At 43.3% G+C, this 144179-nt stretch overlaps 3 protein-coding genes across 9 annotated transcripts; 1 reads left to right on the forward strand and 2 right to left on the reverse strand.

Moving 5' to 3' along the window:
• Positions 1 to 14563: 14563 nt before the first annotated feature.
• CBX3 (chromobox 3) lies at positions 14564 to 25787 on the reverse strand. Of its 4 annotated transcripts, none has more exons than XM_081883480.1 (6): positions 25655 to 25787; positions 23910 to 23960; positions 18199 to 18341; positions 16662 to 16827; positions 16199 to 16293; positions 14564 to 15157 (listed from the first exon to the last, which is right to left on the reverse strand). In XM_081883480.1, the coding sequence occupies exons 2-6, from the start codon at positions 23931 to 23933 to the stop codon at positions 15031 to 15033; spliced, it is 555 nt and encodes a 184-aa protein (XP_081739606.1). In that variant the 5' UTR covers positions 23934 to 23960; positions 25655 to 25787; the 3' UTR covers positions 14564 to 15030. The 4 variants fall into 4 exon arrangements, with proteins under 4 accessions (XP_081739606.1, XP_081739607.1, XP_081739608.1 ...); XM_081883481.1 differs by lacking the exon at positions 25655 to 25787 and adding an exon at positions 25431 to 25563; XM_081883482.1 differs by lacking the exon at positions 23910 to 23960.
• Positions 25788 to 25939: 152 nt separating this feature from the next.
• Positions 25940 to 40798, forward strand: HNRNPA2B1 (heterogeneous nuclear ribonucleoprotein A2/B1). 4 transcript variants are annotated; one of them, XR_014162003.1, is made up of 13 exons: positions 25940 to 26172; positions 32108 to 32218; positions 33639 to 33785; positions 34700 to 34910; positions 35775 to 35876; positions 35960 to 36040; positions 36252 to 36314; positions 37011 to 37130; positions 37522 to 37644; positions 38392 to 38474; positions 38633 to 39543; positions 39801 to 39905; positions 40508 to 40798. XR_014162003.1 is itself a non-coding variant. In XM_081883413.1 (11 exons), exons 1-10 carry the CDS (start codon positions 26134 to 26136, stop codon positions 38451 to 38453), a joined length of 1059 nt encoding a protein of 352 aa, XP_081739539.1. In that variant the 5' UTR covers positions 25940 to 26133; the 3' UTR covers positions 38454 to 38474; positions 39801 to 40798. The 4 variants fall into 4 exon arrangements, 1 of the variants encoding a protein (XP_081739539.1); XR_014162005.1 differs by having other exon boundaries at positions 25940 to 26163; XR_014162004.1 differs by lacking the exon at positions 38633 to 39543.
• Positions 40799 to 43481: 2683 nt separating this feature from the next.
• On the reverse strand, positions 43482 to 62446 carry NFE2L3 (NFE2 like bZIP transcription factor 3; the record flags this gene model as incomplete). The annotated part of the gene is made up of 5 exons (XM_081930941.1): positions 43482 to 44913; positions 46434 to 46517; positions 48112 to 48255; positions 60591 to 61342; positions 62359 to 62446. 5 exons carry the CDS (start codon positions 62444 to 62446, stop codon positions 43762 to 43764), a joined length of 2220 nt encoding a protein of 739 aa, XP_081787067.1. The 3' UTR covers positions 43482 to 43761.
• Between the last annotated feature and the right edge of the window lie 81733 nt (positions 62447 to 144179).

Raw genomic sequence — 144179 nt, forward strand, 5'->3', positions numbered from 1 at the left:
TAAAATATTGTGTTAGTTTTAGATTGCTTAGTTATTTTGTGCTAGACTGTCTCTTTACATTGGTTTGTAGAATGTTTTAACAAAATAAAGGAATCTTTGTCATGAGTAAGATGCAAGATGAATCGTAATGTCATACCTAAAGTACAACCTCTGAAACCCTTGTGTTTTGCTCGTTACTTTCTGCTAAAGTTCACAAAGGGCATTGAAAAGCATGCAGAATAACCCTGCATCAAACTCTGGGTTATGCAGAAGTTCATGTCAAACAAAACCTTTCTGCCACATCACCACTAATTTGCCCACAAATCCTGTTTGCTGGCCTGAGGAAAGCATCTAAAATGGAGAAACGAATTACGACAACATACCATGTCATGATCTTCCTGGCCTGCCAAGTTTCATACCAATTGTTTGGGGAGGGATAGTAACTCTAGGTGGGGAACGAACCTTGCTCCTTCTGGGCGCCCCACCTTCAACTCAGCTCTCACCTGTGGCTCCAAGAAGCTGTCAGCATGCCACAGTGGCCACATCCTGGGAATGGTTTGAACTGAGCTGTTAAACCAGGTGAGGGCAGCCAAAGGGTATCAAACTCTTGGTGAGTTAGGGACTTCCCCTGCAGGCACTGGCAGACTGAACAGACAACAGCAATAGTGGGTCCAATGGTCAAGAAAATAGTTTCTGCACGCATTGTAGAGGGAAGTGAGAGGCAGATGGGGCTTGTCACCCTGGGGAGGTGGCTCATCTAGGAGAGGAAAAATTCTGATCCTAAACCTCTACTGCTTTGAAGCATATCTTTAGGAGAAGAAAAGGCTAAGGGAGTGAACCCTACACAAATCCGGAATGGAGTCCCTAAGATGGATGGATGGTGTCTGGTACACTTCCTTCCTTTAAAGCCCTAAACGGCCTCGGCCCAGTATACCTGAATTAGCGTCTCCGCCCCCATCATCCAGCCCGGACACTGAGGTCCAGCGCCAAGGTCCTTCTGGCGGTTCCCTCACTGTGAGGTGAGGTTACAGAGAACCAGGCAGAGGGCCTTCTCAGTAGTGGCACCTGCCCTGTGGAACGGCCTCCCACCAGATGTAAAAGAGAACAACAACTACGAGACTTTTAGAAGACATCTGAAGGCAGCCCTGTTAAGGGAGGCTTTTAATGTTTGATGCATTACTGTATTTTAATATTTTGTTGGAAGCTGCCCAGAGTGGCTGGGGAAGCCCAGCCAGATGGGCAGGGTATAAATAATAAATTATTATTATTATTATTATTATTATTCCTTCTGACAACTCCTGCAGCAAAGCTGGTGCCAAACATATTGCGCTACTTCCCTTTGGACCACACCAGTGGGGCCGAGAGGGTGCGGGGGTCTTGTCGACTGGGCAGCCCAGGACCTCTATACACACTGCCCAGGGCTGTGCCTCAGGGAGGTCACTTCAGTGCTACTCGCCCCTAGAGGCGTACTCCATTATCTCTCAGCTAGAAAGAGTCAAATTGGCGTAGCAAATGAAAGGAAAATCCCACCTAAGCTCTCATGTGCTTGATTTAAAGAGAACTATCTGCTCACTTGCCTTGGTATATTTTGGAGGGAAGGGGGGTTGATTACACAAGGATGCTAATGTCATCTGAAGCTTATATGTGTTTGAGAGAGAGCACAAGAGAGAGAACGATTGTGGCATGAGGAAGAGTTCATACTGTGTGGCCCTGAAACAATGGCTGCTGGAAGCAGTCCTTTGAACCACGCATAATTCTTCACGCTACGTTATTTATCTTGTAATTATCACCCACCTGCTCTATTATGTATAATTCACAAGCTTCCTGCTGTTCACCAGTCTTGCTTGTCACACTGAACTGGAAATTTGCAGCAGCACTTTCCGCAAAAGCGCAGGATTCTGATCTTTCCCAGAACGTAGTCACAATGTATCATGAAGAAGCAACCATTACATCTGCTCACCACCGGAACTAGAAATATCAATGCTCCGTCAGGTAGAGCATGAGACTCTTAGTATCAGGGCCATGGGTCTGAACCCCATATTGGGCAAAAGATTCCTGTATTGCAGTGGGTTGAACTTGATGACCCTCATGGTCCCTTCCAACTCTGTGATTCTTTGTTCCTATAAGAGACTGTTCTGTTCCTTGATGCCCATATTCTATTAAAAGACTTGGGTGTGATTAATTCTATCCGCGCTTGAAGTTGCAGGGTTCACACAGTGGAAAGCTCTGTAAGAATTTCCCCCATGCATGCACACACACAGCAGTTCCATGGACCATTCCATAAACCATGGAATGGATATATTTAGCGGCCAACTAATTATCAGGGGGAAGAGAGAAGAAGAAGGAGGAGGAGGAGGAGGAGGAGGAGGAGGAGGAGAGAAGAAGAAGAAGAAGAAGAAGAAGAAGAAGAAGAAGAAGAAGAAGAAGAAGAAGAAGAAGAAGGTGGTTTGTTATAATTAGTGAACAGTGTATCTTTTGAGACTATGATAGTAGATCCTAGAGCACTGTTTCCCAAAGTTGGGTCTCCAACTGTTTTTGGACTACAACTCCCATCACCCCCAGCTAGCAAGACCAGGGCTCAGGGATGGAGCAAGCTTGTTTTCTCCTGTGCTGGAGGGTAGGACTTGAACCAATGGCTTCAAGTTACAAGGAGATTCCAATTAAATATCAGGGGGAAAATTCTGATGGTAAGAGCTGTACGACAGTGGAATGGTCTCCCTTGGCAGGTGATGGAGTCTCCTTCCTTGGAGATTTTAAAGCAGAGGTTAGATGGCCATCTGTCATGGATGCTTTAGCTGAGATTCTTGCAATGCAGGGGTTTCGACTAGATAACCCTTGGGGTCCCAAAGGCACTGTCCAATAGGCACTTGTCTCATTCCAGAAAGCATCCCCAAATCACAGGGATCACTGCTAGCTGTGATGGTGGTGGAATACACATGATAAACAACAATATATTGCTGTTCGACTATAACATTTCTGATATCAGGAACGTGCTGTGCTGTAAGATTTCCTGTAAAGGCCACAAGAACTTTTAAACATGATTGTAAAATAAACACATAATTTCAATATGTCTACTAAGTCTTCAACTCATTCATTAAGCATAATTATCATCTGGCATTTCTTCATAATTCCGTGTGGTCTACATATGAATGTGGTCTGCTAGCTTGTGACATTTTCATAAAATTAAACGTGTTAGGGTTAAACTTTGAAATAATAGTTCAGAGTGAGGGTTTTTAACTCAAATTCATGTTTGGTTTGATTAATCCAACCTTTAACCAAAAAAAATCCATGGATAGTATGTTTAGGTTTTTGGATCCAGAACATCTAGATTGATTTGACTCCTTGGTTATTTCCAATACAACCCTAAGATTTATGAAAATGACAAGGAAGTGTCATGCAGATGACCCCAATGAATGAGTTTCACAGAGAAAATATAAAGTATGTTTGCAGCCCCTAACATTGAAATACTTTCAGAAGCAAAGTGGGCCAGTGTGGTGTAGTGGTTATGAGCGGTAGACTCATAATCTGGTGAACCGGGTTCGTGTCTCCGCTCCTCCACATGCAGCTGCTGGGTGACCTTGGGCTAGTCACACTTCTCTGAGGTCTTTCAGCCCCACTCACCTCACAAAGTGTTTGTTGTGGGGGAGGAAGGGAAAGGAGAATGTTAGCTGCTTTGAGACTCCTTAGGGTAGTGATAAAGCAAGATATCAAATCCAAACTCCTCCTCCTCCTCCTCCTCCTCCTCCTCCTCCTCCTCCTCCTCCTCCTCCTCTTCTTCTTCTTCTTCTTCTTCTTCTTCTTCTTCTTCTTCTTCTTCTTCTTCTTGCAGTTCCAACTTACAATGCCATCCAGGAGATCAAAGAAGCTGCAAACATTTTTGGCCTGTTCACCAGGTAGTGGATGCAGGTAGTTATTTGTCTCGATGGGGATTAAACTCAGTGTCCCATGCAGTCTAACTTTGCTGAGGAATGCATCTAATGACTAGGTACAGTACTGGAACAATCAGATCCAAGTTCCTCTGTTGCAATAGTAAGAAACTGTCTAACCTTTTCTTACATGCTGGTTGGACAAAGAGCAACTAAAAGAGAGTTGAGGGTCCTGGACTCTTCAGACCTGAGGTCCTCTAGATATTGTTGGACTACAGTTCACATCATACCTAATTTAGCTGCATTGTAGACAAATGGAAGTATGATGAGAAATAATTAAAGAATTACTTTTGGAAGTATGATGAGTCTTCTGTTTCTCTGATTGTACAGGGAAAACTATTAATGGTGTATCCTCAGAACAACACTTTCCTGACTATTTACAACCAAACCCTGGCTTCTGCAATATGTAGGTCAGAGTGACGGACTATGGTGGAACCCAGGTTCAAATTCCCATGTAGTCATGATGAACCTCACTGGGTGATTGTGGACAACTCATTGTATCTCAGCTGCACCAACTTCACAGGTGTGCTGTGAACATTAAGATTATGAGGAAGAGGGGACGGTGCTCATTGCTGGAAAGGTGGGGTGTAAATGCAACATATACACAAAGGAGGAAGCCTTCAAATGTTTCTGCCCCAAAGGTCTAGAACAAAAACATCAGAATAAAAGTAATAAAATATTGGCCCACCGACTGACTTTGAAAAAAGAACAGCTCTGTTCAGAAGTATATCAACCCTGGGACAGGTAGCAGAACCTCTCTCCTGAAATCTCCACTGAGTCTTCCTCTTCATCAGCACAAAGTACCGGTATACCTAGGCCTCTGTTGAAGAACAACTGGGGTGTCAATGGATGGCAAGACCTGACTCTAATGAAGAGTGCCACCTGCTGGCACTGCCTACCATGAATGAATCTGCCACCATGCGGCTGAATAGCTCGTTGCAAAGGATAACAAGCAATACGTTCCAGGCAGCTTTCCAACATTGACAGCAAACAAGACACATCTGGATGAAAATGCGGCTCTCTTCCTCAAAGTGTCAGGTTTTTCTGTTGAGCAAACCTGCTTTATTGCGGGTGGCGCTGTGGTCTAAACCACTGAGCCTCTTGGGCTTGCTGATCGGAAGGTTGGCGGTTCGAATCCCCGCGACAGGATGAGCTCCTGCTGCTCTGTCCCACCTCCTGCCAACCTAGCAGTTCGAAAGCACACCAGTGCAAGCAGATAAATAGGTATCGCTGCGGCGGGAAGGTAAACAGTGTTTCCGTGCGCTCTGGCTCCTATCATGGTGTCCCTTTGTGTCAGAAGCAGTTTAGTCATGCTGGTCACATGACCCAGAAAGCTTTCTGTGGACAAACGCCAGCTCCCTTGGCGTGAAAGCGAGATGAGCACCACAACCCCAGTCACCTTTGATTGGACTTGACCGTCCAGGGGTCCTTTACCTTTCTTTACCTATTGCTGCAGTAGTAAAGCTCTGAGGCTTTTGCCTATAATCAAGTGATATAGAAATTTTATGAAATAAATAAATATCCTCCACCTCTCTGGGCTCCAGTTGCTGAGTCACAATAGTCCAGCATAGATTTCTGAATTAAAATTGTAAATGGAGTTTTAGAGGATTTTGTATGAAGCATTTTGGGTCTGAACTAATGCGGTGACCATGTTGGTACTGGAAATATTTTTTTAAAAAATGTCCAGTAGCACCTTAAAAAGGTAAAGGTACCCCTGCCCGTACGGGCAAGTCTTGCCAGACTCTAGGGTTGTGCGCTCATCTCACTCTATAGGCTGGGAGCCAGCGCTGTCCGCAGACACTTCCGGGTCACGTGGCCAGCGTGACAAGCTGCATCTGGCGAGCCAGCGCAGCACACGGAAACGCCGTTTACCTTCCCGCTGGTAAGCGGTCCCTATTTATCTACTTGCACCCGGGGGTGCTTTCGAACTGCTAGGTTGGCAGGCGCTGGGACCGAACGACAGGAGCGCACCCCGCCGCGGGGATTCGAACCACCGACCATGCAACTGGCAAGTCGTAGGTGCTGAGGTTTTACCCACAGCGCCACCCGCGTCCCTTAGTAGCACCTTAGAGACCAACTAAATTTGTTCTGGCTATAAGCTTTCATGTGTATGTACACTTGTTCAGATACACTGAAACAGAAGTCATCAGACCCTTATATAAAGTGGGAGGGTGGGGTGGGGTTTTTCTCAGAAGGGTAGTAGGAGATGGGTGATTGACTCAATGGGTATGGTAAACCTGTTGACGACTGGTTGGTACTGTGTAAGACTCCAGACCTCACTTTCATCTTATTGGGATCTGTAGCAATAAAAACTTTATTGTCTCTCATCCGGTGGGATGCCCTGGCTGCCAACTGAGGAAAGGTGAGGGGGAGAAACACAAAACCTTCCCCCATAGGAAAGTTCGCCATGTTTCCTGGGCGTCCACACTATTCATCAGAAGAGGACCATTCCTTATCAGCGAAACACTAAGCCAAGGCAGCTGCTCTCTCATAAGTGCCTGCCCTTTCAAATCTACATAAAAGTAAAACAGATATGCTCCTTGCCTGTAAGTTGCAATTAACGCTGCTGAGTCAACTGTCTTTAAAACTGTCCAAAAATGATTTTAAAAGAAATTAACTCCTTTAATTTGGCGAACGGGGGGGGCTGTGTCAAAAGGAAGTCCGCACCCCCCCCCTGCATGCACGATCTGAAGCAAGGAGCGAAAGCCTAAGATCGGATTAAAAAGATCTTCTTTTTGTCTTTTGGGACTGATAAAAGATTCCATTGATTTGTGAAAACAAGCTTTTTTCTGTCTTTTTAAGTTGTGCTGGAGGAAGAGGTGTATTTGGAAAAATTTTTGGGAACCCCCACTCGGGATCCGGGAGTGTTCCGCATTAGCCTAGCCTGAAAGAAAGGGAGTTTGACAGCTGTCATCTGAGCTGTCAAACAGCAGAATCAAGATAAGAACTGTATCTTTATATCTCTCTGATCTAAAGGTGTTACATTTAACCAGAAGTGGCTGGAAATTAAGTAACAACAAGTAACAACAAAGTAACAGACTGTTGGTAAAGGGGAAAAAAATGGTAATCCCCCTAGGGGAAACCAGAGACATTACAATGGCGGCAGAAGGAAAATTACAAGCAGAAATAGAAAGAGCCCTTTTTCTCGTGGGAATTCTACAAGAGCAAGAGATAGCTATGGACAAACAGCTTACGGCTGTGATTTTAAAAACAAGCAACTCTATTGATGGAACTGAGGATTTGACCTTGAAAGATTCTGCAGCTGAACTCGAAAAAGTTTCTTTGAAGTTGGAGGACAAGGCGTCTGGAGGGCAAAAAGCACAGGAACAGGACTTCATGCAGCAAGGGGACAGAGAAGTTTTTTGGACTATGGATTTTGAAAAGAGAAAAGTAAAGCAGGAAGTTTTCGGATACTATAGATGGGAAGCTGAAATAATGAAGAAATATAACTGGGACTTCCTCCTCTTTTCTGGCATTGGTGAACGTGATTTAAGGGAACATCTGGCAGAACCCCTGCAGCAAGTCTTTTCAACTAGGATTGATTGGAGAGAAGGTGAAGAGACTGCATTAGACATCCCTCGAGACTTGAAGATTAATAAGAAGGACTATCAACAAAACAGGCAGAGAGAGACTCAAATGGTGTTAGAGGCCTCAGATGTGAGGAATCCGGGCTAGGAGTTTTATAAGAGGGCAGATATCTAGGAAGGGACAGATATCCAGACAAGGAGGGAGGGGGGAAAATGGAAAGTTTTAAAACTATTTTATGACTTTTGGGTTTTATAATTTTGACTTATATTTTAACATGAAAATGGGGAAATTTATGGTATAAGAACCTCGATCGATCTTAGAAAAAGAATTTAAGGTATATAAGAAAATGGGATAAGTAAGTTGGGCCTAATAAAGGGAATCAAGTTTAAATATAATAAGAAGAGGTTTAAGGAATGAAACAAGAACTTGCTGAATTAAGTTTGAAAATTGGGATGTATGGGTGGGGGTGGGGGGAAGTCAATGAAAGAGGGTTATGAAAGAATCTATTTGTGTTTATTTCTTTCCTTTTTCTTTTTTTCTTTTTTTTTCTTTTTCCTTTCTTCCTTTTTTCCTTTTTGCTTTGTATTAAAATTTGAAAATTCAATAAAAATTATATTAAAAAAAATAAATAAAACTGTCCAAAAATGAAAACAAACAAATTAGAGCAAAAAAATGCTTGCATTAGCAACTAGTGTAGTGTAGACTTCTTAGCCGGCCTTTCCCTTGCTGCACTGTAAATAATTCTCTGTAAACTCCAAGCTTACAGACTCTGAAAGCACAAACGTTGATTCAACAAATGGGTCACCAACCTTTTGTAGAACCGGTGGGCATATTTTCAATTTCGAGAAAGTACTATGAGCGACAGTCAGAAAATGGCTGCTGGGGGTGGGGGTGTGCGGCATGGCACAAAGAGCAGGCAGAGGGACATAGCATGATACTCTATCAGGGAGAGGGCTCTCATTGCTGTCCCCCCAGTACGAGGGAAAATATACAAAACTACGCCAATATACAAGGTGGCAACAGCACAGACACTCTCTATCTCACATATAGCACACTCTCACTGGACACAAACCAATGCTTCAAGTTAAAAGAAAGGAGTTTCCCACTAAAGCTGACCCAGAAACTCCAGCGGGTTCAGAATGCCACGGCGAGGCTCCTTACGGGGTCCTTGCCGCGGGATTACATTCATCCAGTGATTTGCCAGCTGCACTGGCTCCAGGTGGAGTACAGGGTCAAGTTTAAGGTGCTGGTTTTGACCTTTAAAGCCCTATGCAGCCTAGGACCCTCATACCTATGGGACCACCTCTCCTGGTATGCCCCGCGGTCCACAAATAACAACACTTTGGAGGTCCCAAGCCGCAAGGTGGTTAGATTGGTCTCAACTAGGGCCAGGGCCTTTTCGGTACTGGCCCCGACTAGGTGGAATGCTCTGTCACAAGAGACTAGGGCCCTGCAGGACTTGACATCTTTCCGCAGGGCCTGCAAGACAGAGCTGTTCCTCCTGGCCTTTGTTTTGGACTCAGTCTGACCCTTATGTTTCCCTCCCCTTAAGGTTTTGATTTTGGGGCTACTATTAAAATGAGGCTGCATTTTAAATTGTATTTTAACCCGTATAAATAGTTTTTTGTTTGTTTCCCCCCTATTATGTTTTATTGTAATTTTATTGGTGTTAGCCGCCCTGAACCCAGCTCAGGCTGGGGAGGGCGGGGTATAAATAAAAAATTATTATTACTATTAAGCATAAGGAAGAATTTTCTGATAGTTATAGCTGTTCCAAACGGACTTCTTTGGGACATTGTGGACTCTCCTTCATTTGAGGTTTTTAAGCAGAGTTGGGATGGCCATCTGTTATGGATGTGTTAGTTGAGATTTCTGCATTACAGAGAGTTGGACTAGATGGCCCTTCCAAGTCTTATGATTCTATGACCTTGGGTTATAAACTAAAATATGCATGTTAGGCATACCTGATCCTATAGAATACAACTTAACTCAAATGCTTAACTGTGCTTAAAACCACGAATTTCACAAGAGACACATATTCATAGCGGAGCGCATGCAACTCTTCTGAATCCTTGTTTTTGACATGGAGCGACTTATGTTTTTTTACAAGCTTAACCAACTGAGGAATAGGCAAATGTCACACAGCCCATCTTAACCCTTTCCGGACCGGGTGGGCGGGGCTTCCCAATGCGTTAGTACCGTATTTTCTTGCTGATGTTTCTGCAGCATGAGCAAAAATAGATAAAAAGTCATTATTTCGAGTCATTGGTTTGCCAAGATTAAACTGCCGTCCCCCGAGTCCCGTTCTGCCTTTGCTTGGTGCAACATTAAAAATAAAATAAAAATCTAGCCAACTAAGGTTTCTTCTTGCTCCCCTATGTATATTTACTTGGGAGTAGGCGCCACAGACGTCGGTGTCTTTCACCGCTGAGCAAACGTGCATGGGACCGGGTTGCACGTGAATTCAGGCTCCGGCAGTAGATCTAGGAAAAGAATCGGGAGCTGGAAGGGACCTACTTCCTGGCATTGCAGGCGATCTCTTATTGGTCGGGCTTGCGATGGAGCAGCCGCAGAGGAAGGAGCGGTAAGAGTAGATCGCGCATGCGGAAATGCTGGTGCTGCAAAGAGCAATAGGAGCGGGTAGGAGGAAGGGGAGAGGTGCTGGAAATATGATCGTTGGTCCTTGAACTTGTCAGATCAACAGATCTTCTCTCCATAATAAGATAACAATGCATCTTTTACAGCATGCAGTCTTTCCAGGACTGCGGGGGAGGGGGTGCGGTCAGAAATGAAGATTACGCTGGTTTGCCTTCTGCCTATGTCATAGTCATTATAAAATCAGCCCTTGACGTCCAGTTGTCAGGATGGGAGATTATTAGTAACGTCACACAAATACCGCTCCCTGCTCCTAAATCTGAAGTGTGCAACATTTTAAAAGATTTGGGCATCTGTAATGAAGGCGGAATAACACGAAAGGGCTATTAACAGCTTCCATTTATTTTGCATGATGAATACGTATAATGCAGTACCATGGGCAGATCCTTGCTTTACAAAGAACAAAGCTGAAAAAAAATGAACCATCTTAACAAGGAGGGGGCAGGGATTCAGATGCCATGAAATATTTTGGTTTAAACCAGGGTTTCCCAAACTTGGGTCTCCAGCTGTTTTTGGACTACAACTCCCATCATTCCTAGCTATCAGGACCAGTGGTCAGGGATGATGGGAACTGTAGTCCAATAACTGGAGACCCATTTGGGAAACCCCGGTTTAAACCATATATATAATATTTTTATATATATTTATATTATTTTATAAAAATAAAATGTTGGTAATGTAATTTAACAAATAGGGCTATGTTTTTGGATCTTATTCTGCAAACCACATTCTTGTTGGTTGCCTGTTCGTATCCTACAAGGTACTATTTGATAAATCACCATAAAGTTCCCCAAACCTGCATGATCAAATGCACTTAGCAGAGTAACATGCACAAACGAGAGCTTGTCTGCATGTGCAGAAAGCAGCAACTGTGTAGCAATTACCATTTAATTCAAAGGCTGGAGGGGAAGAACTGTAAATTATCTGGTGTTGCAGAATTAAACCTTTACCAATATGTCCCAAGCCTTTCTCTGCAATAACCACTCACCTGCGTAACTTTCAGCAAAAAATGAATTATCATCCAGAGATTGAAAACTATACGGATGCCGTGGCCAAGGTAGCTTTTCCTTTCCATGTTCACAAAAAGAATGTGATTTTTATCCATGCACCCTGCCATCTAGAAATGTGAAGCCTTCCCTGTCCGTCCACCCTCCCCCCCCCCCACAACCAGCCAGGTTTGAAACTGCAGCTGCTGAAGTGGAGCAGGACTTTTGCATGACACTAAAATATGGGAGATGGTGTTTTAGGAAGCTATCCTGTCCCAAGATGGCTGGAATTAATCTTTGTGCACACAGCAAGCAGGTTACTTGCACACAACTTTCACCTACTCACTTGTAAAACCAATTCATTCATACACTCTTAAGGTTTGGGTCCCAAAGCATATATATCTGCAACATGAACACTGTTGGGCAGCACCAAAAGACAGGGAAAAATAAGGATGGGAGCAACAACAGGAGCAAGGAAATGTTTTATTGAAATGTAGGGAGTCAATTCCACATATGAAAACCTTATTTTTTCCAATACCATATTTAGAAGACTCAATTGTCTCATAAATGAAATGTTCCATTCTAGCCATTTTATCACTTCGGAGATACTTGATGCATTGTAGCTCACTTTGACCAGTTTTGAGAATTTTGTTAAAACCAGCTCATGTACTGACCCGACAAGGGAAAGCACAATAATACTTAAGTCAGTAAAAAAAAGCTCACATTTACCACCTTGTATTCCAAGGGGCTTCAGACTGTTAAGTTTACTACATCTCCAGTTACAGTAATCTTCCCATCAAGCAGTAACACATTGAATCAATAGAAAGTTTTTCTAAAGATAAGGAACTGGGTGCATCCTTTCCTTTTCTGACTGTAGCAATGCAGATGAAAATGTCTACTAGGAAGCTGGAATTTAATGGCAGTCCAGGTATCTCAAAAGCTTTTCACTGCCCTGTGCACAACTCGTTTTAAATTTAGTTGCTATTGTAAAGTTGGCATCTTGAAATTTAAACACTCTCATTTCAGCACTAGTGGGGTTTGTTTTTGTTTTTGTTTTTATGAATTTATTTGTTGCTTATTCTATCCTAACCAAGAAAATTCTGTGCATACTAGCAAGTAAATCCCTGACACCCTAGTATGCATTTTGGTCCTAATATGCTACAGTATTATTAAAAAAGAAAATAAAGTTGTTTTCTCAAATGATCATGTTGATTGAATATTATCAAGATTGAGACTGGAACAAGTTTTATTTCAAAAACTGCCATTTACCTACCAAACCTAAAAATAGGTGAAACCCCATTTCTATGGCTAATAGTTTTGCTGCATTTTATGGAATGCCATTTTTAAAATAGGACCAGTACAACTCCTGTAACACCAGTGCATTGGGGAACCTGCTTAGTAAAGACAGCTTATGATGAATAATCACCTGCAGAAGAGGAATACATAACAGCTTTATGATGGCGATTATCCCCATTTTTAAAAATATTTTATTACCTAAAAAATAATAATTTAATTTTATCAGTTGCATTCATCCCATAATACAATTATAATCATGTAAAGAAAAGGACTGCAATGGTGCTGCCTCAGCACAGCTCTGCCATATTCCACACTGGTGGGGTCTTAAGAGAGGTCAGTATGATTAAGAAGCATAAGAACACAGGGTTCAAAATTATACCAGAAATCCACATGTATACAACAGGTTCCCCTCTTCAGACCTTTCCCTCTGCTGTGGCCTACGTCAAAGTTTCAATACAGTTCTACCTGCATGAGTGCAATCCAGCTCTCTTCTTCACACCATTATAATCATAATATTGGAAGAATACCCTTATATGGACAAGACAGACTGGCAGGGGATATGATTCAGCCATTGTGTGCAGCCCCTTTGTTGGGATTACAATTCAATGAATTAGAAAGCATAAAGCTACTGTATCAGTGGCTTGAATGGACAAATTATACAGTGGTGCCCCGCAAGACGAAATTAATTCGTTCCGCAATTTTTGTCGTCTAGCGAATTTTTCGTCTTGCGAAGCACGAAATCCCATAGGAATGCATTGAAAATCAATTAATGCGTTCCTATGGTCAAAAAAGGTCTAAACAAAGCCAAATTTGGTACAACAACAGTTTATTAACTGCTCTTTAAAGTCACACATACTGTAAAGAGCAGTTCAAAAACTGAAGGGAAAATAAATTAACTTTATAAACAAAACATGTCTTTGTTTTTAGACGTCGCGAGACGTTTTCGTCTTGCGAAGCAAGCCCATAGGGGAAATTCGTCTTGCGAGGCAAATCGAAAACGGAAAAACCTTTCGTCTAGCGAGTTTTTTGTCTTGCGAGGCATTCGTCTTGCGAGGTACCACTGTATATTTATACACATGTGTGTATACACATTGCTAGTATTTCCATGTGCGTGTAAAGGAGGGAATGATTCAAAATTGCTATTCACATATACAGACGTACCTTGGAAATTGAACGGAATCTGTTTCGGAAGTCTGTTCGACTTCCAAAACATTCAGGAACCAAGGCGCGGCTTCTGATTGGCCGCAAGAAGCTCCTGCAGCCAACCACTGCAGAAGCCCCACTGGACGTTCAGCTTCCAAAAGAACGTTTGAACACCGGAACAATCATTTCCGGTTTTCAATCATCCGGGAGCCAAAACGCTCAGCAACAAAGCTGTTCGAATTCCAAAGTGTGACTGTACTGTGTAAAGGCCATGTGTGAACTTAGGTATTCACTTCTTCTGTAATGCAAGGCAAAAGAGCATCCAGAAATTTGCTCCACCTGCAGTTAAATCAGCAGCGAGAGACAGTGAGTTTAGCTCACTTTAGAAAAAAGTTATTTTCACAGCACTATTATACATACTGGGTAGTTTCTCATGAAGTCACTGCACAAAATCAACAATTGGTATGTTTTTAGGAACTAGCCCATATTGCATAGAATCATAGAGTTGGAAGGGACCCTGAGGGTCATCTAGTCCAACCCCCTGCAATGCAGGTACGGGGATCAAACCTGCAACCTTGGTGTTATCAGCACCATGCTCTAACTAGCTGAGCTATGCTGTTGTGTTGCACACATCATGCCAGAGCAGTCTGTAGCATGGCCCTAGGTAAAAACATGGCTTTGTATCCTCTCACACACTTCTGCCAAACTCATCTCAATCCGGAGTATACACCTTAGAAACCAAATTGCTTTGACTGGAGAAATGGCAACCAAGTCTGGACATTGACCTTCTAGAAACTGAGAAATGTAATATTGCTCATGATCCAGTTAGGTCAAACTTAAAAGCATGCTACTGGAGATTTGTATGGCCACCTGAAACAAAAGTTAGTTTATTCTAAGACACAAGCCAAGGAAAGTTGTGGGCAAAACAGTAGGGGCCATGCAAAATCTCATTGCAGTAATTCTGCTTGGTGAAAAGCCAGTGCTTTTATTGGAGGATGCTATTTTTCTGAAGATTCTTAAGCTTATCACTGTTTGGAAAACAAGGAACAATAATATAAAACTATTTTATTGATAAGTGTTCACCAGTATTTACAATAAAGTAAATAATATACAGCCTGCACCTTCCACTTACTAAAAAGTTTCACCTGGTCCCTTAAGAACCAAGTAGCCACAAATACTAAAGACTTGAAAGGACTAAACTGGGGGAAAGATGCATGCACAACAGTCGTATAGAACTACAAAAACACTTGTGAATTTGATCAATCTGCCATTAGGGTTCACTATTAACTATCAAGTTTTATAAAACACTTTGCCTAAAATGAAGAAAGCAGTACCAAATGTTCTCCTGTAATAAAACAAAGCAAATAGCACAAACTCTTTTTTTTCTTTCTGTTTATGCAAAACACATTACTTCAAAAATAATCAAACTTGTCTCATTAAAACGTAGCTTTCAACATTTCTGGTAAGTTATAACCATACATATATAAAAAAGGGGGGAAGGGGGATAACTCAAACAATTATTGCGCTTCATCCTCTGGGCATGAGTGCCAGGTTAGTCGTTCTTCATAAAAAGCAATTACAATCTGAGGGCATTTAACATTTGCTTCTTTGGCGAGCACCAGGTCTGCTTCATCAGAATCTTTCCTGTTTTAAAAAAAGAACATGCATTCAGGATTTCGTGAGCCTGCAGTATGAAGTACCGCTACTCGACCTTTTCAGTAGTAGTTATGCACACAACCCAATCCTAGACACATTTATGCAAAAGTTTGTCTGATTTAATGCAGCAGACCTTTATTCCTTCTCAATCCGGCCCACGGGCGGTCCGGGAATCAACATGTTTTTACATGAGTAGAATGTGTCTGGGTTATTTGTGGGGCATAGGCATTCATTCACCCCCCCTCCCAAAAAAATAGTCCGGCCCACCACATGGTCTTAGGGACAGTGGACCGGCCCACAGCTGAAAAAGGCTGCTGACCCGTTATAGACTTATCATTAAAAGGGCCAAAGGAATTCAGAATTCCTGCTCTAATTATTCAAAGTTTGCTTAACTGAGAATCTTGGGCAGTAGCAGCTCTTCAAAGGAGGGGGGCATACTATGTATCTCTTCCCATTTGTAACAAAACCTAAGTTGCTGTTCACTGGGTATCTTATGCCATAAGTAAAGCAGTCATTTGGAACTGAGAGGTAAAGAAGTCAATAGTAACTGTTGGGGGAGATTTCTGAATGTAGCTGCTAATGCCGCAGGAGTAAGTAGGCCTTTGTTTCAAGAACACATGAATAAAACTGAGCTGCAAGTGTGTAGCTATGGTCTTTGGAGTAGAAATTCAGTCTTAAGCTGTAACAATTTAAATAATCATTCATAAAAGTACAGTAAAAACTAAATACCAGCAATACTGGTTTAAGTTTGATAGAGGTGGTAACACAAAATAGGCTAGGGCTCTCTTCAGTTTAAAGCCTAGTACTAGTTAGTTTGGTACTAAACAGCAACAAGCGTGCCCTTAAGTTTTCTAAACTCCTTAAGTGGTAAAGGACCAAAATTACCAATGCTCAGAGGGAGGACCAACCCAACCACCAATAGTCTTTACATCCTATCAGTCAGTTTATAACAGGAAAATTATATTCTTTATAAAGGTCAGTCTAAGATGCACTTTGCACTGCTGCTGAAATTTCCATTCTACCACTTACCATTTCATAAGAAACATAAGTTCCCCACTACTGTCTGTGGCTCCAATTATTCGCTCAGGATCAAGACCTCTTGCAAATCCCCTGGGTTTATCAACCTGTTTGATTAAATATGGAGTAACATTAAAATACGTTCCAACTATTGTAGAAAAGCTGCCATAGAACACACAAATCCCCTCAAAGGTCTTCCAGAATGTCAGCAATTTTTAAAAAAAAAAAATTACACCAAGCTTTCAGTTCTTTTACCCATCAATTGTTTCATTTCACCTTCCATGAACATACTGATAACTTCACAGTACTAAAGAATTAATTTTCTGCAGATCAGAAGACATTTTTAGAAACTTTTCAGACTGATTGTTAAAGAGGTTACCAAGATGTAACCTAGTACAAGCAGTTTGCAAAACTGGGCTATAACAGCTCTTAGGAGATACTTTTTAGGAGAAATCCAAACACCAAACCAACTTACCGACTCTCTTTTTTTCTTTGATTTGCTGTCATCAGACTCACTATCGGAAAGAGATTTTCTTTTGGCACCCTCTGTTTTTTCTTTACCAGCTTTCTGGGAACTCAGGAAAGCTTCTATTAACTCTGGACAATCCAAGTTTTCTTCTGGTTCCCATGTGTTATCGGCACTGAAACAAAATTCATGAAAAAAAGAATGGAAGTAATTAGAAATCTGGATCAGATGGCCAAACTCTATAACGTCAATCCACCCACCCTAACAAAATGCTAAATTGTGGTCAGTTATTAAAGACACTGAAGTCATAGTTCTCTGCAATTTAATTTTATGTGGGCCAACTTGAGTCACAACATATTCTGTAAAAATATTTCAAACCTACTTGTGTACAATCATTTAGACTTAAGATTATGGGTAAATGGTCATGGGTTACCCAGTGTAGACAGTAAGGTTTGTTAAATAAGCTGAATTGTTATTTCGGAGTCCACAAATAGTAACATAAGGAACGCTATATAAGTCAATTGAGCCCTATAACAATGCTCAGTTTGCAAACATGCAGAATTGCACACAAGGACAAAGAATTTTTTGGATGTTTCTAGACTTAGGCTGAGTTTCTAGTCTTTCACAAGTGCCAGAGAAAAATGAATCAATATTCTTCTGTTCCTGGTAAACTGGATTTTTCTTTTTAAAAACCTTGGAATGCTTACTTTGGTCTATGCTGCTATATTGCTATTTATAGTAAAGAAGTAGCATGTTTAGCAAGGTTCTAGAAAAACATATGCTTGTTAATTATGCATAACTGGGAGAGACTATGTTACACTTTATAAAACCTTGCAAACTAGATGGGGTGAGAGGAGAGGCCTTGCACTCCACAAGGACCAGTACACTAAGAAACATTTTCAGCAAGATGTATAGAATTGACTGAGAAGAAAAAAGCAGATTATTTTTGTAGTTAAGATTGGTACCCTTTTCTAAAGTGACTAATGTGTGTTAACAAAGATGGCAGCATGGTTCTTGACCATATGAATTCAGTTTTAATTTCTAGTTCAATCAGCAGCTTTTGGATTACAGTGGTACCTCTGGTTAAGAATTTAATTCGTTCTCGAGGTCCGCTGTTAACCTGAGGTACCACTTTAGCTAATAGGGCCTCCCACTGCCGCCGTGCAATTTCTGTTCTTATCCTGAAGCAAAGTTCTTAACCCGAGGTACTATTTCTGGGTTAGTGGAGTCTGTAACCAGAGGTACCACTGTAGTTACAATCGGGTGTCAAATGACACATACTGCCAATAGTGTAAGGAGGTATTGCCATCAGTAGCATGGGCTGAAGAGGCGTCCACACAGCCAGAGCTGTTTTTATTTTTTACTGCAGCCCACCACATTATTAATTTAAATCATTTCTAAACAGGTCAGTCAGAGTTTTACAGGAAGTGATTCTTTTTGGCTATGTGAGTATTTCAAAATGTTTTCAGCTCTATACATGGAACTGTGGCCTACACCCCCAACCAACCAAGCACTGAAAATAGTAGTTCTGGATGAAGCTCCTTACTCAGTAAATCCTTTCCATTTCAAGAAGTACTCAACCTTGCCATTAACTACACGCCTGTCCAGGACTTTCTCCACAACGAATTCTTCAGGTTCCGTTTCTTCAACTTTTTTGCCTTTGCCATTCTGCTTTTTCCCCATTTTATGCTACAAAACAAAATCATTTGAAGAGATATATTTTAACAGTTATACTGCTATTCAATTCTAGGTCTACAGGACTTAAGATTCTCATGGAAAATTTCGTATTTTGCTCAGTGAGAGAACAAATTATTGTAAAAAGAACCCTTTTGGGTCAATGAAGTTAATTCCAAATCTCTTTTGCAATGAATTCTAAATCCTTTTGTTTGAAATAATTGTTTGCTATTTTGTTCCAAATAGCTTATTGCCATTCGCTTTGTACAGATGGGTATTAAAATATATTGTATAAAAAGTAAGCTTTAAAAATGAATTTTGGGAAGGCACACAGAAGATAGAAGGATGAGCTTCTTTAGCTTTTTTAATTACTTGCATACATGTTATACCAACAGTCTTCAACTTTTTCAGACCTGGGACCTACCTTCAACTGAAACATGCATTTGGGAACCCATTTTTAAAATTTTACTACAAATGGCAAATTTTTCACTTTATATTGTGGTAGTGCTGCTGCACCTTTGATCAGTTAGCAACCCAGTAGTGGGTCCTGAGCCATTAGTTGAAGACCAGTGAGTTATATATGCCTTGTTAATTGCAATTCAACAACAGTTAATAGAAGCTTGAGCATTTTTCAGATGCTAAATCCGAAACATTTATTTAACAATTACATCCATGCATGATTTTGACTTTCATTATGGACAGCAGAACATACATGTGCAAAAACATACTTGTGCAAAAGTTTCAGAGTTGCTCTTGATAAAGCTAGGTTGAAACTTTGTTTACTGTTCACTAATACAAATGCCTATTGCATTGCTGGAACTTTATAAATCAAGCACAGCACACTTTAAGTAAGACTGAAAATCACTTTAATTTAAGCTCCACTTAACAGCCAAACATTCAGATAACAAAGTACTACATCCACATCATCCTCAAAGCATTCCAACTTCAGTAATGCACAATTTAGTGTAACAGGATTGTTATTTTTCCAAATTTTCCCTATGCATTGGCTTGAAAACAGTATATTAGTGTCATGCTAAAAGTGCTGCAGTTCAAGAGTCAAGTGCAGAATGGCAGACAGAGTTTTGGAAGCACTCCTTAGGCAGTGTTCGAAACTCACATTGTTCAGGCGCATTTTGTGACAGGTAATTTCATTAGTGCAAGCAGTTTCTGAGCTCTGGGCACAATAATGCACCTAGGACTTCACCCCCGAGTAGATCACAGTCTCTTGGGAGTTGGGACGTCCCTGGTCTAGACCATTTGAAAAATGAACGTAATATTTTAGCTGCAGTTCATTCATTTTCAGCTTTGTATTCTTGTTATAAAATGTGCACAGAGATATTCTGTTGTTGTGCCAATAACTTAGGTTTAAGGTGCCCTTTAGCTCCTAGCTCTCATATCTCAGTTTCTAACACTGTCCTTAGGCATTCAAAATAGCAAACATCAGGAAATCATGTTGTATATTGATCACCAAACAATCCTTTGGAGAAAACTAGATTGAAGGCAGAAATGGTCATGATTCAGAAATCCCATGTTCTGTCAGCTCCATAATAATGTACTTGCTTTTCTTGAGTGCCAGATGGCAAATGTCTTTTGATACTCAGTTAAATATCAAAAACAGCTTGACAGAGGTATGATATAGGAAACCACCTATTCAAAATGGGTATGGCAGAAATGAAAAAAAAATACATATGTACAAGAACATTGCACATAATATGCCCAAACAGGCAATGTTAATGTCTCTTGCCCTCCAAGTGCTACCAAGATTACCAAGGGAATGTGAATATGTGGAGATAGTTTCCAGCAATTAAGACTGCCAGTGTGGGGGGATTGTTTCCTCTCTAACTATGGGAATTTCGGAGCTAATACAAAACTAGCAACCTACTTGTGCAGTTATACTGTCATATCCCTGAAAACATTTGGAATAAAGCACAAAAGAAATCAAAAGTTTACAAATATATGCATGCCATATTACTAATTAAGTCTCTGCATTGACACTCCCCGCATCCAAGTTGAGTATTTCCCACCCACCATTTGAAATTCAGCTTTATGTAGCTTTATACAGCTGATCATTCATGTCCAATCTTGCATGTGAGGAGGGGGCACACACCAGTCTGTCAAACAGACCTACAGTATTTTAAGCTCTTGGCGGAGTGGAGGGATATGCAATTCATGTTATCCCTTCCTTAGACACCATGCACTGATACGAGTTCTCATTTTTCAAATTGCACCCTCAGTTAAAAGCTCAACTGCTGATCTAGATTTATTTTTTAAAATATTCCCAGCGTATTTTTAAGCAACTGATGCATAATTAAAATTTATGCATACTAATAATGGCATAGCATTGTACAATGTAATAATATTTGCGTAAGACCTATAATATAGATACGTGAAAGCAAATGGAAAAAAAGCTGAGAATTATTGAATGGGGACATTATCTGTCTCCTGTGGAGCTTCCCCCCTCCCAAAGGAAAATTTTGGGGGATCACTGAAAAAAATTTATCATCTACTCTTTGAAATTAGTTAAATGAACCAATACTTTTAGAGATGCAATCCTATGTGTGAGCAGGAAGCACCATGATGAGCCAGAAAAAGCACACAAGACCCAGTGCTTACTGGGCAATAGTATGCATTGTTAGGAGTTAAGCACTCCTTTAGGAGATGCAAACACTTGCAAATTTTTAGGTTCCCCAAAAGCATTGTTCTGTGAAACTCCCAGAATTTTCTTTCTGTATGGAATACTGCTATCAGGAATGATGGGAGTATCATGCGGAGACACAGAAAGAAATTTCTGTTAAATTACAACCTTCACAGCCTGTTTAAAACTGTTGTGTGTTTTTAAAGCTTAAGTTCACAATTCATTTGTTTTGATCCAATTTTTTTACAGTCCCTGAAGGAGTTTTAAACTCTGAAATGTGAGGAACAATAACAAAATAAATAGCGCCAGAACTTGTCTCTTCCATTTCCTGTCTCCTAACCTGGGAGTAAAACCAAATAGGTGTGTTTTCTACGTAAACATCCCTTGGATTGATATGTAATTTAATAAATACACTAAATAGGACAACTGATAGATCAGTGATGAATTTTATGGTCTTAAAACAGTAAAATAAGCTTAGGTTTGACAGGAAAGCCAGTATTGCGTTCATATTTAACCCGTCCCCCCTGAATTCCATTTTTCCAAACAAAAATGAGTATTTTTCCTCCATAGTTTTAAATTTCTAGAAATGCTACATCTCTAAATTTACTTACTGAATCTTACAGACACAACTAATTTTTACTATTGAATTCCCATTGCCACCTGTCTTACGATATCACTTTTCTCTCTCAGGAACTATTTGATAATACTCCTAGTTCAGCACCTTCTAAATTGCATGCCAAGGGCCAATACTGCTCCAGGAGAGGGGCTGAAGTGTTCCTTGAAAAATGAAGCTACTATGTTGGCTGCATCCTCTTCCATACTTGGTGGAATGAGGAGGGGCATAAGCATCACTGATTCTCTCCTCTCTTTAGCAATATATGTGCAGCAAAACATTATCCCAGGGAAAAAAGAATGATGCATCGGGTTGCATGATCACAAGTCCCTAAGTGTTGGCTGGCTTGGCCTGAGTTATCTAGTAGTGCCTCATCTAAGTCAGTGGGACTTACCACAGAGTAGATCTGCACAGAACTGAGCTGTTGATACCTCACCTTGCACTGTATTTCTGCTTGTGGCTAGAAATTATCCCTAGTGCTGCTTCCCCAGCTCCAAAAAGTGATGGGGACAAGATACCCGAAAGTGCTTCAATCACTCAGTGCTACTCGGGGATGCTGACTTACTTTCTTCCCTTCCACGTTTGCAGCTGGAAGGGAAGGTAAGAATTCATTTGGGTGCTAGAAAGCCAAGGTACTCAGTGTACATTTGTTACCATGTAAATCATTCTAGCTTCTTTCTCCAGCTCCAGAGGTAAAAGGGAATAATTTGTGCAGTTGGTGACACACGCTACATCTTGAAGGACCATAGGCATTCTAACGATCACCTTCAGCTAGGAGCTAGAGAAGCAGATGGATCTTCCCTCAAGTTGTATTAAGCTTGCAAGAGGGAGGAAGGATGTCAGTGCTTCTCAAACTATCTGATGTGGTGGATGGGCAACATTTCCCAATTCCATGTGCCAGGGACCAATATCTTACTTGGTTCCTGAAGCATCCCAACCTGGACTATGGTGGAGTTGCCTTGGACCAGCAGCTGATCAAGGACCACCACTTTGAATAGTACTGCATTATGCTACAGTTAACTAAAGCATGGGAATTCCCAAAAATATTCCTACTGCTTAGAAACGCAGCTTCATCCTTGACTGAGTGAACACAGGTAATAAGCAGGCAGGCCACCAGCCTGTACAGTCGTACCTCTTTTTACGTTTGCTTCATGATACGTTTTTTCAAGTTGCGTCCCACGGCGACCCGGAAAGGATTATGACATCATGCGCAGAAGCGGCGAATCATGACCTGTGCGTGCGCAGATGCGGGTTGCGTTCCTTTCAGGTTGCGAACGGGGCTCCAGAACGGATCCCATTCGCAACCAGAGGTACTACTGTAGTTGCAAAAAACGTGTCAAATTTTCAAGGTGTGGATCCAGGAAGCATGTATATATTTATCATTTTAAGTGTAAGAATGTTGGTTGACAGTTAATTCAGAAGGAAAAAATATAACTAAGCCTTATTAATGCATTAGGGACCTGCCTCTTCTGCTCTGTCCTCACTGCCCTCCACACATTGGAGGACAAAGTTCTGCAGTACGTGCTCATGTGCAGGGTTCTAAATCACATTACACCTTCCAGAAGGTGTGGAGGCTGCGCACCATTGCAGGTAGGAGGGCCAGCAAGTGTCTCACTCTCCCCTTTGCATGATTCCAACTATCAAAAGGCTTTAATGCCTGAACAGGTCTCTTGTGTCCCAGGCATCCAAGTGTTTAGAAAACAACCTCAATTAAACCAAGACCTCCAACTCTGACCTTATGTCAAGCGTTGACATATGCTGGAATCATGATCAGTTATATTAAATGATCACATGCAAACAAACCATGGCTTACATACCTACCACCTGTGAAGATAAGGCAAGCCCAATAGGCTCAGTGGTTTAGACCACAGCACCACCCACGTCCCTTAGGTATGTTGCTACCACAACATAATTGTTAATATAAACTGGAATTGGCACTAGATGCCACCACATGCCCTCGTAAATAGATTGCAATCTACCACCCACGCAATACCATTTCCTCAAGCGGAACGTACATTATTACCTCTCTAAAACAGAGGTGAGGAATTGATTCATGTATCAGGCTTCAATAACAAAACACATTGCTATAAAAATTTACCCCAGAGTGGTTTCCAGCAACCTTACTTGTTGATATCCAATGCAGCCATACTCAGAAGATGCACTGAAATCAATGGATTTATGTTACTTGAGCCAAATGAGTGCCTGGTGTTTTTTGGAAAATGATGCTGGGGAGGGGAGATGTGGATGTATCTTTTTACACAGAGATGCCAACTTAATAAATCTGAAGAAATATGGTGGTAAAATCCTTACATATTTCAGGTGGTCATGAACTTACCAATGTAGATTTATTGGTGGCCATTTTTATTGCAGACTTGCTGAGCTTTTACTAGAAAAATGCATGACAAAAGGAATGTTGCATTACTCAGAGAAAGGCATCTCAGTACAAGTATGGTCCTTCTTCTATCCAGGTGATGGGGGAAAACTATTTCAAGTACATTAATAGAGTATGAAGTTAAGCCTCCATTATGCTAGGTATTATTTGGAATAACAGTTACCTACAATACATTACATGCCTTTTCAATAGTCAAATCTCACACATCCTGAGTTAGCACTAAAAAAAAAGTTTGAAGGAAATTGTTATTTTGAAAATCTCTAAGACAACAAGTTATAATGAAATTAAATCTTCAACTGTAAGGTATATTACAGAATCCTGAATCCATTTGTATGTACTTACATCAGTGGTAGATGCAACCATTCAAGAAGATTCAGGATTAGTCTATTAATCAGCAGTACATCTACTATATAGGTGACCACTGCACCTTTTGACACATGACTTTACACATAAATTGTACAAGAAAACATTTTGCCAATTCCAAAACATTAGATAAGTAAATACAAAATACTTTCTCAAATTCTGCAGTTCTGATTCATGGCGTTTCCTCTGCAGAGCTATAAAAGTAGCATCACAGCCATGAGATTCAGCAAAGCAAGGGAGAGACCAACCCCCTCCCTCCTCCCCCGCAGCTCTCTTGCACTCAGCAATCCTGAGCGCCTCCCACCACCACCTTGCAGGAGATAAGATATAATAGGACAATTTCAAGCCAGGCCAACCGTGCTTCCATTTAGGAGAAAGGAAAGAAAAGAAACCCAGAACGCGAGAGCAACAAAGGCCTGTTGCAAAGAAATGAAAGCTAAAATAGGTCTTAATAGCACGAGGTGAGCGCGCAAGGGGGAAGGAAAGCAGACCCAAACGGGCCTCTCCCATCACCAAGAACATGAGAAGGCAAAGATGCAGGATCGGCTGCGGCGGAAAGCGCCATATCACCGCGTCGTTCAGGACGACTTCCTGCCGCCGCCGTCGCCGCCGCCTCTCTCTCCGACGAGCTTGAAAAGACACCGCCACGCTTTGACCCCCATCTGCAACCCCAACGCCACCCCATCCAAGGCACTGAACCTTCATCTATCTCTATAGATCTATATAAGTCCACGCTTCTGATCTCTGCTTTGTTCGCGGCCTGTGCCTCCTCCTCCCATCACCATTTGCTGATTCTGTTTCTTTTTTTTTTTTTGAGGGGGGAAAAAAGCGGGAGCGGAGTGAGAAACAGCCCCCGGCTACAATCCCCATTAAGACACCAACTAGGGAGCAAGCGATTTTTAAACTTCAGAAGTGAAGGCCCGAGGCGGGGTGGGGATGCGTGGTCATCGTCCTCTTCCCCCACCCCCACCTCAAACAAACAAATAGCCCCCAAAGCGGGTTCGGGGGTGGGAAAGGCCTAGCTGGTAAGAGAACTTGTGGGGTTGGGCTTTTTTTTTAAGGCCCCCACAAGGCGCGGAAAGAAACGGCGGCGGCCCAAACCTGAGGCGGCGGGAGCGGGGTGGGGAAAGGAAAGCGGCCACGCCTGAGCCTCCCTCACAGAGTTACATAAAACATAATCCTAATAATGAGGGAAAGAAGAGAAGCGCCCTGGTTTCCCTCCCACCCCTCGCCGTCCTTCTATTCCGAACGGCCGTTAGAAGAGAGGGGGGGGGAGGAGATAGGCAAGTGAGCGGGGGGGGGTGAAGAAAGCGAAAGATACGGACTTCCAATGGTGGGCACAGCGGCGCTCGGCTCCCGCGAAGTCTCCTGGCTCCCGGCGCGCACTGAGGCGGCGGCAACGGCAGCAGCTACATCTGAGGGGGCGGGGAGTGCGCGCGCGAGGCGGAAGAGGAGGGGGGCGGGGAGGGAGCCGCAGCCAAGGGCGGGAGCGCGGAGGGGGGCTGGGCAGGTTTTTTTTTCCCCTCAGCGCCGCTGCGCGAGGAAGCAGAGGCTCCGCCCTCTTTCGTTCCCGCCCTTCGCTGCTGCGCCGCCGTCGACGTCGTCACCGCCGCCGCCGCCCGCGCAGTCGTTAGCCGCTCCACACACTTCCATTGCTGCTGCTGCCGCCGCCACCGCGCCTGCTTGCCTGCCTGCCTGCTGAGGGGGCTCGCCTCAGAAAAAAGACCGCAGCGATTTTTAATTTTTTAAAAAAGACCCTTTCGCCTCCTCCCTTGCTTTTCTTTGCTTCTTCAACCGGCCGAAAATGCCTCGCGGAGACCGGGAGAGCGACTGGGTGAGTGAGGTAACGGACGGCGTGGCTCAGTAATGGCCGACCTTTTTCCACTCATTGTGTCCTTATGGGGATGGCGGGCGGGCGGGCGGGCGAGCCTCCTGGAAAGCCAAGGCGCTAGACAGAGAGCAGGGGTGGGGTGTAAATGGCGGGTACTGGGAAAAGGGGTTAAATTTGGTCCCGTGGGTTGTTTTTTGAAGGGGCTCAGGAGGCGCCTAATGGCGGGTGCCGTCAGCCGCTCGCTCACGGAAGGTATTTTTGCCAGAACCTATTTAATACAGCACTGAATTTGAATACCATTAATGACAGGGCTTTTATTTTCCCCAAGCGACAAAGGAAGCGCTTGAGGGGGCGGGAGGAGAAAGCGCACACGTTTATACCGTTTGCGCCGCTAGGTTACTGCTAGCAAAGCTGATAGAAGATAGAAAGCGGGGTGGATGGGGCCTTGGTTAATTATACTCCCCATTTTTTTTGGCGCGATTATTAGTCTTCGTGGATCTTCGGCAATTTCCGGACTACAGCAATGGGTGGGCTTTTGTTGCCTTCGGTTCTTTCCGGAAATTATCGAAGGCGCTTTTTCGAGGTTCGAGTACTCTTCGGCCAAAGCCGGACGTCGCCGGCTGCGTCCGGAAACAGTCGATGGCCTCGCTGGAGATGACGATGCGCATTTTGGGTGTCCCTTTCAAAAACGTCTCTCGCCATATTAAACGGCTTTGCGTTACCTCAGGTTAACGAGGGTTTAAGCAAAAAGCAGTACAATATGGAAGAGTGGTCGATTCGTTATTACTTTTTGCCCCGGTTACGTCGCGCCAATTTTGTGGTTTCGCGTATTAAAAAAAACCAAAACCCTGGGGCGGCAAGGATGTGTGAATTTTTAACTACGTAAGAATGAGGTCCGCCATTACCAGAAAGACGGGATCGCATTCTCCAACCGCGTTACGCAAAGCACGTAGCTCCGTTACGTTAGCGGGAGATGCCTAAAGCTCAGTTTGCGTGGAAGGGATTGCGGTGCAGTGGTGCCGACTAGTGCGGGGACTAACTGCGGCACAATACGCCAGTAGCGTAGATACTTGAGATGACGCAGAGTCCGTTAACTGGAAAACACTTGGTGGCGCAGTTGGCGGCGCTTGTTGCCTGCTAGGCTGAAGACGTTAGTGTGGAAGGTTCTGGAAGGGACGGCAGCACTTGAGGCGGGGGGGAGGCTGTGGCGGCTAAGTAGTTACGACAAGTTGGGGATCCTCCCCCATAGGACTAGGGAGAATTATGGAGGTCAGAAGTTTTTTTCCATTTCCAGTCTGCCTGAAAAGGACTGAGCCGTATGTATAGTACGGAAAGGAGGGAGCGAAAGCGTACGAAGTGAAGGAGCGAGTAAAGACAAAAGGCGGGTTCCCTCCTCCTCCTCCCTAATCTGATGGGGAGGGGGGAGCGCGCGTGCGCAGCAGAGCGGAATGCTGTAGCCTTTCTTGGCCTTCTGGGAACGAGCCCCCTCCCGGTGGTGCTCGGCGCCATTTTCTCTCAGCCCGCTGTGCACCTCGGGTTCTCGGAGCCGTCACATGGCGGAGCCATCCTCGCTGGAGAGGCGGAGGAGCAGCCAACCCTATGGCATTCTTAAGTTCTTGAAGGGTGAGCAAGGCTTATAAACTCGCGTCTGCCTTCCTCATCAGGTGTTTCAGATCGTCATGTTAAAGTCGATTAATCAAAAGAATTTGCCTCAGCGTACACGTTGCCGCTTACTTCCTTGAACCTTTGGGTCTTGAAGACTTAAACGCAGCGAAGCGCGGGGCCTTATCGCACTTAACAAATAACGTTAGTATGCCTCGGGAACTTTTAAAATAGTATTTCCGGGAGTGTAGTAGAATCTTAAAAGGTAGGTGCAGGGCTACATTTCTTATTTAAAGTAATTCCAGACTGCTATTGGTTTGAGTCAGTAGTAATGTTAAATCCCCATGGCGACCTTTCTAGGTCTGACCCGCAAACTGCTTGGACAACCCTTGTTTCTCAACCCTGTTAGACTTGAGGACAAGTCGATAAACATGCTTTTGGGGGATTAAATGTGGGGAATGCATAGTAGATTCAAATTAACTCCTTTATTTTCCGATCAGTCTTGAATATTTTGTCAACTTCTATTATGTTGTAAAACCAAAGTGTGGTAAAGCTTTAAAAGTATGAAAAACACAGTTATCTTAACAGTAATAAAATTTTTCTTGCTTGTGGGGTCTTTGAAACACACCAAGAACTGAAAATGGTCCACATTTTGTGAAAAAGACATGGGGCTGACTATAATGCTGTTTTTCTGCTCAGCTGGTTATTTGGCCTACAAATTTGTTGAAATTATCATCTCTTATTTTATGGCAACTTTTCCACTATAGTTATGATTTATTTTAGTATGAATTAAACATGGTTGCTGTTTTAAACTGGCTTATGCTCAACAGTGCTCTCAGGAAGAAACATACATATAAAATATAACTCTTTTCCTCACATACAATCTGAAAATTTTCATTTCAAATTCTGTTTTCTGCTGAGGAATACTGTGTAGATAATACAGTACTGTACTCTGGAAAACTGATAATCTTCTCCTTGTATCTTAATTCTTGGCTATGGTGTTCTTATGCTCATTTCTGTGCCTTAAATTTGGGTAGTGGTGGTAAAAAGAAAAAACAGTATATTTCTCAAGTTGTGGACATGGATTATTGATGGGCCTCAGCCTCCTTTCAAGAAGCTGGACAGTGCCTTCTCATACATCCACTTTTTCCTCAACAGCAGGTCCCCACGTGCACAGTAATAGGCATATGGGGAGAGTGGCATCAGGTAGAAGGGAGGAAAGGGTAAATAGATATCAATGTGGCTGGCCAAGTGTGAGGGGAGGAGAAAAATTGGAAGGCAGGAGGAAAAATGGGCAGTTGTATTGCGATTGAGAGGAAAAGAAGCACCTCTGGGATGTTCCTGTGCATTCTTGGCTCCTCTAAGCATGCCCCCCCCCCCCAGTTATGAGTTAGGAAGCCTCTCCAGAAGCTTTTAATAGAAGAACACTTCACTCTATCTCAGAATAACATACAGTGGTACCCCGGGATGTGAACGGGATCCGTTCTGGAGCCCTGTTTGCATCCTGAACACAACGTAAGATGCGCCAGTTGCGTTTCGCCGCATGTGCGTGATGTCATTTTGACTTTGCACATGCTCGAGTGGCGAAACCCAGAAGTAACACGCTCTGTTACTTCTAGGTCGCCGCAGTGCACAACCCGAAAATACTTACCCTGAAGCATATTTATCGTGAGGTATGACTGTACTGGCTTTAGGAACTGGACAGCTGCCTTGTGTGCATGTACACATGTAGGTGGAGGAAGTTTATTTTAAATTTGTATATGGCCCTTCATCTGACAATCATAGGCAGTTCACAGCATAACAATACAAAACCAGAGCACAATGTACATAATCAAACAAGAATAAAAACAAATAAATAACCTTCATACGAAACACATTTAAAAAGGCCACGGAATGTTCAATCAGCCAAATGCCTGGTTACAGAGAATCGTATTTGCCTGGTGCCTAAAGATATGTAATGATGCACCAGGCGAGCCTCATTGGGGAGAGAATACCACAAATGGGGAACCATGGTCTATTCTTGTGTTGCCGCCATTCAAAAGATGGTTGGAAGTTTTCAAAGAATGGTTGGGTGGTCCTCTTGTCAGAGATTGTTTAGCTGTAATTTCCTGCATTGCAGGAGATTGGACGAGATGACCCCTGGGATCCCTGGTTCCATCATTCTATGACCTCATGGAGGAGGCACACAAAGAAGGGCCTGAGATGTTACTGTAAGGCTTAGGTTGGTTCATAGGCAAGAGTCAGTCCTTGAGGCTGCGCCAGCGGCATATTGCTGGCAATGTACTACAAAGCTCTGGATAACCCCACTCAGCAGTTTCATGTGCTGTAGATGTTTATAAAACAGTATAGGGGATAAAATTGAACCCCACATTGAAGCTCCATGGGGCTGAAGAGCTCTCCCCAAGCATAACCTTTTGGAAATTATCCAAGTACGACCAGAACCACTGGGCGCGAGCTACCCCCATCCTGGACTTTCACTCAAGGATGCCGTGGTTGATGGTACTGAAAGCCACTGAGAGGTGAAGGCAAATTAACGGGGATGCATATCTCCTATCCTGACAGAGATCATACAGAGCAACAAAAGTAATTTCTTTGCTGAAAGTGGGCCTAAAGGCTGATTGACATGAATCTGGAAAATCAGTTTCCTCCAAGAGTGCCAGGATCTGGTCTGCAACCACCAACTCAAGAACCTTGCCCAAGAAGGGGATATTTGTAGCTGACCAGTAATTACTTAGATTTTCTGAATCCAGGGAGGGCATATTAAGGAGTGGTCTTGCCACTGCTTCCTTCAAGCAGGTAGGGACCACCCGCTTTCACAAGAAGGCATTAATCACCTCCCTGAATTGAGTAAAGATGGCCTGGAAATGAAAGAAGAGTGGGGTAATATTTATTAATTTGGGAACAGACAGCATGGTGATTAGAGAAGGAAGCTAGTGTTGGAGGAAGTAAAGGTTTATAGAGCAAGGAGAAGTAATGAAATAACAATACTATTCTTCTCTACAAACTGATGGATAGATGAATACTTTGAGAGGCATCTTTTTTGGGGCCAGGAGATACAAACTAATGTGGCTCTGTTTTAGAGATTCTAGATTAGCAAATTCTGCCTAAAATGGGAATGCTAGGGCATGTCACCTCCAGAGCCAGTGTTTTTGACTTGAGGAAAGCTGAACTATGGAACTCAATGCCACAAGGAAATTACTGTGTCAAAAAGTATGGCAATTATCAAGAGGGATCATATGTAAGTAAATAGTGATGTCAGTAATTGCCAGTTGATTATGGCAACCTCTTAGAATCATTGAATTGTAGAGTTGGAAGGAACCACAAGGGTCATCTAGTCCAACCCCCTGCAACTAAATCATACAGGACAGATAGCAATCAACATCTGCTTAAAAACATCTAGGGGAGAAGAGTCCACCACCTTGTGTGAGTCCATTATCAACTACTCTTGCTCTCAGTTCTTCCTGATGTTTAGTCAGAATCTCATTTTTTGTAACTTGAATCCATTGCTTTGGGTTCAGGTCCTAGCCTCCAGAGCTGGAAAAAAAAACAAGCTTGGTCCATCTTGTGACTGTTTGTTTTTCACCATTTTGCCCTCTCAAGTGGGCCATAAGGATAGAAAGAACCCCTGAACTAACAGCTTGTATACTAAATATCCACATAATAATTGTTGGACTAGCATACATAGAAACAATACCATGTGTAGAGGTTTGTAATGTGCAACTATGTTGCAGTCTTTGAAAAAGAGTAGAGAAGAAACTGGCAGTGTTTTTTATTGCAGTTTGGCTTAGGAAAAAAGTTCGCAAACCGGAACACTTACTTCCCAGTTTGCAGTGTTTGGGTTCCAAGTTGTTTGAGTACCAAGGCATTTGAGAACCAAGGTACCACTGTACAGTGTTAGAGTTCACCTGGTTGGTTTTGATGAGGTTTTTATTTGCCACAAATGACATAGAGTGTGTTTTCCAGAGTAGAATTTCTGCTTGAAGCCATATTATCAGGATGTTAAATTGTGAGGTCTATAGGTTCACATATCTGGAAAATCTTGCACGATTCTCAGCTCAACATCCTCCCCCTGCTGTAAAGAATCAAAAAGATTAGCTACGACTATTTTCCAGTTTGTATTAAATCCTGGGTTTCTTTTGTAGACATTAAGTTCCAAAAGGCTTTTCTCAGTTGTTTCCTGACGAACATAAAACCTAGACTATGTATTTTTTATATTTTTCCAACTGAAGTGCTTGACCCAAATAGAAAAGATAGTGCCTCAGTTATTATTGGATATATAAAATCTAGTATGTGTTTAGGAAGAAATTTTATGCTATATTACTATTTTTTCTCTCCTTTGAATTAGAGGGAAAAAGAGCAGTTCCGCAAACTATTCATTGGTGGCTTAAGCTTCGAAACCACAGAAGAAAGTTTGAGAAACTACTATGAGCAATGGGGAAAGTTAACGGATTGTGTGGTAAGTTGTGTGCATTAATCTTTGTTTGATTTTAGATAGCTTTGGGTATGGGGGGAAATTAATCTGGAAAAAATAGGCAATATATTCTGGTTGCTAGTCTGGTCCTCTTTGAACCCAGATGCACTGGAAGACAGGATGCAGGATGAAACCATGTTTGGTTCATTAGCAGCCATAACTGTCTTCAGATTTGTCTAGAAGAGCAGACTTCTGTTTCCTTTGTGCTGAAGTGTGAGATGCACTCTTCAATGGTTAATAGACATTGATCACCCATAAGAACAATTGCATCTTTTCTGAGATTAAGAGGTTTAGTTCTTCCTTGCAGCTAATGGTGCTTGTATACAATTTTTAGCTTTCAGTCTAGAATCTCTCTTAATAACACAAATAGAAAATGTTATTTTTGGGTAGTGACAGGTTAATGTCAGTAAGCTTTCCTGATTTAGCCATTGATTATCATAGATTGTGATTTTTAAAATCAGAAAATTGAAACATTCAGTCATCACTTTTTATGAAGCCTATAATTCCTCTTTCATGAAATATATTGTGTATAACTTAAAATATAGGGGTGGGATGCAAACACCTATTTTGGAGTTCCCATTGAGATGTTAACTGTATTTTCTTAGAACTTTACACTCTGTGCCACGTTGATGTCTACTTTCTAAAAGTTTTCATGGGTGCCATGTAGTATGACAGACATTTTATAAATATAAACCCATGTCCACGTAGAATTAGAACTATAAAATTGTGCCATTGGGTATGTTAGTGTTTCTTTTTTGTACCTATGTTACACCTGTTTACCAATGTTACCACAATTCATATCATTATCTTTTGAGTTATTGATCAAAGATTTTCCAGCAATGTCTGCTGGCCATTAATTTTATTTTAAAATGCTCTTTTAAAAAGTACATATTCTGGAAGAGGAAATGTTTCCTCATTATTATTTTTTGCCATTTCAGATGGGTGTTGTGTGTATTGGTTGTTTTTCTGAGCCACAGCAGCCATCTTTGCCATCTTGACAAAGCCTTTATTTTTGCAGCACACCATGTTGTTGGTCAAGGGATGAGGAACCTGTGGCCTTCCAGATATTGTTAAACTACAATTTGCATTATCCCTGACCATTGACCATGCTAGCTGGAGTAGAAGAGAGTTTAAGTCCAGTAACATGGAGAGCTATAGATTAGCAATCCCTGTTAGCAGCAGTACTATTCGCTGACAGCCTTTGATAGTTTCCAAATTCTTTCCCTCGGTTATTTGTTCAGACTTCAATTCTTAAACTACATTCTTTAGGGTACAGTTGTATTTCTAATTAGCAACTGCTTAGAAAAGTAATTGCTAAACAGAATTATTGCTGATAGCAAAATGTGTGTGGCAATAATTGTAATTTAGAACTTAATAGTTGAAATGCACAACCTTCATCTTGTAGGTTATGAGAGACCCTGCAAGCAAACGCTCACGAGGATTTGGTTTTGTAACATTCTCTTCCATGGCTGAAGTTGATGCAGCAATGGCTGCCAGACCTCATTCCATTGATGGAAGAGTAGTTGAGCCGAAAAGAGCTGTAGCCAGGGAGGTAAGTTTTGTTCTGTTTTAAATTTGAGATATTTTTATCTCTTATCTGTGTCTCTTAAAGCAGACAAGTTTATAATATTCAGAAAATGTTTTTGCTGCTGGGTGTAAAATACTGCAACTTGGAGGACATACATGCTCAATGGGCTAGACCCATTTAGCAATACTTTTTAACCTGTGCTGAGGTATGGATTTCATGCAGTGACTTTTCTGTGGCAGGTCTCAAGCAGTTAATTGAATGTTGGCAGCATGCAGCTGAGGAAAAAGCTCAGTTGGTTACAGCATGGTGTTCATAATGCCAAGGTTCGCATGTTTGATCCCTGGATGGGGCAGCTGCATATTCCTGCGCTGCAATGACCTGGACTAGATTATCCTCAGGGTTCCTTTCAATTCTGTGATTATGTGATCGTACAACAAAAGCCAGGGATCTAAAGTTAATATATTTGATGATAGAAACTGAGTGTTGGCATGGCACATTGCCTCAAACAGTTACAAATGGGGAAACTCCTAGTTCAAGTCTTGCCTCTGCTGTGAACTCAAGCCACTCAAACCCCAATATATGGGAATAATAAAACAATTTTACAGGATTGTTCTCAGCATTGCAACATGCTAATGTACGTGAAGTGATCTGAGCATTCTTAAAGTGTTTATGAATGTTGCACTTTGCCAAAATTATAGGCCATAGCGATAACAGAAAAAGACAACTGCTGAAACCTTCCTGAAATAAGTACTGCTTAAGGTGTTAGTTTCCTACACGATTATTAAAGTTTTCTGATGTTTATTTAATGCAGCAGAAATGGAAATGGCCAGTTTTCACATTTTTAGTAATTCGTTAACACCAGCAACTAGAAATTCAGGGTTTTGTTTTTTGTTTGACCAACAATTAACTAGGCAGTTTTGCTAAACTTATTTTTCAAGGAATCTGGAAAACCTGGAGCTCATGTAACTGTGAAAAAATTGTTTGTTGGTGGAATTAAAGAAGATACTGAGGAACATCACCTTAGAGACTACTTCTCGGAATATGGAAAAATCGACACAATTGAAATAATTACAGACAGACAATCTGGTAAAAAGAGGGGCTTTGGATTTGTAACTTTTGATGACCATGATCCAGTGGATAAAATTGTATGTAAGTAAATATTATTAATTATCTTTGTAACTTACATGTTTTATGTACCCGTGTTTGGGCCTGGTTCTATATATCACTGTATCGGCAAGCAAGTCATTTCAGGATGTAGTGCAACCACTGCAGGTTGCCATTTCTTCTTACATGCATGTATGAAAATTGCATACCAAGTGCAAGAAAATGGTTGCCACTGTTTTAAGCTGGCCTTGGTAGCCAACTAATCAGTGTTGCTTGCCAGATTGTGATATGGCAGAGGTATTTGGATCTCTTCTGAGCAGTGGCAAGAACATCTTCCACTTTCCTGCAGGAAGGTGTCATGGGGACCATGCACACCTTTCTTGTTGAAGGTATTCACTGCCTGCTGAACAACAAACTAGAACTGGGCTCTCCTACCTCTAGCAGGAAAAGGATGCATGTTGAGCAAGTAATCCTATCATTTCCCTTTTATTCTGGGCCAAGCAACCCCTAACTTTCCTTTGAAGCTCAGAGATTCAGAGTGGCAAGGATCTCCACACAACTGCTAGGACGATTGTCTACATCTGCAGCTGCAACTTCTCCAGAAGGCAGTGACTATTTCAACCTTGTTAAGCACACTGAACAAAAATGTAGAAGCCTGGCTGCAATCTTTTATTTCTGGGAGTAAGCATGAATGAAGAGTGGGATTTCTGAGTAGGCATACATAGAATTATTTCTGGGTCAGGTTTACATTTTGTACCAGTGTAGAAAGTCAGTGTATAAAATTGAATTTCACCAGTGTTGCAGTCTTCATTAATGTTTTCTCAAATTTTGAACTGAAACTGCTGTGAGGGATTAGATTGAAGGTTGTATCATTTGTTTATTTTCCCTCACCATCTTTTGTGAACACAGTGCAGAAATACCATACTATCAATGGTCATAATGCAGAAGTAAGAAAAGCTTTATCTAGACAAGAAATGCAAGAGGTTCAGAGCTCAAGGAGTGGACGAGGAGGTATGTTTGCAAATTGCATCGTATTTACATTAGATATTTTGGAAATAGTATTGTAGTTAACTTAAGCTGATGAACACTTTTAGGTAACTTTGGCTTCGGAGACTCGCGTGGAGGTGGTGGAAACTTTGGACCTGGACCTGGAAGTAACTTCAGAGGTGGATCTGGTAAGTCATTTCATCAGTGATCTTTGCAAAGCACTAAATAAGCCCATGTAGACTAATCTGTTAAAGTTTTTATGTCCCGGAGTTTCATAAAAATAAGAACACTGTTAACGGTAGTCTTCCTTTTCCTTATGAATATGATATGACCAGCAACCATTAATGTTTTCATTTTTTGCACTAGGTAAACTAATAGGAAAAACTTTATTTTTAACAGATGGCTATGGAGGCGGTCGTGGATTTGGTGATGGATATAATGGATATGGCGGGGGACCAGGAGGTTAGTCTCTTTAATTTGCTTAGGAAGACATAGTATGTATGTGTGCTCTAGTGGAAATGGTTTAAGCAATTAAATTTTCTTTATGGTCCAATTGGGTCTAAAAATACTCAAAATCAATGTAATTGCTATCATATGCCCGTAATCCATTGTCAACCATATAAATACGCTGTAATTCAAATAGTTTTCTTTTGGAACCAAATCATTCCTCCAAATCAGTGATGGAGGACCTCTGGCCTCCAGACCTAATAAGGCCCACGAGGCTTCCACATACATGTGTATTGCACCTTGGCAAGCATTGTTTATTATCAGCACTTGCAAAGCCATGTGCCTTTGTAAACACCAGATGTGGCTTTATGGTTTGATTTCAAGACATGCGCATAATTTTATTATTGCAAAGTGCAATTACATGAGTAAAATTTTATCAAGTGGCTTGCAGGATAGCAGCATATATTGATGTTTCTATTGATTAGGTTTTTGTCAAGCAGCAGCCCCCATACTATGTGACACATTGCTTTATAGAGGAGAATCAGTGTGGTATAAAAGTCTCTTTCCAAGCAAATTCATAGTCTGCTACATGCATATTTTTTCTTTAAAAGGATATGGTTGTGGCCATAATACTCTATCTGAAATATAAGTTCAACTCTGATATAAGCTGCATGTTTTTCTGCATGTTTACTGAGACTTGTTTTACAATAGGTGGCAATTTTGGAGGCAGTCCTGGTTATGGTGGAGGAAGAGGAGGATATGGTGGTGGAGGACCTGGATATGGCAACCAGGGTGGGGGCTATGGAGGTGGCTATGACAACTACGGAGGAGGTAATGTTGAAAGGAATTAGAACACTGGGCCTTAGCTTTAGTCCTCTCTATTGTGGAAGGAATTCAATCGTATTTGTGGGGGCAGAGTATGTCTTTTTACTAAAAAATTATTTGGGGTGCTGTGGGGGATAATAATTGCCTGAAAGGCAAGATAAAAATACATCGCTCTTGAAACTGGAACACAAAAGGTGTTCTGAAGTTTGATAACTACAAGGGCTAAAAATGTGTTTATCACAGCTGATCTAAAGGCTGATAGTAGAGTATTAAAAAAACATTGCAGTCCATGTGATGGCCAACAGCGTTCTATATAAGTTGAAGGTATATTTTTTGTGATATTCTATATTCAAAGCTAGCATTTTGATTATTCAGCATAAACTTTTTATTGATTCAGGCAATTATGGAGGAGGAAATTACAATGATTTTGGAAACTACAACCAACAGCCCTCAAACTATGGTCCAATGAAGAGTGGAAATTTTGGTGGAAGCAGGAACATGGGAGGACCATATGGTGGAGGTAATACGAAAAGTGAAATAGAAAAGTATCTACCCCCCCTTCCCACAAATCCTTGATTTGCCTTCAGGAGAGGAAGAGGGTCATTGCTATCTTTTCCTAATAGCACACCGGTGAGTGATAGTGGGAGGGTTTGCACCCTGCAACCCACTCCCATTGTAGTGCTTTATTTTTCCCAATAGGCGTGAAAGCTGTATGTACACAGAAAGTCAAGAGGTAACTTGCAATTGAAGTGGACTGCCCCCGGTGACCCAGCAATTAAGAATCAAACCTATTCCTACCTGCACAACCCTTTCTGGAGGCCTAGTTGTGGTCATTCCAAATTGTAGCATAATTCTGAGGAATCTCTTTTGCCATTTGCATACATCAGTCTTTAAACTACAACTTCCCCCATCCCCTTTAATTAGCCATACTGGCCTGGGCTACTGGGACTTGTCCTCCAAAACAAGTGGGAGTTGGTCAGGTTGTGAAAGCCTGGCATACATGTTGTACAGATCGATCTGTGTCTCCTTGAAAAGGGCAGCTACCACCTCCCCCTGTTGATACAGTTCTAAGACAGGAATGTTTGTAGATTTAATTAGATCTGGTGATCTACTTTGATGTCAATTTTGATTGAAAGATGTTGAGAGCACTAATTGACTGTAGAATTGAGGAATTTGGGTGATTGCAGTTTAAAAGTAAGATTTTGATGAAGCTTGAGAATGGCTGTTCATCTGTGTTAATTTTATGCTTTCCATTTTAACAATACAGGAAACTATGGTCCTGGAGGAAGTGGAGGAAGTGGGGGATATGGAGGGCGGAGCCGTTACTGATCTTCTGTAAGCTTTTCATGGGTGAGTGTACATTTTTAAAATGCTAAAATTGCAGTGTTTCTTGACTTTAGCTGCAGGGGTAAAAGCTTTTTAGGATATTATCTTTCCTTTAAAAAAGAAATTGGGTAGATGGATAACTTCATAACCTATTTTTTTACTCTTTACTTCTGTTGAAACAGGCTTCACTGTATAAATAGGAGAGGATGAGCCCAGAGGTAAAAGAACAGCTTCAGGTTTTCGAATAACATTGTTAAGGAAACTTATCTCAGTCATGCATAAATATGCAGTGATATGGCAGAAGACACCAGAGCAGATGCAGAGAGCCATTTTGTGAATGGATTGGATTATTTAATAACATACCTTACTGTGGAGGAAGGATTGTAAAAATGCCTTTGAGACAGTTTCTTAGCTTTTTAATTGTTGTTTCTTTCTAGTGGTCTTTGTAAGAGTGTAGAAGCATTCCTTTGATAATGTTAAATTTGTAAGTTTCAGGTGACATGTGAAACCTTTTTTAAAGAATTTTCTCAAAGTTTTGAAAAGCTATTAGCCAGGATCATGGTGTAATAAGACATAACGTTTTCCTTTTAAAAATTTAAGTGCGTGTGTAGAGTTAAGAAGCTGTTGTACATTTATGATTTAATAAAATAATTCTAAAGGAAATGTTGTGTAATCTTAGATTTATTTAAAATACGTTGTAAATTAAGGCAAGGAGTGGGTAGTAGAAGGTCCCACAAATACTACAAAGTCATTGTTGTACATGTAAATGTGGTCAGATAATGTTTTCTGTAAATCACCAGGTTTAAAATACCTAGATAACTTAAGGGATATCTCTGCAAGGAGAAACACCTTTTTAGATCTTTTAGATGCTGCTTCTTCAATGGCAAGGAAAGGAAATATCCCCAGCGAGGTACTCTTCCAGGGACACAGGTCTAGTGCAAGAGAACTCTTGAGAACGGCACTAAGTTCAGCCAGTCTTAAAAAGCTGTGCTGTACTTCTGCAGAGCTTTAACTACAGTAGTTTTATAAGGATGCCAACGAGAGCTGAGGGTGTAGAGCAAAATAGTTCTAAGCTTCAGTTAAACTTCTTTAGGTAAGATCTTATTTACTTTTCCTTTCTTAATATTCCAAAAACAAGAAACTAATACTATATGACAGTGTACTGTTTCAGTATAGTGGTATATTATCTAGTTTAACATAGCAATGAACCAAGTTAACAATTGTGGTTGAAAAATTTAAGATTACTGTTTTTGTTTGTTTCTTGGGATGTGGGTTTTTGTTTTTGCTATTATATTTTCATTTATTTTAACTTCAGCTGCTTAACCTATCTTTCCCCCTGCTGGAATCTAGCTTTATGCACCATGGACAAGCAATAGACCTGCTGAGCAAATGAACCAGCCAAGTGTCCATTAAAACTTTGCAAGGGTCCCATCCCTGCTATGGTTAGTTAAAATGGTATGTTGCAGCTCACTTACATGGTACAATTTCATGTTTTTATCCTTCAATTTTTTAAAACACTTTAAAGGAAAATGGTGAACTCTTAGGCATTCAGGGCAGCTGAAATTTTATTGTTATGAAAATTGTCTACTGTGTTGTCTGAAGATACTTATTATAGAACTTAAAATGTAGGACTAATTTTACTCATTGGTTTATAACACTCATTCTTGCGTGATAGTTGTATACAAGAAAATAATACATGAGGTGGAATTTTTATGACTTGCTAAATGAATTGGCTAGGATGCTAATTGGTTTTTCTTGCATATTTGTTGAAGATGTGTTAAATGTCAGGTTCCTTTGCCATTGTTTGCCATGTATTGTTGCTGCAATTTAAAGAGTAGCATATTGTTTAATTCTGCGGTTGTAGTCATAGGCATACCAGCCACAGCTTTTTCAGCGCAAATATTTGTCTTTTAAAGTTTGTCTCTGGTACAATCTGTACACTAAAAGGTCTTGACTTGCCTCATCTGGATTATAGCCATTTGCTGAAGTTTTCCTGTAGGTGATACAAAGAAGCATACATGATAAACTTCTTCAGATACTTTCTTTTTCTTTGGCAGGAAGGTGCCAGCTGCAGGTAACTAATGAAGAAGTGGTCAACCACAGAAACTTCAAGAAATAAGATTTTTCTATGCTCATCACAAAATAGATGGTTTTGCTGGTTTTATAAAACCTTTTTAGGTTAAATTAATATTAGTGCAGCCTATTGTAATGCTTTTTAAAATATATAAAACTATAGTAGCACCTGTTCTTAGAATTCAGCCTGAATAGGAAATCAAAATTAATGTTTTAAGACAGCAAATACTGTGTCATATTTTTTATAAGTGATAATAAACTTTTATACAAAAATATTTCTAGTCTGATAACATTTTAACATTTCATACAGTTAAAATATAAACCTTACTACTACATGACACTTCAGTCTAGAAGATAGGAACTCTTTGAGGGAACATACAGCATATTTTATGGTATCTCATAGACTAGATCCAATTTGGGTGCTGATTTACAATGGCTATGTAGTCAAAAAAGATAGCTGCAAGTAAGAGGAAGGTATCAATATGCTGTGGGTACAACATCAATATCTGCAGAAGTATTTGGTTAAGTGGGTCAACTGCTTTTCTGCACTCCATTCCCCAGTGTGACCTAAACATGCTAATGGATCTACTGAACCTTGCATGCACAGCAACACCTTTGAACAAGTAGAATGTCATTTGAATGTCGTTTTAGAGAGTTCTTAAGCACTGACACAATGTTGGGAAAAATCATTAAAAAGACATTGCCTGTGTGAATCTTGTTTTTAACACTATATCTTGCAGCAAAGCCCATGGTTTTCTTTAAAACTACGTATGATCTCTGTCTGAATATTCTTGCATATCTGAGCTAGGATTTATTCAAAAGGACATGTCTTATTTTTGCGGTTAAGGGCAATACTCTGGCCCTCTTAAAAACAAAATCAAAGTGTACTTAAGGTGTGTTAATTTAAGAAACTTTGCATGAACATGGTGTTGGAAGAGTTAACCTACTCTACTATTTGTTACACTCATTATTTAGAAGCATACGTGCTTGTTGATTGTAAATAGGGAGCCGAATTTAACACAGCTCTTGTTGAGTGAAAAGTTTCTATTCCAGGAGTACTGTGTAATGCATGGCTGGTTATATTGCAGAAGCTCATTGGCATGTTCCTCCAAAATAAAATAATTGCAACAGTATCAGAAATCACTAATAATGACAACAGTAAGCAAACAGAAAAACTTTATACTGCAGTACAAAGGTAAAAATATAAAATATCAATTTAAATAAGTTATAAATTTAAAGTTTATAATTTAGACCATTCAAATGCTAACGGTCCATTCAAAACTATATAAAGTGCAAGCTCTACTTGCATTTCAATGCACTCAATTAAGTGGTCATTTTACATTTCATGTGGCAATTAATTTGCTGTTTTGCTTGTAAAATTGCAGGAAAGCAAATCTTATTGATTACTTTCCATTTCTATGCATTGATAGGGCTGCATTTGTTTTCCACAACACTGCAAGTATAACATTTGGTACAAGACACAAATCAAGACAGCAATCCCAAATATACTTTCCTGAGCATAAACCCTTTTCAACACTGATTTCTGAGTAAAAATTAATAGGATGGTGCAGGCAGTAACACAAGAACCTAAATAAATGGTTAAGACTTTATGCAAAGATAGGCTTGGACTGACAAGACACCTTTATGATGCATACATTCAAATAGCTACCTTATCAAACCAGATTAGCAGGTTAGTAGAGAGTTTCAAAAACCTTGTTTGACAAGGTGTCAACGGGGGGGGGGGATGTGTTATTCACGGGACTTGCCCATGATTTGGTATTTGCACGTAGTGGGTAGGATTGTATACAAGGGTGGTCCACAACCCCCGTCATGGTCAGATCCCTTTCTGGTGAAGTTTGGACTTTTGGCAGCAACATCAACATTGCAAATGTGGGGAACCCATTTGGATGGTGCATCTGTGGAGACTAAAGGAACCAGATAGGTTCCTGACTGCTTTGGGGATTTTCCAGTGGATAGAGCCAGTGATCCTCGAGACCCTGGTCTCATTGTGGAATGGGGGTATTCATTCCCAGGGCCTGCACTGCTCCTTGGTTCGCTGAGGAGCTGCAGGCAATGAAAGAGGCTGGGACACAACTGGAGCAGAGGTTATGGAAAACACTTCAAAGCTGATCAAACACTTGTAAGCTCACAAAGTTTTGTCTACGAAGTGACAGTGAAGACTGCAAAGAACTACTTCACAGCCAGCATTGTGTCCTTGAGTTGTTACTGCAGGTGATCTAGAGACTAGCTACCAGAAGTGGTGGGTGGTTCTCTGAACACTAAGCAGTTTGTCCAGCACTTCAAAGGTAACATCGCTGCTCTGTAGTGCCATAGGTGTAGCAGTTTGTGTGACCAATGCAGCACCTTCACATATTTTATGGGACTGGTTTACATTTACGTGTCTTGATGTGGGCAGCAATGGTTGTGGAACTGAATCGGCCTTGAGGGAACTGAATCGGCCCTGAGGGAAGATCTGTATCAGAAGTAGGTTTGTGGGAATGGATAGCTCTGCTCCATCTCGGTCTGTCAGCAGCTATTGATACCAGTGGCCACTGAAATGGCTGCCAATGTTTCCAGACCAAGCTCACAGCTCTGACAATTTACAAGGCCCTTGGCAACATAGTTGTAGGAGCTCTTAAACACTATCGGATCCATTATAACCCGGCCCAATCACTGAGTTGTTTGGGAGAGTCTTTGCTGGTGGTTCTCTTATTTTTTGCAACAGATTAGGCTGGCATCTTCCTTGAGAAACGTCAGGCACGTTCAGACTTCCTTGTTGTAACAGGCATTTTTAGGAAGTGTTTGGTCTTATGGTAACTTTATAATAAATAAAAGATAACAATGCCATTTTCAGCATTTAAACTGTTGCCTGGTTCTGGCTATGAAAGAATGAAGTTTTAAGTTGCAAGAACTCCTCTGCCTCCCCGCATGATTAGCAAAGCTGAATAAATTATGTAATGGTTTAACCAATAATTTATTCAGATGAAGAGAAATCTTCAGTTAAGAACTGATTCTATTAGGCCTGTGTTCACAGACCTAGAGCTTGGACATTTTGTTTATAGTACACAATTTTTATTTTTATTTTTTTGTATACAAGTCTTAAAAATATTTTGATGTGGATAATCAAAGTAGATCCTTACCAAACTTTATTTTTCCCCGTGTAAACTAACTGTGAATATCACAGTATTTAAGAATAATTAAGAAACATCCCTTTCCATTTCAGTAAGAGAAATATGTTCTATCTAGCCATTTTTTTGGTTGGATTATTTTGTTTCAGTTCCAGTTTGATGGCTTTTCCAGGTACAACCAAAACACTGCCGTTTTTACAACACTGTAGAGAGTATTGGCTTGGGTTAATAGGTCTTCCTTGGTCATCTCTTAATCTACTCAAAATGTCCCAATAAAGATCATTTAGTTTTTGTTTTATATTGCTAATTGATCTATTACACTGGGCTTTTTCCTTCTTGAGCTTTTCCTTTTGTGCCTGAAGGTGACACACCTGATCTTCCAGGTTCATAATTGCATCTAGTTTACGTTTACGGCAGTTTTGAGCAGCGACTTTATTTTTTCCTCTCCGCCTTATGTCACGTATGAGTGATAGCTGGTTATCTGTCAAGTCGTATTTTGATAACATGCTATTGAAGGAATCAACAGGCAGAGTCACAATATCATTTACAGAGAATGGAATTCTCAGGGCTTCTGCGCGGTATTCATCACGGCTTTGGGTTTTTCCTGGGTTATCTCCATTTCTACTTCTGGCTTTATTGGATTTCTCTGGCCACGTGAAGTAATATTCTTCTGGCACACAGGGTTGTGTCAGCTGTTGTGGGGTTTGGCTGTACGTGTGATCATGCAATACATCTACAAACAATTCTGCACTGAGATCATAATTGCTTTGATAATCTGTGTGGTAACATTTGCTGTAGTCTACGCAGCAACCTCCTACAACTAAATCATCATATGTGGCAGATTCAGCATCACTGTCACAGGTAAAAACAAGGGATGAATTGCTATGATTTAAATCCAAAGACAGTCCAGAATCAGAATCCTGTTCTTCAAAGAAACAGGAAGCTTCAAATCCATGTCCATCCAGGCTCAAGAACAAATCCTGGTTTATTAGATTCGTACAATTATCAGATGCAAAAACCCCAAGCATGTTGACACCATTCATTAGTGATGTGTGAGAATCGGTTAATGACAGAGTCTCCAATATCTCCAAATTCCTTCTCTCTGTATTTACTGTAGTATTGTGGTCTGATTTCATCATTGTAGCATCATGAAGGCTAACATCACGGCTAATAGCCTGAGTCAAATTAACTGTATTGTGGAAGTTTGACAGGTTCATACCTCTGCTGTTGATAACAGGCATAGTATTTCCCAACCAGTGTTCCTAAAAGAGGGAGCAAAATGGAAATATGTTTTCTGTGTTATGTTGAAACCTTGCAACGCTCCCTATGGTTAAATAGTTTCTAGCCAGTTCAACAGCAGCCCTTTGTATAATTTAAAATGTGTTATTTCCCCCTCCCCCACAATACTTTAAACACAGAGAATGCTTTCTGCAAATACCAGCTGTTACAGAAAGAGTGTGATCACTAAAAATGGCAGCCTGAAAGAGTATTGAGGAAAACATCAAAAAAACTCAGTAAGATGCAGTAGCTTGTCTGCTATCTACTGCAATACAAATTGGAAAACCACCACTACCCACCTCTGCTGAACCAGGAGCAGCTTGAATTGTTTTTCCTTAAAATTGCAACATAGAGGCACGAGTTTCACAGCCCACACCTTGTCTTCACCATTTTTAAGGCAGAATTATTATGAGTTTATGCAACATTGGGGTGGAGGTAATGTAGGGAAAGATATACTGAGGCATGCAAGAAGAGCTTGAAAAGGTTCAAAACAAACATCTTGAACATTGGGCCCATCATCCTGGCTAGGGTGTGGTGCTGAGAATGGAAAGGTTGCAGGTTCAATCCTCATAAGGGATAGCTGCATATTCCTTCAATGCAGGGGGTTAGACTAGATGATCCCTCAGGAACCCTTCTATGATTACCAGTATATTAAATGAAAGCATCTTCAGCTGTTTGCCCTAGCTAGGTAGTTCCTCACATACTTGCATCTATTTAGAAATATCTACACACCTTCCCCTACTATCCAAACTTTGATTTAGAATACTGTAGATACAGCTTCTGCTGGGTGCTTACGTTAATAAAATACAGACTTGGAGGGCAGCATGTTGTTGAATGTGCTGTCCAAAGGCAGGAGAGTTATCATTTTAACAATTCCACACATAAGATTAGCAACACAGGTGATTATGATGAGCCTTGTAGGACACCACAGGTATTTTCTAAATCAGGGCTGAGGAACCTCAGGACCTGGGGCAATATGAGGCCCTCCAGGGCTTTTCCATTTGATCCTCATGACTCTCAACGGGTCACACACCCTGTCTTACCCTGCTCTTGACTGATCTTGTCTGACTGAAATGTAGTCGACAGCTGAAAGCAAAGTGTCACATTTGCTCCACCTACCACTGGCATGCACCCTTGGAAAGGTGTGCCACGTGGAACCCTTTAGTCAAATTGAGGGGTGAATGCACCCCTAAGTTGCTACACTTCCATTCACTACAGGTTCATCTTACTACTTTAGCTTCCATGGTGCAAGCAGAGGCTTCTGTCATAACACCTAGAATGGAGCTGTAGAAATCGGGGTAATGGTTTTAAAACAATTCTTCAGATTCTACTTCGGCAAATCACTCTTTTCAGAAGCAAGTAAACGGTAAAGGAAAAAGATGGTGCAGTTGAGTTGTAGAATTTCTGACAAGAAAGAAAGTTGCTTTAACTGGGTTATTGTTAGAAGCATGCTTCCAACTGTTTGCACATAAGCTTGTAAACTATCTCAAATTGCAACACTTACTTCCAGTGTATTTTCAGTCAGTGATGCTGGCAGTGGAAAATAACCTTCCAGTGGGAAAGGAGAACCAGTAGTGCTTCTGTAAGTCTGTTGTAAACCCCCCCACCCCCCAAAAAAACCCCCACAATTAATAGACTTGTCTCCATTGTTAATGGAAAGTTGTAAGTAGAATTGTAAGGGGGATCAGGAAAAAGACACCACTTCAAGCCACAGGAGATGTATACAGCTGCAAAACTCAAAATTCTAAATGTGCCCAGGGGCCTCAAAGAGGCTGACAACCCCTTTATCCTGTTCTCAACTGCCCTAGGAACCAACTGGCTGACAGGTGGTATATAAAATGTATTAAGTAAATATGCATGTCGCTGAGTGCAAGTAACACTTGCAAACAACAAAGCATGCTATCTTCATACCAAGTTAACTGGCCAACAGTACATCTGTGAAGAAGCACTATAGGATAGCACATTCTGAGATGATGATCGCTGCACACAGAGAGTGGATTCAGACAACCAGGAGCCAATTAAAAGCTTACAACAGGACCCCAGAACTGGGCTGCTGTCTTCCATCTAGCACAGGGGTTGGCAACCTAAGACTCATGGGCCACAAGCTGCCCACGGGGGTCATTTAACCGGCCCACGAGCCGCCCGCTTGGTGAGCCGCCGCGCAATGTGCTAAACCAGCGCGGCGTGGGGACTCACTTCTGCGGTGCCAGAAATCCGCATCTGTGCAGATGCTGGAAATTGCGGGTGCGCACACTCACGCGCATCTGCAATCCAGTCTACAGAGGGATCTCCGCTGGAGTGAACCAGCCCAGGCGAGGTAAACCTTGCTGACCCCTGACTAGCAGTTAAGGCTCACCATTCCATTAGATTTTCATGCAGCTACAGAGGAAGTGGTAATACTTTCCCTAATAGTTTGATAATTACAAGCTGCCGCCACTTCCATGGTTTTTTTTTTTAAATGCCACATTGTAAAACTTTTTAGTAAACAGCAGTTATCTGAACATGCTTGCTTTCATAAATTCATTGTTTATAATCGTCAGAACTGGAGTCTTTTGATACTAAAGCTGTTTTATGATTTAAAGCAAAACAACATCAGCTTTTAAAAATAATAATTCAGAGATGTTAAAGAGAAAAGAGCGGACCACAAATTTGGGGTTGGGGAAAATAATAACCATGTAACTGGTGCAGCAATAAGTTAACAATATCTTTTAAGACATGACAGGTTATTCCCACAATGGTATTTGTGAATATATACATTTCAAAAATGTTCATAAAGACTTGCCATGAATAAATCAATATCTCAATCAGTTTTCAAAAACACTAATACTGATGGCTGGGGTTCTAATTTTCCTTCCGTGAATGGAAGAGAAGTCTTGTTTATGGAAAGAGACCTTCTGTCCTCCCCCTTCTTTCTGCAGCCCCCTGAAAATCTACCCCAGTGAGTTTGAGGACCCTTGGGATATGAGGCAGGGGACTTGGTGAGAATCTCCGCCATCATATATGAATGGAAGAGCAACTTAGGATGCCAGGCAATGGACTGAATTCAATGTGAATTCTATACTCAGTATAGAACCATTGACCTTAATGGGCAAGACTACCAAAAGACTCTTAATTTCAATGGGTCTATGCTGAGTAGAACTTAACCATATATGGCCCAATACAACTTCTTTTATGACTCTCACCGAAGAGCTGGAAATTGGACTCAGCTTCTCTTTCCAATCCACTTGGTCGCTTTTACCCTCTTCCTCCTCTTGAGATTCTGAGTCTTCATCTTCTATAAGGTAACAGTGTTCCAAACATTCCTGGCTCACTTTTAAGTCTACTTCCTGTAAATATAAGGAGAAACAGGAAACAATAATAATTTTCAACACTGTAATGTGTCAGCAAACAACATACTAGGAAATGACATACGTCAGAATAGTATTTTGTTTCTCTAATAGTAGTTCATCAGTTGCAGTCCACCAACCCCATACCCTTTTCCTGGTAAGTCAATGACACACACACTGTCCAATAAGCTCTTTTGCATGTGACCACCAAACCTCAAATGTACATTTTTCAGGCAATGCTGTAACACCAGACAGCAACAAAAGATTGGGGAAAAATATATTCACTCAGTCTTATAAATAAAGCATTTAAACTAGAAAGATCTGGTTCCATCTGTGCTCCATTATATTAGGCACATGTTTGTATTATGGGGGGGGGGAATAGTAAGTGAAACCCCATCTCACTGTTCTTTATGCACCTGTTTCCATGGTTAGACCACAAGGGTGTATGTCAGTTGCACTTTTGAAACCATGGTTTATCGTACAAACCACACTTAAGCCGACGGACATTCTGCATATGATCACAGTAACTATGGTATATTTGGTCATAGTCTGCTTTCCTCCATCATGTCTGTCTCTCCTGCTTGACATCCCTTAAGACAGAGGTCAGCAAGGTTTACCTCACCTGGGCCGGTTCACTCCAGCGGAGATCCCTCCGTGGACTGGATCACGCGCACACCTGCGATTTCTGGCGTCTGCGTTTGTGCAGACGCGATTTCTGGTGTCTGCACAGACGAGATTTCCGGCGCCGTGGAAGTGAGTCCCTGCACTGCACTGGTTTAGCGCAGCGCGCCGGGACTCGCCAAGCGGGGGGCTCAGTTTGGGGGCGGCTTGTGGGCCACTTGTGGCCCATGGGCCTTAGGTTGCTGATCCCTGCCTTAAGACTTTGCAGAAGCCAAATGCTGGCATTGCCTCATTGTGCCAACTTTCCCTTTCCACTGACTGACAGCAAGAGCAAGCATGTGGAAATCTTGGCATTCTTCAGCAGTTATTGTCAAACCCATTCCCATGCCACTAAAGAACAATCCACTCCCTTTTGCAGCTTGTAGGAGGTCTTCCACTCCACTCTGCAATCAGTGTTGTTTTTTTCTTTAAAAAAAAATTCATTCTTTCCAGCATGTGAATTTATGCTTTGAGTTCAGTAGGCATTCCTCCTCCCTCTCCCCAAGCCCTCTGCTCTTAGCAGGGATTTGAAAGGACTGCTTTTAGAAGTGCACACTTAAGTAGCTTCATCAATTAATTGCAATGACCGTAAGGAACAGAACCTCATTTTGAACCGCCTCCTGACCTACCTCGACACCCACTCTCCTCTTCCTGTCTTTTATTCCTGTGCTTCATTGTTTAAGTGCAAAGTTGTTGCTGCTGTGAGTCCTACCTAATTGGAGAAAGTATGTTTGCTTCAAAACAACACTTCACCACCCACATCTCCTCCTCCCCTATATACGCCACAAACCTTAATATTTCTATTTATGTTAAAACACAAAACCTTTTGCAGCGGTGCAAGTTGGTCTGGTACACCCCCAAGCCCTTCTCAGCTACATGTTTTTGCAAGAACTGTAAAATGAACATCACATAAGAGAGATGTTGCTTAAAAGAAATCAATCAGGAATGGATACTGCATCAAATATGAGCAGAGGAGAAAATGTATGTGTGTGTGGTTTGCATGTCACACTAAGGCAAACCTTGGTCTCCCATTCTTGGTTACAGCTTGTGATTAGCAGTGAATCCCAGTTCAAATGGCACCTGAAGCCAAGCCATGGCTAAGCTTTGCAAGGTGTAGCAGCAAAGTACCATATTTTTTGCTCTATAACACGCACCCGACCATAACACGCACGTAGTTTTTTTTTTTTTTTAAATATTTTTTATTAAGGATTTTCTTGTTTTACAGGAGTGTAGTGCCTCGTATTTTTTTTCTTCTTCTTCTTCCACGTAGCGTTTTTACAAATCTGTTTCATTTGTTGAGGCATTAGGGGGAGAAGAAAAAAGAAAGAAAAAAGAAAGGGGGTGGAGAGAGGGAAGATGGATGGGGTGGGGTCGGGTGGCGGTGTTTCTATTATGTTTAATGTATGTAGAGTTTGGTGTCAGCGTTGCTTGTGTTGTTTACTTGTGTTCCTTTGGTGGTGAGAGAGGTTGGGGTTGGCCTAGGGTGTGATTGTTTGCTTGTGGTTGGCTGTGGTGATCTTTGTTTTCGTGTGTGAGTGAGGTGGGTGGGTGTTTTGGATCAGGTTAGCCATATTGAGTTGTATGCTGTTGGTGGATTATTGTCATTGTCCTGTTGGGCTGTGTATGTGATAAAGGGGAGCCATACCGGGGTGAAGGCGTCTTCTTCTGTTTGTCCCCGTGTCAGTTTCAGTTTATTAGTTAATTTTTCTAGTAGGGCTGTTTCCCATACTATTTGGAACCATTGGTCCATGCTTACTCCTGACAGGTCTCTCCAGTGTCTGGTTATGATGTTTCTGGCTGCTGAGAGCAGGTGGGTTATGAGTTCTTTGTGGTGTAAATGGGCATTGTTGTCTTGGAAGATGTTTAGTAGGGCCAATTCTGGGGTGATGTCTATTACTTGCTTAGTTATTTTACATATTTCTTGTATGGCTGTTGTCCAGAATAGTTGAATTTTGGGACACTCCCACCACATGTGGAGGTATGTGCCTGTGGAGGTGCACCCTCTCCAGCATTTTGGTGAGGTTCCTGGGTGTATTAGCGCTAGTTTCCTTGGTGTTAGGTACCACCTGTAGGTGAGTTTCAGTGTGAGTTCTTTTCTTTTCGTTGATATGGATTTAAAGGGGGGTTTAGACCACATTCTGGTCCATTGAGTGGGGTTAATCTCATAGCCTATGTCATTCTCCCATTGTTTTTTGATTGCGTCTAGGGGGTTTGCGGGATTTTGGAGTAGTATTTTGTATATTGCGGATACCGTCCCTTTACCATTTCCCTTTGTTGTTAGGAGGAGGTTTTCGAAGGTTGTCAGGGGCCTAGTTGCTGCTGATTTTACTGTTGGGTTGTTTAAGAGGGCATGTAGTTGGTGTTGTGTTAACCAGGTCATTTGGGTGTCTTCTAGTTTGTCTTGTATTTCTTGTGTTGACAAGGGTTTGTTATTTTTATAAAAGTCTATTAGGCGATATAAGCCTTTGGTTCGCCAGGTTTTTGTCTGGAGGTTTTGTGCTGCATGGTAGAATAATGGGTGGTGCGCCAGGGGGATTAGTGGGGATGGGCTTGGGGATAGTTTGCCTATTTGTGTTTTCCATGCTTTGAGCATGGTCTGTGTGTACCTGTTAAGCGTTGTGGGGATTTTCTTTAGTTTGTTTGGGAGGAGTGGGTATGTTGTGGTGCAGGTGTTTTCAATTGTGTCCCTCTCTAGGTGTACCCATTGTTTTGTCTCATCTTCTAGTATATATGGGATTATATGGCGTATTTGGTTGGCATTGTAATATGCTTCTATGTTGGGGATTCCCCATCCTCCTTCTGAGGTGGGGAGGTGCAGGCATTTGGAGCTTATTCTTGGTTTTTTATGTGAGAAGATGAAAGAGTGTAGTTTTCTCTGCCAACTGCGAAGTTGGGTTGAGGGGGATCCAGATTGGGAGGGTTTGGAATAGGTAGGTTAGTTTTGGGAGTGTGATCATTTTGATCATGGCTATTTTGTCTGAGAGAGTGAAATTCATGTTATTCCATCTCTTTAGGTCTTTGTTAATTTGTCGCCACAGGGGCTTGTAGTTGTGGAGGTACAATTTATTGAGGTTTCTGGTTATTTGTACCCCTAGGTATCTGAACTTGGTGTGGCAAAGTTTTATCTTGGTGACCTTCGTGAGTTCTTTTTGGGTGTGAGGAGGGGTGTTAAAGCACATAGCTTCTGACTTTGTAAAATTTACCTGTAGGCCCGACACCATTGCAAATGTGTTGAGTTCTCTGATTAGGGAGGTTGCTGTGCTTATGGGGTCTGGTGTTGTGACCATTAGGTCATCTGCAAAGAGCCCTAATTTATAGGTTCTGCCTTTTATTTCCACTCCCTTGATGTCTGTGGCTGCTCGGATGCGGATTGCTAAGGGTTCCAGAGCCAGGATAAATAAGAAGGGAGACAGTGGGCATCCTTGTTTCGTGCCTCTTTGGATAGCTATAGTATTAGAATCCATATTGTTAGTTCTGCATTTTGCTGAGGCTTGGGAGTATATTTGTTTGAGGATTTGTAGGAAGTTGGGGCCAAATTTCATGTTAGTTAGTACTGCTAATATGTATTTCCACTCCAAGCAGTCAAAGGCTTTGAGGATGTCTAGGGACATAATTGTCAATGGGAGTTTGGTTGCCTTGCTGTGTTCGATCAGGTTCAGTAGTTTCCTGATGGGGTCTGTTATATTGCGGCCAGGGACAAAGCCAGTCTGGTCTGGGGCTATTAATTTGTGTAGGAAGGTTTTTAGGCGGTTGGCCAAGATTGATGTGAATATCTTGTAGTCTTGGTTTATTAATGAGATTGGGCGGTATGATTCTACTTTGAGGCTATCTTTTAGTGGTTTTGGGATGGAGACTATTTTGGAGTGGGTCCAGGTTTTGGGGATGGGGCCCCCTTTTATGATGTCGTTGAATACGCACGTAGTTTTTAGAGGAGGAAAATCCGTAGGCATGCCACCCGTAGGCATTCCCTCCATAACACGCACAGACATTTCCCCTTACTTTTTAGGAGGAAAAAAGTGATTGTTATGGTGCAAAAAATACGGTAGCAGCAAAGAGCAACATAGATGCAAGTTCCTCTCTGGAAGCCCACACATTCAAGCTGTTTTGCATAGCAATGGCTTGGCTTAGTGCGCTGGGTGAACCAACGCCTCTCAAGCAAGTGTGCTTCTGGGTGAGCAGTGCTGTCTGCTTCAGGAACACACACCAGTGAGAGACCTCACTTTCCACCAGTTCTCACTTTGCATGACTTTCAGCATTTTGGCATTGCGCACCTCAACAAAACACCAATATCAGAATCACTGACAGCATGCCTTGAACCAGGTGGTTCTTCTGGCCTAAATTGCACTGGTGGCCAGCAAACTTAAGTTTTGGGTGAAACAGGATGGGCAAATCTACAATCGCAGAGTCCAGATGAGAATGCAAACAGCTTCTAAATAGGCGTTTTGTTTTCTCATATGGATATTAAAGACCAGCACCCCATAGCATAACTTCCAGGGAGCCAAACAGCACTTTCCCAATACTGCTTTCTGGACCTGGTCCTGTAGGTAGTACTGAAATCACTGTACCACAGTGACTCCAATTCCCATTCCCTGGAGCCGGTTGAGGACAATGCAGTAGCGAAAGGTGCAGTGAGGTCAAAAAGCAGGAGCAAACTCACACATACCCTGTCCCTCTATCTGTAATATCATTCATTAGGGTAGCCAAGGCAGACTTAGTCCCATGGCCATGCCTGAACCCAGGGAATCAAAACAATCTGTGTTAACCACAAATGCTTGCAGGTTCCCCACCACAATTCTCTGCACCCATTTCCCCAGCAAGCAGGTATTTGCAACTGGTTGATAGTTATTGCTAATGCAATGAAGCATTGACCATGCTCTAGGCCCAGATAATTAAACTCCCTCTGCTAGATTTAATAAGCTCAGAAGGGTTAAGGGTCAAGAGAATGCATGGTCAGCATACAGCCTTGCCTACGTTAGCCACCTGCATAAACTGAAACCAATCTCACCAACTCTGGCACTGGGTACTTCATCTGGAACTGCAACGACCACTGAATCAAGGCCACTCCGAAGTCAAGCAACTTTATCCACAAAATGTGTAGCCAGCTGGTCACAGCAGGTCCTTGAATTTTCCAAAGGCCCCTCCCCGTTGCAGGGGACAGCAACCTCTCCAGCCAGCGACTAGACTAGAGGATACAATGAAAGCTGCAAAATGAGCCTTCTTCGCAGCTCACATGGTAGACACAATTATGTGTCCTGGTCAGTACTTGGTCAGATTCAAAATGAAATCAGGAGAGCACTACTTATGCTCTAGTCTGAGTCTAGCTTGTATAGCCTGGAGCTCCCCAGATTACCAAGGAGGCAGGCAGGCTCCACAATGCTGGAGAAGCCATTCTGGAAGTATTGTGCCAACTGCACATCTGATCTCACCATTCCACAGTGAGAGCTTCAACAGGATCATCAGCTCTTTCCACTGGAAAATTCCTCCATTCAGGAAGACACCAGGATCCATTAGACTCTGATGGCTGGCCATCTAAACAGGCCCACCGCCTCCCTTACACCCTGTGTATCTTTTAGACACTCCAGCTGAAGTTCTCAAGAGAAGTTCGGTGTTAACTAGAATTGAAAATTAGTCATCTCTTGCTTCAGTGCTCAGATCCCTCTAGGTTAGGGTGGAGAAACTAGTTTTACAACTACCTACGGAAGTAACAGATCTCGAATCATAGCCAAGTAAAAACAAAATTCCATTACAAGTGGGGGGAACGTAAATCAAAACAGAAACAGTAGGCATTTTAAGTCGTGTGGCAATGAACTGAAAGTCAGGATTAGAATTTTTATTGTATCTCAAAACCTACTTTTTGCAAAGGTATTGGTATTTGCACACACTTCTCTTAAGAGTTCCTAAACCAAAAAGCTAAGACAATTATTATGCTCCTAAGAGTTTTACCCAACCAAATATTTGTCAAGGGCAAGCTGGATAAAATGGTCTAATACACTTATCTCATGGTCAATTCTTCACAAGCTGCTTTTAATGAAAGAATCCCCACCTCTTTTCTATGGCTACAATTGTATGCTCTTCTACCTGTCAGTAAGTGTCACTGTGAACAAGCAAGTACATGTTTGAAACCTAAGTCTAAGGCTGAATAATTAAACCTGTTTGCAAATGTCTCGCTGAAGTCTATTGGATCTTGAAGCATGCAAGCACATGGCATGGGATTGCAGCTTATATTGCAGTGCTGTTGAAACCCTTAGCAACTCAAGCATTCAGCTTGAGTAAGAACAAAGCTTTGCTGATCAAGTATGCCTTCTTGCAAGTTTCAGCCAGGCATCTGAAGTACTATCTGCAGCATGTTGGGGACCCTCTAGTCTAGACCATCATTAAACCTCTTTGATCAATGCCTATTCATGTATGTAACCTCCAAGTTCAGAGGAGCAGGAGGCCACTAAATCCCACTTGCCTTCAAGCCCTCCTTGTGGGTTTTGTGGAAGCACCTCTGCTGCTGGCTATTGTCACAAGTAAGGATTCTCATCTGTGGTCTAGCAGAGCTCTCCTTACGCACCTCTTGCGTACTAGATGTGCCCCAAGGATTATTCAGGACAGAACGTGGAAGAGAAATCAGGTGAGTATTCCTGCCGACAGAGGTTTTTACATTTGCAGTACAGGCTAATATAACAAAATTCAAAGTAGTTGCAGCATGCACATTTAGGTTACGTGTCCTGGACAGTAGTGTCAATTTTACTGCCCACTAGACATAACATAAATTTGCATTACTAAAAGGTGGATAACACAACACAACACAACAACACAACAACGAAAAGTCTTAAGCACCAGAGGATTATCCATAAACCATATACTGGAACCACAATGTCAAGGAACTTGGACTACAAGCCTATAACTTCTTACCTGGGAGGAAATCTTGTTGAACTCAATGGGACTTACTTCTGAGGAGACTAGCATAAGAATGCATTGTTAGAATCTACCACACTCTAAGTCTGAATACTTCAACAATAATTTTTGGTGTAAAGTATAAGAAGGGATATTACATACATACCATGACCACCATCAATTATATAGTAAAGCAAGCTTAATTCCACTGATTTAAATGAACTAAAATGTGCCTCTTTCTGTGAGGGGGAAAGCTGTCTTTATCTTCAAACTTATTTTAGCGTTGTTTGCTCTTCTAGTTTTCTTATTTTTAAATGGTCTCTAAAGCTTAGGGTTAGGGGACGCAGGTGGCGCTGTGGGTTAAAGCCTCAGCACCTAGGACTTGCCGATCGAAAGGTCGGCGGTTCGAATCCCTGCGGCGGGGTGCGCTCCCGCTGCTCGGTCCCAGCGCCTGCCAACCTAGCAGTTCGAAAGCACCCCCGGGTGCAAGTAGATAAATAGGGACCGCTTACCAGCGGGAAGGTAAACGGCGTTTCCGTGTGCAGCTCTGGCTCGCCAGATGCAGCTTTGTCACGCTGGCCACGTGACCCAGAAGTGTCTCCGGACAGCGCTGGCCCCTGGCCTCTTGAGTGAGATGGGCGCACAACCCCAGAGTCTGTCAAGACTGGCCCGTACGGGCAGGGGTACCTTTACCTTTACCTTTAAAGCTATGGTTTTCCCAGTAGTGATGTATGGAAGTGAGAGCTGGACCATAAAGAAGGCTGATCGCCGAAGAATTGATGCTTTTGAATTATGGTGCTGGAGGAGACTCTTGAGAGTCCCATGGACTGCAAGAAGATCAAACGTATCCATTCTGAAGGAAATCAGCCCTGAGTGCTCACTGGAAGGACAGATTGTGAAGCTGAGGCTCCAATACTTTGGCCACCTCATGAGAAGAGAAGACTCCCTGGAAAAGACCCTGGTGTTGAGAAAGATGGAGGGTGCGAGGAGAAGGGGACGGCAGAGGATGAGATGGTTGGATAGTGTTCTCGAAGCTACCAGCATGAGTTTGACCAAACTGCGGGAGGCAGTGGAAGACAGAAGTGCCTGGAGTGCTCTGGTCCATGGGGTCACGAAGAGTCGGACACGACTAAATGACTAAACAACAACAACAAACTTTGTCTTGTGAAATACAGCTGAGAGACTAGTTGGATAAACTAAAAGATACCGTGCTTCTGCATCAACTTTAAATATACTTTGTTCTTAGCAGGATTAGGACCAATGTGTAAACCTGACACTGCTTTCCAGTAGCTACATTTAATTACACAGCAGCAGAGCTGATCTGCAAGCTCTTAAGGTATTACATCCTCTTTAATCAAGCCATTATTAAAAAGCAAAAACCAGTACTCATTAGTGTCAATGGGGAAACTCCCCTTTCAGTGTGAGTTGGAACAATGACTAAAGGTATATTGCCTGTCAGAAAGCAACATGCAACTTTCAGAACAAAAAAGAAAAAAGAAACTCCTGTTGATGTTCGCATAACCAAATAAAGATGGAACTGATTGTGCAAGCGGGTAAGCTGAAAAACACTTTTGGAAGAAAAATATGTGCAGAAACAACTGTCTCCTCACCCTACAAACTGTTCTGTTAAAGAAAGGCCGCTTGCGTGAGTGTGAACCAGCAATCTGAAAAGGTAACCATTGTTATTTCCTAGGAGTGCGTACTGCTGGAAGCTCCAACTTTTTTTTATATGGTAGTGAGATGCCCTCACATTTAAAAGTTGATGTATATTCTAAAGCATCAGAGCTTTATAGAAAGACCTCTCTTATTTCTGAATTTCAGCTCCCATCAAATTCCCAAACCCACAGTGCAGTGCACACTTTTATTTTGGACATAAGACTAAGACTGTTTTGGACATCACTGGGAGCAAGAACCACTGAGAGTTTGAAGAGTTTGTAAGAGAGAAGAAGAGAAGAAGAGTTTGGATTTGATATCCCGCTTTATCACTACCCGAAGGAGTCTCAAAGTGGCCAACATTCTCCTTTCCCTTCCTCCCCCACAACAAACACTCTGTCTGCTGAAAGACTTCAAAGAAGCGTGACTAGCCCAAGGTCACCCAGCTGCATGTGGAGGAGCGGAGACGCGAACCCGGTTCCCCAGATTATGAGACTACCACTCTTAACCACTACACCACACTGGCTCTCTGACAGCTTTGGATCCACATTTCCCCCAAAGTAACAGTATATGGGGGATGGAAGAGGTAATACAAGGTGTAAAGAAAAAATGGAAATAGTCTAACACATAGCTGTCAACTTTTCCCTTTTCTTCCGAGGAATCCTATTCGGAATAAGGGAATTCCCCTTACAAAAAAGGGAAACGTTGACAGCTATGGTCTAAGATGCCTGAAGGATCAGAACCTGAACAGCTCTCTCCCCCCCAACCCTACAACTTCCAGCACAGAGACAATTCTGTTCAATGCCGAGGACCTCTCCAGCAGTTTGGCAACACCCTGATATATTTCATAGCAACTGGAAAAGCAGCTGGAAGTTGCCTCACCACAGGCACTGCTGTTATCATAAACAGAATCTGAGCTTACACCTTGGGATCTGTCTACACTGCTAGGCTGCAGCCCCAAATCCTGTGAAGCAAGAGAAAAAGAGAGCATCACTGAACATGTGCAGGCTAACTAAACGGTCTCACCCGTCTCCACACATGCAGGAACAGGGATAAGTTGTGACACAGAGGATAAGGCAATCCATGGCTTCTTGTTGCAATGGCTATAGCTCAGAAGATGTCACATGACAAAGGTCTTTGAGAGCAGAAGCTGCACAGTAAAGTGCGGAAAGTGTTGGAAAATGCTGAAAAGTGCAGACTCATTCAGGTAGATGACTCATTCCTTGTACAAATATTGTATCAATTGCAGGAAGACACACGGAGTGCTCTCTAGTCTAATCTTCAGTTTTTTACCAGGCACTCCCAAACTCGGCCCTCCAGATGTTTTGGGACCACAATTCCCATCATCCCTGACCACTGGTCCTCTTAGCTAGGGATGATGGGAGTTGTAGTCCCAAAACATCTGCAGGTCCGAGTTTGGGGGTGCCTGGTTTTTACTTTGCTCTCCTCCATTATGTGTTTGTAAAGAAATATGTTTAACTCAATAAAGTTTCGTTCATTTACTGTGAATACTCTGGGTTTCGACAGAAGATGCACGACAGAAGATGCAGTTTCCAGGCAGGCTGGTCCTTTACATGAAATAACGCAAGGCATGGCACAGCAGAATGTCTCTCTGCCAGGTTTTGTACAAGGCTACAAGGTGCAGGTGGCGCTGTGGGTTAAAGCCTCAGCGCCTAGGACTTGCCGATCGAAAGGTCGGTGGTTCGAATCCCTGCTGCGGGGTGCGCTCCCGCTGCTCGGTCCCAGCGCCTGCCAACCTAGCAGTTCGAAAGCACCTCCGGGTGCAAGTAGATAAATAGGGACCGCTTACCAGCGGGAAGGTAAACGGTGTTTCCGTGTGCGGCTCTGGCTCGCCAGAGCAGCGATGTCACGCTGGCCATGTGACCCGGAAGTGTCTCCGGACAGCGCTGGCCCCTGGCCTCTTAAGTGAGATGGGCGCACAACCCCAGAGTCTGTCAAGACTGGCCCGTACGGGCAGGGGTACCTTTACCTTTACCTTTACAAGGTGCACTTGGTCAACCAAGTGCAGTGGAATCCCCCTGCCAGGCCACTATGCTCTAGGGTGCTGGGCAATTCCTAGTTAGCTTTTCCCACCAGCCAGGGGAACAAGTTGTAGCACTTCCATCCCTTGCAAGACTACCCGGCCCAATGGACCATAAATGCACCACTTTATTCTGGCAATATCAAGCTGATCTCCCACATCTTCCAAACCAAGAGAAAAGTCTTGTGCTTTTCTCTTACTTCGTAAGCCCACGCGCAATATACATTTCTCTCTCTCTTCAGCTGATGAGAGATGATACATGAAAACTGAAATTATTATTATTTTTTAAATGATCCTCAATATCCTTTTGCTCATGGCGAAACTGCATTTAAAGCCAAGTTCTTCATTATTGGCCAGCAAGGGGTAATGATTAGGATTGTCAAACTAGGACTCGAGGAAGACACCGGGGTTCAAATCCCCACTTGGCCACAAAACCTACTGGGTGACTTTGGTCCAGTCACTGCCTCTCCACCTAGCCTACCTCACAAGGTTGCTGTGTGGATAAAACGGGGTGCCCAAGAACTACGGTATATATACACCACTTTCGAGTTCCTGGGAGGTGGGGGAAAGCACTTTGTTAACTACGAATTTGCAGCAAAACTTTGGCATGGGTTTGGAGGGGATTTGGGGCGTTCTTCGTTTAAAAAAAACAACAAAGCTGGGAAAAGTAAATGCAACAAATAAGCAAATAAATGCAAACATGCAAAGGAGTAGGAGCTCTGCAATGACCCTCCGAAGTGGTGCAGATACTTCCCTTCTCAGGCTGGTAAAAAGGAAAGGCAGCTCAAAGCGTATTGTCTCTTTGGGCTGCTTTACACGGGTGCCAACTTGAATAAAATATTGGTTAATCGATCACCAGCCGCGGGGCACGCACGCCATTTGAATGGCAATGCCCATCAACTAGGGTGGGGGGGCTCGAATATTTTAGGGAGGGAGGCCATGTCACATTCCTGCAAAAGGCAGTTTTTTTAAACAGTGGATTTGCTTTAATCCACTTTAATGGCGCAAACCTAAAATTCCAGTATGCACTTGAAACCTTCCCGCAAAATACTGATTTGTGAAGAGGGGAGGGGTTTTCCCGTCGGCTCCTAGCCCTTACCTCTTCTCGACTGGGGCGCTTGTTTCCGACTCCTGCAGAGGAGGAGGGGGCAGCAGTAGCCACCGCTTCGAGTCCCTCGCCGTCGCCCTGCCGCTGCAGCCATGGCGCCCGGCCGGGGCAGGGGGAGCCGCCGCCGAGCGCTGCCTCCTGGCGGCTGCGCTTCCCGCCTCTTGCGAGGTCTGCGCGGGGCGGCGGCGGCGGCGCCACTTGCTGCTGAGGCGCCTCGCGCTCGCCCTCCCGCGCTATCCAAGCGGCCACCCTGGTGGCGGGAAAGCGACGCGGCGTCCCCAGCGCTCGCCCCGGAGTTGCTCGGGGGCGGCCTCCTCCTCGCTTGTTGTTCAGCACCCCGGGCAGGGGGCGAACTCCCGGCCTCGCCGGGCAACGCCTCCCCGGCGCTTTCAGGCCGCCTCTTCTTCCAGCGCTGCGCGGGAACCGGGACTGGAGGGACCCGGACTCCGTCGCCTCCTCTCGGCTCCTCGCGGCGAGCGCACCCGGAGAACCGCCGCGCCGGGTCTCGGGCGGAGGAGCAGCAACCAACCGCCCGCCGCCTGAGCCAGCCCCGCTTGGAGGCCGCCAATGAAGGCTGAGGCGGGGCGGGAGAAGAGGAGGAACTGAGCACGTGTGTTTAGGCCTGTGTGGGAATTGCCGGCGAGGCGGGTGGCGGAGGAGGAGTCGCAGAAGGGATCCCCCAGGGTCATCTAGTCCGACCCGCTGCAATGCAGGAACGTCAACACCACAGTTTGAAGCCACAGCTTAGTTGCTGCTGCAGCGCCTGCGGAAGAGAGTGTCATGAAGCAGGTTGAGGCTGCAGCAGGGCTCATCTCTAGGCTCCGGGAGGATTTGGGGAACACGCCCCTCTAAAAAAAGGCATTGTTCAGAATAGTGGTTTGCAGGACCCGCGAAGGAAGTTAAGAACACAAGGCAATCCAAAACAGTAACAGTTAATTGCACGTTTGTTCCAAGTCCAATTAAAAACTTTTAGTATAATTAATCCAACAACATCGATGAACTTGATCCAGCGAGACCAGCTTGTCAAAGTCTGATAGTCATTTGCACTTCCAGAAGTCTCCTAGTAGTAGTAGTAATAATAATAATAATAATAATGATAATAATAATAATAATAATAATAATTTATTTATACGCGGTCCATCCGGCTGGGTTCCCCCAGCCACGGCAGCTCCCAACAGAATATTAAAAACACGACAGAACATCAAACATTTAAAACTTCCCTGAACAGGGTTGCCTTCAGAGTTCTTCTAAAAGTCAGATAGTTGTTTATTCCCTAGGTTTGCCCACTGCCCCACCAGGGGGGTGGTACCACCCACTTTGGGAACCAGTGGCTTAGGGGGTGAAAGTAGGCTTTATTTCACCCCAGTGAAAGATCTATGTAGTTTGGCAAGCCCCCCCCCCCCCGCAGGCTGGGACCCTCTGGAGGCCTCACACCCAGCTAGCTACTCCATAGGTTCAGCATTCCTTCACTTCCTTCTTTTAGAGTCCTCCAGCTGAATCTATGGGACCTAAAGGTTTTCTTTACTTTCCAAACACCCTTCACGAAACTGGTATCCTCCAAATGTTTTGAGCACTGGCACCCATCAGCACAGCCTTCTTTTCAGCACCACAACTCCCAGGCTTCACCCACCAGATGTTTGGGCTGGTATGGGCTAAGGACAGTTCTTATCCAAAACTCCTGGAGGGCACCAGGTTGCAGAAGGCAGCCTAAACGTAGCCTTCTCGGTAGTCGTCAGTGGTTCTTCCTGTGACTACTCACCTCCACAGGAAGAAAGGCCTAATGTTACAAATGGTAACTCTATTGTTTGGATGCTGTTGCGAAGGCAGAGCTTCTCAGACTTTCTCATAGTCAGCCTCCCGGTTTTTAAATTATTATTAAACTTGCTTTTGTGTTACTAAAGAAATATAAAGGCATACAAATCACCTGCTAGTGCTGCCTCTACATGGGGCAAAGCCAGTCAGATGAGGCTTGGGGAAATTGCTCAACCTATGGCAGCCTGGGAGTTCCTTCCTTGGAAACTTTCCAAGGTGTTTTTGGGTGTGTGGCTCTGACCTCTTTTGTCAAGATCTTCCTTTTCTGTGCTTGCCATTGGCATATGGAACACAGTGACATTTGTTTCGAAAAGAGATTGGTACTTGCAGGAAGGGGGGGGCACCATAATCGTTTTGATGTGGCTATTCCTACTCTTGCCTGTAAGCCTGACTCATCATGTCATTGTGTGAAACAGGTGGAGCCGAACAAAAAGAGAGCTGGCCTGCCACTAGCATTTACCTTCTCAGGTTAAAATCTCCTGGCAAAGAGGCTTAGCTCAGTGGCAGAGCATCTCTTTCACGTGCAGAATGTTCCAGGTTCAATCTCTGGTATCTCCAGGTAGGGCCGAGAGAGATCCTAGTCTGACATCCTGTAGAGCTGCTGCCAGTCAGTGTAGACATTATTGAACTAGATCAGGAGTGAGTAAACTTTTTTCAGCAGGGGGCTGGTCCACTGTCCCTCAGACCTTGTGGGGGGCCGAACTATATTTTGGGGAAAAAATGAACAAATTCATATGCCCCACAAATAACCTAGAGATGCATTCTAAATAAAAGCACACATTCTACTCATTTAAAAACATGCTATCCTCGGACCATCCATCTAGTTCATGGGTAGACAAAATAAGGCCTGGGGGCCGGATCCGGCCCAATCGCCTTCTAAATCCGGCCCCCGGATGGTCCGGGAATCAGAGACAAATTGCATTTATTTGCTTTGAATGGCATCCTCTTTTTCTGCTCTCCAAAATACGGCAACCCAGCCTCCTGGGTTTCTGCTATCGTATAGAGGTGATTAGATGCAGTCTGATGGCAACTCAGTGCACATTCTGGGGATTGCGCTAGCATGCTGGAAAACTGCATGCTGAAGTGCTGCTGGTGTTCATTCACCCACACCTCTGAGGCTGCCAGAAAACTAGAACGTGTTAAGATCTGACCTAATTCTGGCTGAAATACTGTTTTCCTGCTTAATACTTAAATTGCAAGATGGGGGGGGCAGAAATCACACAAATTCACCATGCTACCTTAACTCATAGGTAAAGGTAAAGGGACCCCTGACAGTTAAGTCCAGTCGCGAACGACTCTTGGGTTGTGGCCTCTTTACTGGCCGAGGGAGCCAGCGTTTGTCTGCAGACAGCTTCCAGGTCATGTGGCCAGCATGACTAAGCCACTCCTGGCGAAACCAGAGCAGCGCATGGAAACAGCGTTTACCTTCCCGTCGGAGTGGTACCTATTTATCTCCTTGCATTGGCAAGCTTTCAAACTGCTAGGTTGGCAGGAGCTGGGACCGAGCAACGGGAGCTTATCCTGTCACAGGGATTCGAATCGCCAATCTTCCAATCAGCAAGCCCAGGAGGCTCAGTGGTTTAGACCACAGCTTCAAATTCATCACCCATATTGTGCTTCAATCAGTACTTTTTAAAATCCTTCCTGATCTGCAGAGCTTCCTGGGAAGCACCCATAAGAATACACTTATCTGTACCATTTTGTATCTCAGCTTTGGACATACCGTATTTTTCACCCCGTAGGACGCACTTTTTCCCCTCCAAAAATGAAGGGGAAATGTGTGTGCGTCCTATGGGGCGAATGCAGCCTTTCGCTGAAGCCTGGAGAGCGAGAGGCATCGGTGCGCACCGACCCCTCTCGCTCTCCAGGCTTCAGGAAGCTATCCGCAAGCCTTGCAAGCCCAGCAGGAGGTCCCGCGGGCTCACAAGGCTTGCGGGCAGCAGCCTGCAGCCCGAAGCATGGGGCACCATCCGCAGGGCGCCCCGTGCTTCGGGTGGGTGTCCGCAAGCCTTGCGCGCCCGGCGGGAGGTGCCGCCGGGCGCGTGAGGCTTGGGGCGGCAGCCCGAAGCACGGGGCACCCTCTGGAGGGCGCCCCGTGCTTCGGGCAGGTGTGCGCAAGGCTTGGTGCGGCAGCCGCGGCTGGGGGGGAAATAAATTTTTTTTATTCATTTCCCCCCCCAAAAAAAACAAGGTGCATCCTATGGGCCGGTGCGCCCTATAGGACGAAAAATACGATGGATTGTGTCAGCACAATATAATTTTTCATGTAAGTCATTAAAAACAAAAAAAGCTGAATTATAGTCAGCATAAAAGATTCAGGGAGACCTCTACTGGCTGACATTGTTCATCACTGATATATTTTAGGCTGCAATTGTAGGCACACAGATCTTGAACTTAGTCCCACTGAACACAGTGGAACTGGAACCATGCAGAGGATTTTGCTGTTTGAACACATGTTTAACAGTACAGGGCTGCTTTTCTAGGAATCTTGGAAGAAAGCAGGAAGCATCTGTTAATTTATACTTCGCTTTTCATCAGACATAGGAATACTGTAAAATCAATGAATGTTAGAAAAATGTTGGAATGAAGATATATGGCTTTAGTAGAAATGTTATAAGGAACTAAGTACAAATAGATTATCAATGTATTAAAGGGGGAAAAATAAGGTTAGAACATGTTAAGAAAAATTACAGGACAGAAAACAAAGGAAGATGGAAAGGAATTGCTGAAACAGTTAATTGAAGTGGAATACAAAAAGGGAGGTGTGAGGAGGTCATTGAAACAAGTGAATGAAAGTTAAGATATTGAAACTTGGATGTGTTTTAAATTGTTTTTGTTTTGTTTTGTTAATTCAATGTTTTAGTGTTAATGTCATGTAGTGTTTTTGTTTTTGTATTGTATTGTATTGTTTAATTTTTTTTTGCTTTCTTTTGTAGTCTTTAAACTGTTAATAATTTTTTTTTTTTTTTTTTTTTAAGTCCAGTATTGGCTCCTAAGGCAGCTTACTATTGAAGTCCATCATACAACATGATCCAATATAAATACACGTGTGCATGTTAGAGGAAGAGGGGAATTTATCGTCTCACCGTTGTAGCTTCATAGTCTATCCACACAGACACACCCTGCTTATGTGAGTCTTGAGTTGTTCTTGCCAGTGCCTGTTATATTCCTTCTGTGCATTTTTCATTGAAGCCCATTGTTAGACCCTTATTGGTTTGAAGAGGAGTTTGGACTTGATATCCCGCCTTTCACTCCCCTTAAGGAGTCTCAAAGCAGCTAACTATTTCCGTTCCCTTCCCCCCCCCCCCCCACAACAAACACTCTGTGAGGTGAGTGAGGCTGAGAGACTTCAGAGAAGCGTGACTAGCCCAAGGTCACCCAGCAGCTGCATGTGGAGGAGCGGAGACGCGAACCCGGTTCCCCAGATTACGAGTCCACTGCTCTTAACCACTACGCCACGCTGGCAATAAGCAGAAGCATAGTAGAAAACAAAACATTGCCTCATCCTCTTACCCAAGCAGTGAGTAGGGACAATGATACAGGATTTACGTAGTTTTTCATTAGATTCCAGATCATTTGACTTGATCAGAAACCATGAATCTTCTGCCCTTACCCCCAATGGCTGGGTTTATGAGCCAGTAAGATGGAAATCAAGCCCTTTGGTTGTATATAACCCAGTGCAATGCATATATTCTGAGAATTAAACTCCATGAATTCAGTGGGATTTTATTCCCAATTGAGCATTATTGGATTGTAGCTTAAAAGCCTGACAAAGCATTTTGTTCAGAAGGGATGAACTGTGAGGAGGAGTAGATTCCACTCAAGGGAATGATAACAAATATATTGATTGGATAAGCAGGGTAAGATTTCTCTTGAGGGGCATTTGCATTTTTACAAATTATTCTCAATTGCCTATGTACGTTGACTAACTGTGTAGTTCTCGTGGCAACGTATCACCCAAATTTCCCTGGCAAAAGGGATGTGCCTGACCAGACATGTCCAACCCCACCCCAGCTTACAATAGTATCAAGAACTCCTACATTTAGGAAAAATAGCATGTTATTTGAAGGTAGCTGCTTTCTTGAAAGAAAATACTGTTGTGATAGTTTCTAGAAGGCTTTTTTTTTTGTTCCTTCCCTATAACGACATTAGTCTAGCGCATGGCTGGTAGGAAGATTTTAGGATTCCCCCAGATTACTGTTTATGTAGCATTTAACCACAAAACTGACACCAAGGTCAGATTACGTCCAGGGTTAGTGAATTTGTTCATGGGGGAAGTTGTACGACAATGAGCATTCATCTTGATTTGCTTCCACAGTGTTTACATGTCTTCCTGCTAATCATTTCTTCATCCCATACTTTCTCCGTCACATTCCTTTCTGCAAAAGGCAGTTGTTTTAAACTGTGGGTTTGCTGTAGCTGGGTGACAGAGTGCTTTAATTCACCTTAATGGCGCAAATCTAAATTTCCAGTATGCACTTGAAACCTTCCCGCAAAATACTGATAGTCTGGAGGTGACCTCATCTTAAGCACACCAAAGGAGAGCTTATATAGAAGCGGGAGGTTGATAATATTCTCCAGATCGCACTAAACACCAGTCAAAGTGAACATCAAAGCGCTTCTGGAGATACAAAATGAGTGGGCATTTAGTCAGACTGCCCTGCATAAATGATGTATTCCATCTTGTGTATTGATTTTCCCTGCTATTGGAGCCACCTGTCAGATGTTGTTTCCCCCCTTCCTGCTATATAACAGAAGACAACTAACATAACAGATGTAGTGGTATGAAATGACAGAAGTAGAGGGAAGCCAGATTCGTCACCAATCTACAAAATAAGGAGAATATATGCAGTATGACTAAACCAGATTGCTTAGTGGCACTGGATATTCGGTTCATACATAGCTTGCACAGGGCAAGACATTGTTCCGTGAAGAAGAGCTTGTTAATGAGGTGGATGGGAGGATCAGAGATATAAGGCCAAGATGCCCTTTTGTGCCATTATGCATCTTGAGATGGAGTAAAATTTACCAGTAGTAATGTGTTGTTAGTTTGAGATGACATTATTCAGAGCAGTTTCCCTTGGATTTACCATATTTTTTGCTCTATAAGACTCATTTTTTCCCTCCTAAAAAGTAAGGGGAAATGTGTGTGCATCTTATGGAGCGAATGCAGGCTGCGCAGCTATCCCAGAAGCCAGAGCAGCAAGAGGGATTGCTGCTTTCACTGCGCAGTGATCCCTCTTGCTGTTCTGGTTTCTGAGATTCAGAATATTTTTTTTCTTGTTTTCCTCCTCCAAAAACTAGGTGTGTCTTGTGGTCTGGTGCGTCTTATAGAGCGAAAAATATGGTAGACAATGTAAAAGGATGTTTCATTTTAAAAATAAAGAGAGTGCTCCTGGTGCTTTGAACGATAACAAATTGCAACCCTTTGTTTGCTGAATTGGAATGTAGCTATTTAAAGGTAAAGCTAAAGGGATCATCTTGCTTTACTGGCCGAGGGAGCCGGCGTACAGCTTCCGGGTCATGTGGCCAGCATGACTAAGCTGCTTCTGGTGAACCAGAGCAGCGCATGGAAACGCCGTTTACCTTCCCGCCGGAGTGGTACCTATTTATCTACTTGCACTGTGTGCTTTTGAACTGCTAGGTTGGCAGGAGCTGGGACCGAACAACATGAGCTCAAACCTCCAACCTTCTGATCGGCAAGCCCTAGATTCTGTGGTTTAACCCACAGCACCACCTGCGTCCTGTAGCTATTCAAAGGTGACCCCAAAATCTACAATTATTTGTTTCTGGAGTACTTGGTCTAGGTTTTGTACTCCTCAACTCCCCATCAGCCCTAGGCAGCATGGTCAGTGGTTAGAAATGAAGTCCCACTACATCGACTGAAGGGACACAGATTTCCCATTCCCGAATTATGAAAAGTTGCGAGCAAGCTTTCAAGTTCTCCCTTTGACATTAAGCAAAGCAACATGTTAAGATGGAATACGGGAGGTATTTTGCAGGTGTTAAAAGTGCAATCCTATACAGCCAGGGGTGGACAACCTTTGGTGCTCCAGATGTTGCTGAACTACAGCTCCCATCATCTCTGACCATTGGCTCTGCTGGCTAGGACTGATGGAAGTCTTACTGCATTTGGAGGGCCAAAGGTTCCCTACCCCAACCATACAAGTGGCCTAAGTAAGTCCCATTGAGTTTAATGGTGTGAGTGTGCATGGCATGGCAATGTTCATTAGATTAGAAAGTGCTAGATGCTAAACATATTTCAGATTGCACTCAGGATGTGGGGTGGCTGTTCTCCCATGTTTTTGAAGATGTAAACACTATCAGTGACTCAGGTTTGTCACCAGCCCTAAGCTGGACAAATAGATCTTTTGGGAAGCATGCAGAAGAAGTAAAGAGAAACAAGAGAATTAAATTTTAGATGGTAAAGAGTCAACAGAAGACAGTTTGGGCAGTAATGCCCAGTGGTTGAAGCTATACCCCCCACAAGAATATCTTCAGGTGATATAGGTTCTCCCTTCTGTGTAAAGATTTCTCTCCTGGATTGCAAAATTTGGTAAAGTTATTAAAAGGTATGTGGCAAACTCATTTGTTGTTCCAAACATCAGATATCCAGGCATTAAAACTGAATTAATATTGACAGCATTAATTAATGCCCTCATACTGCAGGCACAACAATTTTTTGAGAATTTTTATCAAAGAATGCCCCCCCTTTCTAAATCAGTTCTGATTATTTGCTTTCCAATACACATAAGGATATCAAAATCTGAAACTAAACAGGCAGAACCAATTGATGACATCAAGACAGTATATCAAACGACGAGTCTCGAAAATGACTAGCCAATAAATCCGTTTGACAATTTAATTGGTATAATTGATAAAATCCATGTAGTTTTCCCAGGGAGGAAATTAAATTACCCTATACAAATCAGATTGGAATTTAGATTAGAATTTTCTGGGTCAACTTGGTTTCATGCAAATTGTGTTACTGGTAAGACCCCTTGATTTACAATACATTTGGGAAACTCTCTCATCAGAAGTATATTTGCTTCACTTATCATCTCATAAGCTTCTATACTGATTACTGGCTTGGATTTCTTATGCACCAGCACAGTACCAACACTTTTAATCACAAAAATGCAAGAATGGTTCTGTTTTTGTATATGAAGGACTATGACCAGACTTCAACCCTGAAGTAGCAAATTAATTTGCAGCAAATGGCTCAATCTTTAATTGCCTTTGTCCTCACAATAACCCTGTATCACTATTATTCCCATGTTAGAGGTGGGAAACGAAAGTTGATAGTGACTAGAATCTGAAGTGGCAAATCCTACACACACTTAAGAGTAAGTCTCACTGAATTTAGCGGAGCTTCTGAGAAAAAACCCCACAGGATTTTGTTCCACTGCTGAGCAGGTGGAACCAGTCAAGATTTTTCTGTGCATGGTTCTGCACTGATCTTGGGATCTTCTACTGTATTTATCTTTATGATTGTAGGAAGTTGATGGGGAAGGGCTGCCTCTCAATGGTAGATACAAACAGGCCCAGGTGCAATTCCTAATCTCTCCAGGCAGGGCTGGGACAGACTCCTTCCTGAACTCCTGGAAAGTTGCTACCAGCCAGTGTAGACAGTACTGAACTAGATGGATAAACTCGGTCTAAAGCAGTTTCCTATGATTACTAAAACCACTATAATTCTAAGCTGCTAGGCTTTCTCCTAATGCTTCCATGTAGTCACACCATGTATTTGTATTGATCTATTGCATCTATATCCAGACTTTCATGCAAGTAGCTGAAGGTATATGTGGTTTCCTTTCCTTGCAACAACCCTGTATGGGTAGGTTAGGCTCAGAAATTGTGACTGACCTAAGGCTGAGTGGGGATTTGAACACAGATCTCTCTTGTCCTAGTCTGAAACCATACCCTCCTTCCAATGAAAATAGGGACATCCTATTCCATAATACATAATATTAATAATAATATTTTTTATTATTTATACCTTGCCCATCTGACTGGGATGTCCCAGCCACTCTGAGTGTCTTCTAACATATATAAAAAAATTAACATTAAAAAAACTTCCCTACTCAGGGCTTCCTTCAGATGCCTTCTAAAGGTTGTATACAATGGTAGCTTGGGTTAAGAACTTAATTCGTTCTGGAGGTCCATTCTTAACCTGAAACTGTTCTTAACCTGAGGTACCGCTTTAGCTAATGGGGCCTCCCGCTGCCGCCCCACCACTGCCATGTGATTTCTGTTCTCATCCTGAAGCAAAGTTCTTAACCCGAGGTACTATTTCTGGCTTAGCGGAGTCTGTAACCTGAAGCGTCTGTAACTCGAGGTACCACTGTAGTTACTTATCTCCTTGGCTCGGGGGTCACATAACTCCATACCCTCCAACATTTCTTCGTTGAAAATCGGGACACCCGAAGGAAAAGCGGGACATTCCAGGATCGAATCAGAAACTGGGATGGCTTCTGTAAATCTGGGAATGTCCCTGGAAAATAGGTACACTTGGAAGGTCTGCAACACTCTGGCCACCGTACTAAATGAAGGGAAACGAAGCCATGATTTTCCATGAACAAAATTTCCAAAAGTGTTTGTGCTCCACTTCTTGAAAAGGTTATCGATAGCAACAAAGACAACCAGGTATGCTGCAGAAAGGAGAGAGGAAGAGGGCAGATCTTTTCCAAGTGTTCCTGTTTGGTAGAACATTGATCTGCTTTAATATCAGATCCTTTGGTAATGTGAGAGGGGAGGAGAAGAATGGGGGAAGAATGGCAAGCCGCCTATTATGAGGTCAGGCTGCCCATCTCTCCCAGTGTTTTCAAGTCTGCCTGCCAGCCGCTGTCCAGGGTCTCTGGCCTTTCACATCAGCTGCTATCTTGATCCTTAAGGTGAAGATGATAGGACTGAAGCTGGGATGCAAAGCATGTGCAGTGAGCTGTGGTCCTTTCCTGACATTTTATTGGTCAGAGAATAATAACTATTATTATATATTACATTTAATGGATTCTTCTCCTTGCTGCAGGCAAATCTTTACAGAAAGGAAACGAAAGAAAAACCCTCACACATTCAATAAAAAACGAATTTAAAACATCCTTCTCACCTCAGTTCTCTGCCTGAGGGACTTTAAGGAACCATTTTGACATACTGTAATATGTTAACATGTTTGACTGTGGAATCACATGCATATTTACTCAGTCAGAAGTAGGTCTCACTTTGCTCTTATTCCCAGGAAAACATATGATTTCACCCCGAATTTCCATGCCTCCATGTCTGAAGATCGAGAATAGGTTGTGTGTGTGTGTTTTGACAGAGTGTGTGTTTATAAAGTGATGTGAGAGAGATTTTGCACCCCAGAGTGTTCACATAGATGTATTTTGTCCCACTTGCTGCTTGATCAAACGGGCTTTCAGAAATGTTGAACCGATAAAGCGTCTTGCGCACATCTTGTTTAGCAGAAGCAAAAGTTAATTGTGTACATGCTACGAACAGCACTCTCTCTTTCAAACCTCTGAAGAGGAATTTTAAAGAAAAGCTATCTGTAGCCAAGATAGTCACGTCGTGTTAGCAACTTATCTCATTACAGCTGCAAGATTCTCAGAGGATATGGTGAGATAACCTCGGATTTTATGATGCATGGCTACTGAAATATACTCAGAGTCGAGAGTGGATTTCATGCTCTTTATTCAGCTCATAGTGGTGAGCAGGAATGAAAGTCCCCACAAAGTATCTGCTTTATATACATTATTTACACAATGGGCTGCACGTGATTGGCTAATTCCGGAATTCTCCTGTAGGCCAATCAGGTTGTGGATTCACTTCCATCTGGAGCTGGATTGGGTGGCTCCTGCAGACCAATCATACTGCTGCATTGTTCTAGGACCAATCAGACTGCTGAATTCTGAATCCTATTGTTCTAGGACCAATTAGACTGCTGCATTTTGGATCCTATTGTTCTAGGACCAATTAGACTGCTGCATTTTGGATCCTATTGTTCTAGGACCAATCAGACTGCTGCATTTTGGATCCTATTCAACTCAGTACATAACAGCTACCTAAACTGTAGTGTGTGGAACATAGCCAATAGCTGCATGTGCAGTGCATGTAGGAGCACTGACGCGCACACATTTCATTCATTATTGGGGCCATTTCCCACATGCACATCATCAATACATATCCATGGAACTGGCAGGATTGCCAAATGAGCAGAATTTTACCAGATCAATTTGTTGTAAGAAAATGGAAAATCATAGGGCCTGGGCGGGAATCCAACAAAACCATTTCCCTTCCGGAATGAAAGTTACTCTGTGTAGAGGTAAGAAGCAGAGTTTTTGAGAGCAGGAGTTGGCAAACCTAGTAGACAACTTTCCACCATCAGTCTGGATGGCCTTGATCACAGGAAATGCAATGTATGCCTCAGAGTGCCTGCTGAATTTTGATTAGGTTAATGCATGGGTAGGCAAACTAAGGCCCGGGGGCTGGATCCGGCTCAATCACCTTCTAAATCCGGCCCGCGGACAGTCCAGGAATCAGCATGTTTTTACATGAGTAGAATGTATCCTTTTATTTAAAATGCATCTCTGGGTTATTTGTGGGGCATAGGAATTTGTTCATCCCCCCCCCAAATATAGTCCAGCCCCCCACAAGGTCTGAGGAACAGTGGACCAGCCCCCTGCTGAAAAAGTTTGCTGACCCCTGGGTTAATGGAAGGCCAAAAATAAAAAAACCATAGCATATAAAGTATTTCTAAAACACCTCAGCGGATGGCTGAAATCTCAAACAAGAGCATAACAAATGCCAATAAAATGGACTATATATGTGTGTATAAAGTGGTACCTCAGGTTACATATGCTTCAGGTTACATACGCTTCAGGTTACAGACTCCGCTTCAGGTTAAGAACTTTACTTCAGGATGAGAACAGAAATCGTGCTCCAGCGGCGCAGCGGCAGCAGGAGGCCCCATTAGCTAAAGTGGTGCTTCAGGTTAAGAACAGTTTCAGGTTAAGTATGGACCTCTGGAACGAATTAAGTACTTAACCTGAGGTACCACTGTGTGTGTGTGTGTGTGTGTGTGTGTGTGTATGACCTAGAAAACTGAATGCTCAAAAAATTTATATGCCAACCAGTCGCTTTAAAAGGAGAGCATAAGAAATATTTGTGTGAATAGGCTTTTAGATATCCTTGTGTATATACGTTGGGAGATTCATTGCACCGGGTTTTTGAGGGTTCTGATCTAAAGCACATGGCCTCGCACTGAAGTGTAGTTATATGTAATGAAGCAAACATCAGAAATAAATTACCGTGGTTGCAAGAGAGATAGAGCAGACAAACGAAATGAATACAGATTTCATTTTATGAAGCAGGGGTGCGCCCCCCCCACTTTGAACCTATTATTCTACCTTTGCTAGGGAAGGGGAATCAAAACGATCAGAGAACTTTGCATTCAACACTTATATGACTCTGCATTCCAGCTGTGCAGTCATATTGTAATAAAAATGTTTGGCTAGTCATTGTTATGCCAGTGCTGTTTAGCAGCTTGCTTCCAATATTGCATTACAAAAATTACATATTTCATATAATCAGGCCTGTCTCTTACTTAATCATCCTACACTACATATAAATCTTTAAAATGGACAGGTCCATAAATCACATGCATTTTTCATTTGGCTTTTATTTTAAGCCAGGCAGATTCTTATTTAAATTGCCCCATGAATAAATCTAATAAACCTTATTCACTTACATCATCTCAAAGTTTAAATCTTGTTCTGACTGAGGTCATAAGTGAAATCAGTATTGAGGGCAAAACTAGCAGCTGTAACAACTGTAATAGCCCACCAAATTATATTAAAGGGCTCCAATAACATTAAAAATGAGGAAGAATTGAATTACCTTATTCAGGCATGTTATGCTGAATCAAACAAATATCAGACTCTACCAGAGATCCTGAATGTGCATGCACTAAATTTATCACATGCTTCAGTTTAATTACACAGACTCAAGCCACCTGCTACTACACAATGGAATATGTTACAGAGTGTGTCAGAAATGTGGTGAGCGTTCACGCTCACATGTAAATGCTAACAATCCCTGGTGAATACTGTGAATGCCTGAATACAGATACATATTTTTCCTACTTTTCAGGCATATTCAAGTGAATACTGACATGGGGTTGTATCCAGCATTGAACGTGTTCACAGTAGACATTAACGGGCGTGATGAACTTCCTGTAGTTGCATTAAGTTCAGTGAGTCTACTGCGAGTAGGATTTAGCTGGATGCAACGCAGAAGGGTTGCATTTTTATGTATTCTCAAATAACCATTTTGTGCGTGTGAAAGGGAAGTTTAGCCCCCTCTCACCCAAGCCCCCCGGTGTCAACCTTTTATGGTTATTCGTAGCCCTTCTCAAATGTCGTTCTTGCCCAATTTGTTCCCTTAACTGAATCAACTTGCTCCTGAGATTGTGATCACAGCCAATCAAGAACAATATTGTGATGTGTGATGGCGCCATGATGCCAAGGTGAGGCTACAAAGCACTGCTGTGGGGAGGGCCAAATTATTGCCATCATTGTTCACGTCGAAAGGGATGGCAGAAATCATCCCAAACAAGGATGCTTTTTGCAGGGAGGTTAAAAACGTTTGTGGAAAGGTAGTCCTCCCCCACCCTCTTCAGATTCTGCTTCACTTTTGCTGACATTCACATTTAGGTCATGATAAATGTTCCTTGGTATTTTTCTGAGTGTTAGAAACCCACAACGTTTCTCTTGTTATTGATAGAGATGAAAGGATTTGTCAGTTTTGGTTCTCTCTCCTTTGCTCATTTTTCCAACCTGAAATTAAATTCTTTGATCTTTTGCGTCAGTTCTTCCTCATTTTAGTGCAATTTTCTCTCAATAAATACATTTCGCATGACATTTCGTACACATTTCAGTAAGCATTTTCACCCAATTTTTAAACCTTTAGCCATACACATAGAGAGTTATTTTCCATTTCAATGCACAATTAAATAATTATACACTTAACAAGCCAGAGTTCTCCCACCTCTGCTTTCTTTAATTCCACCTAGCAAGGCTCCTCAACCTTGAAAACTGTCATGTTAGACATTCAACAGGTGTAACTGTTCAGAATATGGAATAATTGGAGGAAGCTTAGAGTGGAATTCAGGTTCACATCAAGCCAACTGTTCCATCAGGGCAAGTATTTCAGCTGGACAGACAGAATCATCATCCTTCTCCTCCTCCTGTTCAGAGGGTTCTCTTGAGCTCCCCAAGCCAATTTGGGAGGGGGTGATACTGTCAGGAGCTCGTCCTACACTCGAGTAGGACCCTGGCAGAGACACATGCCCGATGTTCTCTCCCTCCTGGTTGATCGTTTGGGAGCTTCAAAAGCTTTCTTCAGCCTGAACATCACAGCGACCGATGCCAACAGACCTCAGCACACTTAGGGATCTGCAGAGTCTTTGCAGCTTGCATGACAGACCTCAGGAACTCAGCATTTTAGCTAATCTACTTTATTTACATATAAACACACACGGAGCACTGCAACATGGCTCTCTCTTTCTCTAGCATCAGACAGCAAAGAGAAAAAGAACAAAGGACAATAGTCCCACTTCACAGAACACAATAACACAAACATCCTGCCTGTGTCACTTCCCACTCTGTGGAGTCAAAACATATGCTGTCATATGATAGACAAAAACCCCATGACTGCAATCATGGAGCAGGAATTCTAACAGATACATGTCAGAGGAGGAGATGAGGGAAAGCCCCATTGTGCAAGCAGAAGTTATTGAATGCCCCCTTTCCTTGTTGTAGTTCCTCATATCATGCAGTTATTAAAGACACACGACCCCACCAAAAGGGTGGAGAGAAGGAGCAATATGTGTGTTTTTCTGAATTTGTCCTTCTCAATGCATGGTTCAAACACTTGATTACGAGTGGAGGGTAATTCAGGGAAATGCAGAATGCCAATTTTTCACTTTGATCATAAAAGTTCAGCTCACATTTCAAACGGATGGGTGGAAGTAGATAAAACGCTCCTTATGATCTGATGAAAAATCCTTCAAGAAGAACAAATCAAACAAACCACAGTTATATCCTTTGTGTTGTGTTGTTCTGCGGGCTTTTTCACTTAAGGCTGAAATGTTCCTGGTACCTCCATCATCATCGTTGTCACCATGATTCGAAAATAAACAATTCACATTTTAAAAACATCTTAATGTGAGTTTAAAAAAATGCAGCACTGTTGGGTGTTTTTGCAGAAAATTACTCCCCTCTGCCTCTTTCTTCCTTGTTATGTGTGCTTGCCTCCATTTGAAACCTGGGAATGGCTATATGGTAGACATGGCAAATGTACTTGAATAGACTTACTGTTTTCCACTTGCTTCCTTTGAAGTACAGCTTGGCAGGCTGTGCCTGTTTTCGTTGCCAAGAGATACAGCGCTATGTGTCATGGTTTGTGCTGTGCCAATGGGCTATAAAATTAGTTTGGCCGCTCATGACTGGTGGACTCTCTGGGTCCAATCTGTTATAAGAAGTGATTAACATTTTTGCATTTTGGTGATGAAAAATGTTTATTCAAAGATGGAGACGATGGCAGATTCCAGGAATATGTGGTTTTCCTGCCTAATTCTCCGACTCTTAAGAAAGTCAGGTCAACTTTGGAAGGCTACTTTAAATACTTGGGTGTCCATATTAGCCTCACGCCCACACCATACATTTCAAGCACATGGCTTCTTCAAAAGAATCCTGGGAATTGTAGTTAACGGTGCTGGGAATTGTAGATCTGCCAAGGGTAAACTAGGAAAGAGACCAGGCAATAGAATGCTAGTCTGTATATCAATAGGGAAAACCAGGTGGTGCCATGAAGTCGTCTGGCTTCAGATTGGTCTGGGGTCTTTGCAATGAGAATTGGGGTCTAAAATTCCACACCTTGCCTCTGATAAGTAACACAATAATGCAGGTAATTTTAAAATCTGGATCTAAGAGTCTTATGCCCTTCACTCCATCCCTTCCAATTGCCATGCAAATTTCTTCACCCAATTCAAAATGTGGCAAGACTCTCAAGAGTCTCCTCCAGCACCATAATTCAAAATTGTGTGTGGGTTTTTTTCGGGGGGGGGTGACCTCCTGGTCTTCCACTAGAAGGGCCCCCCTGAACATCGAACCCTGAAGTCCTGATGTCATCACTGAACAAAATGAAGGCATAGGCAGTTGTTGTTTAGTCATTTAGTCGTGTCCGACTCTTCGTGACCCCATGGACCAGAGCACGCCAGGCACTCCTGTCTTCCACTGCCTCCCGCAGTTTGGTCAAACTCATGCTGGTAACTTCAAGAACACTATCCAACCATCTCGTCCTCTGTCGTCCCCTTTTCCCTGTGCCCTCCATCTTTCCCAACATCAGGGTCTTTTCCAGGGAGTCTTCTCTTCTCATGAGTATTGGAGCCTCAGCTTCATGATCTGTCCTTCCAGTGAGCACTCAGGGCTGATTTCCTTAAGAATGGATCAGTTTGATCTTCTTGCAGTCCATGGGACTCTCAAGAGTCTCCTCCAGCACCATAATTCAAAAGCATCAATTCTTCGGTGAAGGGGCTTGAATAACTCAGATAAGCTATGAACTATGCCATGCAGGGCACCCAAGATGAATAGGTCATAGTGGAAAGTTTTGACCAAACGTGATCCACCTGGAGGAGGAACCGGCAAGCCACTCCAGTATCCCTGCCAAGAAAACTCCATGGACAAAGACAACAGGCATAGGCAGTAGGGAGGGCTTAATTCATATTAACAAGACCACCATAATGCCCAAGAGCCAGTTATGTTCCATCGGGCTTTTACTGATTAAACTGAAGGCAATCCACCGGTCTTCAGTTTTGACTGCTTTTATTCCAGAACTCTCTGCTTTGAAACAGCGCAGCTTGAAGCTTGTTCTGTGTGAAACAACATGGAGGCTTTGTGCAGCAATAGCCAAGCATCTACTGAATTCATCTACTAATAGTCTGAATGATTTCTGAATCAGATGAGGGGGAGTTTGCTCATCTCCCTTTAAGACTGTAACACACTTTGCCATAATGCCATAAGGATATGTCTAAAAGTGATCATTAAGAGAGAACAAAATTATTTTTATGATTAATTCGGAAATCTATGGTGTACTTTTCTTCCACTTGACTTCAAAACAGTTAACGATAGAAAGCAGGGATCGCCAACAAGACATTTGTGGGCACAGTGGCACCCTTGAGGACTTCCCCTAGTGCCTATGAATCCTCTGAGCCCTTCTCTTGCCCACAACGCCATCTGACTGCCTCCGCATGAGAGCTGAGAAACAGAGCGCCCTCCTTCTGCAGTTCTGCTAAGGCAGGCCAGCTCCACCAAGCCTCCCCTCAACTACCATCTGAAAGCAGCCATTCCATCAGGAGTGAGAGAAACAAGAAGCAGGGCTCACTTCATCCGCTTCTCAGGAGGTCCAGCTATTCCAAGCATCTCCTGCCCCTGAACTGCGATGGTGGGTTGTTGAAATATATTCGGAGTCGAGTGTGGATTTCATGCTCTTTATTCAGCTCATAGTAGTGAGGAATGTTAGTTCCCCAGAAATGTCTGCTTTATATACCTTATGTACACAATGGGACCCACGTGATTGGCTAATTCTGGGATTCTCCTGTAGGCCAATCAGGTTGCAGATTCACTTCCACCTGGAGTTGGATTGGGTGGCTCCTGCGGACCAATCAGACTGCTGCATTCTGAATCCTATTGTTCTAGGACCAATCAGACTGCTGCATTTTGGATCCTATTCAACTCAGTACATAACAGTTGTTATAGGGACAACTGGTTAGAAATTGGTGCCTGAGTTTTGATTCTGATTTTCCTCTTCCCTCCTTGTCCCTTTCCCCTTGTGTGTTGTATATTCTGGATTGTACAAACCTGCAGGAAAGGACTGCCTTGTTTTCTTTGCATGTAACCCACTGGTTTCCGTGGGAGAGGTGCTTAATGGCCTCCCACTGAAATCAAGGGAACTTCACTTTTTCTGCATTGTGCCCAATATTTTATATCCTTTCTTTCTCTGGTTTTAATAACTAGGCCTTGCCAAATCCATTCTAGTTCAACAGGCAGAAGCAATTAGAGAGGGTAAGGTTTAAGGGGAAAATAATGAAGTTTCCCCCTCCATAAATTATTATTATTTTTTTCAAAAAAAAACACCGCACCTAAGAATTTGCAATCTTGTAATGGTTTTGTAATCCACCGACCTGACGTACGTTGCTTTATCTTTATGAAGGTGATAAAGAAAACATTACATCGTGCACTTGATTATAAATTCTAATTTTACGAGGATCAAAAATTGCAGACTTGCAAAGCTTATGTTCATGTTTATATGCCTGCATGTTTAAGTGCCAGCAGATGTTCCCTGATCAATAAAACTCCCTTTATATACATTATGCTGAAGTGTCCTTGCTCATAAATGCAGGCTGAGAATATTTCACTACAGTTTGGCTATGAATGATGATAATCAACGATAAAGTTACAATACAGATTGCTACTCTGGCGACTTTTATTTTGGCTCAGGAAATAAAAAGTTATTGATTTTATCCACACCATTGAGACGAACCCTGTGATTTAGACTCTGCACTGCAGATTTATGGAAATAGCAAGTGGCTAAAATTAAATGTGACGGGCACGCTTGACTGCAGGGAATCTTTCTATGCAACCCAGATGCTCCTGATGGATATTCGCTTCCCCCCAGCGAAGTGTCATTGACTCATGCAGCTTGTGTTCTCTGATAACTATAATGACACAGAGACTCATCTGAAACTTGCTTGGGAAGATCAGGAGACTTGGGGATTCACTTGAGTTGTGTCTCACGGTCAATGCTGCCAAAGGCAGACACTAACATGACAAGCTGTTTGGCAGGAACTATATAATAGCCTCCAACATTTCTCCAGTGAAAATAGGGACGTCCTAGTCAAGAAGAAGAAGAGGAAGAAGAAGAACTTGTTTATTATTTATACCCTGCCCATCTGGGTGGCTCCCAACATATATAAAGGTAAAGGTAAAGGGACCCCTGATCATTAGGTCCAGTCGTGACTAACTCTGGCATTGCGGCGCTCATCTCTTTTTATTGGCCGAGGGAGCCAGCGTACAGCTTCCAGGTCATGTGGCCAGCATGACTAAGCCGTTTCTGGCGAACCAAAGCAGCGTATGGAAACGCCGTTTACCTTCCCGCCGGAGCGGTACCTATTTATCTACTTGCACTTTGACGTCCTTTAGAACTGCTAGGTTGGCAGGAGCAGGGACCGAGAAATGGGAGCTCACCCCGTCACAGGGATTCGAACCGCAGACCTTCTGATCGGAAAGTCCTAGGCTCTGTGGTTTAACCCACAGCGCCACCTGTGTCCCACCCCAACATATAAAAACAAGATAAAACATTAAGCATCACAAAACATCCCTATGCAGGGCTGCCTTCAGATGTCTTCTAAAGGCTGTATAGTCACTTCTCTCCTTGGCTCAGGGGTTGCCTACCCTCCAACATTTTTCTGATGAAATAGGAGCGTCCTAAGGAAAAGAGGGATATTCCAAGATCAAATCAGAAACCGGGATGGCTTCTGTAAATCCAGTTCTGTGCATCTTGAAGCCCCCCCTGGTTTCAATGGAGGATAGTACTTGTTAAGCTCTTGCACTTTAGTCAATGGCTGTTGGATCATCCTTACTCACTTAAGGAGAAGTCTGATGGATCAGACCAAAGATCCAGGGGTGGGGAACCTCAAGCCTAAGGGCCAAATGTGGTCTTCTGGCCCTCTCCGTCTGGGCCTCAGAACTATCCTCAGTCCATGCCCCTCACGGCTTTGCACCCCAAGTGTTTGGCTGGGGTGTGTCCTTGAACTCTGCACAATCTCTGCCAGCCAGCCTCAGAAGCTCTGGGTGCCACCACTGGAGAGAGACTCATAGTATCTGCAGCCACCACCCAAATCCAAGAATCACAATACACCAATATATTTAGGGGTCTCTGGATTTGGGGATGGGAATGAGAGTGGAATGAACCTTCACATTATTGAGAACGATGTGGGAGAGTTCCTTACCAATGGCGCCTGGGCAGCCTAAAGGTAAAGGTAAAGGAACCCATTAGGTCCAGTTGTGGCCGACTCATCTCGCTTTATTGGCTGAGGGAGTCGGTGTACAGCTTCCGGGTCATGTGGCCAGCATGACTAAGCCGCTTCTGGCGAACCAGAGCAGCACACGGAAACACCGTTTACCTTCCCGCCTGAGCGGTACCTATTTATCTACTTGCACTTTGACGTGCTTTCGAGTCAAACTCCAGCCAAGGAGGTGAACAAAGTGAGCAGGAAAACAGGTCTGTGTGTGTGTGTGTGTGTGTGTGTGTGTGATTTAAAGCCCTAAATGTCCTCAGCCCAGTATACCTGAAGGAGCATCTCCACCCCCATCGTTCAGCCCGGACACTGAGGTCCAGCTCCAAGGGTCTTCTGGCGGTTCCCTCACTGCGAGAAGTGAAGTTACAAGGAACCATTCAGAGGACCTTCTCGTGGTGGCACCCGCCCTGTGGAACGCCCTCCCATTAGATGTCAAGGAAATAAACAACTATCTGACTTTTAGAAGACAATGGAAGGCAGCCCTGTTTAGGGAAGTTTTTGATGTTTGATGTTTTATTGTGTTTTTATTATTTTATTGGGAGCTGCTCAGAGTGGCTGGGGTATATACAATGAAGAAGAAGAGGAGGAGGAGGAGGAAGAAGAAGTGGTGTGTAAAAGCCCTATTTTGAATAGCCAGATGAAACCAAACAATGACAAAATGCGAAGGCCATTGGTGGTGGTGTTTTCTTTTTCTTGCAGCTATTTATATTTTTAAAAAAGTTTTCTACAGTTGCTTGACTACTTTTGGAAAACAAACAAAGCCTACAGGGGGGGGAAACCATTTACCTTCTGCGCTCAGCTTTCCTGTTCCCCATCCCCTCATTCTCCTATATTCAATTTCTCATTTTTTAAAAACCCCAACCAGATAAAATGAGGGGTCTTGGTAACCAAAAAAATTGTGCTTGTGTTTGAGTGCATGCAAGCACACAGACATATATCCTTACTGTATTTGCAATAGTTTATAGATCACAGAAAATAAAAAACAATATTCTGTTTAATCCATTTCTGCTTGCTGTACTTCTAAGCCGTTATCCTCACACTTCTGTGGATTTCGCCTCAGGGATTGGCTTGCTCCATGACACGCATTGGTGGGCTGCCTTTACTATTGGTCCACATGGGAGGCAGTGGGTGTGTGGGTGTGTTCATCGATTTCCAATGTAGAGCCTGCTGAAGTTTGCAGTTAACACTTCCTTCAGTACTGTCTGATTGTCATGTGCCTAGATAAGGCTAGCAATGCTGCCATCTAATGGAAATGGAAAGTGTTTATTTATGGGCTTTCCACATGATTATTATACAATAGTAATCCACTGATCGCTCATAAACATATTAGGCACAATATTGATAAATCAGGAAATGTGATGCTTTTACAAAGCATCTTGGTGAAAAATGCCTTCATCCTAGGTTACATCCACACCACACATTTAAAGCACATGGCTTCCCCCCAAGAACCCTGGGAACTGTAGTTTGGTCTGCGTGTTGATAATTGCAGCTACGTGGGGTGAACTACAGTTCCCAGAATTCTTTGGGGGAAAGCCACAAGTGTGGCATAAGAGTTCTTTAAATGTATGATGTGGATGTGAGCAAAGACGCTTGAGTCCTGAACAAAATGGTTTGATGTCATGCAGGGATAGCCAATGGGGTGCCCTCTAGATGTTGTTGAACTACAACTCCCATCAGCCCCAGTCAGCAAGGTCAGGAATGACCTCTGACTGATGGCAGTGCTAAGGGTAAAATCACGGATGGAGGGTCTGTTTCCCAAGGGCTCTCCAAAACCTCGAACGGGCACTCGTTTTGAAAGATCAATACATATCTACAGATTAGATTGCAAAGCTACTTACCTGAAAGGTCTGGATAGCACAAGATTTCACAAATCAAAACCATGACCTTGGATTGTGCTAGAAAACAAATTAGAAAGCAGTGCAATTTCTGGAGAAGATGATTGACGGAGGGCTAACAGAAGATAATTTGTAGGTTATGGGAAGGAAGGAATAAACATTATCATGTGTGGAAAGCAAAATGCCATGAGTTCTGACTATAAGCAGAGTGTATAAACTGAGGGGCAGCAGGGGGGAAAAAACCCAAATCAGCATCTGCAACTCTGAACCAGATTTACTACATGACTTCTAGCAATGCTGAGGTTTTCCAAAATGTTCCTGGGAATAACTAGGAACTGACTGCTACATGTGCGCCTTTCAAATGCAAAAGTATAGAAGTGCACAAAGGTCTGACTCATGCAGCCATTCTTTACAGCAAGCTTTCTACGGAGCCTGTAGCAGAGAACTTGTTGCTGTGTTCCATTTTCTAATTGCATGTCGCAGTTAATTATATACTCATCCACAATGAAAGCAGCTCTATAAATGATAGCCTAAGGGATTTCTGTGGTTATGTTACACCGAGCCCACCTATCAATTTGTTCTGTGCGAACACATGGTGGCCATCTGTGGGCTAATGGGGTTGCCTCCTATCTGGGACGGCATCAAAGAAGAGGGAGACTTTTCCTTTCCTCTGTGCAAGTGTCATTTGGGTCTGGCGTGAGGTGCTCTTCAGCTGTTTCCCCCAAGCTTTTCCTAGGAGTAGCTGGCTGTGCATTTCAAGGAAAGACTAGAAACAACAGCAAGGCTGACTGGTTGATGCAGCAGCAAACCTGTAATCTTTTCAATGAACTAGGCTCCACGGGTCTACTTTCTAACATCTGGGCTAGAACTTAGGACTCAGCTACATTAGTCAAAAAACAACAGTTTGAATTCATTATAAACATGCAACACCAGATGGTGCCAGAGAGCAAAAAAAATTTCGATTCAATTTTTACATAGCGTTCCCCCCCCCTTTGTTATAACAATATAATTTCTGACTTATGTATAGTGTTTCCCCCCTGTGTGGAGATCCACCCTCACACTGTCATCTCAAAGAATAGTGCGCTTCAGTTGCGCATGAACAGAAAGCCCCTGTGAACTATATTACCAATATTAACATGTCTCATCCACATCGGTCTCTACAGCTGCAGCAGATGTTGCAACCTTCCAACAACTTCACCTCACCCCCAAAGGCGTACTCCTCCATCGTCTCCCGAGACAGATGGATACCAACCATTAACACTGTATGAACACTGATAGAACACATCAGTGCTTTGCATGCAGAAAGGTTTTATCCCTGACATTTCTAGTTAAAAGGATAAAGTAGCAGGTGTTCGCCAAATAATTGATGCTTTTGAATTATGGTGCTGAAGGTGACTCTTGAGAGTCCCATGGACTGCAAGAAGATCAAACTGATCCATTCTTAAGGAAATTAGCCCTGAGTGCTCACTGGAAGGACAGATCCTGAAGCTGAGGCCCCAATACTTTGGCCACCTCATGGGAAGAGAAGACTCCCTGGAAAAGACCCTGATGTTGGGAGAGATGGAGGGCACAAGGAGAAGGGGGTGACAGAGGACGAGATGGTTGGACAGTGTTCTCAAAGCTACCAGCATGAGTTTGACGAAACTGTGGGAAGCAGTGGAAGACAGGAGTGCCTGGCATGCTCTGGTCCATGGGGTCACGAAGAGTCGGACATGACCAAACGACTAAACAACAACAACAAAAAGCAGGTGTTAGATATAAATCACAGAATCGTAGAATTGTAGAGTTGGAAGGGACCCTGAGGATCATGTAGTCCAACCCCCTACAATGTAGGAATATGCAGCTGCCCAAGCAGAGCTTCAACTTGCAGCCTCGGCATCATCAAAACTTGGTTCTGAAAACTAAGGCCCATGGGCTGCATCAGGCCCAACTGCCTTCTGGATCTGGTCTGCGTACGGTCTGGGAATCGCCGTGTGGATTGCCAGCGCACGTGTTCTTTCCCTCTCCTTCACATGGTGGCGATGGCGCCTCCTCCCTCCCTCCTCCTGGTTTCTCCCTGACCTGCCTAGAGGAGGAAGGGGGATGGGCTTTGTTGGTGCCAGCAACAGCAGTGCTTGAGCGGCTGCCATTTGAAGCAGCCCCTCTCCAGAGCCCTTTCTCGCTCCGCTCATTGTCCCCCTGCTGCCACCAGCCCCTGCAGCTCGCAAGACACAGGTAAGCAGCCACCGGGGCTTGTCCGGTGCTGTGGAGAAGGGAGGGAAGAGTCGGGGGTGGCTTATAGTCTGCTCCCCCCAAGGTCTGAGGGATAGTGGACCGATTTCTGTTCTCATTCTGAAGCAAAGTTCTAAACCTGAGGTACTATTTCTGGGTTAGGGGAGTCTGTAACCTGAAGCGTATGTAACCTGAAGCGTATGTAACCTGAAGTGTATGTAACCCGAGGTACCACTGTAGTTGGATGGCCCCACAAAATCTTCCAAAAGCATCCTTACCAGCCCCAGAGCTGACATGCCAAGCAAGCCTTGCCCCAAAGCAAGGCTGAGACCTTAAAAGCTTATTTCGTGCCTGCTCAGCGCTTCAGCTCTGTGACTGGCAGAGATGTTACCTCTCTGCCGCCTCCCACTGGCTGCCTTATAGAAGGCAGGCTAGCTAGCTGTGGAGTGTCTCAAAGGATAACACAATTTTAGCTATACTTTGCTCTACATGTTGTGGAATCCCCTCCTGAGAGAGGTTGGACTGGTTAATCTTCTGTCCACAAACTAAAAGCTTCCTGTCCAGAGATACCTTTGAAAACTACAGTGCAAATGGCTCTCAGTGGCGTAGCGTGGGGGGTGCAGGGGGGGCCGGCCGCACTGGGCACAACATCTGCGGGTTAGGGTTAGGGGGCGCAAATACATGGGTTAGGGGGCGCAAATTACTTGCCTTGCCCCGGGTGCTGACAACCCACGCTATGCCACTGATGGCTCTAAATGTGTTCTGATGTACCATATTTTAATTATTGCTTTTAACTAGTTTTTATTTCTTTTAGAATGAGGTTTTTCAATGTTGTGAGCTGCCTTGCTAGGCCTGTCTTCTGACTTGGTCTGAAGCAGCTTCTTCAATATATCCTCTCTTGGATAGCTCAGTCAGCAAAGCATGGGACTCTTAATCTCAGGGTGGGGGTTTGAGCCCCGCATTGGGCCAAAGATTCCTGCATTGCAAAGCCTTGAGGTCCCTTTCAACTCTACAATTATATGATTCAATGTTCCACAGAATCATATTTTGCAACCAAAACTCTGAGAAAGAAACTCAAAAGTTAAAATTAGGAACAAGAGTCTCTTAATTCTTGCGTTGCATGCAACATAGGCAGCAAGAAGAAAGGTGGGGAGTAGGAGTGGAGCTTTGTAAGCATTACTTTAAATGAATCTTCATGCCTATTTCACCGGAGACACTTTATTAAAAGAACATTTTATCAAAATGAAAATATTGCTCTTGGAATGATGGGAAGGTCAACGTCAATTTCAGTTACCTGCCTTCTCAATTCACTCCATAAATTGCAAGGGGAGTAGCTAATTTTGTTTTGCAAAAGGCTCTGTTTCCTTCCCAAGATAAATAGCTATTTTCTGTGTCGACTCTAATGAGTTTTCTCTTCCCTTTCCTTTTTTAAAAAAAATTTGGGGTGCATCGTCAGAGCCAGCCAGAGCAATGTTCAGGTGTACTGAACTGGCAAAAGGATGAGGACGTACAGTTAATGAAAATAATAACTGGCTATGAGAATCCTATGTCGTCATATAGGACTTCTTATTTCCATGGGGTTGCAAGAGCCTTGTGACCACCAGTCCAATTATTTGTGGCAATCTGATAGAAAAAACCAGTGGTTTTCTTAGAACTTCTGAGGAACCCTGGGGACTCCTTGAAAGCAAATCAGATGTTTCACAGAGGGAAAATCAACAATGGCATCCAAGCTTCCTTAAGGAAACTCACTCTTCCTAATTAATCGTTAGTAGTCGACTTGCTGGATTTCCCTAGGGAGAGAATTCCAAAACTGAGGTGCCACAGCAGAGAAGGCCTCGTCTCGGATTCTCACCCAATAGGTTTGATATGAACCAAGAACAGGGATCAGGGCTTGAGAAGATGGTCCTGAGAACCTGTAAAACAGCCTTTCTCAACCTGTGGGTCCCCAGATGTTGTTGAACTACAATTCCCATCACCCCTAGCTAGCAAGGCCAGAGCTCAGGGATGATGGGAGTTGTAGTCCAACAACATCTGGGGACCCACAGGTTGAGAACCACTGCAGTGTAAAGCAGAGACAGTCCTATAGGCAACCAGATCCCGCAGACAACATAGGACTTTCCTGGTCATTACTAGCAGCTTAAATTGGAACCAGTATAACTGATGTAGGATGGGAATGCGTATCGGATTCAGTCAAAGTTCAAATCTCGAGGCAAGGTTGGGTGCCTCAAAGGGCTTTGGGGCTTGCCTGAGTTGAAGTGGGATTTATCCAAGGCTCCACAAGTTTTAGCAGGGGATCCAGTCATTTAAAAAACAAACATACAATAATCAGCTAAATGCAAAACTGTGACCAAGCCTACCGTATTAGGGAAAGGCTAGGAGAGGGGAGAAAGAGCAGCTTGCAAAGCTGCAATTTATGTCTCTAGCTTAAGGGAAATACATGGATCAGGTGTGTGTGTGGAAGGGAAGCTCCTTCATGACTGACAGATGTAGCTTTTAGTCAGAGGGAATGATTTTACCAGTGCACTCCAATCCCATGGCGTTTCAGGGAAGGGAGAAGCTTTGAAAGAGCAAAATGTATGTTATCTGCATTAAGGAAAATGCCAGGATCAGGAAGCGGAAGGGAGAGCTTCTTCGTGACTGACAGGTGTACTTTGTAATCAGACGGAATTATTTTCCACAGAAAACAAATCCCTTTTAGTCCTCCCCATCCCAAAATAAACTTCAAAGATGCCTAGAGCAAAAGTCCTGGGGCCTATCTGTCTGCAATTTTGCAGATTTCTTGCCTAGAGGCAGCTCTTTCATGTCTGCAATTTTCAGACCAGAGGAGATAAAGTGACTTTTTTTTTACACACCAAAAAACCCTGAAATGGCTACCCTTGTATGGAAACCACTGCATCTGTCCTGAAATTTGGCAGGATTCAGGCCCTGCCGACAGATTCGGGGAAGGCAATAGTTACAGATGGGAGAGAATTTCAATTCCGTTCACACTGAGAGGCAAGCTTACTTAATCTGCACTTTAAACAATATCCAAAGAGAAACACAGCAATACTTTGGAATCTGCACTTCTCTGAGTTTTGCAATTTAGTTTTCCAACCAATGTGTACAAAAGGGCACAAAGTGTATTCCAGGGGAATTGAAAGAGCAACCAATGGGAATGGTTCAAACTTAGAGAACAAAAGGGGAGAGTGGAAGGCGATTGGGTAAAAATCAGGAAATGAAAGGTTAAGGTAAAGGTAAAGGGACCCCTGACCATTAGGTCCAGTCGTGACCGACTCTGGGGTTGCGGCGCTCATCTCGCTTTATTGGCTGAGGGAGTCGGTGTACAGCTTCCGGGTCATGTGGCCAGCATGACTAAGCCACTTCTGGCAAACCAGAGCAGTGCACGGAAACGCTGTTTACCTTTCCGCTGGAGCAGTACCTATTTATCTACTTGCACTTTGATGTGCTTTCGAACGGCTAGGTTGGCAGGAGCAGGGACCAAGCAACGGCAGCTCACCCCGTTGCGGCGATTCGAACCACCGACCTTCTGATCGGCAAGTCCTAGGCTCTGTGGTTTAATGCACAGCGCCACTGCGTCCCTTGAATGAAAGGGTAGACAGCATCTTAAAAAGCAGAGACATCACCTTGCCAACAAAGGTCCATATAGTTAAAGCTATGGTTTTCCCAGTAGTGATGTATGGAAGTGAGAGCTGGACCATAAAGAAGGCTGATCGCCGAAGAATTGATGCTTTTGAATTATGGTATGGAGGAGACTCTTGAGAGTCCCATGGACTGCAAGAAGATCAAACCTATCCATTCTTAAGGAAATCAGCCCTGAGTGCTCACTGGAAGGACAGATCCTGAAGCTGAGGCCCCAATACTTTGGCCACCTCATGAGAAAAGAAGACTCCCTGGAAAAGACCCTGATGTTGGGAAAGATTGACGGCACAAGGAGAAGGGGACAACAGAGGATGAGATGGTTGGACAGTGTTCTCGAAGCTACTAACATGAGTTTGACCAAACTGCGGGAGGCAGTGGAAGACAGGAGTGCCTGGCGTGCTCTGGTCCATGGGGTCACGAAGAGTCGGACACGACTAAAGGACTAAACAACAAAACAACAAAATCTAGGAAAGTTTTTGAGCAAGTAGTCCATTAAGGAGGATTCATCTGGAGGTTAGCTTGGGGGAATGGCCTTCCGGAATGGATTTGTGTTTTGAGAACAATAGCTATGGCTTGAGGCTGACTCATCCTAGAAGTGCCCTCTGTTCTATGCTAGTTTGCACCTGCAATTCTATGGGATTCCCAACTGGCTGAAGCAACTTTTGGATGTTAAAAACTTGTTGATTCCCGGACCGTCTGCAGGCCAGATTGAGAAGGCGATTGGGCTGCATCCGGCCCCTGGGCCATAGGTTGCCTACCCCTGGTCTATGGGGCCAAACCATGAGAAATGAACTACAAGGGCTGGGACTCTTACGGTCATCCACCTTAGCCAAATTTGTTTTTGTTTCGCTTCTGAACACAAAATGGAGTCCACTGGCAAAACCCACATAGCAGTACCAAACAAGGAAGTACCAAGGACAGGTCCTTTCCGGTATTGTCCCCACAGCTTTTTGAATAACCTTCCCCAGGAACTGCATGTGCTGCCCTCCCTCTTTGCTGGCTGTTTGGAGGATATTGAAGTATTTTTTATTATTATTCCAGTCTACTCTTGGATAATATTAAGGAACTGAAGTTTTATCTACTGCTGCTATCTTATTTCAAAACTTAATGATTTGTGTACTGAACATTTTCTAATTGTTTTTATGGTTAGATTGTTTACCGGGTATTTTAAAGTATGCTGTAATCTGCCGTGTGAGGGTTTTTACCCAGAAAAAAATCAGACCAGGAACCTAGTAAAGAAGTAAATAAAAACATTTCCTAATTCCCGATAACAACATTGCTTCATCATGGTAGGGAACGAGAGATATACTGAATCAGAACGTAAGAGCTACGGGGGGGGGGGGGGGGGCGGGAATCCAGCCGTTTCTCACTAAAGTAATGTGTTTCCATGTATGCACCACTTAGTCAAACACTAGTAATTGTGGAGAATTAACACACGAAATGTATTTCTATGAAGCTGGCAAGGCAACCTCTGTTCCTAGAACTGTACGGAAGTAAAGTGTTTCCAAAGTGCAGCTGTGAACACAACTGAATAAAACAGCTATCAATCATTCTCTCTATCGTTGCACATTCCACACAACATTCTTCGTAACTGTCATGGGGATGGATATAAAACAGTTGCGTGCAGTTTTGAAAGAGACGTGGAAAAAAATCTAGAAGCAGCACCGCTATTGAGAAATGCTAGCAATGTTTATAGGGGAGGAGCCATAGCTTCGTGGGCCAGCACATACATTGCATTGGTACAGTGGTACCTCGGGTTAAGTACTTAATTCATTCTGGAGGTCAGTTCTTAACCTGAAACGGTTCTTAACCTGAAGCACCACTTTAGCTAATGGGGCCTCCCGCTGCCGCCGGAGCAAGATTTCTGTTCTCATCCTGAAGCAAAGTTCTTAACCCGAGGTACTACTTCTGGGTTAGCGGAGTCTGTAACCTGAAGCGTCTGTAACCTGAAGCATATGTAAACCTGGGTACCATTGTACATCAAAGGATGCAAATTTGTCACTGCATCTTTGTTTGTTTGCTTAAAAAAGGTAGATTTCCAGGGGGCTGGGCACTGAGTAACCCCCCCCCCCAAATGCGGCGGAAGGCCAAATAAGTTTGGGAACCTCTGTTCCATCCCAACAGGGTCCCTGCCTTCAAGTTCATTTTCTCCTGGTTTTTCCTTGGCTTTTAAAAGACCGGTCCCCCTTCTGTGTTGTTTCAGAATAGAAGTAGTGCAACATCTTTGGGGGTCATGCTCTTGCGGGAGTCAGTTGACTTGTGCAAGAGCATGGCAGCACTGCAGGCACCAGCGCCGGCGGCAAACACTGGCTCATCCAGTGGCGTAGCAAGGTCAGGTGGTACCCGGAGTGATTTTTTTCCCCACCCCCCGCCCCAGAGTTGTTGACCTTCTTTTAGGGAGGGTGCCCCAAAGTTGTTGAGCTTTTTTAAGGAAAAGTGGCCCAGAGTTCTAGCTTTCTTAGGGGGTGCATGCAGCCGCCGCCATACATTTTTGCGCAGTCAGCTAGTGGATTTGAGCGATCGGCGGCCGGATTTCTGCAGCGACGTGCTACAGATCCTCCCGCTGCGATCATGCTAATCAGCACGCAGATCCCATGAAAAATCCCACCAGGGTGACAGCGCCGACCATTGGGGGATGCGTGCAGCGCCAGGCAAATTCACCCGCCGGGGGCAGAGGGAGAAGTTCCACCACAAAGATCTGCATGGGGGGATTTTGTCACCCCCCTAGGGATGACACCCAGGGCGATGTGTGTCCCCCTGCACCCACCTTCCTCTGCCAGTCTCCCCAAGCTCAGCAGAAGCTGCATTGGAAGGGGGAAATGGGACATTCCTGGGGCAAATCAGAAGCCGGGATGGTGTCTGTAATTCCAGGATGTCCCAGGAAAATCGGGACACTTAAAGGGTATGCAGTTGGATGCTCACAAGCAAGATCAGTCAAACAATTGGAAAGCTGTTTCTTTGATAAAAAAGTAATTTTTTAAATAACTTATTTCTTGGTTGTATGTCTTGGACAAAATAACCCCCTCCAGCTGTCTGAAAACAAACAGACAGGCTTCTGCCATGTGTATATGTGTGTTTAGCCGCACAGCACACAAAAGTCAGAAAGGAATTGGTTTCCCTTGTTTTTCAGAATAGTAGCAGTGTTGGTCTGTTGTACGGAAAAGATTGCTTCTATATTTAGTTGAGAGCAACCCTATCAAACCCAGTTGGGTTTACTTCTGAGTAGACCTGCACAGGACTGGGAGTTTTAAATCTGGGGTAATCATGGTGAAGTTGAAGCAGGGTGGTCTTGATTTCAGATTCATTGATCCAGATTAGTACTTCTTCAGGGCAAAGGGAGAGATAGTTAACATTCTGCAAGGATCTTGCTTTGTTTGAAATATTAAAGATGTTTCACAAGAAAAACTGCAAAATCCCCACTGTATTTCTATACATTTCCCTTCCCGCAAAACCATTTAAGTTAAGCAACGTGTTGCATTTCTAACATCAAAGGCCCTTTTCGGGTTTTATCCAGGTTTCAAACAATGAACTGGTTTTGTTTTTTTCCAAAAGCCCAGTCAAATGGGCATTGTGTTATACCTTTAATCATAAGGCTGCTGTTTAAAAAAAACCACAAAGACAATTCTCACATTCAGATTAAACAAACACTTTGAATAAAGGACAAACTTGCTAGACAGGATTTTGGAATTACATGTGCAACAATGGGCTCTTACAGAGTGTGAACTTGTGTTCGGATCCATTGATTCTGAATATACAAAAGAAAGGAGTGGTGATGCGGAAAAACTTTATGATGTTCATGAGAGCCAGCAGAGTGGCTTGTGTGTTACAAATTTGGGATAGGAGATTATGTCAGTTCCGATGTCTCTCTCAATTCTCCCTTTGGCCATCTTAAATTCAGTTCTCCACATTTCCATACCAGTTTGAATTTATTTTATTTTTTTAAAAAGGAATTGTGTAAATTAATCAGCATCGTAGTACAAATTTCTCCTAATACAAACATTTCCGAAGGCAACTTTTTCCAAATATGCACATTTTTGCAAAGCAGTTTCGCCAAACGTGATGCATTTTTGTATGTTTTCTTTTCTTTTCATCCCATGCATTTTAAAGCACAGATTACACTAGAACAGGAGTCAGCAACCTTTTTCAGTTGTGGGCCGGCCCACCATCCCTCAGACCATGTGGTGGGCCTGACTATATTTTGGAGGAAAGAATGAATGAATTCCTATGCCCTACAAATAACCCAGAGATCCATTTTAAATAAAAGGACACATTCCACTCATGTAGAAACACACTGACCATCTGCGGGCTGGATTGAGGAGGTGACTGGGCCGCATCCGGTCCATGGGCCTTAGGTTGCCTACCCCTGCTCTAGAATATGCATCGCTGTACATGTTACTTAGGGACGTGGGTAGCGCTGTGGGTTAAACCACAGAGCCTAGGACTTGCCGATCAGGTCGGCGGTTCAAATCACCACAATGGGGTGAGCTCCCGTTGCTCGGTCCCTGCTCCTGCCAACCTAGCAGTTCGAAAGCATGTCAAAGTGCAAGTAGATAAATAGGTACCGCTCCGGCGGGAAGGTGAATGGCGTTTCCGTGCGCGGCTCTGGTTCGCCAGAAGCGGCTTAGTCATGCTGGCCACATGACCTGGAAGCTGTACGCCGGCTCCCTCGGCCAATAAAGCGAGATGAGCGCTGCAACCCCAGAGTCGGTCACGACTGGACCTAATGGTCAGGGGTCCCTTTACCTTTACCTTTTACATGTTACTTGGCTGGGGAGCTGCATGGCAAGATTCAGGGTAGTGTGAATTTCAAAGGATGGTTCCATTTCATAGAATCATAGAGTTGGAAGGAAGTACCAGGGCCATCTAGTTCAACCCCCTGCAATGCAGGAATCTTTTGCCTAATGTGGGGCTTGAAGCCACAACCCTGATATGAAAAGCCTCATAATCGACCAACTGAGCTGTCCCAATTCATTCATTGTTTCAGAAGGTGTGAATTAGGTAAGCTCACCTTTAAATGTGAATTGAATTTCTCTTTCTTTCCTAGTTCCAGAAGGACCCAGTTTCAAATCCATGCTCAAATACAAAGTTTCGTTGGTTTGAATTTGGACCAGACACCAGCTTTCAGTCTAATTACCTAATTAACTTTTCCACAAGATCTCGTGGTCCTATTTGTGTGCCTCGCTCGTTTCTCTCAGATCTTGCTGCAAAACCCACCACGGACTTTGGGCCTGTAATGGCTTTACTTTACAAATGCAGTCAGCAGTCACTCCTCTGTCTTCCATGGGACAATGTGTGAACCAAAGATGTTCTCAGGATATAAATATCTTGGAGAGCACTAGAAGCAGATTGTACAGAACGATTTTAATGAGACACAGTTCTTTGAAATCAGTTTCACAGCTAAAATTCTCTAACACATTTAAAAATATTTGTTTCTCCCCCCCAAAAAAACAGAGCGCAACCTTATATAATCCACATACAAGTGAAATAAGGTTTATTTATTTCATCTTGTTATTTATTAACAATCTTATTCTTTAAACATCTACCTATTTACATCTGATCCCCCCTTAAGATTCACATCAGATAACAACAGGTATAAAATAAACGTATATAAGAGAGAATTAAAATATTCAGTGTGGCAAATATATGGAAATATAAAGAGGAAGGATCTAAAAGATTTTTATGGGAAACTGTGTTATGCCAAGTCAGACCATTGGTCCAGCTACTTTGGTATTGTCCACACTGACTGTCAACTGCTCTTCAGGGCTTAGAATTATAGTTGTTGTTGTTTAGTTGTTTAGTCGTGTCCGACTCTTCGTGACCCCATGGACCACAGCACGCCAGGCACTCCTGTCTTCCACTGCCTCCCGCAGTTTGGTCAAACTCATGCTGGTAGCTTCGAGAACACTATCCAACCATCTTGTCCTCTGTCGTCCCCTTCTCCTTGTGCCTTCCATCTTTCCCAACATCAGGGTCTTTTCCAGTCTTCTCTTCTCATGAGGTGGCCAAAGTATTGGAACCTCAGCTTCAGGATATTCCCTTCCAGTGAGCACTCAGGGCTGATTTCCTTAAGAATGGAGAGGTTTGATCTTCTTGTAGTCCATGGGACTCTCAAGAGTCTCCTGCAGCACCATAACTCTACAGCCCAAAGGGGAAAAGATCTTCCTTGAGATCTTCCTCTGGGATTTCACTCCAGCTGCCTTTGCCGCACTTTTGAAGGTTACCTGGGACAGTTGTCTTTTCTACAGTTGCATCAAAGTTGTAGAACTCCTCTGAGGAAGTTTGCTTTGCCCAGTTTCTGTTTCCATTGAGGTGGCAAGCACAGGTGTGCTGTTTCAGAGGAACTCAGGACCCTCCGAGTTTGAGGGAATTTTCTGTCAGTTCCTGCTTCTGTTTTGCATTTTGCCTGTGCTGTTTTGTTTTATTTCTTGTTGAGCTTTTTTTTTTTAGTTTTACCCAAAGTTGTTGAGCTTTTCTTGCTAATAATAATAATAATTTAGGAGGTGTTTTTAATAAAAATTGCCAGAATCTAGACTTCCACCATGGCCTGCCATACGTCCATATTTTCCAGGACACTTCCGCCTGGGCACTGTTTCCAGTTGCCAAATATTGGCAATGTCTGGGAAATTCCAGAGGTATGGCAACCCTATTCACCCCTTCTTCCCTGACAAGGGGGTAGGAATTTTGGGATTCGCCTCAGGTACCAAAATATCTTGGGCCAGCCCTGCTGAAGGGGCAGTCTTGAGGTGTTATCAGCTAGGGTTGGGTCTCTTTGATAGCTGTGCCAAAAACAGAATTTCAGCAAACATAATTTCAGCATCTTTTACCGGTACTTCTCCCCTAGCTGTCACCATGAGAGGAATCACATCTCTGCCTGTTCAGGATTTCCTGTACTCCTTAACTCTGACAATACAGCTGCCCGTCCTCTATTGCACTAATTACTCTATTAATCTGTAATCAACAACTACAAATGACATAGCAATGCCAAATTAAACCTAAGAAATTCTCCCAATCAATATGCATAATTTTATCAACACGTATTGTCAACTTTTAGAAATCAAAAGGGCTAAAGCTAATTTTAATGTACTCTCGTATTGATTCATGTGGATAATGGAGTATTCCTTGAATGACCTATATGCCATAAAGCCTACACTTTATTAGCAAAATTAATTTCTCAGCACAAATAGCCCGGTTGTTCCTTTTCACCAGAAGCAGGAATATCTAACTTCAACATAATATGGCTTTTGCCATGCACTGCAATGCTCTCAGATTATCACATATATTAATTATTATCATTGCTGCCGCCACCTAATGATTCAAATTCAATATAGAGTTCTCTTTAGTTGGGTTGCTTATCCTGAAAGGTTTAGCTATTAATCATAGTTGACCTGTGTGTGGTGATGACTACATTTGTATTCATAGTGCGAGATATGATGCATATATGATGAACAGGGACGCGGATGGCACTGTGGTCTAAACCACTGAGCCTCTTAGGCTTGCCAATCGGAAGGTCAGCGGTTTGAATCCCCGTGATGGAGTTCCCGTTGCTCTGTCCCAGCTCCTGCCAACCTAGCAGTTCGAAAGCACAGCAGTGCAAGTAGATAAATAGGTACCACTGCAGCGGGAAGGTAAATGGCATTTCCATGCACTCTGGTTTCTGTCACGGTGTCCTGTTGTGCCAGAAGCTTTTTAGTCATGCTGGCCGCATGACCCGGAAAGCTCTCTGCGGACAAACGCTGGCTCCCTCGGCCTGAAAGCAAGATGAGCGCCGCATCCCAGTGTGGCCTTTGACTGGACTTAACCGTCCAGGTGTCCTTTACCTATATATGATGAGGTACTATGATGCTGTACAATAATTTATATTCTCCTTCTCCCAACAGTTTATTGCACTGATATAGTGAAGCTAAGCAGGACAACCAGAGCTTTAGATAAAATACACCTTATGGTTGCAATCCTCTGTTCATTTATGCCCAGTTGTGTCCCATTGATTTCAATCAGTAACAAGAACATGCACCACTGATCTCAGGATAGCAGCCTTGGCTTGGAGTGACGGAGGCAGACTAATCTCTGGAAAAACGAGTTCTACCATTTATTTACTTGATTGGACATTAATCCTGGAGACATTATGTGAGCCTTTACTGATACCTTCTGAGCGACCTCGTCTCACTGAAACACAAGACTCAGCAACCAGATTGAATTTCCTTGGCAGCCAAGGACCTTCCCAATTTCCAGTTCAAGGAAATGGGTGACAGAAGGAAAATGGGCGCACAGGACACTCTAAATTGCTACACTGCCCAACGTGGTCTTCAGAAATTCCCTGAATCTGGCATTGCTGTGTGGTGTTTGGGGTGGGGGCAAGGAAGATGGGCTGGAGAATATCTGGAGAAAACTCTTCAACCTGGCCTTCTTTTTCTAGGTGGCGGAGAAAAAGAAACATCTCAGAAATACCGCTTCCTGAGAAATGTTACCTCTGCATTGAACACAACAGGTTTCCTACATAGGACTAAGCTGTTAGACTGAATCTGGCATTCCTATGGAGGAAAGAAAGCCTATTGTGTTCAATATGGAGCAGAAGCACAATTTCTCAGGAAATGCATTTGCTTTTGAAATCTACAGTGTATTATAGAAATATAGAGTGTGGGCAGTGCAATGTTCTGTTGAAGCAACCTGATATGTTCAATGCACTGGCCCTTATACTAACTCTGAAGTCGACAAAATAAGAAAACACATTTCCATTTAGTGACTGACCTCAATCTCTGAATGAGGACCCCTGTGTGTTGCATTAGCAGGCTGGGCTCCATTACACCAGCACACACACACACACACACTGGAGTCTACTGAAATATTGATTTTTGGGCTGCACACACACAGAGTGTAAAATCAATATCCAGTACACATAGCAGAGTGGTTACAGTGTAAAGGCCAACTCTGTGGCATTTGCATATACGGGCCTTTGCCCCAATATTGGGGTGTGATCAGAAAAAAAAAATGGGGGAACGAAATGTAGGCAAGAAACAGCAACATCTCAGATGAAAAGAAGCACAAAGAAAGGCAAGAAAATATAGAAGGCAAAAAGAATCACATTAAAAAAAAAACAAAGTGAAGGGGAGTCTATATGAAGACAAAGGGCTGGAAGGAGAGAAAATCAAGAAGGTGAGAAATGCTTTCTCCAAAATTTACCTTCACATAACTATTTCATGAGATGAATATTGGTATGTAAGGCTGTCATTTAGATCCTGTATTCATAGCATGATTCACTTATATTATTGTGATGTGTGTCCACGTTGGGAGTAGCAACTAGAAAAGATGATAACTATGACACTGAAATACTTTGAAAAGTCAATACATGCAGATTTCTCTGGAAAGGTCTTTTGTCGTTTAGATAAATGCTTCCACCTGTGTTTAAGGTTATGCACATGAACTGTCACAAGCGCATGAAACGAAAACATTGCGGCAATGCTCCCTGATTATGCACTTGCTACTTCCTAATAGGTGTAAGGAAAGTGATTTAGCTCCAGGGTCAACTTCGGCATTTAGCCTTTGTTCATTCGTGTGATCCCAGTTTTTAAACATATTCAGTACTTGCTGAGATGATCACCACTTTATATTCTACATGTTTTTTTTAATACTTTTTAATACTAGGCTCATAAAACGGTAGTGCTGAGAACCATATATACTACTCTGAGCTGCTTGGATGCAAGGTGGGGGAAATGAATAAAGATACAGGATAAAAAAATAACAATATTTAAGTTATATAATGTACACTAACTAATGTATTAAGGATGAGAGAAACCATGTAGAAAGCCATGGTGATTGCAACTGACTTGCTCACTTTTTACAAAGCAACAGACAAATACTGGTAAGTGGAGGATAGCTTTTGTCAATGACTTTTAACTATAGCAGCTAAATAGGAAACCTCACCAAATGCTGGTTAGATGCATCTTGCTGTCCACTGTTGGGAGACAAATGGACTGGGCCAGATGGACGTTTCCTTTGATCCAGCACTGCAATTCTCATGGCCTTATACTCAGCAATCGCTTACTTATTTTAATTTGGAAAGTTATCACCCAAGAGGGGGCCTGTGAACAGAGCTGGCTCAATACATTTTGCCACCTGAGGCAAACCACAAAACGGTCCCGCCACAGGGAAGGGGTGAATGAAGATCTACATCAGGAACAAGGATGGAGGGAATCAAACCAACTTTGCCCAATGGCTGAGCTGGGAATCCAAGGCTGTCTTGGGGGGCACTCTGAATCATGCCAGAAAAGACACCCTAGAGGGCAGTCCCTGCCATTTCCTTCCTAGGGTTGGGAGGAGACAAAAAGTGCCTCGTATTCAGCAGGAGGCCATTGTGGAGGCAGCATTACTCAGTGGCCTCTCGGCAAATGTGGTCCCCCACCCGGGGGGGGGGGAGACACGATTGTGGAGGGGCTGCTACTGTGGCAGCAGTGGCGGGCAATGCATTCCTTGGGGGCTGGATCAGCTGCCTTGTGGATCCTGCCACCCGAGGCAGTTCTTTCACCTTGCCCTGTGGGTGCGCCAGCCCTGCCTGTGAACATTTCCCAGATGTACATCTTCCCCAGATTTTGTTGGTGTTCAGGGAGAGCTACCCCTTGACAATGGCAAAAAGCTTTGATGGTATGGAGAACAACACTAGGCTCCATGGTGTGTGCCCTGTGGCATTTGTGCTTTCACAACTGAAAGGACCTTTGGCAGCATGGGATAAGAAAACTGAACTCCGAGGGTGTGCATCCCCTGGCATACGTTCTTGGGTCCCAAACCCCAAAAAGTGTCATTGTGGGTTGGGGGTAAGGAACTGGGTTCCACTTCCCTCTCCAACTCAGGATCCTTTTGGTTATGAAGGGGCAAGCTGATGACATTAATTCACCCTAGCTCAGATCTTTCTAGGACTTGGAGCATGCATGGAATTGTAGCACCTCCTGTAGGAAAAGGAGACTCTCTTCAATTTGACCAGCTCTCAGTAATGGTAGGGGCTGCTAAAATACACAGGCCCTCTTTGTTCCAGCTGGTGCTTGCGATGGGAACTGGGGACTGCAATACACACTCTGGCCTGTCAATATTTCACAGGGGGGGATTCAACCACATATTGCAAACTGAGGTTGTGCACAGTTAAAGTGGATGAAAGCATCTGTCATCCTAATCCAGTTTTTTTTTTTTTTTTGCAGTTAGGAACACGACAGGGGGAAGTATGGGATGAACCAATGAATGATGGGAAGATGCAAAACCACCGTGCAAACGTACAATGATGAATGCTTATTGTCAGATAAACTACCCACCAACAGATCACAATGAACACTCAATATATAAAGGCTGTGCATATTCTCAGCTCCATGTAAGCTTTGTGCAACAAAGCTCAATGGAGAGGTCATCTGCAGGAGACCAGCAACTGCTAAGAGGAAAGGCCAGGATCTCAATCTGCTTGCTGTCAATCAGCCTGATTGTACGCACTAATACTGATGCTCCCGTCTTGACCAAAACATTAAAAATTTTATTTCAGTTCCTAAAGCGGAACATTCTGTTTGCTCCTTAAGAAGTTAAAAGCTGATGTTTGAGAAGGGACTAAGCATGACAAGGGGTTGAATAACACAACCCAATACTGGCAAAGGAGCAAGCACTGCTTGCAGATGAAAACAGGAGGCTTTCGCAAGAGCTACCCAAGTGTCTTATGCCCTGTTTGGAAGCTGAAAGAAGCCTCTTGGGTCCAAATCACATCTATTGACAGACAGGGCAACATTCCTGGTCAATTCTCCTCAATCCTTCAGCGGTGTTTTACTTGTCTTTTGGTTATTCTGCTCCTACTTGCAGGGTTGGTACCAGAGAATACTGTTGGGGGACTCATGCCCTTTCCCTTTGTGCTTGGGGTTCGAGTCTGTCCCCACATTCTGTTCAACTTCTTTATGAAGCCCCTGGGAGCTGGGCTGCAGCTCTCTCGCTTGCTCTTCATTTCACCCGAACCAGAAGAGTCTGTGCAGGTGTTGGACAGAAGCCTGGATGCCATGGTGGACTGGCTGAAGGTCAATAAATGGAGCTTGAACTCTGACAAGACAAGAGATACGGTGAGTAGGTGGTTCTCAACTTTAGGAATTAGGGAGATGGGTTATTATGGATGTGGCTGCACTCCCCTTGAAAGAACGGATTTGGCTTGTGGGTTTCTCCTCGATTCAAAGCTGTTGCAGGTGGCCTCAGTGGTAAGGAGTGCCTCTGCCCAACTCTGGCTGTTCTGCAAACTCCGGCCATTCCTGGACCAGAATAGCCTAGCCTCAGTTATCCATGCTCTGATAATTGGGTCTCTCACAACTGGATGGATGCAACATCCTGTACATGGGCTACACCTGAAGATGGTCTCCTGAAGATACAGCCGATAGATAATATGACTGCCCAGCTGTTAAATGAGGGGCAGTTAGAGGAGGTCCTTAAAACACCAATGGTTGCCTGTGAGCTGCTGGGGTCAATTCAAGGGGTTGGTACTAGTACAGCAGTTCCCAAACTTGTGTCTGCAACTGTTTTTGGACTACAACTCTCATCATCCCTAGTTAGCAGGACCAGTGGTCCAGGATGATGGGATCTGGAGTCCAAAAACAGCTGGAGACCTAAGTTAGGGAAACCCTGTACTAGTATAACTACCCATAACCTAAGTTCTTAAATGAGTGTCTCCCACAATACCAAGCGGCCCACGCTTTGAGATTGACCAGAGAGGCCCTGCTCATAATCCACCCATAGCCCAAGGTGCAGTGACGATGGCTGGAAGTGGCTCTCCAGGATTTTGTGCAGGATTCTTGCTCAGCCCTAGCTGCTGATTTAAGCGGGGACCTTTTGCATGCAAGAGCACTGAGCTATAGCCATTCCCATCATCAACTGATCCATGTAATCCAGAGAGCAAGAGATCTGCTATAGAACACCCATAGAAGCAGGTTTTCAGACAGCTTCTATAGGAGAAGGGGGAAAGAAAAGCACTGAGTCAGTAGCAGCTAACTTGACCCGAGGGAAATTCCTTTCTGACCCAAAATGTAATGATCAAACAGACTTTGAATGTCAGCAAAACCTATTAACCAGGCATCTTCAAAGGAAATTATACTGGTGCTTAAGTCTGTAAGGGTAAACATTTCCATTTATCACGTAGGGCAAGTCAGGATAATTTTTCTCTCTCCACTGGTGACCACAGGGAGATATATCAGGGGCATAAGGCTAAAGTGATCTTGCACAAGGCATTGCTAATAATTTTCATGAACCTCGTTCCCCAAGCCTTTGTTCATTTATATCTTTAAATCCTAATTTGGGAATTGTCAGATCTTCATTTTTCTTGATTCCTTTTATATCCAACTCTTCCTCCAAGCAGCAGAAATGTGCTGCTAAGATGAGCAGCAGGCTAAGATGAGAGCTCTAAGTTACTGAGAGAAGCCTCCAATCTATATAGTCAGAAGGCTCCTCAGAAGAGATGGAGATAATGTTAGACGCTGAGAGGAAAAGTGACCAGAGACCCAGGTATTCTTCATCCACTTTTCATAACTTTGAAGGGATTCCATTCACACCTCCAAGATGCTCCTATGAAGCCCTAAAGTTGTACCTAAGAGTATAACCGTACCATACATTTAAAGGACGTTTATACTATACTACCAAAGAATCCTGGAAGCTGAAGTTTACACCTAGCAGAGCTACAATTCTCAAAACCCTTAACAAACCACAGTTCCCAGGGTTCTTTGGGGGAAGTCATGTGCTTTAAATGTACAGTGGTACCTCAGGTTACAAACACCTCGGGTTACAAACACTTCAGGTTACAGACTCCACTAACCCAGAAGTAGTACCTCGGGTTAAGAACTTTACCTCAGGATGAGAACAGAAATTGTGTGCCGGCGCTGCGGTGGCAGCAGGAGGCCCCATTAGCTAAAGGGGTACCTTAGGTTAAGAATGGTTTCAGGTTAAGAACGGATCTCTGGAACGAATTAAGTTCGTAACCAGAGGTACCACTGTATGGTATTTTTGATCTAGTGTTTGAATTAGGGACGAATAACTTCAAGTTCCTCCAGTATTTTGTGAAAGAGATTCAAGCATCTACCGGAACTTTAGGTTTGTGCAATTAAAGTGGATTAAAGCACTCATTTGCCGTAACACAACAAATCCAATTTAAAAAACCAAGCAACTTTTTGGAAATGCACCGAAAAGTATGGGATGAATGATTAACAGGAAGAAGTGTAAACACACCACAAACAAATCAGGATGAAAGCTCATTGTCTAACTGCTCTGTAAACAAATCAGAACAAATGCTCAGTGAAGAATGGATATAGTCTAACCACCACAGTAAGCTTTCTGCAAACAAATCAGGATGAATGCTGGATAAACAGATTGGCTGGAGGAGCCCTTCTTCTTTCTGAAGAGATATTCAATCCTTGTCTATGTTTATATTAATTTTGGTACTTCCTAAGCTTAAGGCCTATATTGCTATGGAATCCATGGACATAGCAGCTGCATTACATAGAACCCTACCCATAAATATAACATTAAGGTATAGAAAAGTTCTGTCTCGTAATTTATCCATCCCTTACTAATGTAAATATGAGAGCCAAGCAAAACTGTCCCTAAAGCCAGATTCAACCTACAGGCCACCAGTTGGCCATCGCAAATATGGGACTAGTTGGCCTGGTCCTATGTCTCCTTTGAAGTTCTTGGTATGTTCAGTGATGCTTAGATGTGCAACATCAGAGAATGAAATAGCTACAACTGCGTAGATGCATCCTCTGTTCCCATGATAAATGTGTCACAGTTCCAACCTTCTAGAAATCTTTGGTCTCTTAAGGTACCAATGTATTGGTCAGCTGCCAGTTTCAGATACTGCTGTTATTCTTTGGGCAGAATCACTATCAAGTGTATTTTATGGGTTGCTTGCCGGAAACAGGCATCTTCTAAAATACTAGAATGCAGCTGTTCTATCACCGTTAGGTTTAGAAGCCTTTCAAGAAAAAGGCTCTGATAAAACATTTATTTTAGATGGTGACAGTGGCTTTATTGAGACTGCACAGCGCTTTGAAGGGGGCGGGGGAGCCTAGGTGTGCAGACCAGAAAGGGGAATGCAGCAAATTTGTGCAGGGAAGGGCAGGAAAGGGAAGGGCAGGAAAGCCTTAGAAAGATGTAGCCGTGACAACTGTAAGCCTGGTTTTGTGCTAGCATGTCTGCTCCTTAAGCTAGTTTGAAAATGAGTGCACAAAGGCAACTTCAGGGTGTGGTAACAAATCAACTTAGTCTGACTGTTTCATTGGGGCCCTTTGAGCAATGCATATTTATGAGCTAAACAACCCTAGAAAACCATTGAGAAGAATTGCTGATTGGTCACTGGAAATCTTATCCAAGCTAAGCATTGTGCTTAAACCTATCATAGCGACAGCTGCATAGGCACGGTTCAGAAGGTGGCAGACTTCTGTGTGTTCATGCAAGTCAAGTTAACATTGTGTTTGCTGGAAAACGCCTTACCTTGTATTAATTGTTTTGCTACTGGTTAGCTCAAGATGAGGGTGAAGATTTACACCTACTTTGGCTCCTTTTGTGTGGAATGCCATCTCCCAGCTGCTTTATATTACTGATATAATTTTACTACTTGAGGGTGGCAGTTATAGGTCTTATACATCCTATTTATCAATGAAGACCAGTTCCCCAGCAAAAATCTGCATCGCTATCATACAGTCAACACTTCGCATAAGACCCTCTTTTTCGTCACAGTGCCTAAAAACACACTGACCAGACAATTGGGTTGTGGCAGCTGATTTGATATAAATCAGAACTGTTACGCACACCTTGCACTTACAGTATGTTCTGTAGGTACATGTTGTTTCTTACGGGACAGCAGGTTCTAACTTTGCAGCTATTTAAATATGTGCAGCCCTGGTCCACCAACCTGGAGTTGTCTTGATCTAACTGAAGATAATTCCATTAACTTGAAACTATTGCAAACCTACGCATACTTACTTGGAACGGAATACAAAAGAATGTGAGAACAGTTGGGTTGCATCAGACCAGAGGCCTATCTATTCTATCTAGTCCCACAATAGGACTACTCGGTGCAAATGGGAAACTCGCAAGCAGGACGCCAAATGCAACAGCTCACTTCAGCCCTTGTTTCCCAGCATATTGCCTCTGGTACTAGTGGCAATACAGAGCCACCATTCCTAGTAGCCATTGATACGACTTATCTTCCATAAATTTGTCTAATCACCTTTGACAGCTGTCTAATTTGACAGCCACCATTACATCCTGCAGCAAATAATTTAACTTATCTGTATGCCACATGAAAAAGTAATTTTTTTCCGCAGTCCTCAATCTCCCCAACATTTAGTTTCATTGGATGATCCCATGTTCCAGAAATAGGAGAGGGAGATTCCCCCCCTCCCCATCCGTTTTCTCCACACTTTTACATATCTCAGCCACACACCCCTTCGTTTACTTCCCTTTTTTCTTAGCTAAAAAAGCACCAAGCATTGTAACTTTTCCTCATAGGGTAGTTATGTTCAGGCAGGACTGGACTGGGCTGAGGATCAGAGTGGAAATTTGCAATTGCTCCTTTCTTGGTTTACTCCTTGGTAAACAACAACTAGGACAAGCCTCAAAGGTAAACACATGCATAATTCCTTCCAAGCTCAGGGCCTCCAACTTTAAACTTGACGATACACCCAAGGTGCATTCAATATCTATTTACTATGTGGAGTTTCTATGTGTCTGCTTACATCAGGGTAACAGTCGCCCAGAGGTGGCAACTACATTGGGAAGTGAAGCCGGGCTGCCCCAGAGGGGTCAAGGCTGGTTATGGCCTCCTGCATTGGCCAGGGTACTGTGGCATGCTCAGATACCCTCTTGTTTTGATTAATACCTCATACAATCCAGGGACCGAGACCTGCTCTTTGAAACAAACCCTTGCTCAAACGTCACCTTACTTGCTTGCGTTCCCAGCCACCTCAACTCACCCCTAAGAAGCCATTCCACCACCTTAGCACACTCCCACTGGGGGTGTGTGTGTGTTACAAACTGCTTCCCATTCATGGGAGGAAGGAAGACTAAATATCTAAGAAACATATCCTCTCCTAGCTTCTATAGGCACCCTACAATTCAGATAACTCCCTTCTATCTTCTCTGATGGCATTTCGCTTTGCTCGCTATCCCTTACCCCACCCATCCCGCTAAGTGACCCTAATAATGCCATTTCCTTCACCCCACCTAAGCTGCCCATTGCAGCTCTGCAGGGCAGGGCAACCTGGTTGCGCGGGGGGGGGGTGCGGCTCCACTCCTATCTTCTTCCTCCGCTCCCCTATATCGCCCCCTCCTTCTACCGGGGTCCTTAGGTTTCCTCGAACTCCAGGCACACCCATTTCCCTCCCCTCCTTTTCTCCCCACCCCGCCCGCCTTCCCGACCCCCTCCCCGCCGAGGCCAGCGCACCGCTCGGGACGGGGCACGCGCACTCCCCCCTGCCGCCCCATTCCTTTCTCTCTCCCTCCCCCAAACTCGCTCCTCCAGGTGCTCCCTCCGCCTCTCCCCGGGGTGGGCGTGGCCGTGCTGCTGGCTGCGCCCCACCCCTTTTCTCTCTTTCTCTCTCTCTCTCTCTCTGCCGTTTGCCTGAGAGAGAGAGAGACTCCTTGGCGCGGAGCAGCGACAGCAGCCGTGACCTCCGACCCCGCCCTCCGCCAGCCAATAAGAGCGCAGCTCGTCTCCGAACCCAAAATTTCCACGTCGGCAAAAGTCAAGATGGAGCGGGGCTCGCGGGAGCCGGGCGCGAGCGAGCGAGCAGCAGCAGCAGGAGCAGGATGAAGAGGAAAGGGAGAGCGGCAGGCGGCGGCGAGGCGGAGGGAGGCAGGCAGGCAGGCAGGCGGCGGGGTGGGGTGCGGTGCAGGCAAGCAAGCAGGAGGAGGAAGAGGCGGCGGCTGCTGCTGCTGCTGCCACCGCCGCCGTTGCAACCCCGAAGTGGGAAGTGGGGGCGCTGCCTCCGCCAGCAGCCGCGGCCAAGATGCGTCGCCGCTCGGCGCTGCACCAGCCCCTTCCCCTCTCTCCCGCGCTGGGGTTTGTGTATGGGGGGGAGGGACGACGCCCGCCCTCCCTTTTTGCACCGGGGGCCGCTGCAGCTGGCAAGGACCTGTTGCATTGGGAGCTGCTCCAGGTGCGAAAGGGGGCGAGGTGTGTGTTGGGGGGGGGCACACGACGGAATTGCTTGCCATGTCGACGCAGCCTCCTCTGCACCTTTGGGGGGGGGGGGCTCGCTTCCCTCTTGCACGGGCAGGGCTGTCTTGCCTGCAACGCCGCTTCGCCGTGCATGCTCGCAGCCGGGGTGGGTGAGTGGGTGGGTGGCAGAGGCTCCTGCCTTCGGGGGCGTCGCGCCCGGGCTCGTGCATATCCGGATCCGTTCGCGGAACGAGACAGGTGGGCTTCCCCCACTCCCTGGACCAGGCTGCAGAACCTTGCATATAAGGGGGTTGGTTTCTCTCGGGCGTCGCTTGGTGCAAAGAGGGTGTTTTAATGCTCCGGGTGGGTGTGTTGTGGGGGAGCATTGGTAAGCTTGCATGTGCAGCGTGTGCATTGTACATGGACGATATATGTAGACGTGGCCTTCTGTGATCTTCTCTAGTAGCGCTTTGCTGCCTCCACCCTTTTTTTTTTTAAGGCAGTCCCTGTAATAGGTGCCTGGTGTCCTGTCTTCAGCATATGGGGAATGGGCTTTGCCCCTGCCTTGTCATCTTTTGTTTCCCAGCTGCCCCTTATTCCTCAGCTGGTTGGGGGGGGAGTAAGCTGCCAACCTGGTCTGGGCTTTAAAGGAAGCTTTCCCCCACCCCCAATTGTACCATGTTAGAGACAAATCTATTTGTCCAGCTGGTGACAAATTTCTTTCCCTCTGTGGTTTTCACTTCTGTTTCTTGGGACCCCCCAAACTGGAATATGCTATCTAGGAACAGGAGCCTGTTAAATTCCAGGTTATGGCTCCGTGGGTTACCTAATTGTATATAAATGGCTTGCTTGTTGTCTTAACAGCATCTCTTAATTCCTTCATCCTCCTCTTATTTGGCAAGAAAAGGATGCCTTGCAGTTGACGAAACTCCCTTTAGTGGAGAAAAAGAAGATTTGGCCTTTGGAAGCAAAGTTCTGTGACACTCAGACTCTGATTATGATAGAAGTCAGTGCACTACAGAACTTTGTCTCCAGGGGCTGCAGCAGCCAAGGAGTTAATGCAGCACTCCTGAAACCCAGGTGGACACGTCACTACAAGCTGCTTCCAACAGGGTGGGATGGGAGGGCTTGAAAGCAAATGGGCTGGAAGAGGTGGCACTACTCAGAGTGGTTATGCAAAAGCACCAGACTGTATGCCTGTGTTTAAATAAAGCCTTTGCTCTTTTGAAGATTGTGGCCTCCTAGTTTCTGAAAGCTGAAATAGCACAACATCTGGATATTTAAATGTGCTGTTTTACTGAATGGGGAAAGGTGAATGATACGCTGAGACTAATGTCACAATAAAGTTGGTCTTTAAGGTGCCACAATGTAAATGCTAATAACTGTGCCGGCTGTTGTGTTCTGCAAAATAACCCGTTTTTTTCTAAATGCCACTGTAAAAATTGCTTTGCTAAATATACTAATATTCTAAAGGAACTAACAGTAGCCTCTCTTACCTAGTCCTTGAACTTGTCATGTAGGTAATAAAGACTACAGGCAGCGCACCACTTTGATGGGGCTTGAACAGTTTCCATAGCACTACCTAAGCTACAATCCTAGACTCACTTGGAAGTAAGTTGCATAGAACTTGGTGAAACTTAACAGTAAACTTGGTGAAACTTAGATGTATAGGTGAGACCATGCCACAAGTTCAGAATGCTTGCTATTTTTCTTGAATACTTAACGTATACCAGATTTTTGCTTTCTTAACATCACACCTTAATTGTAAGAAGGTTTTTAAAGAGTAACATTTAATATGAAAGCCTTTGTTCAGGGTATAGCAGTATGTTGCCACATATTAAACTGTTGGAGTAGGTATTGCTGTCTAATGGTAAAAGGGCTTTGGGAAATTGATCAGGGTCTAAATCAGATAACCTTTATTTTTTATAGACAGAAATATATTTGAAGAGTGGAATATCTGTAAAATTCAAAATCCTTTTTTTTGTAAACATTTTAGTAAGAACACAACTGATAGTGTGCCTGAATGGAAGCTGTACTAATACATTATTGAAAATACAATTAAGTATGTTAACCGCTAGACACTTTGGGGGAAAGATCTTTCCTCAAACTTTAGTATAACGTTAACCTAATATGTTAATTCTGAGATGAAACATGTCCTTAAGACTTAAGTTTTTCCATAATTAAGCAACCTTTCACTTCCAATGTGGAGACTTACTGAGATTTGGCAATAGCAAAAGTAGTTACTCCGTCAGCCAAGCTGGGGGGAGGGTAAAGTAATTTTTAGCCATAATAGAAAACTTTACTGACCCTGACCCTTTTCCACCTGCAAGACAGTCTTTTATAGCCCATTTCATGCAAACTTTGGTAGAGGGGATGTTGGAGACGTACTTTTGCTGAATATCTTTACACCACCAATTGTTTTCTGCTTTGAAACTTTTTTCAGAGGAGCAGCAATGTTTGTTTTTACTGCACCAAACAGTATTGTGTTGCCTTAAAGATTTACAAACTCATTTTGGCACAAGCTTCCCTGGGGCTACAGTCCACTTCTTCAGATGATGCTGTGAGGATCTGTGCACATGGTTCAGGGATGGCGGGCTTATATACCATCCTTGCAACCCAGGATGTTGCAGGTGGGTTCATGTGGACTGTAATCCAAAAAACCCAATGCCACAGTTTATTGGTTATTACTTAAGGTGGTGCAAGACTTTTTGTTTATGCTTCAAGTGTGGCTTATATCAAATTTTGCAACATCTTGAAACATAAGACTATGTAGAAACACTTCTTACGATTAAAGTTCCACTATTTGCCTAACATCTGCTTCAAGCTCTTCAGATTCCAAAATGGGCACCCATTTCAACTCTTGCAATGGAAGTCCTGCTCAGAACCAGCAACCCTCTATAAAACAGTGTAAGAACAAATGCAACATTTGAAGCAAGATCTCCAGCATTGGATCAGTTCCATAGATTTGATGCACTTTCAATGTTGCATTTAAGAGCACCTCCCATTTACTTTTTTGGGATAAGTGCAGGATGTGACTTTTGAACAGCGCTTAAAATCCTGACCCGGTAATTTGCTAGAAAACTCAGCTGTTTGCTTATGCCATTGCAGATGTTTATAACAATAGCTCACACTATTGAGTGCTGCTTCCAGTTTTAGTGTGCATGTTGAAACCTTAAGTGTGTGTGTTTTACTTTCTCTAAACTGCACCTTCTAATGCATTTATTGGGTAACTTCAATAAAGCGTGTGGAACTTGTCCTCTGGCGCAAGTGGTTCGAGGAGTGCAGTTTGCATCTCTCAAGCAGAACATTTTCCAGGCGCTGATCAACTGTGCAAACATGGTTTGGCCTTGTACTGGTGCAGCAGTTGGTAAAATGCATGTCATTCATCTGCCGCTTTCCCACAATGTGTTTACCTTAGCAGTCATGTGGTACATTTGCCAGATTTAGAAATATGCTTAAAGGGGCATTTTGATTAAATGTTAATAGCAGGAAGCTGTTTGATCTTAAGGCAGACCTGGAAAAGCCTTGAAAACCCAGCTCAAAATTTCGGTGGCATACTTTTAAAGGCATACCTTTTCTTAGAGTAATCCAAAGATCTTGATAGTTTGCTAATTCAGTCTGCATCACGCAAGAATAATTCTCTGGTAATAACCAATCTGTTTTAAAGCATTTGATTTCCCCCTGCAAACCCCCCCCCATATCTGAACTAGATGCAAAGGGCCATCTTGCCTTTAAAAAAACAAATAGCATGTCAGTCCATTCTAAGGCACTTAGCAAATTTTGCATTACAGCTGCATCAAAATATTCCCCTTTCCTCGAAATAGTCCCCCCCTACACACACTTTGGGTCATCTAATACCATGCTCCTTTTTGGCTTTCTGTGGTGCATTTATGCATGGTGTAGTTTCGTGTAGTTATGCATGGTACCCATAAACAAAAGCAAAACAGTACACAGCAATAATACATAGCATTTGGTGAAGTGCCCCAGTGTTAGATGCGTTTCACATCCCTTATTGTATTGTAATCCTCACAGACAGCCCTGTATGAAAGGCAAATATTGTCCCCATATGGTGGGTGTAAGTGGTTTTCCTAAGACCACTATTAATTGAATGGTGGAGCGATATTTCACTTGGGGGCGATAGGATTTGTAGCTCGGTCTCTTGGCTGATATACCAGTGTGTGAAGACTTGTCTCGTTCTCTCTCCCTTTCCATGTGTGACAGCTCTGAGCTCATTTCACAGTTATACAGATTGTTACAGAACTATATAGTTTAGTGGCGCTTTGAGTTTAAAAAATAAACTGGTTTCTCTCCCAACCCCAGAATGCAATATCAAGTTGTGTTCTGAGTACATTTTAAGTCAACAGTGCTTCGAACTGTGAAGCATCTAGCAACATTTGCAAGTCCTTTTACAATGTAGAAAGAGAACGACCACTATTAAAACAGCAAATTTGGACACCTGAGAACTTAGTACGTAAAGTTTAATTGACAGCAAGCTTTGAATAGGAGCAGACTTGCTGGTGTGGTAGTAATGAAGTGGGCAGAGACTGTAGGTTGTATATCGGGTGTGGATTACCTTTGGTTTTCCAGATGTTGCAGAACTATAGCTCAACCTCATAGGGATGCGGGTGGTGCTGTGGTCTAAACGAGTGTTTCCCAAACTTGGGCCTCCAGCTGTTTTTGGACTACAACTCCCATCATCCCTAGTTAGCAGGACCAGTGGTCAGGGATAGTGGGAATTGTAGTCTGAAAACAGCTGAAGACCAAAGGTTGGGAAACACTGGTCTAAACCACTGAGCCTCTTGGGCTTGCTGATCAGAAGGTAGGCTGTTTGAATCCCTGTGACTGGGTGAGCTTCCGCTGCTCTATCCCAGCTCCTGCCAACCTAGAAGTTCTAAAGCATGCCAGTGGAGATAGATAAATAGGTACCACTGTGGTGGGAAGGTAAATGGCATTTCCATGTGCTCTGGTTTCCGTCACAGTATCCCGTTGTGCCAGAAGCGGTTTAGTCATGCTGGCCACATGAGGCAGAAAGCTGTCTGTGGACAAATGCCGGCTCCCTTGGCCTGAAAGCAAGATAAGCACTTCAACCCCATAGTCGCCTTTGACTGGACTTAACCATCCTGGAGTCCTACCTTTACCTTACCTCATCATCCCTGGCCTTGCTTGCTGGGGCTGATTGGAGTTGTCCTTCAGCAACACCTGGAAAGCCAAAGGTCACCCCCTTATGGTGCCCAGGATTGTATTCGGCTGCTATTAAATACTTCTGAATTGTGTCTGCTAGTCCTGTACTGCAATTTTCTCCTTGTTTTTCAACCATTCTCCAAATAAGGAGAAAAGAAATTGCATTTGGAAACTTATCAAACAAACGAGGGAATGCTGGTGGTGAAATTATCATGGTACTGGTGTAGGGTTCTTAACCTGAGGTACCACTGTATTGGAAATAAAAACGCACCACCCTCGATCGCCTCACAGTAATAAGGGTAAGTTGATAGTGCTGGACCCACCGAAATTCTCAAATGAGGCAGAAAAATTGAAGCGCATCTTTGCAGCAGATTAAAACTCTTGAAAGATGGGGAGATTCTTCACAGCACTGATTTCTACAGTCGTTGTTTTATGCTGTTAAGTATTACCCAGCAAGTGTATCTAAAAATCTTATTTTGAGTATGCAGCAACGTTTTTTTGAGTCAATCATTAAATAGCCTTTTTTCCTTAATAAGTATTCAAAGTCAAACTGAGGTAAATAAGTGGCTGTTAAAAATTTGGAAAAGCGATTATTCAAAACTCTCTTAATACATTTTGAAATCTCTGCACTACTGTGGATTGAGTTTGTGAAACCTGTGTAGGCAATTTCTCATTCTGCGTTGAGATCACAAGCCTGAAAAATATCTCATTGTGAAATAGGGGTTGAGCAGTACTATAAATAGGAGGAGACTGTATTGGGCAAATCTGAGTGAATTTGGAAATGGCCATTGTGGTGGAAATGTGCAGAAGTTAAAAAAATTTGGGATTCCATCTACAACGAACTAAAGAAAATATTTAAATACACCTTTGTCAAAAAGCCCAAAGCCTTCCTTCTGGGAATGATCGGAGAGGAGATTAAGAAATAAGATTATATAATGTTTCAATATGCAACTGTAGCTGCCAGGATTCTGTTAGCACAAAATTGGAAAACCCCAAATACCCCGACCGTTAAAGATTGGCAAATTAAATTATTTGAGTATATGGGTCTGGCAAAAATGACGCAGAACATTAGACAGCAAAAAGGTATAAGGTTTATCGACAATTGGTCTAAATTCATAACATATATGGAAACAAATTCTAGAGATATAAAAATCACAGTAGGTTTAATATAACCCTTGCGATGTGTTTACGCTAAAAAATGAAAAACTGCAGAATGGATTTAATATTCACATAACCCAAAACCGAGATGGAGGGAAGTCAAACGTTATTTATTGTTAATTAATGTTTGTTTTTTAGTTGGTTTAGGTGTTTTGATTTGGTTGATGCTTTCTGTTCTTTTTTTCTGTTTTTGGTATGTGTTGGCTATTTTTCTTTTTCTTTCTTTGCTGTTGTTTGGTTATAGAAAATGAATAAAAAGAAGTTTTTTTTAAAAAAGGAAATGGCCATTGTTTTTGCTATTTTATGTGCAGAATTAAATGGAACCTCTGCAATGTGGTATTTAAAAAATGTTGGTTCTGATCCAGAGAGCCATAAATCTAAAGGAATCTGGGTATCTGAAGGAATAACTGCTCCCATATGAACCTGCCTGCTCAGCTGAGGTCCTGCCCTGGGTGGCTCACCTTGAGAGGTGAGATAAGTTGGCTATGGGGTACAGATCCTTTTCGGTGGTGGCACCCAGATTGTGGCAGCACCGTCCCTAATCACACTTGCCAGGTATATGGTTAGCATTTTGTAGGTGCCAGATGCAAACCAGATGATTGCCAAAGCTTTCGTAGCATCTAAACTTAAGATTTGTTGAGGAGATCTTTTGTGTACTTCTCTTTTCCATCTGCCTTTAGATCTGAACTGGCTGGAGTGCAGCATTCCTTTGATTAAACCATGTTTGCAATTTGGCACTCTGAGAATCTGCCTTCACTTTTTCAGACTTCTACTTGGTGCTTGCTCTTAATGCTTGATGCTCTTCTTTGATTTCATTCTGTTTTTTGAGTCTTTGATAATGGAATGTGTTAATGAGAGGGCTGGGTGTTGTTGTTTTTTAATGGTGTTGCATTGCCAAGTGATGTGAGGACCCAGTTTGTCCGAAATGACAGGGCTAAGGGAGAATTCTAGTCAAGAATAAAGCTTAAATTACAGTGGTACTTCAGGTTAAGTACTTAATTCGTTCCAGAGGTCTGTACTTAACCTGAAACTGTTCTTAACCTGAAGCACTACTTTAGCTAATGGGGCCTCCTGCTGCTGCTGTGCCCCCAAAGCACGATTTCTGTTCTTATCCTGAAGCAAAGTTCTTAACCTGAGGTACTATTTCTGGGTTAGTGGAGTCTGTAACCTGAAGCGTATGTAACCTGAAGCGTATGTAACCTGAGGTACCACTGTATTTTGGGGGGGGGGGCTCCCTCCTCCATAAAATGCCAGCATCTGATTCCTCCCCCCCTCTTTAAACATTGCTATCCTGTTCCTTGTCAATATTTCCTTCAAATTTTGAAGTAAATAAACTTTATACAATTTGATTCTTCATCTACGGTGAGCACAGGCTCTGTTGGCCTTTTTTATTTTATTTTGCAAAAATAACAAAGATAAGATAAAACAGCCCTGTGGCATTGACAATAAGAATATCTCATCACTCCTAACTTAAATGTATAGATTAATATTGACAGTCTAAATCAGTCATCCCCAAACTCGGCCCTCCAGATGTTTTGGGACTACAATTCCCATCATCCCTGACCACTGTTAGCTAGGGATGATGGGAGTTGTAGTCCCAAAACATCTGGAGGGCCGAGTTTGGGGGTGCCTGGTCTAAATGATCTGTTAGCTTAATTTCAGCATGCTTTGGAGATAGCCGAGCATAGTGTCAAAATGATTGGGTTGGAGTGTGTATATGAGAGAGGGCAGCAATTTAATCCCCAAACCCTGTTGATGGGTGAAGGACTAAGATGGGCAAGACCAGGGATCAGACATTCACATGTGAATGTTGTTTGCAGTATAGCATAGAAACAATGATGGAGCCTGGCTAGCTACCTACTCACAGGCAGGGGCCCAGCATTTTCAGACAGCTGCTGTCCAGAGGAAAGAGCAAGATGAAGTAGTTTCATCACCCACGTCCCATTCACCTTGTTGCTCCATTTTTGAGACACAGTACGGAAAGTACTTTTAATCTTAAGGCACCCACACAGCTGTGTTCTTCCTGTTGGCTAACAGAAGAACAGGTTGACCCCAGTTAGTTCAGTGTGGCCAGGTTTGGTGGAGTTGAATCTGTGCCTAAAATTCAGGTATGCTGAAAACCTGCTGGTTTGCAGAACAGGTAGCTTGCTTCCTTTTCAAAATCCGAGAGTATGCTCTGTTCGAATATCTATTTGGACACATAGACTGCTTCCTTGGGAGGGTCTTAAGCAGAGGTTGCGTGGCCATCTGTCATGGATGCTTTAGCTGAGATTCCTGCACTGCAGGGGGTTGGATGATTCTCAAGGTCCCGATCCTATGATTCTAGGATATATGTCAGAATTGATGTATTATTTTATTATTAATGTGAGCTGACATTTCCCCCCTTTTTTCTATTTGTGTGTGTGTGTGTGTAATAGATGTGAACATGCCATCAAATCATGTGCTTTCCTTTCCCATGTTCATAGAACAGGAGACGTCGGGTGTAGGCGCAACTAATTCTGTCTCAGGCTTGATCAGATACAAATTTAAATTTTACACTCTGAAATGCTCTTGAATGCAGATTTATTGGATCTAGGTACTTGAAAAGTAGGTTCTGCATAGGGTTGTACTTGACACTGAGCTGAATTTTGCGGGGGAGATAATGGGACTTTTCTGAAGCAGCAAGCTCATTCTGAATACCCCCAAGGCAAATCTAGGCCTTCCCAAAGCAATTTGGAACAGGACAAAGCTGCAGATAATGTGATGGCAAAACGTAGCATTTTCTCCCCAAGGTTTGCATATAAGGGAAATGCTGGGTTAGAGAGCACTGGGGGCATATATTTTTTGTCATGGGTCATTTTCATACAAGGGGCTGTCCAATCACAGTGCTTTTGGGGATTCAAGTTGAATGAATCCATCAGCCTTGGTTTTGGTGGCTCTGTAGCCGTTGTTAATTCTGCGGGTGCTTCTTGCTTGGAAGACGTTAGATGCTCAGTTCCTTTTGCTTCCGCCACATCTGCACGTGTCCAGTCTTGTCAAATCTGCTCTGCACTTGGCTTCTGTGAGTTGGGGCCGATGGAGTAGAACACAAGTCTGAAGCTGTTTCCCTGTCCCCATTCGTCAAAACTCCCTAATATCTGCAGCTATTTATCTCAGAGTTCACTTTGCAAATTACAGCTACTAACGAAGCACTTTTGTCATGGGTCATTTTCATACAAATGGTTCACAAAACCTCAGGGAAGGGAGCAAATCTTTTTTCAGTCCTCTTTAAAATCAACTTGGAATGTGCCGAGCATAAACCCCTTGTGTTTATCCTTCTGAAATTTAGCAAGTGTCTTACCAAGGGGACCCTCTCCAATGTATGCTACTATCATATAAATTGCTCACAAAACAATTGTGTGCGTGTGACAAAGTTTGGTTTTTTTAACCATCTCCAAACCCCCATATACCTTCTAAAATGTGACAATGTTCATCCTCTCAGTAGGAGCTGCCACTACTACACACAAATATGGAGTAATCTCAAACTTTAAGGGTGCCCAGAACAAACCCTGAACCTATTTATTTGGGACTTGACAGGTCTTGTCCACTTAAAAGAGGCTACTCTGCCTGCAAGCTTCATTAAGTTCCGCCAAGAAACAGTTACTGTCATTGGTTGATTTTTCATGAGAGCCAATGAGCATTCAGAAAGGTTATGATTTGTACCAAAGGCAAAGCAGGTGTTCTCCCAAGCAGTCAAAGCTCAGCACAGGCCAATTTCTGAAGCGCCAAATCAAAGTTGGAACCAAATATCACTCATTTATTCCATAACATTCATATACTGCTTGATTGTAGAAAAAAAAACCCTCAAAGCATTTTACAGAAAGAAATAAAGCATTGTGATCAGTGCATACCCTTATTTCTATAATTAGTCACCTGTAGAGTGGAAAGTTTAAGGGGAAACAATATAAAGAACAGTGAAACTACGTGTGAAATCTACAAGCTGAAAATAAATTGAACACACAGATCTCATGGGTGAGGAGAGAGTAAGTCATCACAGAAACTAATATATAAAAGCATCTTGCTGGTTTGGAGCAGGCCTTGTTTGCAACCTGATCAGGTCTGTTCTTCCAGCTCAAGCACCAGAGGGGATTTCAAAAGCAGAAGATCAATAGATGAGGTTCTGACTAACTTCAGCAAAGCTGTACCCAGGTGAAGGAGGATAACAAGTTTAGGCTACGTGGGCTGAAGAATATGAGAATCTCTTAAAAAGCAGAATTGTATCAACATATGGTACCTAGTGCAGATTAATGATGGGAAAGTGTCTGGTGTTTTTCCTATGGCTGTGTCCACAGTGTGAACTGCAGACCCTCCAAGTATCCCTATTTTCCAGGGACAGTTCAGGATTTACAAAATCCGTCCCTGTTTCTGATTGATCCCAGAATGTCCCGCTTTTCCATAAGACGTCCTTGTCTTATGAAATGTTGGAGGGCATGGAGTTGCATAACCCCTGAGCCAAGGAGATAATTCACTAGAGAACCTTTAGAAGACATCTGAAGAAGACTTTAGAAGACATCTGTATAGGGAAGTTATTATTAATATGTTGGAAGCCACCCAGAGTGGCTGGGGCAACCCAGTCAGAGAGGTGGGGTATAAAAAGTACTATTAATGTTATTGAATAGGACGTCCCAATTTTCACTGGAGAAGTGTTGGAGGGTATGAAACTTCTTTTGCTACTCAGGCAAGTGCGTGGACCGCTGGCATAAATCTGAGCCATGGAGAAGAAAGCTAAAAAGAGAGGAAATAGGCTATACATCTGTCAAATTCTTCACTGGTTTTTACCAGCTTCTTGTGGTTCAGTCTATGAAACAAAGTTCCCAAGAAGCTGAGAGGCTCATTCGTCCAATCAATGCTGTTGACATACCTTGCCTGTTTCTCTGGGAATCAAAATGGCAGCAGGTTGCACAGCTTTGCCAGGGAAGGGGCACAGATGCAGCCGGGGTGAGAACTTGAATAAAATATCGGGAGGGCCCAGGTAAGCCCTGCTGCACATAATCGCTCACAAGACATGCCAAACACACACACCATTTGAATGGCAATGCCCATCAACTTTGGGAGAGATGGCTGGCCTCCTCAAATGTTTTATTTGGGCGGAAGCTGAAGGGACCTTGGCCTCTAGAAATTGGCTCCTATGGATGTAGTAAATTAGGTGCAACAGCGTTGGATTTCTTGGGCACCTGCCTTGTGCACCCTCGAGTGCGTGTGCCTGTCTGATAGGATTCACCAGCTCAAAGGAGCTGCTTCAAAATGCTTGATCAGGGCTCAGGAGCCCAATGAAACGCCAGGCCTAACAGAGACTCATTCATCTAATCCTCGACTATATTACAAGACTCACTGTGTTTGTGCGAGATGGTGATTAATTGAGTTAGATGACATGGTCATTGTGTACTAGCAGAAGTAGTGTTCATCATTGTCTTGCCTAACTATAATATAATCCCCTTACGTTTAATCACGCGGAGCACAATTTGTCTTGATTGAGGAGGGCTGTTCGGCTGCGCTCAGCATTGTTCACCGTATAGCAAGCAGGGTGGGATTTCGTACAATGGCCAGATCCTAACTTACTCCGGCCAGACCTCAAGTGCCTTGGGCCAAAGAGAGAGAATGGATATGCTACCCAGCAGCGCCCCTTACCAAGCTATTAGATGTGATCTCTGCCAGGGTGTTGGAGCAACCCAGGATGGTAGTTATTGGCAGCTTCATGCAGATTTCCTCTGGACCAGCCCAGAGCTTCATGGCCTCCACGATAACGGGCTGACCCAAGTTGCTTTTGTCCAAATGGACAGTGTTCTTGGTGTGGTCTTTGCTTGACCACAGATGGCATGACTGGTAGTCCAGTAATAGGGAGTGGTCAGCCATTTTCAGATGACTGTCTAGTGAAGTTTGGGCTTATGCTGGCATCTTGGGCTTATGATGGATAGAGGATAGAGAGGAATGTGTGTGTAGTAATGTAATAGTAATAGTAATTTTATACATACATACATACATACATACATACATACATACAAGGTAAAGGGACCCCTGACTATTAGGTCCAGTTGTGGCTGACTCTGGGGTTGTGGCACTCATCTCACTTTACTGGCCGAGGGAGCCAGCGTACAGCTTCCGGGTCATGTGGCCAGCATGACTAAGTCACTTCTGGCGAACCAGAGCAGCTCACGGAAACGCCGTTTACCTTCCCGCCGGAGTGGTACCTATTTATCTACTTGCACTTTGACATGCTTTCGAACTGCTAGGTTGGCAGGAGCCGGGACTGTGCAACGGGAGCTCACCCCATCGCGGGGATTCGAACCGCCGACCTTCTGATTGGCAAGTCCTAGGCTCTGTGGTTTAACCCACAGCGCCACCCACGTCCCATACATACATACATACATACATACATACATACATACATACCCTGCCCATCTGGCTGGGTTTCCCCAGCCACTCTTGGCAGTTTTGTACAGCTCTGTCTACTGTACAAAGGTGAAAATTGCATTCATTTTTCTGGCACTACAGTTCATTGGCTTGTGGCCCCTAGAAAGGAATGTGGCCCTTAGGTGGAAAATAGTTCCCCATATCTCTACAATAAATGTCTGTTCAGCACCTCCTCCTCCTTCTCCAAAAGGTGAGGGAAGCTCAATGAGGCACGGGGCAAGCTGCCCCCCCATGCTAGGTTTGCAAACTGCGCCCCTTTCCCCACATCTGCAGTGCAGAGAGCTCATTTCAATCTTTGAATCTTCCATACAAAAATCCTGAAGTGATGTACAATGGTAAATGCGGATCAAAATTATAACAGTTAAAACAATAAAGGAGAACATTAATAACCAAGGCAACCAGCAGCAAGAACCGTAAGCCCAATAAAACAGGAGAGTGATTGCTTTAAAAAGGAATATTACCATTTTAACTTGTCACTTAAATGCTGCCATTGAAGTCTTTCCTGTTTCGGGTAACGCTGAGCAAAAATGGCCTCTCAGACAAGGGCACTATCAGGGTAGGATTTTGAGGGAAGTGTTGAGCAAAATTCCTGGAGGCACCCCATTCAGCAGGGCTGAATATACATGCTGAAGTAAATGAGGAAGGCTTTAAGTTCAGGGCTGGTCCACCCATGAAGCAAGGTGAGCTGACTGCCTCAGGCGGCAGAATCCCCAGGGGCAGCGGATCCCAATGTCACTCTCCTCTCCCCCTTTATTCCTGATGAAAAAGTGGAATATAAATGCAGTAAACAGGAGCCCTGCTCTGCCCAGCATAATCAATCAGAAGATGCAGCACAGGCACACCATTTAAATGGCAATGCCCATAAACTGGGGGTGGGGCAGCCCCCTCAAATATTTTGTGGTGGTAGTGGTGAATGAATCCCAGCCCCTAGGAGTTGGCAGCTATAGCAGTAAATAAAAAAAATGAATATATTAAGTTCAAGCATCTCAAATTGCCTAGCTGCAACCCAGCTACCAAAATTATCCACGTTATCTTCTCCAGAGGAGTATGGAAATTATGCACCATTTATTGAGGAAATTGTAAAAGGGGGGTTATTTTAAAACAACAACAACAATCTGCAAATTCTTCCACGAGAATTTCCCCCTCAGCCAAAACAAAGCACCTCTACTGGAAAGAAGGCATGGACACACAGCAAGGGAATCCAGAAGACCATCTCAAAGGTGGGGCAGCCTTTATATGTGAGAAGGTAGTCCTTTTAGGTACAAGTTGGATAAGGCTTTAAAGGTTAGTAGGGAGGGGAACTATTTTTATTTAATTATTTTGACAGGCTTTATATACCATTTAATCATCAAAACCTCTAAGCAGTTTACATCAAATATACATTAAAATTACTGACAGAATTGGATGGGGGGGGGGGGGAGGGAGTCAGTCTAATCTTTTCCTCCCAAAATAAAATTGAAAGTTTTAAAAATATACACTATAAGATAAAAAGTACAGTGGTACCTCAGGTTAAGAACTTAATTCGTTCTGGAGGTCCGTTCTTAACCTGAAGCTGTTCTTAACCTGAGGTACCACTTTAGCTAATGGGGCCTCCCTCTGTTGCAGCTGCGCAATTTGTGTTCTCATCCTGAAGCAAAGTTCTTAACCCAAGATACTATTTCTGGGTTAGCGGACTCTGTAATTTGGAGCTTCTGTAACCTGAAGCATCTGTAACCCGAGGTACCACTGTACATATTAAAATACATGGCGAATATACACGTCTGGTTGGGCTTGCTGTACAGAGAAGCAGTTTTCAGCAGGCTCTGAAAAGAGTACAGCAAAAGCATCAACGGGCAAGGAGTTCCAATGTGCAGGTGCTGCTACACTAAAGGATCACATTCTTGTAAGTGTGGAACAAAGGTTATGTGATGCTTGTAAAAATGCCCGCTCTGCAAAGTGACCTGCCCTAGCTAACTAAACCCATAGACAAATGAGTAACTCGTAAGTGGGCCTACAAGCTGCAACAAAATGTTGCCGTGTGGAGAGTTCAGGATATTCCATTCCATTTGCCTTCGCCGTTTTCCCTCATTCCCAACAGTCTGTTGCTACTGAGCCCTCTCAGAAATGATGTATGGATTAATAACTTAGGAATGAATAACCCAGATCCATTAATGTCAATGGCTCTACTCTTGAGTATAACTTTGTTGGATACAACCCTCTATATATTTCCTACTATGTTTCAGTTGTTGTATTTTTAATGTTCATTTACTTTCCTATAAAATATGTATGAAAAACATTTTGCAAGTCTGTCTCTTTTGCTGTGATTTATGCATTCGTAGAAGCCACAATTTCCCCAGCAACCATGAGGGCTAGAAACCTATTTTTTTAAAATAAAACGCAACCTCTTCTTTACAACTTGCTGACACACCTGGTAGAATGGACACAAGCATTTGCTTTTCTGCTGTTTCCTTGGCTGCTGCAATTCCACGTGTGTGTCACACATAGGTCAACAGACAGCTGAAATACAGGCCAAGGGAGATCATTTGCTGTGGAGTTTTCCCCCAAACATGTAGTAATTTGATTTTGAACCAGATTTCAGGCAGACAGATTTGAGCAAAGGGATAACACTGGGAATTATTAGGGAGCAAAACTTTTGCTGTGTACATTAAACAAAAGGTAAGAGGCAAAGGACCCCTGGATGGTTAAGTTCAGTCGAATTCAGCTATGGGGTACGGTGCTCATCTCTGCTTTCAGGCTGAGGGAGCCAGCATTTGTTCACAGCCAGCTTTCCGGGTCATGTGGCCAGCATGACTAAACTGCTTCTGGCACAATCCAGAGCGCATGAACACACTGTTTACCTACATAGCTGTCAACCTTCCCTTTTTTTGTGGGAAATTCCCTTATTCCAGCGCCGTTTCCCGCTGCTATCCCGGATTGTTAGATATCCTGTAGACTGTCCCCCGGAACAGGTGAGGCTGCTGATCCCTTATTTTCAAATCTGAAAGTTGACAACTATGGTCTACCTATTTATCGTTTGCACTGTATACTTTCCAACTGCTAGGTTGGCAGAAGCTGGGACATAGCAACAGGAGCGCACCCTGAACTGCTGGCCTTCTGATCAGCAAGCTCAAGATGCTCAGTGGTTTAGACCACAGTGCCACCTGTGGCATGTTAAATACGACTGTTTGGGGAATGAAATGGAGAGTGAATGAGGTTGCAGGAGATACTGAAGGGGAGCACCTGCTAACCCCCTGCCTCTGAGACCACCATAATCTGGAAATGCTCCCCTTACCTGTGAGTAGTATTTATACTTCTGAGCCGGAGATTTATTTCTGGATAGGAGCTACTTATCTGTTTCTGTAACTAGAGTAGGAGATTATTCCCCTTTTTAAGGAACAACCTGCTTTCTTGCTATATGGGAACTGTCTGTGTCATACCACTGTGAAGAAGATACGACGATTCTTCCCCATTGGACTCATGACTTAGGTGCAAAAAGCTCTGTAGCCTGATGTTGCCTTCTGTGAGGGATAGGAAGAAATATTGGTATTCAATTTTAATTGGATTTACTTCTGGCACATTTGTGCTTTACATTTCTTCTGGAATTAATGATATCTGACTTCTGTGCTATGGCAACATGGCTTTCCTATTGTTCCACTAGCCTCATTTGCATATTAAAAATATAGCTCCTTGCCATTTGTATTCTTAGAAAGCCGTCTTCGGGCCAAGTTGCACATGAAGCTGAGGGTGCTTTCAGATGACCTGTTTATGGAACATTCATCCTGGGCTGGATCTATACAGCTATAAAAATGCTGTGAAACCCTATGAAAAGAAACGTTATAAAATATTACAATAGAAAATCTCCTTGACTTGGGATTTCAGCTCTACAGCACCATCTGGTGTCACATTGTTAGAACACATTTATAACGTCATAAGTCCACGAATGTAAACGAGTCCCTTATTTAGTTATAGATGATGTTGGCTGCTTACTGAGAACTCATTCCAGTTTGTTTGCAGGGATGTTAGATGATGTGTCAAAGCAAGTGTTATCCCACATTTTCCATTGCATGTTCCTGTCCCTTTCCTTATTACAAAAATAAGGGTTTGAAGTGGGTTTGTTGTGCATGTTCTTCCAATGAGTTATAAGTGTGCAACCTAAATTTGTTGGTATGCAATTGAATCCTACCCCAAAATGGTGGCAGCTGGAAGTGCACTAAATGTGTTTCGAAAGCATGTCAGGGATTTAAAATAATAGTAATTATAGAGAAAGAACCTCAGCATACAGAGAGTGGAGGTTTCCCCATGGCCCTATTGCCATGATTCTGTTCTTGTAGCAAAGAAAGCTCCTGTTGACTCCAATAGGAGCTTTCTGTTGGTGGCAAGGGAAAATAAAAATAAAAGGAGAATTCCTGGATGCCAAGATCCAAGTTCGGGGCAAGTACTCTTTGGTGGTTTTGCTGTTTTTGGAGCTTTATATAAACTGTTTTCAAAGCAGTTTGCATGCACCAGCTAAGTGGCTTCACACAAGGCCCAGGTCTTCTGTCAACAGGGCTTAATTTTGTTGGTGTCAAAGAAGAAATAGGTATAAAAGGAGAATTCCTAGGATGCAAAGATCCATGTTTGGATCTTTAGAGACAGAACCTCAGCAGATATTTTTAATCACTAGGGTTGCCATATTTCAAAAAGAAAAATTCCTGATGCATGGCAAATCTAAAATCACTACATATGCATGAAAATTAGCATGGAAATATAGGTGGTTATACCTTTCAAATATGCCCTTCTAAGTTCCTTCCAAACTTTCCCTCTTCCCCAGCATAGAAAAAAAAGACCATGTGTTTGGTAAGTTTAAAATGCTTTACTTACAAACTTTCCAGGTCAGATTCATGTGCCTTTCCACACAGCATTCAGAAAAAGTTGCACAGGCTGTGAGGAAATAAGCCACGTTTTACTGCCTGTGCAACTTTTTCTGAATGCTGTATGGAAAGGCACATGAATCTGACCTGGATAGATTGTAAGTAAACTATTGGTATAGGCACTCAAGAGTGGCTTGTAAGTGGCATGCGGTCTGAGCTGCTGCAACCAGCTCAGACCTCCTTGCACATTGAGCTTCTCTGGTAGACTGAGGGGAATAAAGCCTCGATTACCTTGTCCCTCCCAAGGTGAGTTAAGCCTGGCAGAACAACTTACTCTATGGTCTTAACCCATTCATGCATTAGTTGAACTTAAGCATGTTGGTTTTATGAGGCTAATTACCCCACACGTCCCCCCTAAATCTAAAAGCATTATGGAAAGCAAATTTTGTTGCGATTGCAGCTAGTGAGGAAAGAGTTAAATTTCCCTTCCCCACATGCCACATCCCCGATGGAAATTTCCCGCATGCCCCTGATCTGCTTTCCAACAATGCATTTAGCATCACATGCAGTTAGGGCCTCCATAGTAGTTCAAACAGTAGTAACGGCAAAACGATTTTATGGACCTTGACTTCCAAGGCAGACTAGAGCATTTCTCATTTTGGATATTAAGCAAAGAGTCTGGCTATGATCCAGTTTACTTACATATAGCTCCCCCCTTTTGAACAATACTATGCTTTAAGAGTACTCCCTTGAGAACCCCCTTGCCCAATGAAAAAAAATCATATGATCAATCTGTGCTACAGAATTTAAAGACAAAGGGGCTGACATCATCAGGCAAAACTTTCAGGAAAGCACTCCGCTGCTGGGAGGATGTAGGTTTTCTATGGATTTAATAGGACATCTGGAAGCCCTTTTTTTGAGACAAGACAAATCTGATTAATATCTCTAATACTCCAAAAGAGGGAGGCTTCCAAGGCATCTTTATCTGTCATCCATCAGCTCTTGACATCCTTAGTATTGTATTTGTAGCTGTCATGGGAAAATAACTTGTGCAAACTTATTGCTCAACTCTCTCCAATAACGTTAAGCATAGGTAGCTGGTTTTACCGGATATATATGACTTGGGACTTCAGCGGGGAACTATTTGGAAAATGGTAAGCTTAAAAGCCTGGCCCCTTGGTGCGCACTGCAATAAAATCATTAAATCAATAATCCATAAATGTGACTTCTTTTTAGTCTTTCTATAAAGTTAAGTAGATAATGGCCACTAATGTGAGTTCCACTGCTCTATGCGCTCTGACATACGGGGCGCAATAGCTTCAGAACTGTAGCAGAAATGTCCTTACTGTATTGGCGGAAAACCTTTTCCCTTGCTGAGAATGAAAAACACCAGTTAGGTGTTAGGATTAGGAAGGATTCGAGGAAGTCACTTAATAATGGAAATTAATTTGGATTTTTGATTGGAAGAAATTTTATATGTTTGTTTTTCTTTTTATATGTTTTGTTTTCTGTGTTGTGCTGTATTTGTTATAAATTTGGAAAATTAATTTTAAAAAATTAATTTTAAAAAAAGAGAGTGAAAAACACCAGCAAGTTTAAATTTCCAGTGCTGTGCAGCACAACCCGAGGCATGTTTGCTAGAAGTAAACCCCACTATATTAGGTGGGGCTTACTCCCAGGAAAGTGGACATAGGATAAAAGCAAAAAAAAGCAGCTGCCTTGCACCAAATCAGACCATTATTCCATCTAGCTCAGGACGGCAACACCTCAAGGACTGCCTCTTTCCATATGAACCTACCTGGACCATGAGATCATCTTCTGAAGCCCTCCTTTGTGTGCCACCTTCTTGAGAGGTGTGGAGGGTGGCAACATGAGAAAGGGCCTTCTCTGCAGTGGCTCCCTTTCTGTGGAATGCTCTCCCCAGGGAAATTTGCCTGGCGTCTTCATTACATACCTTTAGGCACCAGGCAAAACATTCTTTTTTGACCAGGCCTTTGGTTGATCTGTTTAACATCCTATACCCTTTTATCTGTTTAACATCCTGTACCCTTTTATGGGACGTGGGTGGCGCTGTGGGTTAAACCACAGAGCTTAGGGCTTGCTGATCAGAAGGTCGGTGGTTCGAATCCCCGCAACAGGGTATGCTCCCATTGCTCGGTCCCTGCTCCTGCCAACCTAGCAGTTCAAAAGCACGTCCAAGTAGATAAATAGGTACCGCTCCAGCAGAAAGGTAAACGGCGTTTCTGTGCGCTGCTCTGGTTTGCCAGAAGTGGCTTAGTCATGCTGGCCACATGACTCGAACGTTTTGGAAGTCGAACGGTCTTCCGGAACGGATTGAGTTCGAGAACCAAGGTATTTGAGATTGAAATGTTCACTGAGGTCTCTTGGATTATGTTGTGGTGCATTCTAGCGATACAACTGGCAGCCCGACTGAGTGATAGGCGTGGCTTCTGCAAATGGACCAATTGCGTCACAGGTTCTGGAACATGACAGGTGGGTGTCCTGCCCCCACTACAATAAATTCTGGCTATTCTCACCCTGAGATCTTACGACGAATGTCGGTATATAAATCTCAATAATAATAATAATAATAAATAGTCATAGTAATTTTTCTAATCCAAGACATCTAAGTTGGTGGCCATCGCTGGGAACAAGTTCCATAATTTAACCATGTGTTGCATGAATAAGTACATTATTTTGACTATTCTAACATTCAACTTAATTGGATGTCTATGTCTGCTTTTTTAATTTTCGCAGGTGAAGGTTAGGAACATAGAAAGTTGCCTTATGTTGGGTCAGACCATTGTTCCATCCAGCTCAATATTGTCTATACGGCAAGTTTCAGACAGCCCTATTTGGAGATGCCATGGACCAAATTTTGGACCTCCTGCATCCCAAACATCTGCTCTGCCATGGATCTAGCAGTTAATGCCAAAGTATCTGTTTTCACCTATAACATCACCTGAAATCTAGTCTCCTGTCGCAGAATGGCCCCCTGCTATGTAATTCAGTACCCTTGTAATTCTGCATTTTCATGACTCTGGGAGCCTTTGCTGGGTGTGTGTTTTTTTTACATTTGAAACGAATTACTCAATGAATCTTTTGGGAGCAACTGGATGCATCAAAACATCAGTGCTCTGTGAACTAGAGCTGCTCACCCTTGCCTCGATAAGAGGAGACTGTTTCAAAGGTTTGTGTGTCAGCAGCTCTGGTTGGCTGTTTCATGGGCAGCTCCCATATGAAACGTCAGACTGGGCCAATTGTGTACATCGCCGTGTTAACACAGGGACACAACCCGGGGGATTGGAAAACTCTGAATTCCTATGAGCGTTATTCAAACTTGCTTTTCTTGATAATCAAGAAGGCAAGGCAAACAATTCATGACTTCGGCCCAGTGTTTGTTCACTGTGTTTTGATGTTTACCGAGCAGTTGAAATCTTCCAATAAACCCTGGCGGCAGTGCTTCTCTTTTTATTTTCTATTTTTGCATTTGTCATAGTCACAAGTCCTGCTTTCAAACGGAAGTCAGTCAGCTGGTTTCCCTTTTTTCTATCCCTCCCCCAAAGCCCATGTTTTTCTTTCTTTTTCCTTCCCTTTTCTAACATTGAACCATCTTACTAGACAAGCGCATACAGAGCCCACCTACAGGGTTTAGATTAGCACTGCACTAATACAAACAGGGGGTGTCGCCAGTTAGGGGTACTTTTCAGTTTTTCTCCATTTCCCCTTTTCCCAATTTTAAGTCCAGCTGCCCAAATTTGGGCATCTGTTTGTGATGTTTCTCCTTTTTTTAAATAAAGAAGCCTGCATGAAAACTCACCAACATTTTAGTGTGTCTTTTTTTCTAATAATTTTTTCTAAAATTTAAAACATTTTTAAAAATAAAATTGCCTAACATCATGCATTTTTGGTATGTCATTTTCCACTAATATGCACAGTTTTTTGCACACTTTACCCTGGTTACTTGGCTGGAGAACAGCACTGCTAAATTTGAGGATGTGGGAATTTTGAAGGAGGCCTGTGTTTTGGTGCGCATATTGTTTCAGCAAGTGAAAACTCGGTAGCTTGCCTTTGAATGTGAACAGAGTCATATTTCTTCCGCATCCCTACTTCCAGACCACCTGCATATTGAGCATTCAACCTGATTTGTTTGCACCAGATTTTCAAAGAGGTTAGATGCCAGTGGTGGCTATTTATTGATCATTCATTCTGATTTGTTTTCAGGGAGGCTATATGATGCTGCATCGAGTGATGGTCATCCCTTATCCAGTGTGTTTCCCTGCCACTTTCTTTGCTGCAAAAAGTCGGATGGGAGGGTTGTTGTGCAAGAGCAACAATGAACTTTAATTGTACAACCTGAATTTGCCAGTATGCGATTGAATCCTGCCCCAAAATAGTGACTGTCTGCAGGTGCCCAGGATGTCAGACAACATGGTCCAGTAGAGCAAAAGAAGCATGGGACTATGAGATGAGGTTTCAAGTTCCCGTTCCTTGGCATATAAGCTTTAGTACCCTGACTATGATGGGACGCGGGTGGCGCTGTGGTTTAAACCACAGAGCCTAGGACTTGCCGATCAGAAGGTTGGTGGTTTGAATCCCCACAATGGGGTGAGCTCCCTGCTCCTTCCAACCTAGCAGTTTGAAAGCACGTCAAAGTGCAAGTAGATAAATAGGTATCGCTCCAGCAGGAAGGTAAATGGTGTTTCCGTGTGCTGCTCTGGTTCGCCAGAAGCGGCTTAGTCATGCTGGCTGCATGACCTGTAAGCTGTACGCCGGCTCCCTCAGCCAATAAAGCGAGATGTGCGGCGCAACCCCAGAGTCGGCCACGACTGGACCTAATGGTCAGGGGTCCCTTTACCTTTACCTTTACCTTTACCTTTACCCTGACTATAAAACCAAAGTAAATTTACTGAATTCTCATATTTCTCCCCACCAAAAGTACAGAAAATGCAAATTTCCATTTCCCTAGATCAGGGGTCTGCAACCCGCGGCTCCGGAGCCGCATGTGGCTCTTTTACACCTTTGCCGCGGCTCCTGGACGGATACTAGCGAGGGGAGGAGGCGCATTGTGTGCCCCAACTCTCCCCACTGTGGCGGGTGCTGTACTGGCTGTGACGTCGCATGGGGGCGGTGCGTGCGCTAGTCACATACCGTCCCGACGTCACCTTCCTGCCCGCCCACCCACTACATTGTAAGGGGCATGTACGCTGGTCACTGCATTGAAAGGGGGCATGTACGCTGGTCACTGTTTTGAAGGGGAGTGAAGAACACACACACACAAAAAAAGGTAACTTGTTAATTTAATGTTTATTTCTATGAGGAGGAGTAATTCTGAGGGGTCAAACAAAGAAATAATAAAAAGTGACAAAAAAGTTACTTTTATAATGACGAGTTTTGCGTCTCCCAGTTTTTTTTTTCTTCGGAAACGGGTCCAAGTGGCTCTTTTTGTCTTAAAGGTTGCAGACCCCTGGCCTAGATCAACAGTAAAGAACAGTAAAGGAGTCTTTTTTTGAAATAACAACAGGGTTTTTAAATAGAGAATGTGAACCAGAGCCCATTCTGTAGCATGGTTTTAATCTGTTTGTGTTTGATCACTTATTGTAATGGATTCTTCTAAAAGCTTGCCCCTGTTAACACCAGCTGCCCATCGAAAGAGCCTTGAAGAGCTTGTCAGTGTGGATCATTCTGTGGGACGGCAGGCAGGAAGAATTACTGGAAGTAGGCAATCAATTTTGTCATAACTGACTCTGCTAAGCCTGAATGCTGCTGCACCTTCTGTAGGAGAATCCCCGTTTGGAGATCTGTTTCTGTGTAAACATCACCCATGGTTATTAGCTCATGCTATCCTGTATCCATATGGGTGGAACAAATGAGAGTTTAAAAAAAAAACCAGGTAGCAAGGCCTGAGGCAATGGAAGGGTCATTATTCATTGGTACAACATCTGCTTTGCATGCAGAAGGTTGCAGTTCAATCCCTGGCATGTCCAGGTAGACCTCCATCTGAAAACCTGGAGAACTCCTGCCGTCTACGTAGACAGGACTGAGCGAGGTGGGCCAGTGACCTGACTAACGCCACTTTCTATGTTCCTGCGACAAGATGGTGCCTCCCTTGCCCCAATTCCATGTGCAAAAGCCAACCAGACGGGCAGCTGAATCTTACATCAACATCCTCAACTGCACTTGATGTTGGTTGATTTGGTTAAAAGGGGAAATACTGCAAATTGGGTAAAATATAAAAAGGACAATTCCTTGGATGCCTAGATCCAGGTTTGGGGCAAGTACTCTTTTGTGTTATGGTTTTCCCAGTAGTGATGTATGGAAGTGAGAGCTGGACCATAAAGAAGGCTAATCGCCGAAGAATTGATGCTTTTGAGTTAAGGTGTTGGAGGAGACTCTTGAGAGTCCAATGGACTGCAAGAAGATCAAACCTCTCCATTCTTAAGGAAATCAGCCCTGAGTGCTCACTGGAAGGACAGATCGTGAAGCCGAGGCTCCAGTACTTTGGCCACCTCATGAGAAGAGAAGACTCCCTGGAAAAGACCCTGATGTTGGGAAAGATAGAGGGGACAAGGAGAAGGGGACGACAGAGGACGAGATGGTTGGACAGTGTTCTCAAAGCTACCAGCATGAGTTTGACCAACCTGCGGGAGGCAGCGGAAGACAGGAGTGACTGGCATGCTCTGGTCCATGGGGTCACGAAGAGTCGGACATGACGAAACGACTAAACAACAACAACTCTTTCATGAGAGAGCACCAACAGAGATTTAAAATCACAAAGCGTGCAGCAGCAAAGTAAATAATGGAAATATAGGCTGCTAGACCTTTAAAATGTCCCCTACTAAGTTGCTTCCTAAGTTCCCCATTTCTCTTAGCGTAGAAACAGACCATCCATTAAAAATGGTTTCCTTACAAACTCCTCAAAGGTGACATTCATGTGCTTTCCCATACACCAGCAAGAAAACACAGGCAATATGACTTAGGTTCCAAAATGGTACGAGTTTCTAAATTATTTGTGTAGAAGCAGAAAAATGTATGGCCGTAGCCAGGATTTGGGGGGGGGGCAGAACTGACGTGATTGGTCAGTTAGTTAAGTATTTCTGTTGTTTTACTTGATCCTAGGACGGCAGCTGCCACACACACCCCGCTCGCTATGCCCATGCAAAGATGGCTTACTTAAGCCATGCAGTCCAAGTTTGGAGCATCCAGCTTAGACCTCCTTACTAGTAGGGTTCATACAGTGGAATGTGAGAGTGTGTGACTATAAAGCCTGGCAGGACAGCTTACTCTGTGGTCTTAACCCCTTGAAGCATTAATTAAAGTTACGTATGTAGGTTATATGAGGCTGGATATACAGTGGTACCTCGGGTTACAGACGCTTCAGGTAACAGATGCTTCAGGTTACAGACTCTGCTAACCCAGAAATACAGTGGTATCTCAGGTTAAGTACTTAATTCGTTCCGGAGGTCCGTACTTAACCTGAAACTTTTCTTAATCTGAGGTACCACAGAAGAGTGATTAGGGAGCACAGAAGAGTGACTAGTGGGGTTCTGTCTTGGGCCCGGTCTTATTCAACATCTTTATCAACGACTTGGATGATGGACTCAAGGGCATCCTGATCAAATTTGCAGATGACACCAAACTGGGAGGGGTGACTAACACCCCAGAGGACAGGATCACACTTCAAAACGACCTTGACAGATTAGAGAACTGGGCCAAAACAAACAAGATGAATTTTAACAGGGAGAAATGTAAAGTATTGCACTTGGGCAAAAAAAAGAGAGGCACAAATACAAGATGGGTGACACCTGGCTTGAGAGCAGTACATGTGAAAAGGATCTAGGAGTCTTGGTTGACCACAAACTTGACATGAGCCAACAGTGTGACACAGCAGCTAAAAAAGCCAATGCAATTCTGGGCTGCATCAATAGGAATATAGCATCTAGATCAAGGGAAGTAATAGTGCCACTGTATTCTGCTCTGGTCAGACCTCACCTGGAGTACTGTATCCAGTTCTGGGCACCACAGTTCAAGAAGGACACTGACAAACTGGAACGTGTCCAGCGGAGGGCAACCAAAATGGTCAAAGGCCTGGAAACGATGCCTTATGAGGAACGGCTAAGGGAGCTGGGCATGTTTAGCCTGGAGAAGAGGAGGTTAAGGGGTGATATGATAGCCATGTTCAAATATATAAAAGGATGTCACATAGAGGAGGGAGAAATGTTGTTTTCTGCTGCTCCAGAGAAGCGGACACGGAGCAATGGTTCCAAACTACAAGAAAGAAGATTCCACCTAAACATTAGGAAGAACTTCCTGACAGTAAGAGCTGTTCGACAGTAGAATTTGCTGCCAAGGAGTGTGGTGGAGTCTCCTCCTTTGGAGGTCTTTAAGCAGAGGCTTGACAACCATATGTCAGGAGTGCTCTGATGGTGTTTCCTGCTTGGCAGGGGGTTGGACTCAATGGCCCTTGTGGTCTCTTCCAACTCTATGATTCTATGATTCTACCACTTAAGCTAATGGGGCCTCCCGCTGCTGCCACACCGCCACTGCACAATTTCTGTTCTCATCCTGAATCAAAGTTCTTAACCTGAAGCATATGTAACCTGAGGTACCACTGTAGTACCTCAGGTTAAAAATTTTGCTTCAGGATGAGAACAGAAATTGTGCAGTGGCGGCGTGGCAGCAGCGGGAGGCCCCATTAGCTTAAGTGGTACCTCAGATTAAGAAAAGTTTCAGGTTAAGAACAGACCTCCAGAACAAATTAAGTTCTTAACCCGAGGTACCACTATATCCCACACTTGAAAGCAGCAGGCTAGCTTAGGGAGCACAAGATACAGCGATACACATACCATTGCCCACTGCCTGTCCCTCAGCTTCTGCTGCCAGAGGCAACTGCCTCACTCAGCCTAACTGTAGGGCTGCCACTAGCAGCCAGGAAGAATAACTTGATACAAGGAGAAACCTGGAAGGAGGGAGCAGAGCCCAGAAAGAGATTCTATACAGTAGCAGAAGCAAAGTTTAGGCGAGAATAAAAAAGACTATTTCATAGTTGCAAAATGCTCACAAATCATGATGATGAGTGTTGTCCTGCGTGTGTGGCTCAGAGGAAACTGCCTTATGCCAGGTCTGACTGTTCAACCATCTAGCCTAATACTGTTTACTCTGACTGGCAGAGCCTATCCAAGGTCTCATTCAGGTGCATTTCACATTGCCTGCTATGTACACCTTTTAACCAGAGATACCAGAGTCCTGTGTAGAAACATGTCTTCTCCTGCAGTCCCAGTGCTTTGGTCCCAAGAATTACAAATATTCCCCACCAGCAACACCAACACCACCCCACTTTTCTTTTCTTCTTACTCTGTTATTCTTCTCTTTCTCATTTTCTCCCTTTGCCTTCTCAGACCCTTAACTCCAAGTGTGACTCAGGCCCAGTTGGGATAATCAAACAAAGGAGAGGAAAAATGAAATGGGTACATCTGTTGTAGGGTTTTGTTTTGTTTTGTTTTAATTCAACCAGAGCAGAAGAAAGACAGTTCCTCAGAATGGCAATGCTAAATCAGTCCATCAGACTTGGAACGGAGATCTAAAAATACTACTAAGTAGGAGGGAAATGATGGCAAAGTCGCTGCAAAAAAAAGGGGGGGGAGAGTCCAAATAAAAACGCAACTTCCATCTTCTGAAAGAAGAAGAGGCAACCCAAAAGTGTAACTTGGAAGTGTTGCAATAAAGTATGGCAAAAGATAAGCAGGTTTTGCATTTGAGAAATTGCCATAAGATACATTGCAAATATGATCAGCTGCACTTTAGTAGGGAAAGAATTTATTTTCTCCACATTACATGGTGCAAAAATCAACCCTTTTCTTTTTTGGAAAGATCACATTGTGCCTGCCTTTGGATTTGTTCTTTGCCCCCTTGGGGAACATTATCTTTCGGAATAGCTGCTTGTTTTCTTCCCTCCTGCATCTACAAAAAAAAAAGAAAAAAGGAAAATGTGGGGGGAGGGCACACAGTTAGCAAAACTGTTGCATATGTGGTAGCATGCTGCCCCCTGGTGTATATTTAAAAGCATGGCAGCTGCTTAGACTCCAAATTTCTGCCTGTCCTGCTGATTGAATTGAGCAGCTTCCCAAATCAAATTCACAGGGTGAAGTGGGTTTTTTGCTGGTTGAATTCCCTCCACCGCAGAACAATCCAAAGAGGTTTCAATACAGTTGCCCACATAGGTGCCAACTCTCTGGGGCCCTGTGTGCCCGGGCACCCACAGAATTCCCCGTAAGAGGCTGGGCACCCACAAATTTCAGGGCCAGGGCCATGCACGCTGCATGGCACCCATGGACCTGGGCACCCATGGTCGCGGGGCCAAGTTGGCACTCCTGATTCCCCATAAAGCTGATGCATTCAGAACAGATTCAAAGTCCTCCATCCTCTATATTTTTCAGCTACTAACCCATTGAACCTTCTTGGTCTCTGGGGTGTAGGAGCCAACTCCAAGGGGCCAAGGTCCCTTTGCCCCTCCAATAAAATACTTGAGGGGGCTGCCACCCCCCAAAGTTGCTGAGCATTGGCATTCAAAAATGAGAAGGCTGCAAAGAACCACATCAAAAGCAATGTTTTTAATGCACTTCCAAATTACACACGTCATTTCTATTCACCAATCAAAGGATCACAGCAGTCTTAATACAGTGGTACCTTGGTGCTTGGACTTAATCTGTTCCGGGAGTCCTTTCAACTCCTGAAATGGTTTGACAACCAAGGTGCAGCTTCTGATTGGCTGCAGGAGCTTCCTGCACTCAGTCGGAATGTTTGGCTTCCGAAAAACGTTCGCAGACTGGAACACTCACTTCTGGATTTGCGGCGATCGGGAGCCGATTTGTTTGGGAGCCAAGCCATTCAAGTACCAAGGTACCACTGTAGTTGCAGCACAATGTCATCATCCTGAACCAATCAAGATCATTTGGCTCTTCAGATCATCCCTCATCATAATATCATGTGATTATATATAACCGTTATTCAGTGTCTTTCTTTATTAAGAGTTTGACTAATTTTCCTGTTTGTTAAATTCCTTCCAATGTTCCATTTCATCTGCCTACAAAACAATTCAAGATTAATCACAATTGCCATGCCTAGCTGATTCTCTTTCCATGCACACAATGGCCACCATAGAATCTGACTTTTTCTTTTTAGTGTTCTGAAATGGATGTTCACAATGTACAGTACCTAAAAGCAGCTAGTTCTGTACTGTAAAAGACAGGTACAGGCCTTTTTAGTTTAGCTAGACCACAGACTCAAAAGAAAATGGAATCGTCAAAATACAGTTTTGTGAAATTATTATTTTCTACAATACCGCCTCATCTGTCCTCCACTTATCTGAATGGTTTCTCTTCCCCCCTCCTTAAACCAGGGCTGAGAAACCTGTGGCCCTCCAGATGTGCTGGACTACAGTTCTGACCATCCCTAACCACTGGGCATGTTGGCTGCCCAAGGCTGATGGGAACTGGAATTCAACAACATTTGGCTCTAGGATAGGTGATCCATTTCTGGATCTGGTGCCTCAGGCTGAAAAAGATTCACAACCCCTGATCTCAAGGACTACAAGTTCCCAATCTCTGCCTTAAACCTGAACCCCTGTGTCTACTCACGGTTTCCAAACAAACAAACAACAACAAAAATGCCCTCTATTCTCGTGAATTTTCTTGGGGAGAAATATTGTATTATTCAATCCTCAGCAAAGGTCTCAATCTGCTATTTCGGGGTGGGGAAAAATATATCTTTTACATGTTGTGTTCCCAGCGCTGAGGGAAGAGGATGAAGATGTCATAAATGAAACAGCCCAGAGCACTTTCCGTCAAGGAGCAAAGATGTTCTTTGAAAAACAGAGAGCCCACAGAGAAATCTGGTTCCATCAGTGAAGCATCGCCTGTCATTTCAAAATCTCTTCCTGACAAACACTCACACAGTTTTAAAACAAAATAAAACTTGAGAGCTTACTTTGCCAGCTAACTTTAAAAAGATCATTAGATTTCTATTCGCTTAGACGTTCTGATACAGTAGCGCATTTCCAGGGGTCTGATGGCACAGGAGGGCAAATTCTTACGTTATTATCCCAATTTATCTTGCAGATGGGGGCAGACTGAGAAACAGCGCAAGGCCTCCTAATGAGTTCATTGCTCAGCAGAGAGTTGAACCAGGGAACATCTATCTCACACCTCAGCACTTACAACCACTTCGCTGCACCCGCTCTAATTGCATGCTTTTTAAAAAAGAAAGAAAACTACCCATATAATCCCAGGAACCTTAGATAGTAGAAAACTAGCTTTCTGCGGGTGGTTGATGACATATTATTGTTGTCGTTGTCTGCCTCTTTAAACACATCTATCTATATACCTTCCTGCCTACCTCCCTATCTGAATTTGAATGATTGACATATGCACCAGCACATCAAACACTGGCTCAGCTGTTGATCTTGCCCCTCTTCCAATGTACCTCCCACTGAAAACAGTAGATGTGGGAATGGGATGTTGATGGTAACTGTGGTAGAGACAAAGGGTTAAAGCTCCCTTCCTCCATGAAACGATCCTGATCTGGCTTCCTTGTTTCCCCACTGTTGTCTGTATGTTTGGTTTGGTTTCTAACCAGGTCTGCAATGCCAAACTGCACGGAAAATGTCACATCTAGTTTGGCTCCTAAGTTGCCACATTTTTACACAGACTAGGCTCCATGCACCGGAAGGGGAACTTAACTGGTGAAGCCTTTGCAGTTTGCTTCATCTCCATTCTGGGAAAAGCCTCACACAGAGTTCTAGGCCCCAAAGGAACAGAGAGTCAGTGCACTGTCAGGATTATAGGTAAAGGTAAAGGGACCCCTGACCATTAGGTCCAGTCGTGGCTGACTCTGGGATTGCAGCACTCATCTTGCTTTATTGGCCGAGGGAGCCGGCGTACAGCTTCCGGGTCATGTGGCCAGCATGACTAAGCCTCTTCTGGCAAACCAGAGCAGAGCACGGAAACGCCGTTTACCTTCCCACCGGAGTGGTACCTATTTATCTACTTGCACTTTGACGTGCTTTCGAACTGCTAGGTTGGCAGGAGCAGGGATTGAGCAACAGGAGCTCACCCTGTCACGGGGATTCGAACCGCTTACCTTCTGATTGGCAAGTCCTAGGCTCTGTGGTTTAACCCACAGCGCCACCTGCATGCCTAGTTTGCCAGCAAATGGAAAAGCGAGGCCATACCTACAAAAGATGATTGGCTGTGTAAACTAAGCGAGTTCATAGAAATGGCAAAGCTGACTGCCTATATCAGAATGCAGACAAACCAAGACTTAAGACTAGAATGGCAAGGCTTTGAAGAATGCGTGGACAAATATTGCTCCATAAAGAATATGTTGATATGTTTAGATTAAAGGAATAAAGTGGAAAGAACAACATTATCTAGGAATGTGATAAAGAGATAAAAATCCAAAATCTAAAGAGTGCAATGATTAGATCTAAGTTAAAAAATAATGAAGCCATGGTGTGGCAGAGGGAAGTCGAGGGATGTGCTGGTGGGAAGGGATTGGGGGCGGGAAGGATTTATGTTTGTGTAAATAATAGTGTATTTTTGTGTCCTTTTGTTTGAGTAGGATGTACATTTCTTTTGCTCTTCTTTCCTTTTGTATTTTAAAAAACTCAATAAAGAGAGAGAGTGTGTCAGTGCACTGATGGAAATCATACGAGAACTTCAACATGGCACTCGGCTGACTGTTCCATCAGTGCAAGCTTTTCAGTTTACCAGATGGGGCAATACCCCTCTCCTCCTCTGTGCACTGTTCTGTGGAGGTCTCCCACCACTCCCTGAACCAATTTCAGGGGCATGATGGTGCCACATGGATGGAGGAGTGGGGGCAATTCCCATTTACACAAGTGGAAGACCTTGCACAGGGCTTCTGTTGATGGGAATCCCATCCCCCTATCTATACATCTATATTATAAGGTGGAAGCTAGACCTCCATAATTTCCATCTTTTAACAATAACACACCCTTATTTAACCACATCAAAAGGAAAATCGTTTGCTGGATCAAGAACGTAGTAATAATAATAATAATAATAATAATAATAATAATAATAATAAATTTATATCCCACCCATCCCCAGGCACTCTGGGCTGCTTCCAACAAAATATTAAAATGCAATAGACCATCAAACATTAAAAGCTTCCCTAAACAGGGCTCCCTTCAGATGTCTTCTAAAAGTCTGGTAGTTGTTCCCTGGTTCCCTGTAACTTGGCTTCTCACAGCGAGGGAACAGCCAGAAGGCCCTTGGCGCTGGACCTCAGTGTCCAGGCAGAACGATGGGGGTAGTTTGAAATCTAATTTTCCGCCTTATTTTACTTAGTTTATCTCTGGGCAAACTATGTCTCACATCTATGATGACATACATTTTCATGAACTTGAGTCTATTTCATTCAAAGCACCTTTGGAATAGCTGATACAGGATGTTTGCCAGACACATTTCTAAATGGCATTTTCCCTGATATATACATTTTGCAATCAATGATCCCTAATAGAATGCATTTTTTGAATATTACTTGAAGATATATATAAATCTGCACACACCTCCTCAGTATACACAGTTTTGTACACATTATTTGGTCAAAGAACTGTGTCCCAAAATTCAGAGAAGTTTGGGTTTTTAAGGCTAGCTGTGCTTCAGTTTGCATATTTCTTGGGGAAAGTGTGAATTAGTTAGGTTCATGTTAAAATCTGAGCAGAATTTCTGCCTAGGAGGACACTACAATGCAATACAGTGGTACCTCGGGTTAAGTACTTAATTCATTCTGGAGGTACATCGGGTTACATACACTTCAGGTTACAGACACACTCCGCTAACCCAGAAATAGTACCTCAGGTTAAGAACTTTGCTTCAGGATGAGAACAGAAATCGTGCTCCGGCAACACAGTGGCAGCAGGAGGCCCCATTAGCTAAAGTGGTGCTTCAGGTTAAGAACAGTTTCAGGTTAAGTACAGACCTCCGGAATGAATTAAGTACTTAACCCGAGGTACCACTATATTCTGTTGCATGTCCCATTAGTTCACCTACAATAGCTTCTATACAGATTGATGATGGAAAGTTTTCATGGATTCTAGGTTCAATACAATCAGCACCCTTATGAAACATCCAACAGTGTGAATGCAGGGAAAAGAAAAGCCATAGGATTCAGTTTCTGTCCAAAGGAACAGCAGCATAACTGGGCAATGCATCATACTGTAAAATAAATAAAGACTGAAGTTCAAATTCTGGACTGAGTCTCACCTGTCCAATCATGTTAAGGCACAACATGCCCATCAACACCGAATGTGGCCTTGAGAAGACAAAATTGTTCCCCATCAGCAATTTGCTCCCCCCACCCCACTAAACAAAAAAACACAACCACATGTGGCGATCTTGCCATAGATAATGGTGAAGAAAGCCTCTTGGTTCTGAGCAAAGGACCACTGTGATGAGGAGAAATCTAATTCCAAGTAGAAATCTTTCTACTTGGTTACCACACAATTTAATCCTGACAGTGTACTGGCCTTGAAAAATGATACCCCATCTCTTAAGGATTGAAAGGTGGCAGAAATAGCAGCAATTCTCTGCTTTGGACTAAAGCAATTATGAGCTCTTCACAAACTCAGAGACCAAAATTGATTTTCTTTTCTAGATTATCAAGATGTGGGAGTGGGGAGGTCAAGAATCCTGACCCCGTCTTGACCCAGCAGATTGGATTGTTCTCAAACTTATTCAATATTGAAAGGAACTGTTTAGCGGAGGAAAGTCTCCTTTCTCATTCTTTGGTTCTTGAAATCTTAAAGGTATTATGTTCTTCCCCGCCACATAATGGTTCTTCATTTCCGATGATACTGACAGATGTTTGAAGAAGCTTCTTTTCAAAGGAAGACAAAATGCCATGGTGGGTTTCACTCAAATAGAGGTGTGGAGTTTAGCAGCAGAATATCAACTCTAATGGCACTTTGCATGATCCACAGGCACGATTACTGCCCAAGTGTTCATTCATTTCAATGGAACTTGCTGTGCAAATTCATTTAAAATGAACAGAAGCTAGACAAACAGTTTGTATTGGCTTCTGCCTAGGACCCGCTTTTTCAGATATCGCCAGTTCAGATATCCCCATAACAGTTAACGCGTAACTGATCTATGCTATTAAAGTATATGCTATTAAACAGTTACTGCGTAGCTGATCTATGCTATTAAAACTGATCTATGCACTGTAATATTTATATACAACTTTCTCTAGAGATACCCAAAAACAACACACATCAAATTTCATGGGAACCAGATCTAAAAGAAGCATAACCAAAAGCCTTCTTATAGAGTTTAAATGTTGCTATATGGAATCAAAGTTTTCCTGGGGACAATGTATTTTATCCCAAAAATCTTTTTAATGCCTTATACAAAGTTAACCTGTTTTGCCACATAATCACCAGCTTAGCAGAGCAGCAAGTACTTTAAATCTTGCAGAATACTGTATAGCCTTTGTCTTAACAGGGTTTAGTGTAGAATGAACAGCATTGGAGATGGGGACTATTACTATTATTATCTGCAGTGATATTGTTTTCTGAATACCATTTGGAGTGTTTTCATCCTAGGGGCTGATTCCAGAGAATCTTGCTCCATTTTTATTTATTTTCAGAGAGAGAAAGGATGCAGAAAAAAATGGATAAACATACATCAAAATGTTAGCCTGATGCCTAATTTTCTCTATCATCTTCAGAATAGCCACCACATGACACCTACTTGTAAGTCTTTCAATTTGAAATCCTTTGTTCTCATTGTCTAGTAATTGCTGTATTTGGTTGCAATCCTGACCCTGGCAGCTGCCTGGTGGCAGTTAATGCAGTTGTGGGCCGCTGTAGCATCTATAGCAAGGGTCAGCAACCTCAGACCAGGTGGTGGGCTGGACTATATTTTTTTTGGAGGGGGGAGAATGAATGAATTCCTATCCCCACAAATAACCCAGAGATGCATTTTAAATAAAAGGACACATTCTACTCATGTAAAAACACGCTGATTCCCAGACCATCCATGGGCCGGATTGAGAAGGCGATTAGGCCGCATCTGGCCCCCGGGTCTTAGGTTGCCTACCCACGATCTATACCCCTGCAATGCAAGCCAGCCAGCGGGGAAGCTGGGGAGCAGGAAAAGCACTGCACCAGGCAATTGGACCCATCCTGATGCCATTCTGGCAAGTGAGGCTGGGTCAGGGTCCTGGCCTGGCTCAGCCACTCCCTAGCCACAACGTGATCCATTTGGGGGCTTGCTACCAGTTGCACGGGACGCGGGTGGCGCTGTGGGTTAAACCACAGAGCCTAGGACTTCCCAATCAGAAGGTCGGTGGTTCGAATCCCCAAGACGGGGTGAGTCCCTGCTCCTACCAACCTAGTAGTTTGAAAGCATGTCAAAGTGCAAGTAGATAAATAGGTACCGCTCCGGCAGGAAGGTAAACGGCGTTTCTGTGTGCTGCTCTGGTTTTGCCAGAAGCGGCTTAGTCATGCTGGCCACATGACCTGGAAGCTGTATGCCAGCTCCCTCGGCCAATAAAGCGAGATGAGCGCTGCAACCCCAGAGTCGGCCACGACTGGACCTAATGGTCAGGGGTCCCTTTACCTTACTAGTGGCACTTTAGTCTGTTCACACATTTCCTTGAGAATGCTGGAGCTCTGCTGTGGCAGAATGTCACTGGTGTCATGTGCATAGCTGCCCTCCCCCATCAATAAAAATCAATACAGATCTGAGGTTCTGCCCCCGCCCCAGCAAAAATCCTGGCTATGTCCATGACTGGCATCATTCCTCAGGCAGAAGATGGAAAGGCTGAGTGGAGGAAAACCATTGCCCAATGTACAGGCATCCCAGCCTGGTGGATTGCCTGAGACAGGTCCCATAAAAAAAAGCTATGGAATATTTTTGTGTATGGCATATATTACCTATTACATAGAACGAGAATAACTAAAGAGCCTGAACCCTCCCCCCCGCCCCCACTTTTATCTCCTCCCAATTTTAATTATATGGGACTTCATCAAATTCTTCCTGCATTTTTACTTGAAATGCATCTTCTCCTCTTTGTAAAATTCTAACTGTGAAATTACAAAACCTGAGCTTTAGACTCGCCTTTGTATCATTGCTCATATCAAAGTTGTGTTCAAGAAAATTCTGCTGTAATGCGTTGAGGACTGAGATGATTACAATTACTTGATATAAGTACTGCTATAATTGCTATGATTGAGATAATCAATCTATTATTAGTCTTCGAAGCGGCAATGGGTGATGAAGTGACACAGTTCGAGGAAAAGAAACGGGAACCAATGCTGAATGGTGAGGGTTATGTTAGTTAGACGCTTCTTTCAGAAAAAGAAGAAAAGGGGATGACGACATACTATGGCAATTTATCCACTGGAAAAGTACTGCAGAAGAGCAACTTTCTGCTCGCTCACGTTTTACAAGGTATCTCCATGATATTTTGAGCAAAATCTCCTCCTTGCATGTTTGCCCTTGTTCACTTTCCCTGCTCATCTTTAAAGCTCAGGAGATCCATCTTTTTTTTTAACCTGTTGGAAGAGCTGTTCTATTTCTCCAGGCAGTGTTCCCCAACGTTGGGTCTTCAGCTGTTTTTGGACTACAACTCCCATCATCCCTCACTAGCAAGACAAGTGGTCAAGGATGATGGGAATTGTAGTCCAAAAAACAGCTGGCGGCCCAAGGTTGGGGAACACTGTCTCCAGGTATAGATGGCCTATTACATTGCTATTCTAGTTGGTTATGGTCTGCATGGATTGCTCTCTAGCCATTTCCTTTTTTTATAGTCCATCTCGCCTTTCCACTCTTATCACTTTAACCTTTCTTTTTCTAAACAGCTTTGTCTTTGTATCAGCACCCAACCACCCCAAGGAAAAAACTGGAGCTGGGCAAACAGGACTGGCCCCCGTGTGGATGTTATCTGGAGTCCAGGAGGCTGAAAGTAGAGTTGCTATTCCACTTGCTGCTGAAAATAGAGCAGGAATTATTGGGTGCTGCTAAATCATCAAAGTGAGGAAGCACCTCCAATTTATTAGTTGCAATTAGTTATACTGTGCTGTTATTTTGCATGGCTTAGCTGGAGAAATTCTTCTTACTCATTCATATATGTGTGTGTGTGTGCGCGTGTGTGTGTGCGTGCAAGCGTGCATATAGA

Source organism: Podarcis melisellensis (genome assembly GCF_964234715.1).
Source record: "Podarcis melisellensis genome assembly, chromosome: 12".
NCBI classification, from domain to species: domain Eukaryota; kingdom Metazoa; phylum Chordata; class Lepidosauria; order Squamata; family Lacertidae; genus Podarcis; species Podarcis melisellensis.

What these genes read in the sequence shown, in the direction of transcription:
- HNRNPA2B1 (XM_081883413.1), top strand. Translation starts at nt 26,134, where the DNA reads ATGCCTCGCGGAGACCGGGAGAGCGACTGGGTGAGTGAG. An exon ending in GAAAGTTAACGGATTGTGTG is followed by an intron (nt 32,219 to 33,638) that starts GTAAGTTGTGTG and finishes TTCATCTTGTAG; the next exon opens with GTTATGAGAGACCCTGCAAG. An exon ending in AAAGAGCTGTAGCCAGGGAG is followed by an intron (nt 33,786 to 34,699) that starts GTAAGTTTTGTT and finishes TTATTTTTCAAG; the next exon opens with GAATCTGGAAAACCTGGAGC.
- CBX3 (XM_081883480.1), bottom strand. Translation starts at nt 23,933, where the DNA reads ATGGCCACCAATAAATCTACATTG. An exon ending in AAATGGAAAGGATTTACTGA is followed by an intron (nt 16,828 to 18,198) that starts GTAAGGAGCTTC and finishes ATTTTGTTTCAG; the next exon opens with TGCCGATAACACATGGGAAC. An exon ending in CTTATGTTTCTTATGAAATG is followed by an intron (nt 15,158 to 16,198) that starts GTAAGTGGTAGA and finishes TTTTTAAAACAG; the next exon opens with GAAAGATTCTGATGAAGCAG.